The sequence below is a fragment of the Erpetoichthys calabaricus genome, chromosome 1 (assembly GCF_900747795.2).
Source record: "Erpetoichthys calabaricus chromosome 1, fErpCal1.3, whole genome shotgun sequence".
NCBI lineage: Eukaryota > Metazoa > Chordata > Cladistia > Polypteriformes > Polypteridae > Erpetoichthys > Erpetoichthys calabaricus.
This window is the reverse complement of record NC_041394.2, coordinates 113,762,451-113,876,557: the sequence shown is the minus strand read 5'-3', so window position 1 is coordinate 113,876,557 and position 114,107 is coordinate 113,762,451. Positions and strand designations below refer to the sequence as shown.

The 114,107-nt window shown below is 38.7% G+C and overlaps 1 protein-coding gene across 2 annotated transcripts; it reads right to left on the bottom strand.

Moving 5' to 3' along the window:
• Positions 1-669: 669 nt before the first annotated feature.
• Positions 670-66,994, bottom strand: LOC114654667 (protein mono-ADP-ribosyltransferase PARP12-like). 2 transcript variants are annotated; one of them, XM_051929416.1, is made up of 12 exons: positions 66,546-66,994; positions 56,913-57,048; positions 54,731-54,998; positions 48,477-48,530; positions 48,207-48,333; positions 27,382-27,547; positions 25,729-25,849; positions 21,473-21,569; positions 19,385-19,475; positions 9,903-10,033; positions 5,979-6,130; positions 670-2,284 (listed from the first exon to the last, which is right to left on the bottom strand). In XM_051929416.1, exons 1-12 carry the CDS (start codon positions 66,821-66,823, stop codon positions 1,269-1,271), a joined length of 2,637 nt encoding a protein of 878 aa, XP_051785376.1. In that variant the 5' UTR covers positions 66,824-66,994; the 3' UTR covers positions 670-1,268. The 2 variants fall into 2 exon arrangements, with proteins under 2 accessions (XP_051785376.1, XP_051785377.1); XM_051929417.1 differs by having other exon boundaries at positions 48,477-48,527; positions 66,546-66,992.
• Between the last annotated feature and the right edge of the window lie 47,113 nt (positions 66,995-114,107).

Here is a 114,107-nt window from a genome sequence, read left to right as displayed (position 1 = left end):
ATTTAGAAATCTTTAAAAAAAAATCTTATTAGGCAGAGTAGAAACACATTTTACAATATCACTGAAAAATCAAACATATCTAAAAATGTATTTTTTATATCTCAAAAATTAGTCAACATGAAATATTTGAAATGTGTTTTAAGACTTCTACAGTATAAGTTACCTTGAACTAAAATGTGTTGAAATATCTCAAGTGCATTTACAGATATCTTAAAATAACTAAAGATATTTCAAATCAATTCTGAAATATTCAATTCACTTCATTTTTGTATGGCACTTTTCACTGAGTGCAGGCACAGCTAGAAGTTCTCGGGTAAAATGCAAATACAAACTTTACTAATTATAATAGACATACACATAAAGACTTTTTTTTAACAGATATTAATGTCCAAGCAGCTCCAAACTGACTAACATAAATGGAAACCAACAATATCCATCCATTAACATAACTGTTGAACATGACAAAAGGGTGGGGGACTCCAATCAGCGGCATTCACTTCTACTTCCTGATAATTGAACCAGCAATCCCCAATGGGACATCCCAGTGCTTGAATAAATAACAATCCTTTTAACGGTAGACTTTTTTTATTCAGAATAATGTGGCAGTTATTTTAATGATTCCCTAGTTAGTGGAGGCCAATTATAAGGAATTGTGAACTTAGGCAACTGTTTGTCACCTGTTTAAGTTTGCAGTTTCCACAACAGAGGGACTGAATACTTATAAACACAGTACACTGGCTATTTTTTTTCCTTTTTTTTTTTTTTACTACAGCATAACCAGCGTTACCTTAAAAATATCACAGAAAGTAAATTTCAGTATTCAACTTGATAATAAGGAAACTTAGAGAATTGCTTCAGGGATTAAATACTATTGGTGTACTGAAAGGTCAAGTGACTTGCTGACGGTCACTCAGTGAGACAATCTAACACCATAATCAGAATGACACGCCACCAGCAAGACACTGTAATGCTTTATGGTTTATGAACATTTTAAAATGCAGATAATAAATGAATATACAATTTACACGATTGCTAATTCATTGAGTAACATTAAAACAAACATCAAGTGATATTTAAAATAATTCCTTTGATTTCACTGTGAATGACATTTGCAGAATTCCAGTGTGACCGTGTAAATGGATAAAATATCCTGAAAATTAACTAATCATTATTGTAATTAACAACAAAATATTGTTATAATTTGTTAAAAACGTCATGCCAAGATTTTTTTACTTGCTATTTACACTCATTAAAGGCACAGATGCCAATTAAGATATCACACAAGGATTTTTGTCCTTTGGTTTTGGGGGTGGAATGGTGGCTGTCCTCCAATCTGATGATGACTGAAAGGAGTAGTCTGTTCTTGCTCTGGTGTAACTGGGTGTGGCTGCTACTCTCTGAACTGGTGTTGGGTTTGGTTGTGAAAAAGAATAATTATTGTATACACTACTTCCTGATGAGGTGTTTAGTGTTACATCACTAGCATAACGGTTCCTGACTGGTGCTGAGGGGTTAATTTTTGTTGTACTGGTAGCAGAAGTTGTGGTTGGCACTTTTGGATTAGAAGCTGGTTTATTTTGCACTAGACTTGGTGGTGAATAAATTGATCGGCTGTACACAGTGCTGCTTGGTGAGGAGTTTAAGGCTTGTGCTACTGATGTGGATGTGGCTGGAGCTTTTGAAACTGATGCAAGAGTATGCTGTGCTTGACTTGATGACTGCTGCGCATTGCTGTAATACACACTTCTAAGTGACGAAGAGTTCAGTTTTGCATTATTATTTACAGTTGTGGCTGGCAAATTTATTGAAGAATTGATTGCTGCTGCACTGTTAATAGAGGCGGATATGGCGGGTACCTTGGCAGCAGAAACTGAGCTGATTTGTGGTTTGTACACTGCTGGACTAGATGCCCTGGATGTATTTTGTCCCAATGCATTGTACATTGGGTATAGTGTTTTTACAGTATTAACATTTTTGATTGGTGTGTGGCTTGTTAATAGGGAGTCTACTTCATATATATCCCAGTCATTTTCATCGTATTCTATTACATACTCAGGATATATTTGGTGTTTTTCAAAAACCACATAAATTGATGGATTCAAAATATTGTCAACACAACTGTCATAAAAGAATGCATCTCCACCATCTTTTGACGGGGGCCGAACATAGCTGGACTTTCCTTCAACAGAGTCACCCACCAAAACTCGGACAACAAACATGGTTTTCGGCGATGAGAGACCAGTGAAACCATTTGAATACTTAGCATCCCTTGCAAAATAGCTGCCTGTAAAAATAATAATAAAATTATTAATGAAGGTGCAAATGATGTAGATATATACCAAAAAACTAACACTGCTAAGCTATGCATATGAAAATATATTTGAAATCTTAACACCAAGTGATTAAGTACTAAGAAACATGACATTGCCCACTCTGTGGAAGTTTATTTATTTTCTTAACTCAATTACTGGAATATGGAAACAAGTGTAGTTGAAGACAATCAGCAGTGTCAATCTGTACGGGGTGACATTTACAGCAAGGCACTATATCTCACACTAGGCAACCCAAGTTGTTTCTGAAAACTCCTCAGAAAAGTCACATAGGCACTGAGAGAATATGCAGACTTAGTTCGAGACACTATGCAATTCCTATCTGAAAAATCCTCTTCTTCAAAATTCTCTCTTTGCTACTTATGTATTTCATAAAACAGTGTGAATAGTATGTGAAAATTAACTTAACATAAAACTCTTCAAATCTGTTGTCACACATATTCATCAGAGGATTGCCTTCCGGACTCATCTATTACATCATTACATCTTGCCTGAAGAAGGGGCCTGAGTTGCCTCGAAAGCTTGCTTATTGTAATCTTTTTAGTTAGCCAATAAAAGGTGTCATTTTGCTTGGCTTTTCTCTGGACTCATCTATGGTGACTGATATCAACCCGGGGCAGGAGGAGGTGCTGTGCTGTCCCTAACAGTATTGTGTCTTCTTACACCCAGTAAAGGTAACTAGTAAAAGCAACTGACTCTTCCTCATCTGTTGGATCACTATAACAGCTCAGATGCCCCAAAGAAAGACATCTCAATCTGGATCCGAAATGCAACTAGTCCCACTCCACTAAGCTGTTGGAACGCAAGAGTCACGAAGACTGCCTTTTATTTCTGTTGCCTTTATTAGTTTTGTGCAATTAAGCACTAGTTTTCCTTAATAATATTTACAACCCCAAACCAGAAAAAGTTGGGGCAGTATGGAAAATGCAAATAAAAAAGTTGCACAGTGATTCTTAAATTGACTTTTATTTCATTGCTGACAGTATGAACTCAAGATATTTCATGTTTTGTGTGGTCAACTTCATTTCATTTGTTAATGCTCATCCATTCCTACATTTCAGGCCTACAACACGTTCCGAAAAAAGTTGGGACAGTAAAGCATTCACCACTTTGTAATGTCACCATTATGTCTCACAACACTTCAAAGATGTTTTGGCACTGAGGATACCAAGCGATGAAGCATTTCAGATGTTATTTTGTCCCATTCTTCCTGCAAACACATCTTAAGGTGTGCACTTCCTGCAAACACATCTTAAGGTGTGCACCAGTACAGGGTCATCATTGTCACATTTTTTGTTTCAAAATGTTCCACACATACTCTACCCGTATCCTCTTCTTCCGCAGCCATGCCTTTGTAATGTGTGCAGAATGTGAATTTGCACTGCCTTGTTAAAAAATGCATGGATGTTCCTGGAAAAGATGTTGTCTTGAAGGCAGCATACAGTATGTTGCTCTAAAATCTCAATGTGTTTTTCTGCATTAATGCTGCCATCACAGAAGTATAAATTACCTTTGCCAAGTGCACTGACACAACATCATACCATGACAGATCCTGGCTTTTAGACTTGCTGCTTATAACAGTCTGGATAGTCCTTTTTGTCTTTGGTCCAGAGCACATGACGTCCATTTCTTCCAAAAAAGATCTGGAATACTGATACGTCTGACCACAATACACGTTTCCAGTGTGTGATGGTTCATCCCAGATGCCTCCAAGCCCTGGGAAGTTGATGTGACTTCTGGACATGGTTAACATAAGGCTTTTTTTTTGCACAGTAAAGTTTTAAGTGGCATTTGTGAATGTATCTCCATATTGTAGTGCTTGACAAAGGTTTGCCAAAGTAATCCCTTGCCCGTGTGGTAGTATCACCTATTGATGTGTCATGTTACTTAATGCAATGCCGTCTGGGGGATCAGAGATCATGGGTGTTTAGCCTAGGCTTGCGCAACTTGCCATTTACGTACTGAAATTCCCCCAGATTCCTTGAATTGTTTAATGATTTTATGCACTGCAGTGTTCTTTGAGGAACATTGTTTTTAAGCATTTCAGGGGACTGTACTTTCTCCGGTCCTGTTCAGCCTCTATACATCGGACTTCCAATACAACTCGGAGTCCTGCCATGTGCAAAAGTTCGCTGATGACACTGCTATAGTGGGCTGCATCAGGAGTGGGCAGGAGGAGGAGTATAGGGACCTAATCAATGACTTTGTTAAATGGTGCGACTCAAACCACCTACACCTGAACACCAGCAAAACCAAGGAGCTGGTGGTGGATTTTAGGAGGCCCAGACCCCTCATGGACCCCGTGATCATCAGAGGTGACTGTGTGCAGATGGTGCAGACCTATAAATATCTGGGAGTGCAGCTGGATGATAAATTAGACTGGACTGCCAATACTGATGCTCTGTGTAAGAAAGGACAGAGCCGGTTATACTTCCTTAGAAGGCTGGCGTCCTTCAACATCTGCAATAAGATGCTGCAGATATTCTATCAGACGGTTGTGGCGAGCGCCCTCTTCTACGCGGTGGTGTGCTGGGGTGGCAGCATTAAGAAGAAAGACGCCTCACGCCTAGACAAACTGGTGAGGAAGGCAGGCTCTATTGTTGGCATGGAGCTAGACAGTTTGACATCTGTGGCAGAGCGACGAGCGCTCAGCAGGCTCCTATCAATTATGGAAAATCCACTGCATCCACTAAACAGTGTCATCTCTAGACAGAAGAGCAGCTTCAGCGACAGACTGCTGTCACTGTCCTGCTCCACTGACAGACTGAGGAGATCGTTCCTCCCCCAAACTATGCGACACTTCAAATCCACCCAGGGGGGTAAACGTTAACATTTAACATTATACAAAGTTATTGTCTGTTTTTTACCTGCATTATTATCAATCTTTAATTTAATATTGTTTTTTTTGTATCAGTATGCTAATGCTGGAGAATGTGAATTTCCCCTTGGGATTAATAAAGTATCCATCCATCCATCCATCTATCCATCTATCCATCTATCCATCTATCTATCTATCTATCTATCTATCTATCTGAAACTGGAGATCCCCTGCACATCTTTGCTCCTCAAAGACTCAGCCTTTCGTGAATATTGCTTTTGTACCAAATCATGATTACCATCACCTGTTTGAAATCACATCATTATTTATTATGTTACCTCATTACTGGCCCTAATTTGCCCCAGCCCAACTTTTTTTAGAATGTGTTACAGGCCTGAAATGAAGGAATAGATATATATTATTAACAAATGAAATGAAACTGACCAGATAAACATGAAATATCTTGGGTTCATACTGTCTGTGATTAATTAAAATTCAAAGTAAATTTAAGAATCACTACTTTTTTTTTTTTTTGCATTTTCCATACTGTCCCAACCTTTTCTGATTTTGGGTTGTAACTTAGGATTAAACAGGGCAATCCGGCTGGTACCCCAATACCCTCCTTGAAGTCCTTGAGTGTCCCTCCATCTTTCCACATTGTTTAATCCATGACTCGCTGTATCACTGTACAGTACAACTGTGCTCCACCATTAAATACCTAAAAGTTATACCTAATTTATTAAAGCTGTTTATTTTGTAAAAAAAAAAAAAAAAATGACATTGTAAATTTATCAACATATCAATCAGGAGATAAAAATCTAATGCTTCACCTTTTCCATAAGCAGTGCCATTTGTTCCACAGATTCGCCAGTCAAAGTTATGTTTACATATGGCATCAATGTTCTTTAACTCAGTTCCATGAAAGAGATTCTTCTCATTGACAGGTTTGCCATTATTGGTCTTTCTCATTTGTTCTTTTTGCCTGAAATGAAGCAGTTTAATTAATTGGTTAAGGAAATATAATGATCATTTTCATTACAACAAACACACCAGTCACTCACATTAATATAACCAGTAAATCTAAACATGCATTTGATGAATTTAAATGGGCTCAAAAAAACTTTTTGTTTGAAATAAAACACGATAAACTAAGACTGTAAAAGTGCTAACTAACAGAGATGGTCACAGTTTAGCTGAATCAACTATAAAGTACTTTTAAGAATTGTGGCAGACGACCAGAGAGCTTGCCCCACCAGAACGCCCCTGTGATGGAAGGACCAGGAGAGGCGACATATTGGGGACAATACCTCCCCGAGAACAGGAGAGGGCAACCCCCCTGGAGTACGTTGGGGGCACCTGGACAATTCCGGAGCCCTGGACTGCAACACACCAGGAAGTGCTGCAGGAAGAGTGTCAGGAAACACCTGGAGCAAATCCGGGTGCAACATAAAAGATGCCTCCTCACTCCATTCGGACAGCTGGAGTCAGGAGGCTGAGAACAGAGCTTGTGGGAGAGGACTGGAAGCGGCAGAGAAGAGAAAGAAAAACAGAGAAGAAAAAAGAAGGGATTGAGCTTTATTGTGGCTGATTTGTGCACTGTGTGCTGGAAAAGAAATAAATTCTGTGTGGTTTTGGAACTTGTGTGTGTCCTGTGTCTGTCTGGGTCTGGGCTAATTCCACAGTATCTATAAATATTTATTAAGTATGCCATTAACAATTAATTATACTGAAATTGGCTAGTCATTTTCCATTGACTCATATCATGTTAAAAAGGGCTTATAATAATAATAATTAATTCATTACATTTATATAGCGCTTTTCTCAGTACTTGAAGCGTTATCTTATAATATGTTTAAGAACATTCAGATTATTAATTGCTCCTTATAATGTTTGCCTAAGCTAATTAGTGACCACAAAGTTGTTACATATTACTAGGAGACAGGGTCAAGCAATGAAATAAACAAATAATTATAAAAAGAGACAAAGATCATTTTTTTCCCCCCCGAGTGTCTTCATTTTTTCACAAAAATAACAAAACATTATCAAAACCCTAATTTCCCCTAAAATTTCTGAAAGTGTAGTACAAATAGCCAAGAAGGATGTGAGAACATTCATTATATATGGAAAACAAACTTAATTTAGTATCAATCATAATAAAGATTTCAAAACTATTGCAATGAAAAAGAAACAATGACCTAAAAAAGCTGAGAGCTACTATAACAACAATGATTAAGCCACGACTTGTAAAGTGTATTCATATAATATCACTGTTCTGCAGCCATAAAGCATCTAATATAGTAGGGGAAGTTTGCACATGGACTAAGAGATGGCAGAGTGAGAACGAGGCCAAAAAAAAAAAAAACAAACAAAACAAGTGTTGAAAACCAGTAAGACAAAAGAGAACTGATCATCAAAGCTCTATACCAGAGACCAAAGTCAAAAATAAACTTGTGAAAAGTCCAAGTGCTGAAGAAACCAAAAAGCTGTTTTAGAGATGGCAGGCCACAATTTTACGTATGAGAAAAGTGATGGAATAGCACATCATTGCAACTAAAAATATGGCAGAGTCCATGTAGAAATGCACAAAATAGTATCCCAAACAAGACACAAAATGGTGACATGGAAAGGTCACAGAGAAGAAGATGCCAATTACAGTAATCACAAAACAAAAATAAATGCTTAATTTATGCATGGAAATGAGCTGTGGAGGGTAAATCCCCACACTGATGAGGTCAGCATTCAGTACTTCAGCTTTCTGGCATTTTTTAAAAAGCAGTAGTGACAGAATTAAAAACAAATTAAGAATTAATTTAGAAAAAAGTTTAATTTCTACCTCAGTCATTAGATGGATATAAAATAAGGACTTCCCCCAAGCCTAAAAAGACTAGATCCCTAGCTACAGTATTACTGTAAGTGGTGTGGACAGGCAACCTGCCTATAGGAACTGTCTTAAAGTTCTCTCTTTTTCCAGACTATTGACTAACTTCAAAGTGCGCACTCCTAGACAGTATTAAGCAATAAGGTCAAAGTGCGAATTTCAGATAAGGAACAGACTCTTCAATCTGTACAAAGCATGGTGTGATTCAGTTTAAAAATGTACAGGACTGTCTCGACAGAAATGATCAAAAATCTGTTAATGTTGGCATCCAAAGTATGAAAAATACCATCATGAACCACCCGCAGTAGGCCATATTGTTTCAGAATGCTCCACATTTATGATAATTTGGAAGAAAAATTTACATCTGTCAGAATGTTGGATTTATGCTTCCTTGTAATCCTTTAATGGCATTATTTAGAACAAAACCAAAACAGGCTAAGTGTGTGCAACAAAAATCTAAGATTTCATACTGAGTTATCTTACTCAACAAGAACACAAACCCACCCTCCATAATCAATGGGAAAGAAATGTCTTACATTGTCTAAAGCTAGAAAGAAATTAAAATATTTCTAGTGAGAAATGGTCAAAAGTTCCTTTAAAATTTCACATAAATGCATTAACTCTTCTAAAATAATCTTGTTGTGAGCTGCTACAGTTTTCTAGGTAGACAAGAGCTGTTGAGTTTTGATTATGACTAGTGTTGGATAACGCAATTTGCAAAATTGTTTTTCGCAGCAAATACGCAGTGTTCACCATTGACCTTCTTCACCAAATACTTTCCTGCAAATCTGCTGTGATTTTTTTCCCCATCACCGAGGCTAGCGTGACATCACAGATCTGTTGCAGCCATGTGCAGAGATTTCATTCATGCATATTGTAAGACAACTGCCCATCTACTTTAAGCAATTCAGTCAATTTACACCCTGCGTGTGTTTAAAAAAATAAATAAATCAATAAATATTTGCAGTATTTTTATTTGAGGGTACCTTAGCTGATCATAATGAGAATATTACAGTATGAGTACTGCAAAAGGATTTATAACGCTGATCCCTGTGCACTGGCTTAATGTCTTGCATGCAGCACCACACGGCTAATTATGCATGCAGCTACAAAACATGCCTTAAAGGAGCCCTTCCTCCTCCTAAAGTCAAAATGAGACTCTGTGAAATAATAATATTGAAAGATTCATTACTATTTACAAGCCATTTCTGTCTTCTTGATGGGGAAAAAAAGTGAAAAACATCTGCACAGATAGAGCAGAAACAAAAAAAAATACATATATTTTTATATAGATATTCCAGATATTCCCAGAGCTGTGACTTCAAACAGTGGAAGGAGCCAGTCCCAAGCTGCAGCTACTACATGGCGTGACCAATGTGTACCTCATTGAAACTCTGTGAGCACTACTTTGTGGCCATTTGTTGCATCTTGTTTGTGGTTGTCGTTCTGCCTGTGTCTTTTGTTATTTGAGGCGCAGTGGTTAGCACTACTGCCTCACAGCTCAGGCATGATAATCAGTCCAGCATAGCTGGCATATGATTCCCTAGACCTCGGGGACACCACTGCACTATTATAATGAACTTAAAGCTAGTTCAGTTCCTTCTTCCCCATTGACTTCCATCCATTTTGTGGAGTTTGGCGAAATTCCCAAACATTTCCATGATTTCAACAAACTCATAGTGAAGCAAATGCCATTGGGTTTGCTCAACACAAATGACTATTTATGACTTAATGTAATTACATTTCAAGCAGTAAAATGTAGACTAATTAAACTATCGACTGATCTGACTTTTACATATTGAAATGTGATCTTTAAGCTCAATAAACTCACATTGGTTGTAAAAAAAAAACAAAAAACATATCTGAAAGAACATACCATTGAAAGACCTCCCAGAGAGCTTTGTTCTGGATCCGCTCAATTTTTGTAATTTCAAAACCATACATGGTCTTCTCAAAATGTTTCTTCACCTTACAGTACTCTTCACTTGACTGAAGCAAGGCGATTTTCTATAAGATTTGATAACAGAAAAGTGTACTATTAGTGATTTTCAAACTTAGACAAAATCTCCCTACACAGAGTGTAGCCTTTTGACATGACCGTCAGGCTTTTCAGATGTCACAGATGGGCCAAGTAATGTACTGCAGATAAAGTGCAGGAGCTTATCTTCAGTACTGAGCATAACAATGAAAGATTTAATGTACCGCATAGCCTGAATGTTTGGTAATAAAAACAAAAAGACGGAATTGGCACATCAGTTGACAGAGTCAGGGAAGACAAGACAATTAGTTTTCAATAGCAGCACATACAAGTACAGAGGAACACAGAGATATGACACTAGTAATCACACAAATACCTGTGAAACAGTGAAAACAACGGATAATCAATAAAACATTTTTGAGCCAAGCAGTAATGATCAGCATTGTTGAAACGTCAGAGTTGGTAAAACTTTCAAATTGTGCAGAAGGTATCATTCACATTGTCATGATCTTTTGTCCAAAAAGATTTTAGGTCTCTTAAATGTGACTCTAATTCTACAAATACCAGAAAGACTAGAATAAAATGAGGAAACTGGCATCAAAGCATTCAAATGGGACTAACTCTGTGAAAGAATTTTTATGGCACTCCTGGAATACACTGCAAATAGCTGGTCTTTTTGTCCATTTGGAAAAAGATATTTCAGTGCCAGACTAACAGAAATTCCAGCACAATAACTCAATCCATTCATCTATACATTTTTGTAAAGACCATGCCTGTTCCAGAAAAATTGGTAAAAGGTGGGTGCCAGTCCATTGCAGGGCATACACACACATATACACTCTCACATTTACCCATACTGGGCCAATATGGATTTGCAGATTAACGCAGGACGCATTTTCGACAAATGAACCATGGTCCTTGATATGTCTAAAACATGTAAATGAAAAAGGTTCCCTACCAAGGTTAGTGTCCATGAACAGGCCAGTGCCAACTCAGCAGCAGTGGTACATACACAAAAGATCCTCCACTGTACATAAGCAGTTGTAATACTAGCACAGAATACAATAAAAGCTTTACTTGAATATCCAGCCACCAGTGAAGCGACAGTAAGAAAGGTGTAGGAGAAAAAAGATACAAGGTGAGAGGCAAATATTAAAGAAGGGGAATGTGCTGGTGACATTTAATGACAACGACAGCAGTATAGATCATTGGTCACATGGTAGATGATGATGCACAAATTTAAAATGAATATTATAATGAATAGTTTTATTTTTAGAATGGGATACTTTTCATAAACTGTATTGATGGTGGATTGAGTGTGAAGGTAAGGATATTATAAGGTTTTTGATGCAAAGCAGCACACAAAGTGGAGAAAAAATACTACAAAAACAAAAAAAAACAAAAAGGCAGTGGGATAGAATAGGAGAAGACAGCAGAACACAGATAGATGAAAGAAAGAAGAGGAACTGGAAAAGATAGAGAAGCTAGATCTCTGCAGTTGCTGTGACTGAAGCCCAGGGCCATTGTAGATACTTTTAAGAATTATAACCCTAAATAAGAATAAGAAAGAAAAGAGATTGAGTGCCCATTGATGCAAACTGCCTCTTTGTGAAAGCTGGGAGAGTGACATCACAGACTCAAATCAGTTATCTTCAAACCTAATACAGTAATCCCTCGCTATATCGCGCTTCGCCTTTCGCGGCTTCACTCCATCGCAGATTTTATATGTAAGCATATTTAAATATACAGTGATCCCTCGCTATATCGCGCTTCGCCTTTCGCAGCTTCACTCTATCGCGGATTTTATATGTAAGCATATTTAAATATATATCGCTGATTTTTTGCTGGTTCGCGGATTTCTGAGGACAATGGGTCTTTTAATTTCTGGTACATGCTTCCTCAGTTGGTTTGCCCAGTTGATTTCATACAAGGGACGCTATTGGCAGATGGCTGAGAAGCTACCCAACTTACTTTCTCTCTCTCTCTCTTGCGCTGACGTAGGGGGGTGTGAGCAGGGGGGCTGTTCGCACACCTAGACGATAGGGACGCTCGTCTAAAAATGCTGAAAGATTATCTTCACGTTGCTACCTTCTGTGTGCAGCTGCTTCCTGAAGCGACATGCTGCACTGTGCTTCGCATACTTAAAAGCTCAAAGGGCACGTATTGATTTTTGACTTTGTTTTTCTCTGGCTCTCTCTCTCTCCCTGCTCCTGACGGAGGGGGTGTGAGCTGCCGCCTTCAACAGCTTTGTACCGGCGGTGCTTCGCATACTTAAAAGCCAAACAGCCCTATTGATTTTTGACTGCTTGCTTTGTTCTCTCTCTCTCTCCTGATGCGCACTCCTTTGAAAAGGAAGATATGTTTGCATTCTTTTAATTGTGAGACAGAACTGTCATCTCTGTCTTGTCATGGAGCACAGTTTAAACTTTTGAAAAAGAGACAAATGTTTGTTTACAGTGTTTGAATAACGTTCCTGTCTCTCTACAACCTCCTGTGTTTCTGCGCAAATCTGTGACCCAAGCATGACAATATAAAAATAACCATATAAACATATGGTTTCTACTTCGCGGATTTTCTTATTTCGCGGGTGGCTCTGGAACGCAACCCCCGCGATGGAGGAGGGATTACTGTACCATGTCATAAGACCCAAAGTAATGTCAGAGAAAAGGTGGCTTTTCTTACTATTGCAAGACGTGTACGCCTGACTGTCTTTGGTTAATGGGCATGTCATGACAGTTGCGTTAAATATGCAATGTTTTACAGAATTGTAAAAGCTAAAAGTGCTTACATAGTCGACTAAGACAAGCATAGAACACTAGTGTCCTGCCGAAGCTTAATTATTTTTACTTTGAGATCAGAAGATGAAACAAGAACATAACGGATTATGCTGGGTCAAAATCAACAAGACAGACCAATCACTCAACAAGTGAAAAATGTGAGACGTGTACCAGAATCATAAAGCAGAAAGTAAGTCAGAAAAAAATGAAAATGCCAAGAAGCGCACGTTAAATCTTGTAGTTTTATCTAAAACACATACCCAAATGGTGCATAAATTACTTTTTTAAAGGGTTGCGCTGATGAGGTTGCCTCAGCAATGGCTGATGCGAAAGTCACAAAACAGTGCCGCCCATCAATAGTCAACATGGTGCTGTAATAAGGTGCTGAAAATTTACAATAAAGCCAGGGACCAAGACAGAACAAAATAAATGCCTTAATCAAATTCCTCAACCTCAGAATAACCACCAAGAAATTTCAAAAACCCCTCGGGAAAATGTAAAAAGAAATTAGAAAAGAACACCAAATCACAATAATTAGGTCAAAGCTAGATTATGAAGTAAACAACTTGGTTCCTCAAATTTATTACTGAGTAATGTCTCTGCTGCAGTAACTTAAGTTACTTCATCTGCAAAAGAAAGTGCCTTTCACTAATTAATATGAAATGTCAGTGAATATGCCACTGCTCCTTGATGCGATTCCCGTTATATTGATTAGTTGGTTCCATTTCTTGAAGAAAGGTGTAAATTGTGAAATTTTGATAATTAAAATAAATATCAAGTGCACCTTTCTGATTATATGCTTTTGTTGCTTCCTTGCAAAATTGTAGAATACTTGTGAAACATGATCTCCTCCGTTTAAACCCATGTTGACTGACTGGTAATACTATATGTCATATGCATTCCTTAAATTATCTTTGATTTGCTTCCATTAGTTCATCTATGATACTGTACATATTCAGCAACCTGGCCTGTAGTTACTAGGTTTGGTTAAATCACCCTATTATATAATGACATGACATTGATTTACTGTTTAATTTGTTTTCCCTATAGCTTCTGGCAGGTTTTTGACCTGCTGGAAGTTTTTTGACTTTTTTATACACAATCTTGGGCAGGGCACAATGTTAATTGTTTAAATATCTTGTGAAACAATGTTTAATGTCGGGTCACAATATCATTAGATTGTCATCCTCTCCAGGAAGTTTTTTGGATCATTTTCTGAATCAAATTCCAGTCTCTCATCTGGGAGATTATTTGGAACACTCACTGGTCACGACAACAAGGTGTTCAAGAGTATAGGAATTAATGATATGATTCTCCTGGGAAAATAAAGGGCAGCAAAGAAGAGTCATGTCCTATGGTTTCTGTTTGGGACCTGTCCTTTTAAAGTAAGCCAGATGACTTTTCACTTTATTGATGTAGTAAACACTGCTCTTAATCATGCAGGAATCTGTAGTCTTCGCAGCAAGTATGTATCATTGAAGGAATCATAAACCTTGAAGTGGAAAGTGTCTGTATCAGCTGGTAAATTGAGAAGCTGTGGAATGGCTAGAGAAGTAATGGCACCTGGGGCCACCAGAGGAAGCACCTCATGTAAATCAAAGAATCTTATGAAATCATTGTTTGCATATTATATTTTGATTTTAAAAGTGTTTTTTTTTTTTTAATTAATGTTATGTTTTGAATTCCCACAACACCACTTTGTTTTCTGTGGTCGACACCATTTAGTTGTTCTGCTCTCAGCGGCATGGTTCCAGAAGTTCTGGAATGTGACATCATCATTGTATCTAAGATTGCGGATTCTTCCCAAAAGTATTCCATGGTGAGTTTAATAGTGTTTCAGCAAATACATTAAAGAATATTAATGACATCCATTAATACTGTATGGTTAAAGTATGAATGTAATGAATGCTATGATTTTTGGTTACCATTTTGGCAATGTTATTTGGTTAGAGTAGATCTCCTGGCTTAATGCTTGCTTGTTTTCTGGCTTACAAATTGGTCTCATCGTCTCGTCCGTTTAACATTCAAAAATACTGTCATATCCTTTTTGCCAGAGCTTCTGGCATGAAGAAGAGAGACATGAAGGAAAGGCTAGAAGTTCAACCAGGGCTGAAAAGGGAGTGTATTTATGTGTTGTGGGAAGTGCGTATCTGCTTTCGGCAACTCACACTGTAGACAAGAGATTAACCTGTATATGTAGGCCCTGAGGGGCAGTAACGTGAGTGTTTTCTACAATTTATGTGTTACTTTGAGTTGTCCCTGAATGTAAACCCTATCTTATGTTTTATTTAGTTCATAAAAGACCATTTTGTATACTTCTAAGTTCCCATTAGTTGTTCTGGGTTTGGGGAGCACTCTGCAGTGCCCCTAAAAGGCTGCAATCTCTATGGACTTCATCTTTGTAGAAACTCCTGCATTCAATATAATTTGTATCCCTTTTATACTTGGCTATTCTCACCATTGTGTCAGTCACCTACTGTATATATAGCTTGCCAGGGGTGGATCTATTATGAAACTAATGAAGCTTAAGCTTCAGGGCCTCCAATCCCAGACAGGCTCCGGAAGTGACTTTAGTCCACATTACTTAAAACGTCTGGGTGTCTACTAGATGAGAAGAACTTTTTAAAAAATAATAATAAAGTGTAATTCACTACTACAGTAATTTTAATCAAAATCTGAGATGTAGTGGATTTCTTTTTTAATTGTGGTGATCTGTTGTGGAACAACTGCATTGAAGATAACAATGGTTACCCAGATCTTGTTAGTCGTTACAATGGGGATCCATAACTATGTTCAAGTTTCAGGGCCCCAAAAATATAGGTCTGTCATTGTAGACTGCTATTTGCTTTATTCAGTAAAACGTGAGGTTAGCAGTGCTAGAGAACAAAATTGACCTACTCTGTCTGTATGGCTTCAGTGGGACTGGTTCCTGCCATGGATTTGTTGCTGGTAAGATTTCCCAAAATGGCTTGCTAATTGGTTTTAAAATGCCTGTAGACTGCTTGTAGTCACTTCAGTGTTCACTGAGCTGGAAAACCACAGTAGATTAAACAATTCTGAGCAGCACAACCCAGTAGTTCAGAGTAGCAGGAGGTTGTGTACAGTGGATGCTCAAGCTGTCATTCTTCCTTCTATCATGTAATTGATTTCACTCTCAGCAGATGCCATTGCTCTTCTTTTCCTCTCTGCCATGACACCTTCATGGTCAGATTGTTTATGCTTTTTGCTGTGAGAATGGGGCAAACACTGAGAATTTTGTATAGTTGTTAGCCGCCACATTTTGCAAGTATCAGAAGGTTACACGCAGCTGATACCAGAGTTGTCATTCTTCTTATTCTTCCTATTATGTAATTGGCTTCTACAATTTGTTTCATGCTCAGATGTCGGTTTTCTTCTTTTTCTGTATGCCATGTGACCTTCTAGATCAGTTTGCTTATGCAGATTGCCGTAAGTAAGATGCAAACCATGATACATTCATGGAGGTTGCAACAAGCCACTATTTTTGCTGCATGTCAAAAGCTTTTGAATAAGACCAAAATCGAGGTTCAAGCCTTAGTGGTTCATGAGTAATTGCATAAGTAATCACGTAACAATTGCGTGACAGACAGACAACTCTCAGCATTTTATGTATATTTTATGTACATTTTTTTTTATGTACATTTGTTTTATGTACAGTTGCCAGGCAATGGAAATCACAGCAAATGACTGCACAACACATAAAAGGAATAGTATATGACAGCTTAGAGCCAAAAATGAAGCCTACAAGGAAAGAACTAATTCAGTTGCCTGTCCAAACCTTTACTAAAGGTAAGAGATTTTTAAAATAGCTACTTAAGCTTTGCAAATTCCATAATGGATGGACTGGCATCCCAACTGGGATGGAGAGTCATGTCTTATCCAGCCGGGAGGCCATAATGGACAGACTGCATGGGTGAAGGTACAACCTGGCTGGGATGGCTCTCGATTCCTACCCTAGTCGGGGCAATAAAATAATAGATGGCCTGGGGGAGACTGGTTCAGACTCCCACAAGGTTAAAGAAGCTTAAAGGGCTGCCCTGTCAGGATTTGTGGGTACTACCTGAAGCGCTGTGGGGAGAAGGTCTCCCTACTTTGCAAAGCTTCAGCATTAACTGGTAGTGATTCCACCAGGCAATGTCATGACATCAGAAGTAGCCCTGGGTCCTATATAAGAGAAGTCACTGTACCTCGTTTGAGGAGTCGGACTTGGGATGCAGTAGAGGACACTAACCTGGAGTAGCAGAAAGAAAGAGAGGGAAAGGACCGTATATTATCTTTAATTGTATTAGTTTTGACTTTGTCTATTGGAAAAGCTACTGTGGCAGAAACAAGAAACGTTTTTGAACACAGAACTGGGTTTTGTCAGATTATGTCTGAGATTGGGGCTCAGTTGAACTCACTTGTAGTCACAGTTTACAGGCAAATACATAAAAATCCACATAACATGCAATAATGATGAGGTAGTGCTAAGAACTAACCTCAATTAACAGCTTCATTTATCTGTGTAAAACCTCTTTTGTGTTGCTTATTTTTTTAAAGTGATAGTTTAACTTATAGTTTAAAAGGCAAAGCAGGTAATATTAGACTAAACTACAATGAAGTTGTTTGTAGTGTAAGCATTTAATCAGATATGTGATCATGTAAAGAAAAAGTACTGCACTAAAACATTTATTCCAATCAATTAAAAGAGATCCTGTTTCCTAAAAAAGACCTAATATACTTTATATTATTACAGTAAAAGTACACAACGCTTAGTCACCACTTCCAGGTAAACATCTTAAAGCGAAGCAAAGAAACTTGTCAGACACACAGTGTGTTAGGTAATAACTGCTTTGGATGCAGCATCTTGTTTTCTCAATTCAAGAGAGTGTAGAAAATATACAAAAAAAAAGTCTATAAGGCTTCTGTCACAGACAGTGAGTAGGCTGAGATGCTCTATTTCATGATTACAGCACTTGTGATTTCTTAAATTGGAAGGAGGACAATTTCATCTCTATTTTAGATGAGCTATCTTGAGTGTTACAACTGACAGATGGAGTCAACACTATGGCTGAAAAGTGCCAGGTTTACAATTCAAATCGTTATTGTATTTGAACGTTTTTTTCTTGGATATTTTTTACAGAAAAACAGAAAAACTTGCCAGATTCATAGTGAAAAATGTGAGGTAAAAAGCCCTTAAATTAAAAAGATCTACTGATGTATTTTAAGATAATGTTAACTCTCTAAAACTCATGTCTATCATGTCTCATGTCTATCTATCAACCAAATACAAATAATGAAAACTGAGTTTGAATGTAGGTTCTACCTTTGTGTGTTAAAACAGTTAGGTTGCCAGTGAAATGGTTTATATTACGCAATTCATAATATAGAACAGTATAATATAGTACAGTGGTGCTGCGGTTTGTGCTGCATCCTGGGTTGGAATCCCACATCTGGGATCAGATTTATAAAACTTGCTTCGACGTAAAAAATGGCCTGAAATGTGCATACATGTGTATTTATAGCAAATCTGACAAATCAGGATGTAACATTTCAGGGAAACTGGGACATGATACCACTCTTGATCAAGTAGGGAAATGCAGCCAAACCAGGCTACATTGGGTATCTATCTATCTATCTATTGTAACTCACACAAATAATAACCCATATTACTGAGATAATATTACATTGTAACAAACATCTTAAACCTTACAATTGATGAATATGATGTATTTCAGTTCTCTTTTAAGAGGGCCAATTTTGGGTATTTGCACTGAAAAACTTTTTCGTTTTTCTGTCAGTTTGCATACAATAGGCTATCTGTTGTCACTTTTCAGGGAACTGGCTAAAGGTCAGGGATATCTTGGCCAAGCTTAACTCCTTTATGCTCTTGCTCACTCAGCATAGGACAAGATGCTTCAGGAGCATTGTGGGTGCATATGTACGAGGTTCCTTAGTATAGTCCATATATGTTTGTTTCAGACTGATAACAAGGTGGGGTTTGAGGCACGTTCATGTACACACATTAACAAGAAGATTGTGATTTATAAAGGTAAATTGGGTAGAAATGCGCATACGCTAGGTTTTATAAATCACATTTTTTTCTATGGTGTAAACATTTTCAAGCATGAATCCAAGCAAAGTTTTATAAATAAGACCACAATCTTATCTCTGTGCAGTTTGCATGCTGTTCTTATGTCTTTGTGGGTTTTTCTTCCACATTCCCCAAGATCTACAGGTGCTTCTAAATTGTTCCTAGTGTGAGTAGGTGTGGGTGTGTGTGCCCTGTTCAGGGTTGCTTCCTATCCTGTGATGACCTGGCGACTTGTTCACAACTGCTTCCTGCCTGCACTCTGTACTTTGATCCTAATCGAATTAAGCAGGTTTGACAGTGCATGTTTACATTTCATAAATATATTGTATTTGCTGAGATTTATTTGAAAACATTTTTTGCAATAGTCTTCTTTTTATGTATGAAGGAATACTGCATGACAATCTGGAACAAATATCAAATTATTTTAAACCTGTTTAAAAAACATTGCTTTCAGTAAACAACACAGACATAATGAGTCTTAAGACAGTTTTATGAGATGTTCATTACTTTACCATGTATCCAGTCTCAGGTAAAAGTGTTTTGTCCCAGTAAGATGGTACAGCTTTAAAACTTGCAGCAGAATGACTTTTAGGTGCTTTTTTGCTGTTCAACACAAAAAAAGTATCTTTTAGTAATAGCAAATTGTAAAATAAATCTAAAGTAATCAATTATATCAGAGGAATCAACAATTTAAAAATAGCATATGTAAACTCCTACAGTTAACTTTGCTTTATTAACTCAAACTCCACGAGATGTCATAAGAAACAGCGTGAACCCTTCTACATAGATCCATGGAGTAACAGTATGTCTTACATGACAGGCTAAGATGGCCATACCTCTATAGTGTTTTGCTGAATAGGCTTTATGTCAATCACAACCCGGTCTACAAAATTCCCAACGACATCAATGAAGTTGATCTGCCAGATTTCTTAAAGTTAAATTGTGAATCACATACTCAAGGACCAATGGTGGATATTAAGGGTTGATGAAATCTGAACTAAACCACTGAGTAATTTAGGCAAAGTAGAACCCTTGAAGGAGTTTAAAAAGACCATTTAGCTATTAGCTAACCAAATATGCCTGATAGATTAAATGATCTTATGTTTTCACATAAGTATTCCTCAGAGTAAGCAAATATTTTATTACTAGCAGTTGTAATTCACCTAATATGCCTGATATCATGACAACAGGAAATTCTGATGGCATGGTTTGGAATAAAAGTTTCTATGTTGATGGGAAAAAGATAAGCATTAGCTGCCATTGCTAAGATTTTTACAGATATGCTATAAGGCCAAAATTATGTGGACACCCCTACACATTATTGAGTTCAGGTGTTTTAGCCACACCCAATGTTAACAGGCACTTAAAATCAAGCCCATGGCTATACAGTCTCTATTGACAAACATCAGCAATAGAACTGGTCGTACTGAAGAGCTCAATGACTGTCATATGCTGCCACCTTTGCAACAAGTTAGTATACTGTATGAAATCTTCACCGGTCAACTGTAAGTTCTATTATGGTGAAGTGGAAGCAACTAGGAGCAGCAACAACACAGCTACAAAGTAGCAGACCTCACAAACTCACAGAGTGGGGTGGTGAAGTGCATATCACATAAAAATCACCTATCATCTATAGCGTTACTCACAAAAGAGTTGCAAACTGCCTCTGGAAGCAACAACAGCACAAGAATTGTGAGTTGGGAGCTTCATGACATGGGTTTCCAAGGCTGAGCAGCTGCACACAAACCTATGCATAATGTCAAGTGTTGGCTTGAGTGATGTAAAGCATGCTGCTAATGGACTCTGATGCAGTAGAAATATGTCCCCTGAAGTGATAAATCATGCTTCACTATCTGGTAGTATGATGGACGAATCTGGGTTTACCAGGAGAACGCTACCCTCTAGATTGAACTGTGCCTACCGTAAAGTTTGTGGAGGTGGGTTAATGGTCTGGAAAAAGTGGAGGCTGTCACAGCCGTAAAGGGGGGAGGGTGCAATTCCAAAATAAAGTTTATGGTTTTGAAATAAGATGTCCAAAAAGCTCAAGGTGTGATGGTCAGATGTCCACAAACGTTTCCTATAGTTGCACTATAACGTTACTTGAGGTGCAGTACTCATAAATAAAGCCCTTTTGATCGTGTTGAGTTTCTTGATGTCCTATACTAGTTAGAAATTTTTTCTCATTACATGCTGTATTAATTGACTTAAAACACATCTTTCATCTCATCCTGAGCCCACATGCAAGGCTAATACTGACCATCCTGTCAATTCAACAATTCATTGTGAATTCAACAACTAACACTTTATAGGGTGCAAATCCATCATTGGAACCAATTTTAGAGTTGGAAATTAATCCATCACTCACATCTATCAGATGTGAAAGGAAATATGTGTTGCCTCTCAGATAGGCTCCAGCTCCTATGAACACTAGAATAAGAAAGTTCTGAAAATAATAATACATTTTATTTTTATAACGTCTTGAATAAAAGAGAAATTTTCAGCTTAAGGAATGTATATTGTATGCTCACGTGACTCTTAAATGGGAATTCACTATTTCATTAATAAAGGCCAACAGTTTTTGCAGAATTTTAGACTTGTACCTTTGTTTGATTTTCTCTGCATCCTGTTTAGAGACAAACTTCGGCCGTCTTAACACAGCTCTCTTAGTTTGATAGTAACAATTTATCTGAATCATATCTGCAAGAAAAAAGGTCAAAGTAATGTAACAATTGGGAGTTCTCTTAAATTCTATCTACATACAGTACTGTATTATGATACAATTGTCATAATGTGACTTATGTATACAGACATCCTCTGAATTAAATAAAACCTCTTTACAAAAATATCAGTACACAAAGAACAAAGGCAAAACAGAATTTTTGCAGATATAAAGATGACTTTTCAATGTGTCCCGCAACCACCAGACATACTCCTAGCTAAAGTCAGTCAACTTCACACATTTGGCTCACGTGTGTACTTGTGATTTCATGTCACATTACCTTGAACATCATTGCTCTGAAAACAAAAAAGATCACAAAAGAGTTGGACCATTCCTTTGAGTGTGAAACTTGGGGTCATTAAGACAAGATGAGGATAACAAAGATGAAATGTATGGTCTAAACACTGTACAATATATCGGAGTGATTCTGTGGCTCCTTCTCCAGTGTAAAATTACCCACAGTTCTTAGTGAATTGTGGCTTACTGGTCTGTGTGTTTAACATTATGGATGGTTCAGTTTAGGTGTGAGGGACTAGTGTTGTATATGTTGTTTGCTAAACCAACAAAAGGGCACAATGAAAGCAGATATAGTCTTATTAAACAGTAATTAATTAAGGTAAAGTATCTTATTAAGGCTTGTTTTGATGACTAATGTTATTGAACTAAATGTGTCAATTATCATTAATTTTGGAGTTATTCTAGGAAAATGGAAGTAATTGTTTGGGGTCTGGGACGCTTAAAAATGTTTCCTGTTTAAGTTAAAGGTTATTATGTGTTAGCGTTAAGAAAATTGACCTTAGGAAGTTGTTTCAGTAATGGCTTAACTTAACAAGGTGGTGGAAGCCTCTATACTGTACATTCTCAAAGCTGCACAATTTTTATTTTTTGATTATAATATTAGCCAATTGCACAGCTAAGCAGTAGATAGCACTGCTGCCCTACAAAGCCAGTGTCCTGGGTTTTAATTATTTTAATAATGGTATTGAATTATTTATTTTAAATTATTATTTGATTTATCTTAAATCACATATTAATCAGATTACTAGGACAGCATTTTTTCACTTAAGAAATATAGTAAAAGTTAGACCTCTTATAACATTGCAAGATGCTGAGAAATTAGTTCACGCTTTTGTTTTCAGTCGGCTGGATTACTGTATCGCACTCCTCTCAGGACTACCCGAAAAAGACATAAATCGATTGCAACTAGTGCAGAATGCAGCTGCTAGAATCTTAACTAGGAAAAGAAATTCCAAGCACATTTCTCCAGTTTTGATGTCACTACACTGGTTATCTGTGTCATTTAGAATTGACTTTAAAATCCTGCTTATGGTCTACAAAGCCTTAAATAATCTTGCTCCATCTTATATTTCGGGATGTATTACACCTTACACTCCAAATTGTAACCTTAGATTCTCAAATGAGTGTCTGCTTAAAATTCCAAGAGCTAAACTTAAAAGAAGTGGTGAGGCGGCCTTCTGCTGTTATGCACCTAAAATCTGGAATAGTTTGCCAATAGGAATTTGCCAGGCTAATAGAGAGGAGCACTTTAAAACACTGCTGAAAACACATTACTTTAACATGGCTTTCTCATAGCTTCATTTTAGTTTAATCCTGACGCTCTGTATATTCAATTAATTATCATTATTATTCATGATGGCTTCAAAATCCATACTAACCCCTACTTTCTCTTCTGTTCTTTTTTCTGGTTTTCTGGGGTGGCGATCTGCACCACCACCACCTATTCAAAGCACCATGATGTCCCTAAACTGATGGATTACACGGCCAGAAGTCCACATTACCGTCATCATCAAGTTCTTCCATGAGAACCCTGAATACAATGAGGACTGATTGAGGTCATTTATGTTAGGTAGAATGCCCAGAGGGGGCTGGGCGGTCTCATGGCCTCGGAAACCCCTGCAGATTTTATTTTTTTCTTCAGCCGTCTGGAGTTTTTTTTTGTTTTTTCTGTCCTCCCTGGCCATCGGACCTTACTTTTATTCTATGTTAATTAGTGTTCCCTTATTTTAATTCTTATTTATTTTGTCTTTTTTCTCCTTCTTCATCATGTAAAGCACTTTGAGCTCTATTGTTTGTATGAAAATGTGCTATATAAATAAATGTTGTTGTTGTTGAATCTCATGCCCACTCACTTCTCTTAAGGGTTTGCATATTTTTTTCTGTTTGTATATGGGTTCTTCTCCAGGAGCTCTGTTTTTCCTTCTATATGTGTGTATGAGTGGACCCTATAATGAACTGGCAACGATTTCAGAGTTCCTACCTCACAGGCTATGGTCTACACAACCCTAAAATGCATTAAGTCCATCCATCCATCCATCCATTCTCTTCCGCTTATCCGAGGTCGGGCCGCGGGGGTAGCAGCTTGAGCAGAGATGCCCAGACTTCCCTCTCCCTGGCCACTTCTTCTAGCTCTTCCGGGAGAATCCCGAGGCGTTCCCAGGCCAGCCGGGAGACATAGTCCCTCCAGCGTCTCCTGGGTCTTCCCCGGGGCCTCCTCCCGGTTGGACGTGCCCGGAACACCTCACCAGGGAGGCGTCCAGGAGGCATCCTAATTAGATGCCCGAGCCACCTCATCTGACTCCTCTCGATGCGGAGGAGCAGCGGCTCTACTCTGAGCCCCTCCCGGATGACTGAGCTTCTCAGTATGTTTAAAAATTGATGAATAGATATTTTGTATGGTTTTTATACAAGCAGATTTAGGTTATATTTAAATATATTAGGTATAAAGGACTTTCCCAGGAACCGATGATATACCATCGTGGTTGTGGTGAAAGATGGTAAATTTTATACAGTCTTTTCTGTTTTTAGAATTGGTTACAATATGTACAGTATTTTACATTGACTGCATAAGTAATAATGCAGTTTTAGCCTAGCATATGTTAAATTTAAATTAAGGTAACAATAAAAGTTTTTTTATTCTGACAATCCAAATTGCGAGCATGTCATGTCACCAGAATCACTGCAAGCATATTGATAGAGTTGGTGACTTAATTTCAGTCATAAAGGGGATCGTGACTGTGGACAATTTACTAGATGCAACAATCACACAAAACTGATTTTTATAGTTTTATACTGTACTGCACAGCCAAATAATAATAATAATTCTTTAATAATAATTCTTTGCATTTATATAGCGCTTTTCTCACTACTCAAAGCGCTCAGCAATTGCAGGTTAACGGCCTTGCTCAAGGGCCCAACAGAGCAGAGTCCCTATTGGCATTTACAGGATTCGAACCGGTAACCTTCCGATTGCCAGGGAGGATCCCTAGCCTCAGAGTCACCTACCATGCCTGTCTACCAACCAGATTTCTTCAGTTGATTTCCAGCTCTCAACACTGGATAATGAAGGCTGACAGCAGTATTGTAGGAGCCATATAAAATCACGATAGCATACACTTGGCCATAAGAGATAGGACACGATACACAGAAAAACACTTAATGAAAAAGTCTAAGACTAATCAAAAAGCATAGCAGTAGAGTGTTGTACCGTGTTAGCCATAGATTGATACAGGAGAAAGTGGGGTGAAATGAAACCTTTTATTGGCTAACTAAATAGATTACAAATGCAAGCTTTCGAGGCAGCTAAGGTCCCTTCATCAGGCAAGGTGTAAGGAAGAAAGCTTGCATTTGTAATCTATTTAGTTAGTCAATAAAAGGTGTCATTTCACCCTACTTTCTCCTGTATTGATCAAAAAGCATAAATGCAATAAACAGTGAAGATGTGTTAATAGAAAAATTAGTGACATTGAAAGCTAAGATGACATGCACATTAAGAGTAAGAACTGAAAAGCAGTACCGACAGACAGACAGTTTTTAGTGTTTATCTCAAAATAAACATGCAGTACCTAACACAAAAATTCACACAGAATACGCTCAAGGTGAAAAGAACTCACTTAAATACTCTAAAGTAAGATTTATTACAGGTGAGTAATAAGATAGTAAATGAACATGGACATCACATTAAATATAAAAGGCATAAAACACAGTTTCAATGTAAAATGATATTTATGATTCTCAGGGCAGTAGTTTTCAATAATTCACTATATATACATTAAAAATCACACAAATTAATTTAATGGGGGTAAAACAATGACAATGAGAACTATATTCACAACTTACCTTTGAATTTAAGCTCATATTGTTGGCCCCCTGCTTGAAATTGGACGACTGCATTGTTGTCTTCCAGGTATTTTTTTTCAAGTTCTTCACTTGAAATAGATGATGTATTGTGAGCCCCATTCTAAAAGTATAATTGTGTAATCCAAAAAATAGGTTAGTTAGAAATAGGAAAAAAAAGAACCCAAACAAAGCTAGCCACTTTTCTTTAGCTCTACAAATTTCTGTATAATGTAAAATATGAGTGCATTTATACAATCACTTAACTGTTAACCAGTCACCTCATCTGCCATTAGCATATTACACTATTTTCGATCATGGACAAGTCAGGGTGTGTTCTGATAATAACAAGATCAAGGTTCCAATTCTCAATGAAATTAATACTTCATCATTTTATTTTTTCTGTTGAGATCAAGGTGGAAACATGCTGAGTGGGACAGACCAGGCCAACACATCATACGCTGCCTTTTCCAGCAGCTCACATGGAATTCCTGGATGTTTCCATGGTGGCTAAGAGATATTCTTCTAGCATATCCTTAAGGTCTTCTTCTAGTGGGCATTTCCTGGAACAGAGTGGTACACTCCCTGTGGAGGATATCCAGGGAAACACTTCTCATTCAACCCACCTCAACTGGCACCTCCCAATCCAGATAAGAAGCAACTCTGATCAAGTACCTCATTTTCATTGCTTTTGCTAAATTTTTTCCCCACAGAATTTGTGATGACATGTGAGGTTGGGGATGTAGACTGACTAGTAAATTGAAAACTTTTTTCTAGGTCTTAGTTCCATGTCTTCAGTATCATAGTTTAGTACAACATCTACAAAACTGCTACCACTAGTTACAGCAACAGTAACCACACCCCACTTGTAAATAACACCCAAAGGAACTAGAAATCCTCCAAATGGGGCACCCGTTTCCCAAAGTACAAGGAGAGAAAAAGCCATACTTTTCAGGAAGAAAACTAAGACCGTATAATTGGAAGTGGTAATTCTCATTCCTGACTGCATTCCAGTGTGCAACACAGATAAAAGACTGCTAAGACTAAGTAGGACAACATCATCAAACAGCTCAGACACAATCCTTAGTTCGCCAAACTGGTCACTTTCTAAACCTCAGCTGTACCCTAACAGACTGCTGATGAAAATCAAGAACAGGAGAGGAAACAAGGCACATTCTTAGTGGAGTTCAATACCTACAGTTCATTGAACAGACACAATTTATTGTGGCTGTCAATTCATAAATATAATATATGGCATTTCAAAAGATGCATGCTGACAAAATAAGCAAGCAGTTCTAAGAACCCAAAAAACCTGAATAGGTTTACTGCGCTGAAGCCACAACCAAGTCAGATAAACAAGATGATAAATGGAATACGTGTTGTCTAGCAGGCCTCTTGGACACCCCTTTTTGGTGATGTCTAAAGTTTCACCATATTTGATTTGATATATGTTATTAATCCCAGAGGGGAAATTGTCTTTTTGCATGACCTTTGGGGGTCTGAGCACAGGGTCACCTATTGTGTTAAGCTTATATGCATATGGAGAGAGGGAGAGGGAGGGAGAAGGGGGGGTGGGGTGCATATTTTCATTCAACCACAAATATACATTATTTTGGAAGAGCACAAAGTTTCTTTTACATGTAGACTTAGACTTACTGATGTGCCATACTCAGACCACTGGAAATATTCATCCTGCCAATACCAGAGCCAGCAGGTTGTCAGAATATAGCTGGGTTTCGTAATAGAGGAAGCTGTTGACATGCGTCTGACTTTAGCTGCTCCTCGAGTCATTGTAGAGAAATTTATAGGTAAATTCCCACTGCTGCAATTTCAAAAGGGAGATGTTTTAATTTGGATGTGTAGCGTACATCTAAGCAAGCTTACTTTCAGGATACACCTAGTTTTGGACTTCCTTATGACTATATTCACACAACATATACTTTCGCTATAATGACAATGATGGTCTGATTAACCAATGATTATTTTGTAGTTCATTTTCCTATTAAGTAGGATTTCACAGGTTTTTGTCTGTGTTTTCCGTGATGTACTGAATTAAAAAAAAATTTCTCATCATCACCAAAGACGTACATGTCAGGTTAATTAGTGTTAATTGGTGACTCTTAATTGTGGGCATGTGTATTACTCTGTCCTGCAATTGACTCCCGCTTTGTCCAGTAAAATTTTCTAATGTGTACCCAAATGCTGGCAGGATAGGCTACTGCCACCCCTATGGCCCTGAATTTGCTTAGGTAGTGTTGACAATGTTATGGGTATATTATGTCAAAATAGTGAGAGTTTACAAGGACAAGAAATATGGTAAGTCACTAGTTCCTAGTAATTATGTCCATTTAAAGGGTAAGGCAAGCAAATTGCATATTGCTTATGGCTAGCTACAACCCCATTTCTAAAAAGTTAAGACACTGTGTAAAATGTAAATAAAATCTGAATGTGATGTTTTGCAAATTAAGTAAACTATAATTTAATTAAAAACAGTACAAAGACATTGTATGTTGAAACTGGGAAATTTGATTGATTTTTGAAAAATATATGCTCATTTTGAATGTTATGCCAGATATACAGTGAAAGTATTCACAGTGCATCACTTTTTCCACAGTTTGTTATGTTACAGCCTCATTCCAAAATGGATTAAATTCATTTTTTTCCTCAGAATTCTACACACAACACCCCATAATGACAACGTGAAAAAAGTTTACTTGAGATTTTTGTAAATTTATTAAAAATAAAAACATTGAGAAAGCACATGTACATAAGTATTCACAGCCTTTGCCATGAAGCTCAAAATTGAGCTCAGGTGCATCCTGTTTCCCCTGATCATCCTTGAGATGTTTCTGCAGCTTAATTGGAGTCCACCTGTGGTAAATTCAGTTGATTGGACATGATTTGGAAAGGCACACACCTGTCTATATAAGGTCCCACAGTTGACAGTTCATGTCAGAGCACAAGCCAAGCATGAAGTCAAAGAAATTATCTGTAGACCTCTCGAGACAGGATTGTCTCGAGGCACAAATCTGGGGAAGATTACAGAAAAATTTCTTCTGCTTTGAAGGTCCCAGTGAGCACAGTGGCCTCCATCATCCGTAAGTGGAAGAAGTTCGAAACCACCAGGACTCTTCCTAGAGCTGGCCGGCCATCTAAACTGAGCGATTGGGGGAGAAGGGCCTTAGTCAGGGAGGTGACCAAGAACCCGATGGTCACTCTGTCAGAGCTCCAGAAGTCCTCTGTGGAGAGAGAAGAACCTTCCAGAAGGACAACATCTCTACAGCAATCCACTAATCAGGCCTGTATGGTAGAGTGGCCAGACGGAAGTCACTCCTTAGTAAAAGGCACATGGCAGCCCACCTGGAGTTTGCCAAAAGGCACCTGAAGGACTCTCAGACCATGAGAAAGAAAATTCTCTGGTCTAATGAGACAAAGATTGAACTCTTTGGTGTGAATGCCAGGCGTCACATTTGGAGGAAACCAGGCACTGCTCATCACCAGGCCAATACCATCCCTACAGTGAAGCATGGTGGTGGCAGCATCATGCTGTGGGGATGTTTTTCAGCGGCAGGGACAGGGAGATTAGTCAGGATAAAGGGAAAGATGACTGCAGCAATGTACAGAGACATCCTGGATGAAAACCTGCTCCAAAGTGCTCTTGATCTCAGACTGGGGCGACGGTTCATCTTTCAGCAGGACAATGACCCTAAGCACACAGCCAAGATATCAAAGGAGTGGCTTCAGGACAACTCTGTGAATGTCCTTGAGTGGCCCAGCCAGAGCCTAGACTTGAATCCGATTGAACATCTCTGGAGAGATCTTAAAATGGCTGTGCACCGACGCTTCCCATCAAACCTGATACAGCTTGAGAGGTGCTGAAAAGAGGAATGGGAGAAACTGGCCAAGGATAGGTGTGCCAAGCTTGTGGCATCATATTCAAAAAGACTTGTGGCTATAATTGCTGCCAAAGGTGAATCAACAAAGTACTGAGCAAAGGTTGTGAATACTTATGTACATGTGATTTCTCAGTTTTTTTATTTTTAATAAATTTGCAAAAACCTCAAGTAAACTTTTTTCATGTTGTCATTATGGGGTGTTGTGTGTGGAATTCTGAGGAAAAAAATGAATTTAATCCATTTTGGAATAAGGCTGTAACATAACAAAATGTGGAAAAAGTGATGTGCTGTGAATACTTTCCGGATGCACTGTATGTTTCAAAAATGTTATGACAGGGCATATCTCCCATATACTTAATGCTGCATCACCTCTTCTTTTAAGAACAGTCTGTAAATGTTTGGGAATTGTGGAGACCAATTGCTACATTTTTGAAAGTGAAATGTTGTCCCATTCTTGCCTGATATAGGATTTCAGCTGCTCAACAGTTTGTCATATTTTTCATTTCGTAATGTAGCAAATGTTTTCAGTGGGTGACAGGTCTGAACCTCAGGCAGGCCAGTTTAGCACCCTGACTCTTTTATTACGGACACATACTATTGTAATATGCGCAGAATGTGGCTTGACATTGTCTTGCTGCAATAAGAAAGGCCTTCCTTGAAACAGATGTCTTCTCAATGGCAATATTTGATATTTCTAAAAAGAATTTCGTATTTTGATTTGTCAGACCACAGCACCTTTTTTCACTTTGCCTCAGTCCATCTTAAATGACTACGAGCCCAGAGAAGGTGGCAATGTTTCAAGATCATGTTTCTGTAGTTTTTTCTTTCCATGCCAGAGATTTAATTTGCATTTGTGGATGCAGTGACAAACTGTGTTCACAGACGATGGTTTTCAGAAGTGTTCCTGAGCCCATGCACTGATTTGCTCTATAGACTCCTATCTGTTTTTAATGCTGTGGCGCCTCAGAGCCTGAAAATCAAAGCCATCCAGTATTGGTTTTCAGCTTTGTCCCTAGCGTACTGAGATTTCTCCGGATTCTCTAAATCATCCATCCATCCATTTTCCAACCCGCTGAATCCAAACACAGGGTCACGGGAGTCTGCTGGAGCCAATCCCAGCCAACACAGGGCACAAGGCAGGAACCAATCCCGGGCAGGGTGCCAACCCATCGCAGGACACACACAAACACACCCACACACCAAGCACACACTAGGGCCAATTTAGAATCGCCAAGCCACCTAACCTGCATGTCTTTGGACTGTGGGAGGAAACCGGAGCGCCCAGAGGAAACCCACGCAGACACGGGGAGAACATGCAAACTCCACGCAGGGAGGACCCGGGAAGCGAACCCAGGTCCCCAGGTCTCCCAACTGCGAGGCAGCAGCGCTACCCACTGCGCCACCGTGCCGCTCTCTCTAAATCATTTAATGATATTATATGTAGAAGATGATAAAATCCCAAAATTCTTTGCAATTTTATGTTACTCTTAAATTGCTGAACCATTTGCCCATGCAGTCTTTCACAGAGTGAAAGGGTGAGGGTGAGACCCTCCCTCTATTTACTTCTGTGAGAGTCTCTCTGAGATGCTCTTTTTATACCCAGTCAGGCTACTGACCTGTTGCCAATTAACCTAATTAGCTGTGAGATGTTCCACCAGGTATTTGTTTTTTAGTATTAAACAACCTTTCCAGTCTTTTGTTGCCCTTTTCGTAACTATTTAAAAATATGTTGCTGGCATCAAATTCAAAATAAGCATATATTTTTCATAAAACAATACAATTTCTCAGTTTCAACATTATATATGTTGTCTTTGTTCTATTTTCAATTAAATATGGATTTAACTTATTTGCAATCATCACACTGTTTTTTTTTATATTTTACACTGCGTCTCAACATTTTTGGAAATGGGGCTAGACATGACTACATGATAAAATCCCATCTATTATCTATTATCCCCTTAAACATAGCTAAATGATAATGTTAGTGTTGGGGATGGTAGGTGGGGCAACACCATTTTACGCCAATATTGCTGTTCTGCATTTCCTGTAATTTTCAAATATGGCCCAGGGTGTTCTCATTTTTAACAGCCAAGCACTATGGCATGGTACAAAAGTACTTTGTTTGATGTACAAAAGCACAGATGGCCAACTGGTGGCTAAGAAGAAATCAACCTGACCAATTTGGCAATTCTTTGGCTTTAAAATGAATGAGCACGATAAGCCAAAACTTGTTTGTCTAGTAGGTAGGCACTTTCATAGTCATTTGTGTGTACTCCATCTAGCAAACTCCACAAGTTTAGCCAATGCTGTCAGCACAAGTGCTAAAGGCTCATCTCACCAGCCTTTAATCATTGGAAAGTTTAGATTTAGAAAAAGCAGCAAATATAGGCAGTTACAGTGCAACATGGTCACAACGTACCATAGCCATTTTATTCACATTTATTTACTTATAACCAAATCTAAAACTGTGCCAATATATGTATTTTCAACTGAAACAATGCTAGAACTTTAAGTTTACATTAAATTGAAACAAATGGCACACTGCATATGTTTGTATGTTAAAAAGGTATCAACATAAAATACATTGTTTTATTGATTAGAAAGTTATAAAAATAATTAATAGATTATGTTTTTTATTCAGCATAGAATCAGAAATTAACTTGGCACAGTGGTAAAGCTGCACCAACTACAAAAAATGCTCTTTTCTAAGGGTCAGGCACATGATTTTTAGCCTGGAGAAACCTTAAAATCTTCTTCCCTAGAGCTTCTTGTGAGCATAAGAGATACTTGAACTGCAGCTAAAGTTATTAGGTCACTGTATTTGTGAAGAGAAAGTGGTTTGCTTTTGTATTCTCCTTCATTAACTCAATGGGTTACTTTTAATAACCCTTATTTTTATGACAGAATCCAGTTTAGGGAAGTGAGGATTGCATATCTGCTATTTTTTAATGTAGTGAAAAGTCAAGCAAGTGCTATTTGTGATAATGAGTTCCTTTTGGTCTCATTTGACTGTAATTACCAATTTATATGGAAACATTTCACAGTGGCTGGGATAAAAATCCAGACTTCTGTTGGATTTTTTAAATTTGTTCAGGTGAGAGAACTGCAACTTCTCCATATACCAGAGTTTAGGTAACTCAGGATCATGAGCAACACACCTGGGGCACTGTATCAGACAGATAGTGAAGTGTTGTGCTGAGGCAAAGCCACCCATTTGTCAATAATCTGTGTCCCCATCCTCATTTTTTTATCAATGGCTTTGGTAAATAATAGGATGAGATTGGACATGTAGCTCAAAGTTGACATTACCTTATTCTTTGGGATAGAATATTCACAAAGCCAGCATGCATTTCTGAGAAGTTAAAAGGATAAAAGTTTTTTGTGAAGAAATCTTTATATGTCATAGGCTCCTTATTTGAATTCTGATACTTGTAACATTAAATATTATGAGGTCAGTACTGCTAAATCTTTTTCATGATTGATAACACAGTAAGTCATGTACAGCTATTTATATTCTTAAATCACATTTGTGACAAAAAAAAGGGTTTCGGGAATTAAATGAAAACTGTAATGTTTGTTATTTTAGTGTTATGTGTTATGTGGAGATAGTGAACCAGGAAGTGCAATGGATTAGCAAGGAGGAAGTAATGACAGCTATGAAGAGGGTGAAGAATGGGAAGGCTGTTGGTCCAGATGACATACCCGTGGAAGCATGGAGGGATGGCAGTGGATTTTTTAACCTGATTGTTTAATGCAGTCTTGGAAAGTGAGAGGATGCCTGAGTAGTGGAGAAGAAGTATACTGGTACAGATTTTTAAGAATAAGGATGATGTACAGAACTGTAATAATTACAGAGGGATAAAATTGATCAGCCACGGCATGAACTTATGGGAAAGAGTAGTGGAAGCTAGGTTAAGAAGTGAAGTGATGATTAGCGAGCAGCAGTATGGTTTCATGTTAGGAAAGAGCCCTATAGCCCTACAGATGCGATGTTTGCTCTGAGGGTGTTGATGGAGAAGTATACAGAAGGAGTTGCACTGTGTCATTGTGGACCAGGAGAAGGCATATGACAGGGTGCCTAGAGAGGAGTTGTGATATTGTATGAGGAAGTTGGGAGAGGCAGAGAAGTAAGAGTAGTACAGGATATGTACGAGGGAAGTGTGATAGTGATGAGGTCTGTGGTAATGAGTGCAGGATGCATTTAAGGTGGAGGTGGGATTACATCAGGGGTCGGCTCTGAGCACTTTCTTATTTGCAATGGTGATGGACAGGTTGACAGAGAAGAACAGAGAGGAGTCCCCGTGGACTATGATGTTTCCAGATGATATCGTGATCTGCAATTAGAGTAGAGAGCAAGTTGAGGAGACCCTGGAGAGGTGGAGATATGTTCTAGAGAGGAGAGGGACGAAGGTCAGAATGACCAAGACAGAATACATGTGTGAAAATGAGAGGGAGGTTAGAGGAATGGTGATGGAGCAGGGAATAGAGTTGGTGAAGGTGGATGAATAGAAATACTTGGGATCAACAGTATAGAGTAACGGAGAGTGTGGAAGAGAGGTGAAAAAGAGAGTGCAGGCAGGGTGGAATGGGTGGAGAAGAGTGTCAGGAGTAATTTGTGGTACACGGGTACCAGCAAGAGTGAAAGGGAAAGTCTTCAAGACGGTAGTGAGACTAGCTATGTTATATGGGTTGGAGAAAGTGGCACTATCAAAAAGACAGGAGACAGAGCTGGAGGTGGCAGAGTTAAAGATGTTAAGATTTGCATTAGGTGTGACGAAGATGGACAGAATTAGAAATGAGTACATTAGAGGGCCAGCTCAGGTTGGATGGTTTGGAGACAAAGCCAGAGAGGCGAGATTGTGTTAGTTTGGACACTTACAGAGGAGAGATGCTGGATATATTGGGAGAAGGATGCTAAGGATGGAACTGCTAGGCAACAAGAAAAGAGCAAGGTCTAAGAGGAGGTTATGGATGTGGTGAGAGAGGACATGCAAGTGGTATGTGTGACAGAGCAAGATGCAGAGGACAGGAAGATATGGAAACAGATTGTCCATTTTGGCAACCCCTACCAGGAGGAGCCAAGAGAAAAAGAAATATAGGGTTTATTATTTTTATTTTTGTTTATTTTGATTTAAGGCATATTCAGATGCCTCTTGATAACATCATTAATGGTGAGTTTGGATGTCACAAAGCCACATTTTGCTCAGTGTGCGTGCAGGTCGTGCAACACTGGATGTTACATCCTGACAGCCATATTTAAAGTGAAGCAATGTGCTAGTTAGCGTCTGCAATTTTTGAAAGTAAAGATTTGTCAAGCCACTTAATTCAAGAAGTTCTAGCAACTTTGACTTTGTTTTGCCATTTTATGTGACTGCTGTTTTGTGGTGAATGATCTGTGCTATGTCATCAATCTTTAAGAAGAATTTCTCTCCCAGTCACAAGTTAAAAGCACTAGTATTGATTTATTTCAGATTTATTGGAAATCAAACCAGTTACAGCAAAAGTGATCTTTATGGCATTATGGCTGCAGAATGTTGTACATGCATATATTGGTATTTAAAGTAGAGATTTATAGGAACATTTTCGATGATTAAAACAGTTGCATAAATTACAATTTTTCCCCACAGTCTGTTGCTGTGTGTACCATGCTTGCCATTCATTGGTTTAAGAAGTACTAAATGATTATTTTCATAAATGTTATTGATATTTTAACATTTATTATTGTATTAAACCATTTTAAAACATTTTACCTTTACATTTAAAGTGCAAATGGCACATTTAAATAATCAAATGTTTTAAGTATGCTGCTGGAGTCACAGCGGATAAACGTTTACTTTATAATCATTAAGATGAGGAGTTCATATGTAAACTTTGCTTTAACATGTATCATATACTGCAGTTATATTTTAGTTTAATTTAATTCTGGTATACAAGATTGTTATTATTCATGGCTGTTTCTAAAGGTTCATAATTGCAGATGACTGCCTAGCCACAAGCAGTAAAACCTTGAGTAACAAATCTTATGTTAATGAAAATTGAAAACAAAAGACAAAATTTGCTCAGTCTGAGTTTTCTCCTAATGTTAATCAATAAGGGACTTCTGTCCAGACAAAAGAAATAATCAGCTGAATCTCAAATGTGCCTAGACAGATCTTTTTTCCTTTCAAGTTATGTCCTTAAATCTCAGCACTCTACTGGATTCTTTCCCATTTTATTGAATAAAATGAAGTATAAGAGAAAGTGAAGCAGTTGAGCTTCACTAGTACAATTCTGTATTTGTAGGCAACTGGAAAAAAGTTCTTTACTAGACTGCACTGGCTTATGCTGGATTCAATCACCGCATCAGAAGAGAAGCAACAGATTTGTTCTCCATGGCCACAGAATAGAGAGACCATGGTCTGGGACTCCATGCATTTCATCGAAGTACAGTGTGTGCTTCACACATTTCAACAAGAAAGCAGACGTGCTAGCTAAGAATACTGACTTTCACCACTAAAGGTATTGATGTCCATCCATCCATTTTCCAACCCGCTGAATCCGAACACAGGGTCACGGAGGTCTGCTGGAGCCAATCCCAGCCAACACATGGCACAAGGCAGGAACCAATCCCAGGCAGGGTGCCAACCCACCGCAGAGGTATTGATGTAATTTACAAAACATCAAAACTACAGTATATAACCAATCTGAAAGATGCTGATTTTTTTCAGTAAAGAAAGCTATTCTGAAATTGTAAAATTTGAGTGGAAAACTCAAGCCAACTGCAGCTGACATGAAAAGATGAGTTGATCTTGTGATGGACATCAAGTGTGGACTGGCATTCCAGCCCGGAACAGTTCATTAACCATTACTCGGCCAGGATGCCAGTTTGTTGGAAGAACAGAGGGAGAATTACATAGACAGTTTTCCTCATTGACACAGCAGATGTTGTTGGGCGATGGTACATATGTAGAGGCCCACAGAGCAGGCTGGCTGGGTTTGTAGTCTAGTAGCAGAGCCCTGCGGGGTTACATCTGTGCCACTAGGGGGAACTGCAGGAACATGTCCTCACTTCAGGGAATTTCCACCTGACCCTTAAGTGCCTCTGGCTGGTAGTGTCATGTCAACAGAAGTTCTCCTGGATCCAGCATAAAAGAGGCAAAGTTTCCTGTAGATATGGTCAGAGTTGGAAGGCAGTGGACAACAATCGTCAGGAGGAGAGAGAGAAAAAAAATGGGATGGAAGGGAAGGAAGAATTGCATTCTGTGATTATTACATCACATGTTCTAATTTAGTTATAATAAAACTGTCATTTGAATTCACAATTTGCTTTGGTGTTGGTATATTGGTGGGTTTGGGGCTCAGTGGTGCCCCCGTGTGGTCATAATCTATATATTTCTCTCTATTATAAAAAAAAATTTTCGGAAGGAGAGGAGACGTGATTTTCTCTGAGAGACACTTATGCTTCCCACGAGACGAGTTCACTGGGCTGGAAATAAAGGACAAAGAGTTGATGACAAAGTAGAAGGTCATAAAGAATTCTAAAATGTTGGAGCGGTACACATGCAGAGCAGGTTAGAGATAATGGAAGTACGGAAATTCGAAAGTGTCAAAAAAAGAATAGGAAAGATCGCATTAGTGCAAACAAACAAATTAATTGAATATATTGTTCGGATTTAAACTTTAAGTCGGAGTCTTGTAGATGGTCTAATTCGTGTTGCCAGCGAGAATTAAAAAGATTCCAAAACTTTGGCGTGGTATGAAGTCCCGTGAGACGGAGACTTTTAACATGAGATTCTTTCAAGTCACGCCCTACTTACAACTGTTTTCAAACAAGACTACAAGACAAGTCTGCTTTTGGCAGACACAGTTCCTGCACTCTCAGCTCTCGTTCTAGAGGACACGTCAAAGACTAAGCGAAGAAGAAAGAGCATGGACAAACATTCAAAGTCGTTTTATTTATTAGAGAGAAAGAAACGATATTTTCTCACAGGCAATTATACATTGCGTTGTCACAATGTAAGTCCAAACACGGAATCAAAATTCAATGTGATCTTGAAGAAAAGTTAATTCCAAATATTGTTTTTACTAAAGTTTTAAAGTAAAAGTGAAAATAATGCATATGTAACAATTCCCATGAAAATAACAATCTCTTAAAATTGTATATCCGGTTAACTAAACCCGGGAGTGGGCGAGCGAAGCGAGCAGGTGGCAGAACCCCCTAATATATTAAAAAAAAACAACAACAATCAGGGAGCCATTCAGTATCTAATCTATACTAATAAAAGGTAAAGCCCTCACTGATTCACTCATCACTAATTCTCCAACTTCCCGTGTAGGTAGAAGGCTGAAATTTGGCAGGCTCATTCCTTACAGCTTACTTACAAAAGTTAAGTAGGTTTCATTTCGAAATTCTACGCGTAACGGTCATAACGGTCAACAACGTCTGCCATGTTAAACTTTTTTATTTATGGCCCCATCTTCATGAAATTTGGTATGTGGCTTCCCTGCGCTAACCGAAACCAATGTACATACTTATTTTGGTGGTATGACACCACTGTCAGCCGCCATATTGAACTTTCCAACGGTCTTTGTTAGTTATAGGCCCATCTTCAAGAAATTTGGTACGCAGGTTCCCAACGCTAACTGAATCCTACTTACGTACATATACACATCCATAGCCTGCAGCTCGGTCGCCGTGTGAGGCAGCGTTGGGTCCCCCATCCCCACGCCTCCCATGTAGTTGGCTGCCTGCCTATATTAGGCCGTCTGTCGCTCCGGTCTCTTCATTCCCTTCCTTGCTTCGCCACGGTATTCACCTCTCCCTGCTGATAACTGCAGCCTTTTTATTTAATCCACGGCTTCTCCACTGTTTTATTGTTCGTTTATTACGATTATAGTTATTGTGTAGGTATTTTAGACTTAGTTTACATTGTTCAGGTACCCATTTCCTTTATCGTTCCAACCGTACCCCCATTAACATGTCTATCGAGGTGATCACCATCGATCAAACTGTCACTTACCGAGTGGTTTCCATGCCTGGAGATGACGACTGCCTTTTCCATTCTCTGTGTTACATATTGCACAGCCATATCAGGCTCACTCTTGATATCCGGAAGAACATTGTGTCTTATGTATTGAATGACTGGGACAGGTTCAAGGTGTGGACTGATGACGGTACAGGAGATAATTATACTACACAGGAGCACTATAAGAGTGAAATGCTTAAGACCTTCACCTATGGTTCTGCATGTGAGTTGATGGCTGCCACTGAATTGTTTGTTTGTCGCTTTCAAGTGTACCGAAATGGCCAAATATTTTACACCTTTGGACAACCGCCAATGCCTCTTAAACATCTTAGATTCACAGGTGATGATTTGAGTAGTGGACACTTTGATGTTTATGAATGTTTAAACTCTCAAAAGCTGGATGCGAAGTTATCGATGAAACCCATTTCAATTCAAACGCCTCCAATTTCCAATAAGGCTCTGCTTTGCAATGACAATTAATAAGTCTCAAGGACAGACCCTACAAAAGGTTGGCATTGATTTGAGGCAAGATTGCTTTTCACATGGCCAACTATATGTTGCATGCTCAAGAGTAAGCTGAGCGCACAGCTTGGTCATATTACAACCGGAGGGCCGAACTGACAACGTGGTATACAAAGAGATCCTTAACAAATTATTATTGGTATATTTTCCCTCAGTTTAAAAAGGTTTACTTTTCTTCTTAATAAAAATTGTAAAGCAGTACTTCACCACTGCGAAGCGCGGGTATTTTGCTAGTTACATTATATTTGCATGTACAATAATGCACAACTAAATACCTAGTAAATTATTTAATTAGTTTTTTTTTACAGTATTGACAGAATACATGTGTGTAAATGAGAGGGAGGATCAGTGGAATGGTGACGATGTAAGGAGTAGAGTTGGTGAAGGTGGATGAGTTTAAATACTTGGGATCAACAGTACAGAGTAATAGGGAGTGTGGAAGAGAGGTGAAAAAGAGTGCAGACAGGGTGGAATGGATGGAGAAGAATGTCAGGAGTAATTTGTGACAGACGGGTATCAGCAAGAGTGAAAGGGAAGGTCTACAGCATGGTAGTGAGACCAGCTTTGTTATATGGGTTGGAGACGGTGGCTCTGACCAGAAAGCAGGAGACAGACCTGGAGGTGGCAGAGTTAAAGATGTTAAGATTTGCATTGGGGATGACAAGGATGGATAGGATTAGAAATGAGTACATTAGAGGGTCAGCTCAAGTTGGACGGTTGGGAGACAAAGTCAGAGAGGCGAGATTGCGTTGGTTTGGACATGTGCAGAGGAGAGATGCTGGGTATTTTGGGAGAAGGATGTTAAGGATAGAGCTGCCAGGGAAGAGGAAAAGAGGAAGGCCTAAGCCAGGCATGTCAAACACGCGGCCCGCATGATAGATCCTAGTTAGCACTAAACTTGTACAAAATGATTACTATCATTTTTGATTGAATCATTCTGCATCTTCGGCGTTACTTATTGACTTTTCTTACTTCTGCCTTCTGACAAAAGCGCGTTTTCCCATGGCATTACGGTACCGGAAACGTTTTCTGCTGGTATAGCCACGAGCCTTGTCCAAAGTTATTGAGCTGCGACGTCGCAACTGAAGAGAAAATAACGACACAGCTGACGGCAATGTGGCCGAAAAACATTGTGTTTCTTGTTAATTAGTACGCTGCATTTACTAATGTCGCTCGAGTCAGAGCAGTAAGCTATATGTATTATAACGTTCTGCCGTAATGAGAATATCATGGGCCGCCACTTGGTTTTCAAGTTACGGACACGCGCATATAGAAGCATCTCATGAGCACGAGGTGGCTATGAAGTGTCCGCAACGGACATGGCCATCCACCGTGCATAAGATACCATATTGACATTGGCAGGCAAAGGGGCCACCGATTCTTTCTCTGCCCAGGGCCGCCACGAGCCTAGAGCCGCCCCTGGTAGGCTACACTACTGGCTGGGCTGCTGAGACTGGCCACTGGGCAGAAATGACCATCACGAGTAGTAGTAGCTATATTTTCACGTTTTTTTGCTCTAGTTTTATGTAATTTTGTGGTAGTATTGTAACGAACAGTTAGTGCAGACTACAGCTGAAGATCTGAAGTGGACGCGAGAAGTTGGTGAGTTGTTTATTAACACATTTTTGTGATTTTGAGTTTGTAAAATTAGTGTAGGTCAGGAAGCTTTTTGCATATCGGATTATTTTACAATATAAACTTTCAAGTAAACTTAGTAAAGCAAAATTTGATTTTTGGAGGATTTGTTTTCCAACTTGAACTACTGAGCAATGAATTCAGTGAGCGTTTTCGTAATTTCAGTTCACACGAACAGGACTTTGCGCTGTTTACATCACCATACTCTTACAACGTTGAGAATGCACCTGAGAATATCCAGATGGAATTGATTGAACTGCAGTCAGATTCTATTCTGAAGGCAAAATACAACAGGTGTGCCAGGCTTGTATGCTTACCTGCCACTCTCGTATGTGCAGATCTGTAAGTTGGCATCGAGAGTACTGTCTATGTATGCACTTACCTTTATAAGCAATTGTTTTCGTTAATGAAAGCTACCAAAACCCAACAACTGTCGAGCACCTTTCATTAGTGATGGGCTGCTCTATACTGAGGTTTCGACACTGTGTTGAGCTTTTGAAGCACCGCTTCGAGGCTTGTTTCAAATGCGCCCATCATGTGATTTTGAGGCACGCTCACGTAATGACATCATTGATATCTGTGCAGTCAGCAGTCGATTTGGTCACTCACTAGTCTGCTAAAGTGCTTTGGCTCAAAGCGTAAAAGCAGTTGTCCGTGCTACAGCGATAAGGTGCGCTAACCCGAATTCAAATCCTAACTGGGGCTCGCATATGTTGAAATAAGGATTTTGCATAAAACAGTTATGTAGTACTTGTCTGTAAGTTAACAAATATATTTTGGAGACATTATGAATGATTTACGTGGGGCACCTTTTTCCTTGGTGTGGAATCGTGTTCACCTAGAATCTGTAACAAAGTAATGAGCATATTTTGCGTAAGGTAGCACGTATTATAACAATCCAGAATCTATTGTACCCCATGTCGATCATATCAGAGAGGCTAAGAAACGCTTCACTAAAGCGGACGTGGTCATTGCACCAGTATATGCGCAAGACACTCCTCATTAAACATTTTTACTATTTAGTGATTCCCAGATCTGTAGCTGATTTGTATTATTGATTTCCAAAAAGCAATGTGAGTAAAAGCGTGTGCTGCATAACTAATCACAACTGTCTTTAAAACAGAATCAGTGCCATCAACAGTGTCTTCTGCAATTTTAGGAAAGCCTCGGGATTTCTGTGTCAATGAGACAAAAAAGTTGTAAAGAAACTTTGTGAATTCATCCAGAAGTGAACATAAAGATCACTCAAGTACTGACAAGAAGGAGCAGCTGGATAAGCACATCTGAAGCCAAACTTTCAAAAAAGCACCTGACTTTGTCAGCAACATCATTTCCTTCTGAATGCATCTTATCAAAGGCTGCGCTGGGAGGGTAAATAAGTAATCTTCCGAACTGCAACACAACAGAGTAAATCATTGATGTAAATAGAATTATTGAAAGACTAAGCTTTTGTCGTTTCTGTATTCTTAAACCATCTTCCAGTTCCACAATCCCCTGCAGTCACTGACACGTTTAATGTTCCCTGCTCCTTAACCTGTCTTGTTACACAAAGCATCAACACTCCGTTTCATTCAAGGCTTTACCGTCCTTCCTTTCGTAGACATAAAATAAGACACACATTTCCTCTACATACGTGTCCAATAATAATAGTAAACTGGCAGGAACGAGAAAAAGCACAAGATGGAAATATTCATGACAAGAGCCAGGGTGAGGATGTGCCTTGTCACCCATTACGTGAGCTCATCTGCCACCCCACAGTTGCACTGGCACACGTTACACTGGGGGGCAAATACAATGGAGAATACCGACAATGTACACCTTCAGAAGTGTAAATTGACTATATAAGTAGAACAGTTCAGATAAACTATGAATTTTGTTAATCATAAATAATGCAACATAACTGTTATATGTGTTGTTACTTTTGTATTTATTCTCACCAAACGTTACATATCTACATGGGAGATGAACATGGGTAATATGTTTATAATCATTCTCACTAAAATACACTGTCAAAATACAGTATATTAATGAGCAAACTGAGACACATTGCCCTTTAGGAAATATCAAAAAGCGTGTGCGCTGTCATTTATTACAGAATGCATTGTTAACGTCATGCACCCTCTACTGACACGATGTCACGAAAACAAAGAAACAGCACAGTCCATGCAAGCTCACAGCCTCCTTGATTTCTGACCTTATGATTAATTGTCAATATCAAATCAATAAAGTCATTTTAAGAAGATGACAAGTCTGCTATAGTCAGTTCAATTAACGCTCCTTTTAAAAAGTTTGCTTATATAGAATATAAAACAGAATCTCAATGATGCGGGACTCACGAGTAGTAACGAATAATATGTGACCCTGAGAAATTATAATTCCTAATAACGGGAACAAGTAAAAACTACGACTTCCTAAAACGGACACTGTAAATGTAGGCATTTCAATAAATAATTTAGGAGACTTGTGTCTGCATTTCAATATCAATTTAAGAACTACGTAGGCTACCTGTTGTACTTTAAACGGTACCTCAAGCAGCACTTAACAGTAAATAGTCTAACAGGACAATGACTGACTGAAACGAAGATACTGCGCCGCTACAATAAAGGTTCACACTGTCATTCTGCATGTTTAGAAGGCACTGACTGGCTGAAATTGTTAATAGCGAATTTTCCCAAGATGGAAGTGCTGTATAGCGATCAGAAACGAAAAGACACATTTAGGCATGCTGCACAGTAGTTTGTTTTTCTACAATACAAATTCAGTACGACACCAGGGTCTCCAAACACACAAATATGAAGCTTATTACGTTTTACAGCATAACTCTTTACATACACAATATAATTAGGGACTTGTGCCCCCTGCCCGACTACGGCATCCCAACCTTCAACTGTTCTTACTGCGGCAGATGAAGAAATATGTTGTTTGACATATACACGTTAAATTGGTTTAATTGACACAAGAGTATCATTGTTGTATTCTCCTAATGAAGATGAAAAAATTTATAGATGTATACTATATGACATACAGTTTTGAACAAAATTAAGTGTTCCATAAAAAGGTTGCACGATTTACCTAATCTTTTTATATATATAAAGTTGATATATGACAATATATCTTTGATACTATGTATCAGACAAAGGAAATCACAGCAATCCACAAGAACAATAATTAATTCTCAGAAACTACCTGAATTGTAGTTTAACTATATCAACTGAAGTGTGTAATGTCAATACGAATTACAAAATATAACTAGATAGTTAAGTGTCAGATAGACTCTCAAAATATAGAGGTCAATGCCTTTGAGTGTGCTGAGGCTTCACAAAGATTCAGTAACCAGTGACCATGTCTGCTCGAGGCTTCGAAACCCTGTCATGATCCAATCTCAGTACTACGCATGTCTGAGGTTTCGAAGTCCCGTCATGACCTCAGTACTACGCATGTCTGAGGCTTCAAAGCCCCATTTGAAGCCTGTCATGACGCAATCTCAGTACTACGCATGTCTGCTCGAGGCCTCGAAGCCTCTGTTAAAACAGTGCGCATGTTCGAGGCTTCGAAGCCCTGTCATGATGCAATCTCAGTACTACGCATGTCTGCTCACTGCTTCTAACCAAGCTTGATGATTCCAGTGTGCATGTCTGCTTAGTGCTTTGAATCATTATTCATCGAGCTCCTGTTTGAAGTACATATGGCATCAACAGAGTTCAAAAACGCTACAGAATTCCCATTGAAATGAATGTTTGTGGATGATCCATACATGTTAAATGATTGTGCCCGATAATACTTTGTGGCAAAAAATAAAATTATAAATTATACATCATACAAATGCCGACTTGAAGAATGCATAATGCTGCAAAGAAGAGCTTTAGTAATACGGGTGATGACACATCTCTCACTATAATACTCTCATAAATATCCATTCATTCTTCGCCTAATGCAATGTTTTCATGCAACACTGAACGTACTGTATGTCATATAGTATACATCTATATATAATTGTTTTCGTCTTCATTACATACATACATACATACATACATAAAAAAACATACATTTTATACATCCACTCTGCTGAAAACAGTAGTGGTGCAGCGGTAGCGTTGCCGCTCCATAATAAGGCTTGTGTGGGTTCGGGTCCCACATCCACCGAGTGTGAATTGTCACCCAAAACAGTCTGTTTTTCTTTTATTTTCATTTAACAGCAAATTCCACCGTGGACCGAGAGCAAGCAAGGCGAGAACACTAGTAAAGATATATCAAATGGAAATGGGCATCTTGTTTTATGTCTATAACAAAAAAAAAATATTTGAGTGTCAATTTCAACTGTTATTGTAGTTGTTGATGGAGGGTTTAGCGATTTAAATTTTTAAATATTAAATTAATAAGGTGGAATGTGTTCTTACTTTGAGTGTTGGGTGTGGGTGGGGAGAGCTACACAGTAAATGTGTTAGTAACTGGGATTGCGCCTCTATAACTGGAAGATTGCTTAGGAATGATACAGACTGGACAGCTCTCATATGTGTTTTAGGAAATGTTTTATTATTGCACTGTGCTGTGACTAAGACAACTTTTTACTGATCGCCTGTCCGGACCTTGAAGATGTGTTCACGAGGGAGGGATGCTGCTGTTAAAAGCAAATGCTTTTTCGACAGCAGGTCCAGATTTGTTTATCCCGCTGCTTTTTGTTGCCTCAGCACTCAAGAGGATCTTTAATGCCGACCTTGACACATGCAATACTCACCTTGGAGTGTCCCGTGTGTGTCTGTGTGTTGGTGACTGATCTGCGCCGTGCCTCTCAGCCTCTCTCACCTGCTCCGGATTGACACCTTTGAATGTTTGGTGCAGCAGAGCAAATTCAACCTGATCTACCACAGTGGGTTTGTTATCACCTTATTCAATGGAGGGGTTCATGGACGTCAAATGGCAATGAATAGAAGATGAATTATTGTAAATACGTGAACTGCCTTACGCAATTAGTCATTGCATTTTGATGGTGATTCTAAGTGGGGATGATTCCCGAACAGATCTCTTATACGATCCTTCCACAGTATCTCTCAAAATTATTTAGTTCAAATTGGTTATAAAGATTTCACTCCAGATTATTTTTTTAATTATTATTAATTATGATGAGTCTTTAATTCGGATCGAACTCAGGCTAAGCACTACACTCAGAATTTGAAAAGCAACCACCTTAGTTAGTTGAGCCACTGACGGCGTCTTTTCTTCGTAGCGAACTCGGTACTTTTGAGCTCCACAAAATATTGTAAAGTATTAATAAATTAAATATTTCAATACTTGATCAAATAATAACATCTGTGATTTAAGGATTTCACCTTTTCTTTCTCAAATGTGCTTACCAATATCATGGCAAAGTACAAGGATCAACCTTTATTCTCTGTCTACTCCGTTTTAATTAAGTCTGAACAAAGAAAACATTTAAGGCTATTAAATGTGATCTCAAGAAAAGATGAGGGTTAAGTATAATACTAATAACAGGAGCGATTATAATGATACAGTGCAAAAGTAAATATTCATTGAAAGAGCCGGGGATCCATGAGTGAGGCGTCTTATTTTGTTTAACTATTGCTATCGTATGGTGCATTCTGCCTGTCGGCGTTAGTTATATTTATATTTTTTTGACATCAGACACTAGAAACTGCTGACGAACCCTTCTTTTCGTTGTCGGTCTGTAGCAGCGAAAAAATAAAAGCAATAAGAGTTGTAACAGACGTCATTGAAGTGGATCATGAGTTTGTGTAACGTTAATGAAAATGCCCAGGAGGTGTCCCTAGACAGGTGAGTGTCAAATGCTTCGAAGCTTTGATACGATTTCCGACACAATTGCTTCAAACATGTTGATGCTTCGTGAGGCTTTACTACGCCCATCACTATCTTTCATCCCTCATAAAAGTTGCAGCTGCACAAGATTTCAATCCAGATATTGACGAACTGGTTACTAACAAGAGATGCCAAGTGTCGGGACAAAAGAAATAGATCTCAGACTGTTAGATTCCTATATAAGCAATGAATATAACATAATGAATATAATATAATAATATAAGGACCTAGCTAAGAGGCTAAGACTCTTAATTGTATGCTGTTGTAGGGAGATTGTATGGAAATAAAGTGCTTTTCTTTAAACTTTAAGCGTTACATTTTTTAAAGTTTTCAGTATTGGAAAGAAAGCTACAGTAACTTTGTATAATAGTATTTGTTACAGTACGGCCCGCTGATGCACGTATGGCAGTCGAAGCGGCCCACCAATGATAGTGAGTTTGACATGCCTGGCCTAAGCGAAGGTTTATGGATGTGGTGAGAGAGGACATGCAGGTGATGGGTGTAACAGAACAAGATGCAGAGGACAGAAAGATATGGAAGAAGATGATCCGCTGTGCTGCAGTAGGTTGGCACCCTGCCCGGGATTGGTTCCTGCCTTGTGCCCTGTGTTGGCTGGGATTGGCTCCAGCAGACCCCTGTGACCCTGTGTTCGGATTCAGCGGGTTGGAAAATGGATGGATGGATGGATGATCCACTGTGGCAACCCCTAACGGGAGCAGCCAAAAGAAGAAGAAGTTTTTTTTTACAGCATTGCAATTTTAGTGTGATTTAAGAAACGCACCGACTTCATTTTTATAGTCACAATGATTACCTTCAAACAAAATCAACTTGCGTAACATTTACCTGCTTTCAATGTATATCCATACTCACTTCTGAGTGTATGCTTTACTTATGGGACCTCAATAAGGTATTTTTCTCTAGATAGAAGGTGGAAGCCAACCAGGGAAGAGGTCAGTCTACTTTTTATGGGACTTGAACTGTATTCTTAATACATTTATCACTTTAAGAACTGTTCAAATGAACTGAGCTTGTTTTTGAATAAATCACCCTTTTATAGTTTAAGATCGGCTGCCACCACTGTGCTTTTGTTTGTTTTACTTTGCCTCTCACTTTACCTTTGGTCCCAGTCAGCACCAAACTACTAGCAAGCTGTCTGTTCCACAGTTGGCTTGTGACACTGAGCACACTCACTCAGTCATATGTGGCAAATTTAGAGGTGAAATTAATAAAACACATGCATCTTTAGAAAATGGGGGAAAACCAGAGCACCTAGAGAAAATGTCCCATAGACAGAGGGAGAATTACATACTCCATACAAATAGAATATGGACTGAGATTTGAGACAAGGACTAAGATTCTGTAAGATAGCTGCATGAACCACCATGGCACTGTGACATCCAAAATAGATTCAACCAATTGTTTAGCATGTTAACTATTAAAAAGCACAAAAGAGTCACTAATTACTATTACATGTTCCATTTTATACCCTAATGTATCCAATCTTTATGCTAATGTATTCGGTCTTTACCAAGAACATACATTATTTCAAATTAAATGCTGCAAATACTGTTTTTGAAAAATTATTACAAACCTGCAAGTTCTAGCTGGATTACAAAATTCCTTTTCAATTTGTTCATTGTCTGTGAGGTCTAACCAGCATAGGCCATCCCATACCTGCCACTGGTAGGGCATGCGATAGTGTGCTTCAAAACATTTGTCTAAAAAACAAGCAAAAGATCAAATGATTCAGACTTCAAATTAAGGGTCCTACAATGTAACAATTAAATGTTTCTAAATCTGTAGCAAGGCTATTTAAAATATTTTATACAACATATTTTAAATGAATAAAACACATACTTACTTCCATGTTTGCAATCTTTTCTTACAAAGAATAAGCAGATCTCAGTTTTACCTGCTGAGAGAAATATTTTGTTAGAACTTATTAAGAACTGACAGTTTTTATTTTGCAATGGGTATGTAATATATTGTACCTTAAGCGTTTTACTTTTCCCTCAATATCTTAATTCTGCTTTTTATTGCTGAGATGATCCGCTGTGGCAACCCCTAACGGGAGCAGCCGAAAGAAGAAGAAGAAGAAGAAAGAAGATTGCTGAGCTGATCTGTTTATGATTCCCCGTGTCCATCTAACCATTTTCTGTTTGCTTTTCTTCCTTTAAAATATAATCACTGCTAGATAAAAGCACAAGTGATTCTACTAAAACACAGAGAAAGCTTGAGCATATTCATTAATGTGGGTAAAACATACTCTGATTAAATTAAATCATCAATTAAAAGAAAGTGAAGTATTGTATGAAGAATATTTAATTAATAAGCCTTCTAGTGTAAGTTCACAGTGAATTGTGTACCAACCCTAAGCAGGACACCAATTCATTACAGGACACACACATGCACACACCTACACTCCCTCACACAGCCAATTCTGAGTTGCCGAGCCTCTTTGGGATATTTTCTTATTTATTTTTGTTGATTTCTATAAATACTTTATTGTGGACATTAACATTTTTTCTTTGTTTTTGCAGCCATCTATAGCCATGCCTATTGTTGGTGATGATAGCACCTGTTGCTACCATGTGACATCATTGTATCACCGCGTTTTATGATGGCAAAGTGCTACAGCTGGCATCCAAGTTTCTCTAATCCCTCAGAACAAATATCTGTGTGCTTAGTGCAGACAGGGCTGAAGAAATTAAGAGTTATTGTCCCTGACTTATCTTGAATCTCCCAGCTTATCGCCTGTCCTTTGGCTTGCCATTTTCCACTTTGGTTCTAACAGTTCTCTTTGAGTTCTCTTGGTGACTTAGCAACACTTCTTAAGCATATACACTTTTAATATAATTTTCACATGCTTGCTTGTTATGGCAGTACAATATTCTTTTCTTGTCCCTTGTCACTTTATATGACTTATGAATCTCCTCTTACAAATAAGCTTTAACTCGCATGCAAATTTCTTTCAGATTAAGAAACCTGGTGTATGCTTGTTTATGGTGATACATATTGCAAAGCATGTAAAACTGATCTTCTAATGTAAACTAAAATACAGGGATTTCACAAATAAATCAATCATGCACACCTTTGTGACGTAATATTAAATAAGAACCACACCTCTGACCCACCCTCAATACAAAGAAAAATTAATTCACATTTTTCCAAAAAGAAAATAAAATGTTGACATTCCTTATGGCCCTGTCCACATGGGCATTTAAATCTTGGTTAAAATAATGCGCTCTGGGCGACCTAGGCATTTAAGTTGCATTCTGTAGTGGCGCTTAATTGACTTCAATATGACGTTACATACGCATACATTTGCCTGTGGTAAATGCCAATCTGTAGCCCATATTGTACTTTTGTGTTTTCTCCTGTGGGGGGCAATTATCAGGCAGTCCAGAGTGTTTTAACCTGGGGTTTGATGTTCTTCCTTCATTGGATTTGTGAAATATGGAACAGTTAGCTTATTTGACCTGGACCTTGACCTCCTTGTCTTAAAATTCTGGGTTCACCTTCTTACAGCACAGCATGTGTGTAATCTATGAAGAAATGCAACGATTTCTGTACAAGTTCTTCAAATGCTGTTAGATGTCAGTTTTGAATTTTGATTGCCTACTGCAGCTGGTACAACAATATTTTGCACATCGGTCAACCAATATGCGAGTCAATGTTAGCCCTGAAGTGAGGCTACTTGTCACCTAGAGATAAGCAATATTCAAACAGTACTCGCATATGCACTCACCAACTGTCATCAGTTTTCCATAGTAGCTAAAGTTACGTCATTAACACAAACCTACAAACTGTTTTGAATTCTCCATTATTATCATTATTATTTTGTTGATAATGTGTTTAAATGTCTATAATAATGTCTACAATATATATATTGAGGTGGATGGCCGGGGCCCTTACCCGGCCGGGACGCCCCTTTTTATGAAAGGACCGGTGGGAAAGAGCATTTTCAGGGCAATACCTCCCCCAGAACACGAGAGGGCATCTCCCCTGGACAGTTTCTGAGCCCACACTCAGAAGTGCTGCCAGAAAAAGATCTGGGAACACCTGGAGCACTTCTGGCATGCCCTATAAAAGGGGCAGCATCACTCCATTTGAGGAGCCAGAGTCGGGAGGAGGTAGATGAAGCTTGCTAATATACACACACACACGTAATCATGGGACATATCCGGTCCTCCAGAACGTTAAACGAATGACATGTAAACACAATACAGATGTTTTCTTCGCACTCATCGGGATTTTGGCAGAAATTGACTCCAATAAAAAGCTGCATGTGACGTTTTTTTGATAATAATAAATAATAATACATTTTATTTATATAGCGCCTTTCCCATGCTCAAGGCACTTACAGAATATAATAAAGAATGGCAGAATATACAGTATATAGCATTGTACAAACCAGATAATAAATAAAGAAGATTAAGACAGTAAATTCTGAAAAAAAAACAGACAACATAATTGATGGTCTAGCACACACACATACAGGTTACATGAGCATCTTGACAGAGAAGTAAACTGAGAGAAGGGTAATAAAGTCAAGTAGAGCTAAAAGCCTTAATAAACAGATGAGTTTTGAGTTGTTTTTTAAAAGAATTCATGGAGTCAGCTGACCTGATTAATTTCGGTAGGTCATTCCAGAGTCTGGGCGCTATACAGCTGAAGGCCCTGTCACCCACGGAGTGTAGATTAGTGACGGGCACAACAAGATTACCAGAATCAGAGGACCTTAGTGGGCGGGCAGGCACATAGTGATGGAGAAGGTCACTGATGTAGTTTGGCGCGAGGTTATTTAAAGCTTTGTAGGTTATTAGTAGGATTTTATATTCGATTCTGTAGGACACAGGGAGCCAGTGAAGGCGGAGCAGGATGGGTGTGATGTGCTCGCTGCTGCTGGTTCGAGTAAGGACTCTTGCAGCTGAGTTTTGAATAAGCTGGAGCTGTGATATAAGATTAGAAGGGGCACCTGCCAGTAGGGAATTACAGTAATCGATGCGGGATGTGATAAAAGCATGGACAAGTTTCTCAGCATTAGAGAAGGAGAGGAAGGAGCGAATACGGGATATGTTACGGAGGTGAAAGTAAGAAAGTTTCTTAATGTGATTTATGTGGGTGGAATAAGTGAGGGAGGAGTCAAAAATGACACCAAGATTTTTTACAGTAGAGGCAGGTCTGATGAGATCACTGCCAAGATGGACTGGGAAGGAGCTCATTTTATTAAGTTGCATTTTAGTCCCAATTTGCAGGAGTTCAGTTTTATTGCAATTTAATTTTAAAGAGTTCTGCTCCATCCAGGTTTTAATTTCACTAAGGCAGGTTGTGAGCTGAGAAAGCCCTGATGAAGTTCCACTTTTAACATTGAAGTAGAGCTGAGTATCATTTGCATAAAAATGATAACCCAATCCATAACTACGGATAATATGGCCAAGGGGAAGCATATAAATACAGAAAAGCAGAGGACCGAGGACAGAGCCCTGAGGGACTCCTTGTGTGACTGGCGCTGAGCTGGATCTGCTGTTGCCAAGACTAACAAACTCTTGCCTATCAGTCAGATAGGACTTGAACCACTGGAGGGCAGTGCCAGAGATACACAGCATGTTCTCCTTTCTGGACAGTAGGATGTCATGTCTAACAGTGTCAAATGCTGCACTGAGGTCTAACAGAATTAATATGCTGGTTTGTCCAGAGTGGATAGTTTGATTCACTGCAATGAGCAGAAAAACACTTGCCGTTCGATCCACACTCACTTGACACTATAGATGGCAGAAAAATGCTCAGTTCAGATGTTCATGTGGACAGGGCCTTAAACAGGGGAAATCTGGGTAGTGAAAGTATTCTACTTTGCGCATAAAGGTGGATAAAGATAGACAAAGAAGCTGTTTAATTCTGCCTTGTGGACAGGGCCTTAAACAGGGGAAATCTGGGTAGTGAACGTATTCTACTTTGCGCATAAAGGTGGATAAAGATAGACAAAGAAGCTGTTTAATTCTGCCTTGTAAATTAGAATGGGAGTTTGCAAGCACAAGACTTTGCATTTAAGCCTTTTTATAGACAGCATTAAAGGAGGGATTATATTTTTTTTAACTGAATTAGATTACTTTAGATACAGTGTTCAGACTTGTTGGAACTTTATAATTGATTATTTGATTTGCATTATGGGGATTTACTCTTTAGGAGGGGGTATTTTCCAGTTAAATACAATAGATTAGTGGTCTTACAGAGAGAGAGAGGTTGGGAGCATGCACTGATACAGCACATTGCTGCACCCACCACATGATGAACCACCTCAGAATCCCAAATTAGGACCCGAGTGCAGCCGTGCAATGGGCGACACCTCAGCACCGCACTAGTTAGAATGGAATGGAACAGTGTGAGGTGTTTTACAGTGGCTGGAGTGCCACTGTATGGAGTATGAAATTCTCCATTTATGTGACATTTTCTGTAGGTGCTCTGGTTTCCTCCCGTTATCTAAAGATGCATGTGTTTTATTAATTTCACCTCTAAATTTGCCACATATGCCTGAGTGAGTGTGCTCAGTGTCATACCCAGGATGGAGCAATTGCAGGTTAAGGGTCTTGCTCAAGGGCCCAACAGAATCACTTCTGGCATTTATGGGATTCAAACCGGCAACCTTCGAATTGCCAGCACAGGTCCCTAACCTCAGAGCCACCACTCCACCCACTACTGTCTTGTAGTTTGTCCAAAAATGGCCTTTAACTAAGCAGAGGTTTTTGGCCATCAGATTTCTCAGTTATGTCAGATTTGTCAAGTTGAAAAGTGTATCTTACATGTATACTCACTAGGTTAGGATCAATAAGTTAACATGTTTGTTACCTCATGCAAGGCATAATTTCTTCAGAAAATAGTTCACTTGTACTGTATGTGAACACTCAGGCCACAATTAGACCATGTAATGTACACCCCACATACATTTTTTCGGCAATTCTGAATCAGGCATCAAAACCTACTAGTGTAAACACAGCCTATGACACTAACAATGTGTAGCTATGTATTGTTTATTGGGAAAATGACTTAAATAATATTAGAATACAATATTACTGTTTATTCTATTTATTCTCATGAGTTAACACCTAAGTGCTGTCTTGATCAAAGTCATCCTGCCGTCTAGCCTTCAGACCAACTGAATCAAGCCACCTAAACACAATTGAACAACTAGTAAAATATTTGGCAGAAGACAAGAAATTTATCCATATTCCAGCTGTATGAGACTCTTACTCTGATGATGCTCCTTGTCTCTACAGCAGTTTTTATGCTCAAGTTAAACCAGCATTTAAAGTTAAACACTTCCGTTTTTTTCTTTTTAATATTTGAGTGTGTCATTTTTTTGCTTTTTGTTTTGAGGTTTGTGTGGGTGTTTTTAGATTAGCATTATACTAAAGATAAATGAGTATTTTTCTGGGAGACTGTATCTAGGTAACACTTTCTTGCTTATTTGTTATTTGAACTGGATGTTTGTTATTTTAACTAGGGTAATATTAATTGCTACTCTTAAAATTGATCAAAATATTCCACATAGTTAACTCATTTTATCTATGACCAGTGACAAGTAGCATAACAATATGATGGACAACGAGGAAATTTGTTAAATGGATGGAGGGATGGAAGATTGTTGCCTTCACATCAACTATTAGAAAGAAAGAAAGAAAGAAAGAAAGAAAGAAAGAAAGAAAGAAGATTCCATCCATCCATTTTCCAACCCGCTGAATCCGAAAACAGGGTCACAGGGGTCTGCTGGAGCCAATCCCAGCCAACACAGGGCACAAGGCAGGGAACAATCCTGGGCAGGGTGCCAACCTACCGCAGAAGAAAGAAGATTGCTTTATACAAATCCACTCATATATCCGATGGACAGAGGAATGGAAGATTTCTGCCTTCACATAATAGAAACAAGATTGTTTTATGCAATACATTTGATTTTTTGCTTTCAACACCTTTAATTATATTCAAGCTCTTTCTTAAGGAAAAGGAAATACACCAAGCAATTAGTGGTTACAACATGACCTTTCCTAAAAGATACCTTTGCACAGACATTCCTCTTAGATAAATAAGTATTTTTTGATAGTATACATGTAATTACCTTACCCTTATCAGTTGATGCAATGTTGCCATTTTTCATATTCAGTTTATTTAAGTAAACATTCTGAATACTGGAAATAAGCTCAGAAGTCAGTCCCCGGTCTTCTAGCATCTTCAATGCTTCACCAGAGTGCAGGTCATGAGACCTGCAACAGCTGGTGCCCCGTTTGCAGGACCCCTCAAGGAACTTCTCACATATATGGAGTCGTCTGCAGTTAGCCATGTCAGGGCAAGCACCGTACTGCCCACTTCCTCTATTATAGGAGAAACACACCTGTGAAGAAAAAGTGTGTTTAACATTTGTGTATCTAATGCTAATTTTAAAATGATAATTTGAATAATAAAACATGTAGTTTAGGTGCTTTGCTCTGAAGCAAAAAAAGAATTAAAATTGGGGGGGGTAGGGAGCACATCAAATGTCTTATGGTTCACCATCTAAAGAATTAAACCTTACATTTGTGAAGGCTTCCAGTTTTGTGTCATTGCTTTTGTCTTGTGCCTTGTGAGTGATCCCTTAAGAGGTGAGACCCAATGCCCACGGCCTTACAAAGGTGAGGATTCCCAACAGTTCCTAGCAGTTCATTGTCGAATGCGTTAGGCAATGGTGAGTTCTTATGTTTTTTGTAATTAACTTGTGCTTTTCTGATTTACTTGTGCTTTTGCATTTTTGACTTCACTTTGGATTTGTGATTTAGATTTGCCTCTCCATGCATGGAGCTTCTTGTGTTACAGAGCATTTTTGTTCAGAATACGTAAATCTTTTCATTTTATAAAGATTGCACGTGGGCGGCACGGTGGCGCAGTGGGTAGCGCTGCTGCCTCGCAGTTGGGAGACCTGGGGACCCGGGTTCGCTTCCCGGGTCCTCCCTGCGTGGAGTTTGCATGTTCTCCCCGTGTCTGCGTGGGTTTCCTCCGGGCACTCCGGTTTCCTCCCACAGTCCAAAGACATGCAGGTTAGGTGGATTGGCGATTCTAAATTGGCCCTAGTGTGTGCTTGGTGTGTTTGTGTGTGTCCTGCGGTGGGTTGGCACCCTGCCCAGGATTGGTTCCTGCCCTGTGTTGGCTGGGATTGGCTCCAGCAGACCCCCGTGACCCTGTAGTTAGGATTCAGCGGGTTGGAAAATGGATGGATGGATGGATGGATTGTACGTGGCCCTCTATTTATTTTGATGGGATTTTCCTCTCTTGTGGGCACTTTTGGAACATTCAGAACTAAACATGCTTGGTAACTCTTGAGTGGCATAACAAATGCATTGACACATAGGCAAAATCAAATACAAAGAAAAATGCATATAAACAGAAATAATATTAATACAAACAAGAGAATCAAAAATGAACAAAGACATAAAAGATATGGACCCCAGCCAGGAGAAGCACTCTAGCTGAAATATAACACTAGTCACTAGGAAAGTTAAGTAAATATGAAATGATTTTTTCACTTTTTGTGCAGACACTGAGATCTGACTCTGTGGTATGGTGACAATGACCATGAAATCAACCCATTCTCTTTTTCTTTTTTTCATTCTGAGCTTCATTTTTCATAATTGTTACTCAATTCTATTTGAAGAAACTGCAGCAAATTATTACTTATAAATATAATGTTTGAAGTGGCTACTTTGGTGGCTGATGCAACTCAATGTGTTAGCCCAAACATTCAATGAAGTTCAAAAAATAGCCATGAAAGTTTTTGTTGTTTTTTTTTGGTTTTTGTTAATGAAGCACAGAATAGATCAGTTTGAACTACCCTCTATTTTGGTACACAGGCAGAACACACACTATGAAAAACCTTAGAATAGCACAAGACAGAATGCTTAGGAAATTTTGATCCTAAGTTTCTCATCTATTTTTTCCTTAGCACCATTTTGTGACCCCAGGGGCCCAGGGCTTCAACCTTAGTAATCCTGTTCATTAGTAAGTCATTACTTTGCTCTCCATCTCAAATATAAAAGTTCATTGGTTCAAGGTTTTTTTTTTTTAATTTTTTTTTTTTTACGTATTCTTCATTATTGCTATTCTGCCTATGACTAACTTCATATACTCTTATACCTTCATAAGCAAATTAACACCAAATTTGCAACCTTTTGTCTTTTTTGCTTCTCTGGTTTGCTGTCCTACGATGCTGGCATTTTGCCAATTGTTTAGCTACTACCTGGAATGACTGGCATATTTTAAAGGTGCAGAACATTACCGGAGGGAGCAGTGTTTGTTCATTCTGGAGCAGTAACTGGCAGAGTTCCTTCTGATTCAAATCCTGCAGATTATTGTCTCTGAGAACCTTGAAGTTCTGTTCTGATGAAAGATCATGGCAAAATCGACATCCTCTTCTGCAATTGATACAATCCATTAAGTTGCAAGAAATAATAAATATAAACAGTGTCATCATACAGATATTTTCAACATTCTGTGTAGTATTTACTTAGAAAAAATGTGCAAAAAACTCAGGTGGCAATGCATTTTAAAATTAGATAAATCATTACTCTATTATAAATAGAGTAATTTGTTTTCATACATTTATTCACTTATTCGGTTTCAGGTATGCTTGGTCCAGTTATCAGATTACTGGGGGTCCTCAGCCTATCGCATCAGAACTAGTCTCAAAGAAGGAACAGGTACCAGTGTTCTGCCAACCCCCACTTCATTTTCATCTGAGCAATTCAGAATATCTTTGTTCCGTTTCAGGAAAAACAAAGTACCAACAAACAAACAAAATAAATAAGAAATGAAAGCATAGGAAGAACATGCAAACTCCACACAGACAATTACCCAAGATGATTTTAAATCCAGTCTCTGAAGCCAAGCATAAGCAATGCTTACAGCCATGTTAGCCAATGTAAGTTTTTAAAATATCTGTACTATCAAAAACAGAAAAACTGACATTTTTTAAAAACTAAATTTGTATTTATAATTTTACTCAGTGGGGGGTTTCTGATTTATACCTCCAGACCTGGGTTCATCTCAGAGCTTGGATATTGCCTGTTTGGAGTTTGCACATACATTCCCTCTATATTTATATGGGATTTTCTCTATACATATTTCTTTTCTTTTTTTCAGGAAACAACTTCATTGGCACCCTTCGTGTTTTTAACTACAGTAAACATTCTTTATTTGCTAAACATAAAGACACTGGCTTCCTTTTGATATTTCATTACTAGAAAACAATATTAATTAAACATTTAAAACCAGCAATGGTAATACTTCACTAGCATATAGGCAGAAAGCACATGACAGGCAGCTATAGTTCATAATGACATAGCCAGTGGGGTTGTGTTGTAGGTGGAGGTCATGAAGTGATATGCATTTTAAGTATGCTGGATGCTCCAGAAGGAGATGGGATGAGATAGCATCATAAATGAGAGAAAGAGTGGTGCAACCATGAGGAGAAGAGATGCAAACATTTCTAAAATCCTGTTTTCCCTATGTCATGCTAGACAATAGATTTATACTTAATGTGGGGAAAAAAATTAATTTAAATGATTTTTCAACAAGGTTGCTAAATCACAAAATGTGAAAAAAATGAAAAAAGTGAAGGTGTTTTAATTCTTTCTTAATGCACTGCAAATACACTCACTGGCCATTTTATTAGGTACACCTTGCCTTTACTGGATTGGATCCCCTTTTGCATACATTCAACAGGGTGCTGGAAACATTCCTCTGGGAGTTTTGTCTATTTTGACATGATAGCATCATGCAGCTGCTGCAGATTTGTCGGCTGCGCATCCATGATGTCAATCTCCCATTCCAGCACATCCCAAAGGTGCTCTCCTGGATTGAGATCTGGTGACTGTGGAGGCCATTTCAGTACAGTGAACTCATTGTCATGTTCAAGAAATCAGTTTGAGATGATTTGAGCTTTGTGACATGGCACATTATCTTGCTGGAAGTACTGTAGTCATTAGAAGATGGGTTGACAAAGTCTACATGACTAAATACATTCAGTTGCTGCCATCTGACTGGCTGATTAGATATTTGTCTTAACAAGCGGTTGAAGAGGTGTAACTAATAAAGTAGCCAGTGACTGTATATACTGTGTGTGTGTGTATATACAGTGGTGTGAAAAACTATTTGCCCCCTTCCTGATTTCTTATTCTTTTGCATGTTTGTCACACAAAATGTTTCTGATCATCAAACACATTTAACCATTAGTCAAATATAACACAAGTAAACACAAATGCAGTTTGTAAATGGTGGTTTTTATTATTTAGGGAGAAAAAAAAATCCAAACCTACATGGCCCTGTGTGAAAAAGTAATTGCCCCCTGAACCTAATAACTGGTTGGGCCACCCTTAGCAGCAATAACTGCAATCAAGCGTTTGCTATAACTTGCAATGAGTCTGTTACAGCGCTCTGGAGGAATTTTGGCCCACTCATCTTTGCAAAATTGTTGTAATTCAGCTTTATTTGAGGGTTTTTCTAGCATGAACCGCCTTTTTAAGGTCATGCCATAGCATCTCAATTGGATTCAGGTCAGGACTTTGACTAGGCCACTCCAAAGTCTTCATTTTGTTTTTCTTCAGCCATTCAGAGGTGGATTTGCTGGTGTGTTTTGGGTCATTGTCCTGTTGCAGCACCCAAGATCGCTTCAGCTTGAGTTGACGAACAGATGGCCGGACATTCTCCTTCAGGATTTTTTGGTAGACAGTAGAATTCATGGTTCCATCTATCACAGCAAGCCTTCCAGGTCCTGAAGCAGCAAAACAACCCCAGACCATCACACTACCACCACCATATTTTACTGTTGGTATGATGTTCTTTTTCTGAAATGCTGTGTTCCTTTTATGCCAGATGTAACGGGACATTTGCCTTCCAAAAAGTTCAACTTTTGTCTCATCAGTCCACAAGGTATTTTCCCAAAAGTCTTGGCAATCATTGAGATGTTTCTTAGCAAAATTGAGACGAGCCCTAATGTTCTTTTTGCTTAACAGTGGTTTGCGTCTTGGAAATCTGCCATGCAGGCCGTTTTTGCCCAGTCTCTTTCTTATGGTGGAGTCGTGAACACTGACCTTAATTGAGGCAAGTGAGGCCTGCAGTTCTTTAGACGTTGCCCTGGGGTCTTTTGTGACCTCTCGGATGAGTCGTCTCTGCGCTCTTGGGGTAATTTTGTTCGGCCGGCCACTCCTGGGAAGGTTCACCACTGTTCCATGTTTTTGCCATTTGTGGATAATGGCTCTCACTGTGGTTCGCTGGAGTCCCAAAGCTTTAGAAATGGCTTTATAACCTTTACCAGACTGATAGATCTCAATTACTTCTGTTCTCATTTGTTCCTGAATTTCTTTGGATCTTGGCATGATGTCTAGCTTTTGAGGTGCTTTTGGTCTTCTTCTCTGTGTCAGACAGCTCCTATTTAAGTGATTTCTTGATTGAAACAGGTGTGGCAGTAATCAGGCCTGGGGGTGGCTACGGAAATTGAACTCAGGTGTGATACACCACAGTTAGGTTATTTTTTAACAAGGGGGCAATTACTTTTTCACACAGGGCCATGTAGGTTTGGATTTTTTTTCTCCCTAAATAATAAAAACCATCATTTAAAAACTGCATTTTGTGTTTAATTGTGTTATATTTGACTAATGGTTAAATGTGTTTGATGATCAGAAACATTTTGCGTGACAAATATGCAAAAGAATAAGAAATCAGGAAGGGGGCAAATAGTTTTTCACACCACTGTATATATATATATAATAGAAAAACTTTGGATGAGAAGTGATCTTTTGAAGAGAGACACTTCAGAGAGACACTTTCACATTCCGCGACACGGTCAAGTCACGTCATACTGACATATCAAGGTAGTCCAAGAGCACTGCAACAGTTAAATCATGATGCAAAGGCAATATTCCGAACTATCGGTCGGCAAGATTTATTTATTACAATGACGTGCAATCCACAATGGCCAGAAATTCGGATATTCTTGAGAACAATTCCATCAGCTACATCGGCTCTGGATATTTCCACTTTCGTAAGTAGACTGTTTTATCAGAAAGTCTTAATTTTTATTGAATGAACTCGAAACAGTGTTCAGTCAAATCAGAGCATTCATTTGCATGATCGAATTGCAAAAACGGGGTTTGCTTCACATGCATTTATTGGTTACTTTGCAAAATAAATTATTAACTGCTGATGATGTAGATCAGTTTGTCTGTGTTGAAATTCCAAACAGAGAAACATATCCTGAATTATGGTACAAAGTCATTAAACACGTCTCACGGACCAAATTTAAACGATTCAGTATGTTGGGACTCAATAGAAAAAAAGTGTTTAAAGAAATTTCCAAAAGCATTCGTTCAAAAAACAGATATGACTAAGGCTATCTTTCCTGATTATCGCCGAACAAACATCGTCACGAACAACACACTTATCACGGAAAGAAAGATGGTAAAATTGTGATGCTCATTAACTCAATGATTGTACCATATAACCCATATTTGCTCAAATGATTAAATTGTCATATTAATGTTGAGTATTGTGCATTGGTTATGAGTATTAAGTACATCTACAAGTACTTTCGTAAAGGGCACAATAGAGTACGCGTAACGTTATACAAAAAACAGTCTCAGGACAAAGTTCAAGCATATTTAGATAGCCTACTCAGTACATCAGTGCAATGGAAAGAGGGTGGCATTTAATGGAATTGCCAATGCACGGTCGAAGTCATTCTGTTGAATTATTACTGATTCGTTTACCAGGTCAGAATATGATTCAATTTAAAGAGGGCGAAGAAGCAAAAGCTTTAGAGGTAGCGAAAAATAGAAATACAAAATTATTGACTTATTTTGAACTTAATAAAACAGACATAAATGCAAAAGCATATACGTATGCACAATTTCCTCAACATTACACATTGCAGAAACAAAGAAAGTGTTGCATCCAAGAAAAATTAATTGCAAAAGTGTTACTTGATTAAATATTATAATCACCAAAAGATATCGAACGGTTTCATTTAAAATTGTTGGTACGTGAATCGAAAGGAGCAACGTCATATAAAGATGTTCTAACTATAGATGGAACTACGTGCAGTACCTTTCAAGAAACGGCACGAGCAGCTGGGTTATGTAAATCGGACGACTATATGTTTGAAATGATCTCTGATGCCACTTCTGTAATAATGCCTGACAAATTAAGACACTTCTTCGTGTACTTAATTATGACGGGTGAAGTTGATGCTTTACAATTATGGGAAGCGTTTAAAGGACCATTATTCGAAAAGTCGAATGAACAAACGGCTCTTTCGATCATCAAAGAAAGGTTAGAAGCAGAAGATTTAATGAGGCAGCAATTTGGACTTCCGCAAGAAATGAACGAATCAGAGGTAAAGAAAAATATCACAGCAGACGGAAATTTAACAGTGGAAGACCATAAAAAATTATATCAGGAAAGTTAATTCCAAATATTGTTTTTACTGAAGTTTTAAAGTAAAAGTGAACATAATACATATGTAACAATTCCCATGAAAAATCAATCTCTTTAAATTGTATTTCTGGAAAAACAAACCCGGGGGTTGTATATAAAATGCATGTACAGAATGTACTGTAACTGGGTCCAAATTTTCAATGCATTTTTACATATTTTATGTATATCCAAACAAACTCAGACTATTTTTGAAGCAACATGTGGGCATACCTCCTTTTGTTTGTCAGTTTATGAATCTGTAAAAATTATAACTCAAATATAAATCACTCAGTTCAAATGAAACTTAGCACTGTCATTACCATTGTGAAATGCTGCGGGAAGCCTCATGATTTTAACTGAAATTGCTCCAGGAGATGTTGCTGTAGTGAAAGAGAATTTTTTTGTGTGTTATTTTTTTTGTGTCCCACTCCCATCAAAGGAAAGGATGGAGAATATAATATTGTTCAAAGAGATATGATTGTTCCATTTCATTCCACATAAGAAATCACAGTTTTATACAGAAAAAGTCATATGTTGGACTTATCACATTTTTAACCCTTGTATATTTTGGACTTTAAGGAAACCCTATTCCACACCTTGTAATCAAGCCACCAATAACTAATGATGCTACGCCGATTTACATTGGCTAATTTTCACTACAAAACATTCGATTGGTGATTGTTAAACTGGCTGATCAGAAAAAACATCTGGTTTTCTAAGCTTTATGGTAATTTGCTTGTGGGGATCCTTTGTGCAAGGTATTTGAACTAGTCTTTTTTTATCTGCATACATCCTGTACACAGACATCATTAGGCAAACTTTATTAGAGAGAGAGAAAACTGGAATGTTAGTCTTTACATTAAGGAGTAATAAACTAAGTAAAGGGAATCAGTGGAGTTTTCCATGTGGAATTAAACAAACAGCGAGAAATGCTACTTGAATGGATTCAGACCTTTTCATTTTGTTCTTTAATTAAAATGAACACTGCTTGGATGGAGTATCAGCTTGTGTTAAGTATAGCAGCTTACAATTTTAGTTAGTAAAAGGAGATGAAAAAAAAGAAATTGCTGCTTAGTAAACAATAGGCATGTTAGCTTAAAATCAAACTGTATTTTATGTGTAAACCTGTTAACCATGTTAGCTTTGTATCTGATTGATAAAACATTATATAAAACATTTGATAGATCTCTAGCTTTTTTAAAGGTGTGTACTGTGTTTATTATGTGTTTGTGTGTCTCATACACTGAAAAAAATGGCAAGTCAGATTAAAATAAAAAAAAAATATGTACATCGGTTGCACATAATAAAATTGTTTTTATCAAAAATAATTTAATTATGCTTAATGCACTAAATTATTATATTCTGAAACAACAAGATATTTTTATATAAAATGAATGAAACTTTTTCATTCTATGTTGTTAAATTAATTATGTTATGTTACATAAACACGGCTCATGTCAATAAAGCAACTCCACACAGGGAGGACCCGGGAAGCAACCCGGGTCTCCTTACTGCGAGACACAGACTAACGGAGTAACGTTAGTCTGTGTGATTAAGTATTTTAAATGAATATCTGAATATTTCTCGTTGTGTGTGTTTTTATTTTTTTAACTTTTATTTCACTAACCTTTTGCTCTTAACCAGCGACAATAACTCAAATGAACAACCTGTTGCTTCTTTGTAAGTCACATGACTTTACCACCAAGTTATCCAACCTCTGCAGATGATAAATCTGCTTGGTGCATATTAATTTCCGGTGAGAACTAAATATAACTATTTTGACTTCTACCTAAATGACTGAAATTAGTATACTGTATTGCACATCCCACAAGATTCAATACATTAAACATGATTGAGTTATGTTCAAAAGTGGAACATAAACAATACATGTAATATAAAGTAAATACATTCTTGTAAATGTAACAACCTGCCATTTCCCTTTTTTTCAGTGTACAATATATGTTTTGATAAGATACAAGTACTGCGTAATTAAAATGGTAATTCATATTTATAGTTATACCTCAAGAATTAAGAATGTCTGACTAGTACACTGGAAAATGAATGAAGCACAACTGTGAGAACTGCATCCACACTGTTTTATACGATGTCACAGGCAGCTAGTTACCCAGGGTATGTATACCAGGGCAAAAATTGATAAGCATTTGGTAGAGAACAGTGTCTTGAGTGTTTTAAAAATAAATTGGTGTGCTGAAATATCAGTTGAAAAGGAGTTGCCAATTGTGTATTTGTACTTATATTATACAATTGCACTTAACATGTGAACTGGAAAAAATCAATTTCCAAGTCACTCAGTTGGTCACCTCTCTTTATGTCTGCTTGTTTATGATAGAAGTAAGTGATACTGCAGATATTTATGCCTTTGCATTCATATTTGCATTTGTATGGAAAATCAATGTTTAATTAGATTTTAAAATATTAAATATTAACTATAAAAATTGTATAAAATGCTTTTACATTTATATTTAAATTTGTGAAGAAAATACATTTTTAATAAGATCTTGCCATTTCATTTATTAACTATAAAATTTTGCTTAAAATGACTTTCATATTTACATTTGTAAGGAAAATAAATGTTACATAGGATCTTACCATATAATTTATTAATGCACTTAAAAAAGGTTTCACTTTACTGTTAAAATTTCTGGATATACACTATTAAATATCAGATGCCTTCACCAACTTTGTGATTTACACACTTTATCAGACATGACATAGGAATAAAAGAATTTTCTCATCCTTGAGGTTTACAGGGTCAGGCCTCAATTTTTTTTATTTTAGGAATTCAATTCTTCCAGAGCTAGTGGCCGTCAAATAACAAATCAAACTTACATGTCATAAGCACAAGAACAATTCAGATCCACATCCAAACAAATCAGAAGTGCATTTTCTTTTAATTGTGACTTGTTTAGCAAAAAATGTTAAGACTTTACCCCTTAGCCATATAGCTTACTGTGTGGAAAAGGGGTGACTCTTAAGTTAAATTATCCTGCCTACAGGGTTGCCAGACATCCTGAATTGAGCGGATCTGTCCAGAGTTCAACAGACAAATCCCGAGGCCCGAATTGCCTCTGAAAGTCCCGATTGAATAAAACTTGTATGTACAAAAAAATCTTAATTCAATCCTTATATTGAATATCTAGTTAAAGAGGCTTGCAACATATTTGTAGACAGACCAGCATACCACTGTCAGCTGAATCCGAGTGTTTGAATCATGTGTATTCGTGTACTGTACATCGTGTGCTTGTGTCGTCGTACATTTCTCGAGGCTCATTATGGCTGCTTGTGCTTGTGTGTACAGTAATTCATTTTGAAAGTGAAGTGATACTTGTAAAAACTTTTCGACTAACAAGATAGAATGCAAATATGCAGCAACGACCTATTTACATATATTGTGTCATATGAAACATAAAACATATTACAAGTTACATCAAATATACCTGTACTTCTATTTTATATATGTTCTCTTCTATATATGTACTTATTTACATATACTTATATGATTATATTATACATGTTTATAGAATTATAATTCAGTTAAAATTTTCTGTTTTATGTTTTCCTTAGTTCCTTAACATATTTTTTTTTTTTGGTAGATCGAAATGGTGGATGTCCCAATCTGTGATTTTGCTGCCAAGCCACACAACCTTTGTCACGCTGCTTGTGCCTGAACAGAATGTGCCATCTTATCTCAATTGATTGTGTTTGCTTAATCGGACTGGCTCTCTTATTTGTACACTAACTTCTTTAAAGTCGGTAAGTCAGGAAATTCAGCAGCAAGTATACACATAAGGTGTCAGAGACATCTAAAATAGCATGTTGAGCGCAACCAACAGGCTTTTGATCCCACACTCAATTGCGGCTGGTGCACTACTCCTATCCTGCAAATATCAGTAACAAGGCAGGGAAAAATCCCGCAAAACGGTGCTGATTAGGGCAGGTTCACCCAATTTTTGACGAACATCTTTGAGAAAATTAGAACGTTAAAATGCGGAAAACACTCAAACTCCACACAGTGCAAGGCCCGGCAAAACTTGCACCGAAAGCGTCCTTCGACCGGAAACAATGTCTGCCATACATCTGGGCATTTTTAATACTTCTACTTCTATGTGAAATTCGACTGCCTTTAGCCTATAATCCAACCGCTTTTGGACTGGGCAGATCGAGGAGCGAAAGCTGGCACATTCACGCGACTTCTAGTTAATTGTCCACTTGTTTACCAAATGGCATATCTTTGAACTATAAAGGACTGTCCAACGAAATCGTGCGCACGTAATGAGAAAGATGAATTTGACGTTTATGCGTGTTTGACACCGAGACATGGCGTCATCGTGTCGCCCCCAGGATCACTTGCCAAACTGAAACGCTTGCCGTCAGTTACGGATCAATTTCTAACCCGCTGATGCTTTTTTTGGTCACTTACCTGGTCCGACTGAACCTGCAGTCTCCGAACAAGTAGAATTTACACAGGTGTAAGCCAGAGCAGCCCTGACAGCCTTGGGCTTGGGCTTTGCACAATTTCACCGACGTCTTCGCTATGATCCTTCTGGTGCCGTCGGCAACTGTCACTACGGCGAACCTCTGGGGGTCTGTGAGAGTCCTCTCGAGCTCCGCATCACCGCCGATGTTGGCCAGCAGTTCGTCGTATCCCATCGCTCCATTATTTGCACACAGTAGTCTAGTAACAGCTGCAGCCAACATGATAGCCACGCGGTTGAGCCTCTTGGCCCTTCCAGCCTCCCGTTTTCTGATCTTGTAATCCTCGCGCTAGCCACCTGCCTATCCCCGGTACTTTGTTTACTCCTGTTAGTCGCACTGCAAAGTCAGCTTCCTATTTAAAAGAAATGAAACCGAAACTAATTCGCCTGCTTAATCTTTCTCCCGGATGTTAGCTAACAAGCAAATCTTCGCTTTGATGATTAAATAAATACATAGCTGTCTGCGCAAACAATGTCACTGTTGTACAAAATCTGACAATGCGTTAATTTTCATCTTTAGTGATTTAAATCGATGTTAGATTAAATGATGTAACCAGTGTCAGCTCCAGTGTTGCGCCAGACGTTACTCTGTGGAGTGTGTAAAAGACAGTTCGGAAAGTGGATGAAGATTTACACAATATAACTTATATTTGATCATAACATTTACTTACCGCCAGCAAATCAACAGCAAAAACTACTTTTTGCCTTGTCCTCAAAGTGTTATCCTTCACCCAGAAAACAGAAAGATAAAAGGATTGTGATCATTAGAGGGATGTGGGGTGTCCTTCAACACAAGCAGCAACAAGACGATGTACCTCCATAATCACAGGACATGATTAACAGTATATTTGGCATCCCATCCTGGGTTTGTTTTGGCCTTTCTCCCAATGAAGTGTGGATAAGGGTTTGCAAAGAAGATGCATGTCCACCCACCACCATTACATTTAAGCCCATCTCAAGGACAGAAAAATTTAAGGCAGAAAATGACCTCAGACAGCCAGGCTGCCTTGACACATACCTGATCAATTTAAAGACACCAGTTAACCTATCGCACACATCATTTGGGATACTATGAATGTGGAAAAATCATACAGTGTGTGAGATTTGTAGCGTGCTGGATCTGGGCTGTGGGATTATTAGAGGACAATGTTGACTTCTTGACATATCATATTGTGAATTTCCCCTTGGGATTAATAAAGTATCTATCTATCTATCTATCTATCTATCTATCTATCTATCTATCTATCTATCTATCTATCTATCTATCTATCTATCTATCTATCTAGCTACGTCACTGTACAGTTGTCACCAAAGTACAATACAAAGTAAAACAAGTGCAGCTGTGTTTGGAGGAGTGAGTCTGCAGACAGCCTTACAAGAAATGGGAGAACTTCTCTGCCCATCATTACCCAACAAGTCCATCTCTGCAGTTACTTCCCACAGCATTGCTGTGAACAGAAATAAAATGGATAATTGAAACAAAGTAAAGTGCATGTATGAATCTGATAAACAGATGCAGGGAAGCACAGCAGACTTGAGAGAAATTCAAAGTACAGGCCAAGATAGATTAAGGTGAACGTGAAGTTCAGACAAGCTTTGTATATTCTTTGACTCCTGACATGATACAGTGGTACCAAATATTCAACAGAGAAAATAGGCAGTATGTGAAAAAAAATTCTTAAAGACCTCAATGTACAATATTTCATTATCATGTGATAACAAAAGAATAGGGATATCAAACATCTTGAGCAAGCAAACAAAAAGGAGAACAAAGGTAGTGACCCAAAAGCCTTTAATGACAGAAAGGTTAGGAAAGTCCTAAAACCCTGTAAAGAAATGTATTAGAGCAGATCCCCTGAGGGAGAGCTAGCAGTGGATGTTTGTAATGCAAGGCACTGGGGCACCACCCAAATATTTAAAAAACTCTGCCTATATTAAATAGGTAATGTGAAATAATCATGTGTGTCAGCGCATGTCAACATCCTTTAAAAATAGGTTTCCAAGTGGAAATGGCCAAGGACTGAGCACTCAATAACAGAGGTAGAATAAGACTTTAATTGGATTTATGCTATGGATGGATGTGTTATGGGACAGACATAAGTCCAAGTTATTGGAAGATTACAGAGGTGAGGGTCTGGACATTATGGTGTGGGTTTTGGCAGGATGGGGAACTGGGCAAGTTAGCAGAGGTTTGGGCAATTTAGAGACAGGTGTAGTATGAAATTATAAAAAGGCAAGTTATGGGAAGAATAAGGGGACTGTGGGTGTCATGGACTGAATCTTTGGAGTATAGTAGTAATGGTAAAGCTGGCATCAAATTGGACACCCTGGCGAAAGTGGTATAATACATTTTAGCCTAGATTTGTCCTTTGGGTCTTGTAATAGAGAAGCCAAGATATGCATTGACACTATGATGAGGGCCAAAAGAGCATGTGGAATGATCAGACAGACTGATAGATAGATATGAAAGACACTATATAATAAATACAGTCATATGAAAAAGTTAATTCTTTGGATTTTTGTTTATCATTGGCTGAGCTTTCAAAGTAGCAACTTCCTTTTAATATATGACATGCCTTATGGAAACAGTAGTATTTCAGCAGTGACATTAAGTTTATTGGATTAACAGAAAGTATGCAATATGCATCATAACAAAATTAGACAGGTGCATAACTTTGGGCACCCCAACTGAGATATTACATCAATACTTAGTTGAGCCTCCTTTTGCAAATATAACAGCCTCTAGACTCCTCCTATATCCTTTGATGAGTGCCTGGATTCTAGGTGGAGGTATTTTTGACCATTCTTCCATATAAAATCTCTCCAGTTCAGTTAAATTTGATGGCTGCCGAACATGAACAGCCTGTTTCAAATCATGCCATAGATTTTCGATGATATTTAAGTCAAGGGACTGTGATGGGCATTGTACTTCTCCATCTGCATGAATGCCTTTGTAGATTTCGAACTGTGTTTTGGGTCATTGTCTTGTTGGAATATCCAACCCCTGCGTAACTTCAACTTTGTGAATGATGCTTGAACATTATCCTGAAGAATTTGCTGATATTGGGTTAAATTCATCCAACCCTCGACTTTAACAAGGGCTCCAGTCCCGGAACTAGCCACATAGCCCCACAGCATGATGGAACCTCCACCAAATTTGACAGTAGGTAGCAGGTGTTTTTTTTGGAATGCAGTGTTCTTCTTCTGCCATGCAAAGTGCTTTTTGTCTCATTAGTCTAAAGCACTTTGTTCCAAAATGAATCTGGCTTGTCTAAATAAGCATTTGCATACAACAAGCAACTCTGTGGCGTGAGTGCAGAAAGGGCTTCTTTCTCATCACCCTGCCATACAAATGTTCTTTGTGCAAATTGCGCTGAATTGTAGAACGATGTACAGATACACCATCTACAGCAAGATGTTCTTGCAGGTCTTTGGAGGTGATCTGCGGGTTGTCTGTAACCACTCTCACAATCCTGCGCATATGCCGCTCCTTTATTTTTCTTGGCCTGCCAGACCTGGATTTAACAGCAACTGTGCCTGTGGCCTTCCATTTCTTGATTCCATTCCTTACAGTTGAAACTGACAGTTTAAACCTCTGAGATAGCTTTTTGTAGCCTTCCCCTAAACCATGATACTGAACAATCTTTGTTTTCAGATCTTTTGAGAGTTGCTTTAAGGATCCCATGCTGTCACTCTTCAGAGGAGAGTCAAAGGGAAGCACAACTTGCAATTGACCCCCTTAAATACCTTTTCTCATGATTGGACACACCTGTCTATGAAGTTCAAGGCTTTAGGAGCTAATCCAACCAATTTGGTGTTGCAAGTAATCAGTATTGAGCAGTTACATGCATTCAAATCAGCAAAATTACAAGGGGACCCAAATCTTTGCACAGCCAGTTTTTCACATTTTATTTAATTTCATACAACTAAATACTGCTTCACTAAAAATCTTTGTTCGGAAAAGACCCCAGTACTCAGATGTTCCTAGGAATTGCAAGACATACCACTGTTATCTTTTTTGTTGAAAGTAAATTATTATGCAGGCTGAGAGGAGTTCCCAAACATTTTCATATGACTGTCAATTTGCAGAAGATTGATCACATTACAAAAATAGACTTTGTAGATATAATAGAGTTGTAGATTAGTGGCAGTCCCATCAAGAAATTCAAATTGAAGAGATGTTCATGTTAGTATCCATACATCTGCACTTGTATTTGACCTTGTTAAAGATAATGGGGATTGTACACAGTTTGGTACTGACTACAACTAAAGTGTCGGAATTGCTAGGAGACTCGGCTGGGAGGTTTCTGTGTCCAGAGAATAGCTAACAGCAACTTGTATTTGGAATTATTCGGAAACTGTTCGATACTGGAGTAGCACATTGCCTGTCACTGCTGAAAGCCAAAGATCCATCAACCAGCATCAATAGTGAGATCAACCCAAGCCAAAGAAAGAGGCCAACTAAGCAGTGTTAGTACAACATAGAAGTATCCCAAATGCTTCCAAAGGGTTTGGGTTGACTTTGGATGAGCGGATAGGCTTATGAGATCCATCAGGTAATGTTGAAAGTCATGGACATAATGTCGCTCTACACTATTGAAGTCAAAGATGAGATACCGTATTTCCCCGAAAATAAGACCTACTCCGAAAATAAGCCCTAGCATGATTTTCAGGCTGCTCTGTAATATAGGTCCTACCCCAAAAATAAGCCCTAGTCAAGCTCGTCAGCTGAAACGTAAGGAGCCTAAGGCCGGGTTTATATTTCAGACGATGGGACGAGTGTGCCCAAAACATCCATTAAATTCCGAGGACACCTTGCCACAATATCTTTAAAAAAGATCTTTAATGATTACATCTATCAATCTGGGGATGCGCCCATTCCAGCAGCATTGGCCGCAAGACAGAAACAAAATCTCTGGACGGGGCATCAGCTCATCGCAAGGTGAACACAAGCATACACATACACTGGCATTATTTAATGGTCACCAAATCCCCAAACCTTCATGTCTTTGGATGGAAAATGGAGCACACTGTGGAAACCCACCAGGAAAACAAGCAAACTCCAGGCAGGGAACACAAGAGACGTGACTCCCTGTGAGACGGCAGCACTACCGCTCTGCCACCGTCCCACCCCCATGTGTGTAATTATTAGCAGTAGTCATAATTTAAACAAAGTTAACAATTTATCTGTAAAATGTAACATACATACATTAATGCATTTCATCTTGAAAGTGATATCAAGTACTGTATAAATGTAAGAATTCTAAATGTGCAGAGAGTTGGAATATCATAAATTTAATGTGTTCTGTGTGGTCATCTATTGCTGCTTGCCACTGCTGCCAGGTCAGGAGGAGGCCCCAGAAGCACGTAGCGATTAACAACTGGGTCAGTTTTAAGATGACGTTTATGACGGTCTGCTTTAATGATAAAGTAAAGTATAAGGTTAAAGTGGACATTTAGAGGTTAAAGCCAAAATTTCCACTTTAATCACAAATTAGACCTTTTCACCATGTGCTTAATTTTTTTCTCTGTGGCTGAAATATGCCACCGTACATTTTAATGCTATTGTGAAGGTGCCAAAAAAAAAAATGCTCATAAGATGGTATGTGAGACTTTTAAAATACATCGTGTCATTACATTAGGGAATATGCTACGCTTGAATATAAAAGCACCATGAATACATCTGTATGTCGGCATTTTCTTCACCACATCGAACCATTCATCAAACATCAAAGCACGCTCATCGATCCCAGAGGATCCTAAAAGCGGCCGGAGTAGCAAGAAATTCAGGCTGGAATTCAGGGTTTGAATGTGGAGAGCTATAACGATATTCCAGAAGATGATGACATGACTGTATTTGGATAAATGCTGTGACAGATTTAGGGTTCCCGTGACTCCTTGAACCCTCAGACCACATGTTAGACACCAGGTAAAAGTCCAAATATTATATTTATTAGGACAAAACGTGCACAAAGCACCCTCTTCTCCACAATCTTCAAATAAACACAATAAACAATAAATCAATAATCCTCCTCACTCCCAGACGCGTTGCCACCCTTCCACCCAGCTCAGCTCGACGTCTGGGATTTCCCATAGTAGTTTTATAGTCCTTGACCTCGAAGTGTTTCGCCCTCTCTGTCCACATGACTAGGAACACTTCCAGGTCATATAAAAACTCCACTTCTTCACCCCAGAAGCACGTCGTTCCTTCCGGTCATGTGTTCATGACGCACTTCCGGGTTATAGGGCACGTAGCACTCTGTGAGCCTCCCTCCAGCGGCTCCTAGTGGTCCCCATGGTATCCAGCAAGGCTGTTTATAAAAACTACAATGTCCATATGGTCCTGCTGGAATTTGGGGCACTTTCATGTTGTTGGGAGAGCTCCATCTAGCGGCTTGGAGATGTGGACCGAAATATTTGGCCGGCCATCTGTCACAATGTATATTGTCATACATGAATAAATACAAGACATCTCCTGAAAATAAGCCCTAGTGCATCTTTTGGAGTAAAAATTAATATAAGACCCAGTCTTATTTTCGGGGAAATACGGTAGTACCAAAATATTAACAGACTGGGGAGGTACTCCTACTTTTTAAAAATAAAAGGATGTTCCACTTATTAAAGGACCTCACTATTCCACCTTCTAAGGAAAGCTTTTATCAGAGTATTGGACCTAATGAAGTGAAGATTACTATACTGAAATAAGTTGTAAATGGAGTAGTGTCCTGGACATAAAAAAATGGACTAAATTGCATAGGTTTGCCAAACCGATATACATTTTTTGGCCTTTTAAAAACAACATGTAGATCTTGAACCAGTGGCTTTTTGTGTGAGGTGCTGTTAGAAAGGTTCCCTGGTTTTTATTTTATGGCTTTCATGCATTCCTTTTGGACCAAGAATTTTTTTTTTTTGTAGTCACGTGACTGGTCCCAAGTATACTCAGCAGTGTGTGACATGATCAGAATGATTTGCACCCCAAAATATAAGGTTATAGTCACCTCCTAGAAAACAGTAACTTGCTCTTTGTACCCCAAAAGATAGTTAACCAATAGACCGTGGCAGTATACCAATTCATATTTTCAGTTTAATGGTCAATCTACACCTCCTTCTTTACCTATGTTCAAAAGTTTTAGGTGGAACCTAAGGATTAAGACAGCAAAATAATGTACCTTATAAGCTCCTGGGTCTCTCTCAGTGTAGACCTGCTCTGCTCCTTTTGATTTGATAGGACAATCTATCAAGGAAACACCCTTAGAATTACCCATAGGTGGTGTATCTAGCTTGATATACTGTAAAGGTGGGGTGCATTAAAATCTATTCCTAATGTTCCTAAATGGTTATAACTATCAGGTAATTAGGAAATATTTAAATTTCCCAAAAGGAGTGGAGTATTATGGGATATTGATCATATGTATGTGTAAATGTATTATGTATTTTACTAAGCTTGCAGAAATATCGATATTGTGCTGGCTGCTAGTTCTCAGATACTGGAATGTAATATACAGAGTACTGGGTGCCAGGGCCATTGCTGCATGCCACTCACGGAGTGTGTTTGCTGAGCTAAAGATCTATACATACTTTATATTTTTATGTAAAGTAGGTGTAGAACTCTTCAAAGGGGGCCACTTGCCTGTTTATTTTTGTAAATGGTATATCAAGGCCCCACCGAGGTGTAGAGAAAATCAATTTTTGAGCACATTGCTTCTGTTTGCAGATGATGTCCTCTAGGCTTCATCATATCTCGTGTATGTACTGGAGAAGAGAACTGGATGAGAATTACAACCTTCAAATCCAAGTTTATAGCCATCTCCCTGAAAATCTAACTTGGTTTAAGCTATTTATTGCAAATTCTGGTTGTTCCAGGAACCTCCGAATTTCACTATTCCCACTTACTTTCACCTCCTGTGCATGCAAAATTCTCTCATCATTTGCTCATTTAGCACACCCTTTACAAATCTCCCAGGGGACTGGGTTTCGTGAGTTATCCAATACTGTACTACTAAACATTTTAATGCCATAGACTTATTTCACAAGGGCCTGGAAGGAAACATTTCAACATGCTCCTTTATTCAGGCCAGTCCAGTTTGTGGGGTTCTGTCATCTTCCTATCCCTGCTGGGCCTTTTTCACATCCTGATGGGATGACCCTCCTTAAGGGTTCATGATACTGCTACTTAAAATTCTCAGAACTGGCAGACCTACCTTTCTTCTAATTACTACAATCACAGGCAGAACCAGTCAATCCATTAGGTGACAAAGGCAGTTACTAAGGTGCCATCATCTGTATGCTGCCATTTATGAAAGATAATGGCTATGCACTGCGGACAGCGAGGGGGAAGTTCGTCAAACTCTGATGTGTGATAATGTGTGAGTGCCATTACCCACTGGGTGCCATTTATGAAATATGCATGCTCCATACACCAAGGGCATATACTCTAGGCACCGAGTAAGACCCCTACAGGTGGTTGAAGTCTAATAATACTGACTACCCACTATGGACAATGAGTGTGACGTCCATCAGCCCTATCTAGGAATCCAAATGGACTTCGACCGGCAGTGGTCACTGCTGTAGCAGATAATTTATATATTAATGGTATGGCAGAACATGCAGTACTGTTAACTTCCCTTGCACTTGAATCCAGTGCTATGAGAGCCCAGGTTCAGCTTTGGGTTTCTGTACGCAATTTGTATACACTGTGTTTCTCTTCTATGTGGGTTTTCTTTTGGGTATTCCAATTATGTTCCCACTGCACTCCAGTTATGTTCTCACAGCAGCCCAGCAAGGACAAGGAAGCAAAGCACCTCCTTTGGCAAACCTCAAGAGGATTTGTAGGAGAGGTAGATGCATTCAGACAAAAAACAAAGTATAAACAGGAGCCCTACACAGTCATTAATGCTGGAGAATAGGGTGGGGTTGACATTGCAGGGAAACTGGATAAGGCTAGCCGTGTGTTGTTCTCAGGTTGCATTTCTTATTTTGGAGACATTCCCGTGGTCTAGAACAATGGTAAGCGTGATGTAATCAGTCTCATTAAACTCATAAAAAAACACAAAAAATGAGAATATGATGGTGGAGCTTATTATTATTGATCAAAAAACAAACCTGTCGCTAGTCTTAAATTTTATTGAGTGTGCTTCAGTCTTTCCATTTCAATGATTACTACAACATGCTCAAACACAAGTTCAGAAAATGATTTTTACTTTAACCTGCTTGACCTATGAAATGGCATGCTTCTGCCTTCTATCTTAACTATTAGAGCTGCAGTGGTGGTCTATGAATTTTATTTTATGGCATGCAGTAATTGCCTTGATTCAAATGATAAAATAGCCATTTTAATAAAGCACACACTCCATCCAAGTACATGTCTCATGAAAAGTGGCAGTTGTGTATCATACTGGTTGGAAGTACAAGGTAGTTTTGACTTTTGTTTGTAGCTTGTGTATCTGTATATGATGTGATTCGTCCATATTAAATAGGCATATACTAAGTGACATAGCAAATGTATTGTTTATTCGGGATGTCATTTTTCAGACAACCTATTGATTACCAGGGATTCCTTTCTTACACTGTGTCCTAGTGCTCCCCTGATATTTTCTTTCCCCTATGACCCTGAAGTGGCTTAACCGATACTGAAAAATTTATTTTTGTGTTTTGCCTTTTTCTTCTGGAGATACAAGTTTCCTCTTAGTAGCAGGTCCAAAAGTAATTCCTAGCTGCAGCTTTGCCTTCCCATCTTGCTCAAGTTCCTGCCTCTAGTCCAACATGGATATTGAAATACAGTAGATGGATTTGTTTGTTGAACAAGTCTGACCCTGGTAAGCAGATTGGGGGGGGGGGGGGGGGGGGGATTCATTTACGAAAGATTGAATAATAATATCACTGTAAGTACACTGTTTTACCTGTTCAGCAACATTAGAATAGAGTGGATAGAGATTGGGGTATATTTTCTACTTACTAGATGTAAGGTTGCTGTATAGTCAATCAGAAAACTTAAACCACTATACATATACTGTGTTTCCCATCTTCTCAAAGGAAATTTCCTAAAACAGTGAGCCTAGTTATAGTCATGGCATTTTCTAACCTGCTCAGTCCACAATAGAGTCGTGATGGTGGAGAGGAGTTTTAACCAATTCTAGCCAGTGTAGGGGGCAAGGCAGGAGCAAACCCTGAACAGGGCACCAGTCCACCGCAGGTTGAACATACACACATAGGCCAATTTAGCATCACCATTTCATCTAACCTGCCTGTCTTTGGATAGTGTGAGGAAACTAGAGAACCTCCACGCAAACACAGGTAAGAGCATGTAAAATCCATGCATGGAGAACTCAGGATGCGAATGCTCTTCTCCTTGCTGTGAGGCAGCATCACTACCACTGCGCCAACCCATCCTCAGTTATAGCGCCACTAGTTAATCTGATGTATCAGAAGTACAATGTAATGAACTAAGTACTTTTTAAAACAGCATTTGTACATTTTTTACAGGGGCAAATATTACCATAGCTCACTAGAGCTGCTTAGTTTTGAACATGCTACATACAATTGCCCATGAATAAAACTTTCCTGCCGTATATCAATTCCTTCTTTTCCTAGTGATTGACTGGCTTTTGGTGATGATCAATGAGAAACACAATTTTACAGGAAACTGTATTCTTTCGAGTTGAAAAAAGGTTATCAGTAGTAATAATGAGAATTTTGAGCATTTATGTCCATCTGTCTTCCTGCTTTCCCTCAACCCAGCTCAGGATAAAGCAGGTTTACAAAATGAGTGGATGGATTACAATTATTGAGTTATCCATCCATCCATTTTCTAACCCGCTGAATCCGAACACAGGGTCACGGGGGTCTGCTGGAGCCAATCCCAGCCAACACAGGGCACGAGGCAGGAAACAATCCTGGGCAGGGTGCCAACCCACCACAGTATTGAGTTATTATGTGTTAAAAATTTTCATTTGTTTTCATACTTAGCATTAGTTTTTGTACATCTCAAAGGACTTCAACTAGAGTGTCCATGGCACAGGGGTAGTGCCAAGAAGGGGATAGGCTGTGGTAAAGAAGCCTCCATCCTCGTCAATATTATATAAAAAAATGAAGGAGACTCAGCTTTTGCACACACGTCGACAGCCGTTACACACATACATGTCAGGTGGTCCTTTGTTTGAATACCCCATAACTTAGACCAGTCTGACATCGAGCAGGGTCATCAACAATTATTTCGCTGTTGTGTTGACAGAACACAACTAGCACACACTCACTGCCTTAACAGTTGCAAGTTTCTGACCAAAAACAATGTGGTGATCGCTTCACATCTGTCATATTCACCAGATCTCGCTCCCTATGACTCTGTGTTCCCAGAATTAAAACTGAGACTGAAGGGAAGATGATGGATACTGTGTTAGAAATCTATGAAAATAATTGCTCTAAGCATTTTAACAAAAGTTCAGTTTAAGAAACGTTAACAGAAATGTGTGAAGCTCTGATACAAGTGTACTGCATCTCCAGGGAAGTATTCTGATAAAGGGAATTGCTCTGACTTGGAGAATAACACTTTCCCAACAATTCCAGGAATCTTTGTTGCCTCCTTGTGTCTATATGTTGCACTGTGTATATCACATTTTTGTCAGCTATTCTGAGTAAACAAGCGTGTAAGAATTGCATTAAACCATGTACACATAACAGTAAACTTGACATGATCGTCTGAACAACTCCCTATTGGACTTTTTCCATACTATATGCCGCATGAACTAACTTTGTTAGAGTGGTTTATGTACCATGACATGTTGGGGGGGCTGCAGTCTAAACTAAACTATACTGTGTGCAAAGGCAAATAGTGTAATGATGGAACAAGAATGAGAGGAATGAGAAATGGACATTAACAGAAATTAAAATAAACCCAAGCTAACTTGGTCTCTGATTGGGTTGTGACTTTGGGTCTGCCAGATCTCTTCCATACGAGTACGAGTTTTTTTTCCAGTTTGCAATCACCTCTGGATTTTGTGAGACACCATACTCACTGACACTAATTTTTTTGCAGTTTTTCTAAATGAAAGGCCTGCACTCAAAAGGCAATGATACTGTCTCATTTAATTTGTTAATCGCTATTTTCTTGCCATTTTATCATTGGAATATCGCTCGAGTAGCACTTTGTGGAGGGTGTAGTAATAGTCTATTGCAACTCTACTTTAAAACAGAAATTGTATGCTTAAATCTGCAATGATTTATTTTAACTGCTGCACAACATCTGTAGATTGTAACCTATTAGTTGTTCCCTGAAGAACGCCCATTTGTAATATTCTGATATTTCGTTTTTTATTCAGATTTGCTAACCTAAACTTTACATTTAAACCTCAGGCAGTTTACTGCATACCTTTTTGACATTTTAGGTCATTCATTGCATTACAACCGAATAAGTTTGAAGAAAGTCTGGAAAAACTGAGGGGTTTTTCACCAGTAGTGCATGTATGGTGCATCTATATAGGTGAAAAATCTACAGTCAAGCAGTTATCAGTAATTTACAACGTTTTGTTTTCAAATTATTTTAATGTTTAACCTGTTTTATTTTTGTCAACTCTGGATGAAGCTGAGAAGGCAATTTTCATGTCTTCTTGTGTGAACATGACTAAATACAACCCTTAAACCTGGAGCCTTAACCCTTATTTAAATAGGTTCTGACACCCTTTGTTCCTGACCTGAGTAAAAAAATTAGACAATGTGTTTGACCTGAGTAAAAAAATTAGACAATGTGTTGTTTTCTGCACAAGTCTTCAGAAATTTCCCAGAGCAGTTTCTGCTGCAATCGTGGTGCCACTGAATGGTTTGTTGAGCTACTTTTCTAGACTTAATTACTGTTTGCCAAGGCCTGATGATGGTGATGGATACAATGCTATATCCTGGCAGAGTTCTGGGGAGTTACCTGGATAAACAACAATAAAGATGACCTGCAAACAAAGGAAAAAAGACACAAAAATCAATGTGTATAGATTTTCAATACAAAGGGAATAGTCTACACTATCTATGATAAGGTAGGAACCTACCAAAATCAAGAAAAGTGCAAGGCATGCTCTCTGTTCTGCATGATGTCTGACATCTATAAAGGACAAAGTTCAATAAGGACAAGCTGATAGGAGAACCTGTCAAATATTTATAAATAACAAAGCACTCACTGCCAATGTCATTTGAACCCATTATACGTGTATTTGTGAGGATTCCGATCAGAGAGTGGCAAAATGGTGCCATTTTGATGTCTTTTCTCCTGGAAATGAATGGTCTAATGATATACTGTACACTCATAAAAACAGTGGTTCTGTAAAGGAACTGTATGGTTCTTTACTGGGTTGTATGATTTCTCATAGAACTATTGCTTGATAAAGAACCATTTAATACTGGGAAGCATTCTTTGCTTATGAAATTGGTTCTTTCTGCTTTGAAAAGCTTCAAATGTAGAAAAAAAAACTTTAATATATAGTAGGCTACTTATAGCAGGACACCAACAGATTTAAGAAAGCCTGCACTTAACCTGTGTTATTATACATATGCAGTGAGGGTCCTTTTAAAATTATGACCCATTGTTATTTCCCGAATCTGTTACCATCTATTTATGTAGAGAAAAGCCAAGCAAAATGATAACTTTTATTGGCTAACTAAAAAGATTACAATATGCAAGCTTTCAAGGCAACTCAGGCCCCTTCTTCAGGTAAGAATGGCTAACACGGTACAACACCCTAGTACTACATCTATTTATGGTAATGTATTGTTGAAGTCAGAAGTTTCCATACACTTAGGGTACACTTAATTCTTTAAATTTCACTTTATCACCCCTTCACAAAGCTTATACTAACAAACTACATTTGTCACATTGGTTAAGACATTACTTTGTGCAGGGCAAAAATAATTTTTTTCCAACAATGTTCACAGACAGATTATTTCACCTTTTATTGGCTATATCACAATTCCAGGGGGTCACAAGTTTACATACACTTTGTTAACTGTGCCTTTAAACAGCTTGGAAAATTCAAGCCTTTAGTCAATTAGACAATTAGCTTCTGATAGCCAACATAAGGATGTATGTTAAGGCCTACCATCAAACTCACTGCCTCTTTGTTTGACATAATGGGAAAATCAAACTAAATCAGCCAAGATCTCAGGAAAAAACTGAACCTCCACAAATCTGGTTCATCCTAGGGAACAATTTCCAAATGCCTGAACGCTCCACATTCATCTGTACAAATAATAATACACAAGTATAAACACCATAGAACGACACAGCTGTCATACTGCTCAGGAGACGCATTCTGTCTCCTAGAAAAGAACATACTTTGGCAAGAAAAGTGCAAATCAAACCCTGAACAATGGCAAAGGACCTTGTGAAGATGCTGGAGGAAATGGGTCGACAAGTATCGATATCCATATCCATAGAAGAATGAGTCCTGTATCGACATAACCCAAAAGGCTGCTCAGCAAGGAAGAAGCCACTGCTCCACATCTGCCATAAAAAGCCACACTGCAGTTTGCAGTGGCAGAAGGGGTTAAAGATCTTTCCTTCTGGAGAAATGTCCTCTGGTCTGATGAATGCAAGATTGAACTGTTTGGCTATAATAACCACCTTTATGTTTGGAGGAAACGGTGAAGCTTGCAAGCCAAAGAACACTATGCCAACCATCAAGCGTGGGGGTGGGAGCATCATGTTGTGGGGGTGCTTTGCTGCAGGAGGGACTGGTGCACTTCACAAACTAGATGGCATCATGAGGAAGGGAAATTGTATACATATATTGCAACAACATCTCAAGAGCTCAGCAAGGTAATCTGAAGCTCAGTCGCAAATGGGTTTACCAAATGGACAGTGACCTCAAGCATAACTCCAAAGTTGTGGCAAAATGGACAACAAGGTCAAGGTATTGGAGTGCCCATCACAAAGCCCTGACCTCAATCTGATTGAAAATTTGTAGGCAGAACTGATAAAGCATGAGCGAGCAAGGAAGCCAATGAACCTGTCCCAGTTAAACCAGTTCTGTCTGGACTAATGAACAAAAATTCCAGCAGCATTGTAAAATGCTTGTGGAACGTTGCACAAAATGTTTGGCTCAAGTTACACAATTTAAAGACAATGCTACTAAATATTAACCAAGTGTATGTAAACTTGTGACGCATTGGAATTACGATATAGGCCTACTCAATAAAAAGTAAAAAAGTTAAATAATCTGGCTGTGAACATTGTTGGACAAATGACTTTTGATTTGCAAATCTGTGGAGATTATAATGTGAGTTTGAAAGAATTCACTACAAGTGTTTGTAAACTCATGACTTCAACTATACTGTACTGAGCCAGTTAAGTATCTAAATAAATAAAAGGATCTTTCTGCATCCATCACATAAATGGGGTCTTTTTTGGAAGCAAAAATGGTTCACCTATGGCATAAACCAGGTAGAAATTTCACAATATTCATATGTCTTTTCCATCTATATTTTCATCTCATCTGCAAATTTATTTCAGTGCCAGTGCAGGACTACAATTCCCATCAGGTAGCTTTAAGATGGTTTAACTTCATATACTGTAAAAAGTTTAACATTTGCAAAAGTTGGATCTCAAAAGACTACCAGTAGACCTGGTACATGTTTTGTCTAGAGATGGCAAGGAATTTTGTCTCATTGCCGGCATTTTGCTGAAGCAGTGAACATTTACAGACAAATGTGTGGTCTTTGATATAGTTCCACGATAATTTGACAGGCATATAAAATTTTGTTAGATACTAAGACTGGTCTCATGTGTTACATTCTCATACGTATTTTTTCCACAAAGCAGTTCTAAAGGTAATAAGCTAGGTCAGTCATTTTAAATATTTAACCTGCTGTCCAGGATGCCAATGAAAGATAAAATGGCACAGATTCCAAGAGCTATAGAGGAAATGAAGGGAGACAAATAGTCATGCAAGATTTTTTAGGGCTGGAAGAACCACTCTTTTAAATTATTGAGTCATTCTTACCAGTCCTTCATAACCTCACATGCAAATGCAGAGATATTTTGAGCACAAAGAATACATAAAGCTCAGGTCATAGTGAGTGGAATTCTAAGCGGGAAATGTTTTCTCTATAGAGCAGTAGAAAAATCTGTTAAAGGTACAACCTCAGTGATGAAGACAGTAGAACAAGAGTGCCCTGTCCTATGTAATGATGGCTCTAGTGGCTTAATTTATTCAGTTCTAAGCTTGCTCATACCAAGAAAGAAATGACCCAGTCTAGGTTTGGAAGAACTCCAAGGACTATCCCTCGACAGGCAGCCAGTCAGGCACAGGGTACATGAACTCATCTAGGCTCAGAGTCAATTTGACAATGCCAATCAAAATAACCTGCAGGTCTTTGAGGTGTGAGAAAAGCTAAGCTATATAAACAGAGATACTGGGATAACATGCAAACTACACAATGATAGAGCACAGGTTGGGATGAGAAAACTAGGGCTTTGGGGCTGTGAAATAGCAGTACCACTGTACCATTGGTTTTACTTATTTCAGAGCCATTCATTCATTTTCAAACCTTCCAGTTCAAGATTATGGAGTTGAGAATCAGAGCCCAACCTCTTCTTTGGCGTTTCTTATTTTTCAAATCTGAAGGTGGCCCATTCATATGGTACAAGACCTCTCCTGTTGTCTGATTTTTCAGGATGTTTGCTAACCTCTGCCACACTATATTAGGTCTTGTGTGTTGTTAATAATGTGGAGAATTTAGATGGGCTGAATGGTCTGTTCTTAGCCAAAGTGTTATTTTTTTTTGATATGGCACTTCATTAGTTATATTTGGACACAAAATAATTCACATTCTCCCTGTATTCTACATCACTAAACGTTTTGCTTTAACTTAAGGCTCCAGTGTCTTGTTGTTCAGGAGTGGTGCCATTCTTATACAACATGCTGCCAGAAAATGCTCCATTCAGCTTGGCAGGTTCAGTAAATTGAGAGATGGACAAATGTGACTTTGAATCCAGTTATTACTCTTTCTGGTGTGGTTGCACAATTTAGCAGGCTGCAAACAGTGCTAGTGTTCAAAACATCTCAGTAAGCGAGTCTCTTAAGTGTGTGTGAGCATTACAAGTTATGTTACTGCATCACAGTCAAATGCCGAAACAGTAGGCCGTACTCACTAGCTTGTTTCTTCCCCACTTATGAGCCAGGCAGGTGAGAGTGAAGTGCTGATAGTATACCTTGCAACACGGTGTTGCAAGTGCAATTAATATGTACACTAAGGTGGCTGATGTGGCATATATATCTTTTCTCTCATTGAATATTCCTTGACAACTATTCACAAATTTTTTGCTGGCAATGGTACCCAATGTAGCCCAGAGTGGGGGCACCAACTGACAGACAGAGTGACCCGATTCTCATGAAACCAATACCAAAGGGGACATTGTTTTACATATTTACTAATTATCCGCTCCAGTCGTTTCTCAAATATATTACAATATGCTATAATTTGCTTGAGGTGAAGGCACCAACTAAAGTTCAGAATAATGCATTGCTTATGGCATTCCTCCTATATGAATGGCGAACCTGAGCACAATTTGGCCAAGATATGTTCAACAGTGTGGCTTTGCATATCGAACAAACATACAAACACATTCATCTTTATATTTTAAATAATTTGACCACAGAGCATTTATGTGACTTACTCATAATACTTATAATAGTATTCAATATAGCAGACGGCGTGAGCTAACATAATAAGCTTGAGTTACAGCCTGTATCAAAAATGAAGAAATGAAAATAAAATTTTCAATATGATTAAGGACAATTCCACATTATAATATCCATTGAAGCCAAGTATCAAAAATGAAAAACATTTTTTTATAAAATGTAAGTCATAACTACTCTTATTTATGTCTATGTAAAACCACACCTTTGTTACCTTACTGGAAAAAACAAGAAGAAAAAAATTCAAGTGTTTTGAGCAGTGAATTATTATTTGTACTATTTTTTTTCACATTTTCATTTTTACTTTTCTAAACTTTGGGAAAGAAACATTATTGACTGGTCTTTAATTTTGAGTTAGTGTTTATAAGCTTAATATTATGTTATATTATTATATTGTGAATTTCCCATTGGGATTAATAAAGTATCTATCTATCTATCTATCTATCTATCTATCTATCTATCTATCTATCTATCTATCTATCTATCTATCTATCTATCTCTATCTATTATGTATACATTGTACAGTGCAATTCTTATTTGCATATGCTGATCGACAGGCAACACTTTGCCTTTTTCCGGCACCATGACTTGCGAACAGAACTTCCTTACCTTATAATGTCTGTCTCCTTACTTTAATTAATGAACTTGCCTTGAAACGTCTGTCTTTTCTATTGGAATAACAGGAAAAGCACTCATGACATAACATGTGGCATGCTCCATGGGTAATTCCACTGATAATCTAAAAAAATGTATATATCATGTCAGCTCTTACCTTCTACTTATTTAGACTTAAAAAATTCAAAGACTTTGCCGTTTTATTCATAATGTAATCCTGCCAAACTGCCCGACACTTGTGATCCTTTGACACTGGCCATTCATTTAACTAAAAATGAATTCCACAACTTTGAAGTTGGAATTGTACTCAGTGTGGTGGTTTGTTTCCAGCTGTGTTAGCATTATTAGTTCTGAACGCACTGTTTCAACTACATAGCCTTGAGGCCTCCTAGTTCTGTGGACTTGGCATGTGCCATCAGGGTCAATGTACATTAAAAGCAAGAGTGCATTCTAATACCACTTTTATAAGAATGATAGCATATTTTAGTATGTATGAAAATCAACTGTATCAGAGAATTACTAAATATGTGAAACAATGCCCCCTGTTGTATTAGTTTCATAATATCTGATCGCATTCTTTATATAAACCAACAAACAAATATGTATGTATTGCTGACCCAGTTATGTGGCAGTCATTATTGCTTGCTAGTCTTCTTTGCCATGTTGAACACCATGCCACCCTGCGTACCCTAATGACCCAGAACTGGAAAAGAGGGTTAGAAAATGTATAGACACTGAAAAGTATAGAGTGACATCTGCTGAGTCACCCCTCTTTTTCCTGTCACCCCTCTTTTCCCTTTAAGGCATATCAGTATATTTACCATGGCAGGCTTATGCACTGTCTCATGTCCTATCCAGAATTTACAAATTTAAATGGTAAGGAGGAAGGAAAACTAGCATGCAAGGTTATTCAGGACTGGAAGAACCACTCTTTCAAATGGATTTAAGTCATTCTTACCAGTCCTTCAGAAACTCACACCTAAGCATTGGTGGGGTACAAATGGAATTTAAGAGAATCTTAACAGCAGATGCAGCAGACTAGACTCCCATTACCAAGCACTATATATTAAGAAACACTAATGGCTATTATATTTACAACTACTTAGAGAAGGCTTTCAATTAAAGGTGGCAATAAATATTTTTGAAAAAAAATTACTTTTTAGGACTAGTATGAATTTTTGTCCTACATTTGGGTGTGGTGCCTTTTTGTAATCATACCTCTAAAATGGCAAGGAGGAGATCAGCTCAACTCAACAATTGTGTATTTCCCCTTGGGATTAATAAAGTATATCTAATTTAATCTTTACTAATAGGTGCAACACACTTTAGTCTCTGCATGAAGAACAGAGAAAGAATTCACTCTCCACTTCTCTAAACTGATAAAACAAAGATGCGCCATCTTACATTCTCAGTGGAGGGAGAAGTGGTCTCTATAGAAACAGGGTAGCAACAGAACATCAGTTGGCCTAAGGAGAAACAAAAGGGAAAAAAATGACTATCAATGACTATCAAATTTTAATAATCTATAAAGTTTGCTTATTATTACTAGCATTGGTTTCATTTACAATATATAGTTGCTTCTATCATTCTGTTCAAGTCACCAAGCTCACTTAACATTTTCAAGTTTTCAACACTTTTGTTCTTTAATTATATTGAAATGATGGCTTAGTAACACTTTTCAATGTGTATACCCATAGAAATTTTAATGTATTCATAAAAAGCTGGTCTGTGTTCAGAAATGTAAATGCAGTTTTCTTCTGTGTAAATATAAACATGCATCATTTATTATATACTTTATCATTAATTTCTGAATCTAATGGCCTAGTTTGACATCAACAATGTGCAATAGAAGTGTTTTCAGTTCTTTATTGCTGTGTAATTTAGTGAATGGAATTTGGTTTACTAAATGCAGCCATCTTTTTATGTATTTGTAGTGTGATATACCACTCAGTTCAACAAAGACAAAAGTCAATGACGTGTGTGCAAAAGTTACATATGTTGGCTTGTGAGTCATCCCCTATGACTTATACTCCAAGCCTGGAGGCTCAGCTGCAAGTGGCCTGTTTGGAGTACAGCACAAGTTGATGTACAATCTTCTCACATCATCCATACCATATGTAGTTTAACCTGTTTTGTAAAAGGCCTTCCAATTGTTACACAGACTGCATCATTAATGGTCACTCCAAAGGTTCTGTACTCACCAGGAATCATAAAGAGGCTCTCATTCAGTGTATGGTGGACAATGCTCATTGTCCTCTCTCTGTGCCAAGTCAGCAAAGCAGCATCTACACCTGGACTAAAGAAAAAGTGTTTTATTAGTTCTGGTGAAAAACTCAATAGCAAGGAAAATGCTAACAATACCAATTTAATCCCATTTCAAGGAAGACATATTCCCTCTGGAGTGCTAAGCTAACAAAGCAGCCATCTCTATATTCCCAGGAGGACAATAAATGTAAACCCATTTTTAGAGCAGCACCATGATCAAATCCTGCATTGGGGTATCATTAGAAACTCAGTAAATGTGGCTCTTTTGGGCTTTAACCAAGTCAAGAGCCTCCTACTCTACCTTCTTGGCCCCTTGGAACCAATTTGAGCCTATTCTGAGGCTGAGCCAAAGCCTCTCCCAAAGCCCAACGATACCTTGACAAATATGTTGGCCTCATCCTCAGGACTCCATTATGTGTTGTGTTCTCAGGTTTTAAGACAATTAATGTATACCATTCTGAGTGTCATTGTATTCCTGTTGGCCAATAGAGGACATTCTGGAGTATTCAGAATGAAGGGGATCCCAACCAAAAGGAATGAACAGTAATCCTGTTTCCTCCAGCCATCAGCAAGATATCTTCAGAATGACAGAAGATGATAGAATAGAAACCTTATAGGGGAATGGAATAGACCACAACTCAGGAAACAGACCGTACCATAGACAACTCACCTAGGAGCACACAGACTTGAAATGTAATAAAATAACAAAAATCATTTAAAAAATTAATACATTAATAAGTATCAAGCAGATAGTAGCAGTAACTACATGAAATTCTTCTACATGTATACAGAACCTGTCAAATTCGAGTTTTCTTCTTGGCAAATGTGAAAGTGTGAGCAGCTACCCTCAATGATGGAGTTTAATTGCAGCTAAATCATGTTCACAACCGATGGTAGAGAGGTCCAGGAGAGCAACTGCTGTACTTTAGGCATTGCACTGAACATGTATGCTAAAGTGGTGAAGCTAAAACAAAATGCCTGGTTGAAGTTCTCATCTGAGTCTACAGCATTATCTTTACTAATAGCCAATAGCTTTGGGTAGTCTTGGAGAGAATACGATTGTACATAGAAATAGCTGAAATAAATTACCTCCATACAGTTGCGAAACAAGTCAGGTTTGGGGGATCAAGGATTTAATCTGAACCATTTCATGATGTGGTTAGGACGGTGGATCCAGTACCAATTAAATGAAGGTTAAACCTGCATCAGTGTGCTATGAGAGTGTTTATAGTCAAGTTTATTTTCATGTGTACATAGTAAAATTAAATTCTTACTTACATGTCAGCTCAGAACAGTTGACAAAAATACAAATTACAAAAAATAACTAAATAAAAAGCATGCATAGCAAAACATACTCATGTGAAAATGTACTATAAGTACACCCCATGGAACTTGTTGACTTTTTTAACATATTTGAACAGCCAAATATTAGATCTTCATGCAAACTTTGCCAACAGATAAAAGTAATATATTTCAATTAATTTCCATTAGCAGAAATTACTTTTTATAGGTGTTTTGCATAACTGCCCAGCAGTTTCTGACATCAACTCAGCAAAATCCATAACCAGTCCATAACCCTCCATTTCTTCTTTTTGAGCCATTCTTTGATGGATTTACTAGTGTGCATTTGCATTGGATCATTATTGTGTTGAAATGTCCATTTCAGGTTCATCTTCACCTTTTAGAACTCATATTCTCCTCTAGCAAACTTTGATATAATGTATAATTCATAGTTGGCTTGATGACTGGAAACTGCCCAGGCCCTGAGGTAGAAAAGAAACCATAACATGTCCACCACCATGCTTCATAGTTGGTATTAGGTTCTTCTCTTTAAATGCTGAACCAAACATGTCTACTGATACTGTGGCCAAACAACTCTATCTTTGATTCATCTGTCTAGAGTCAATTGTTCCAGAAGGCTTTGTCTTTGCCTAAAGCAAACTGTAGTCTTGCTTTAATGTTCTTTTTGGACAGAAAAGGCTTTTTTTCTGGAACACCTTGCACAAAGTTCAATCTCTTTCTGATTGTAGATGCATGCACTTGGCTACCAATGCTTGCAAGAGTTACCTACAAATCCCGCGATGAAATTTTGAGGTTCATGGAGAGTTCATTTAGTATTAAATGGTCCTTGACAAATTAACAGTCATTTGAAATCTACATTGCTTATAGACCGTTTTCCTTACAGTGGAATGACTGATTTCAAATAATTTTGCAATCATTTTAAATCCCTTACCTTACTCATAGACATTCACAACCTTTTTTCTGAGGGCTGTAGAGAGCTTTTTTGATCTTGGTATGATGACATCATGCACATTAATATTAAGTAGAACATCAGTTGCTAGGTATCTGCTGTTCAAATAAGACAGGTTCCACCTGCATACTCTCTAAGGGGGTTCTAATCATTGCCAGCTAATCACCAAATCTGGAATGCCTAATTATAATTTTATGGTTCTGAAGTGGTGATAAATGTGACAAATCTGCATTTTTGTCAATTTACAGTAGATTATGAGAATGAATACAAAATGTTGATTTTATGTGTCATTTGTTCAGGTATATGAAGATCTAATGTTTGCCTGTTCAAATATGCTGAAAAAGTCAACAATTTCAATGGGGCATATTTACTTTTTCTTGTGACTGTATATACATACAACTGTATACAATATGAATTTGGAAGCACTATATATTTATAAATACTGTTTGCTGTGTTACAGTATTTGTTCTTATGACCAACTGTTAGTAACCTTATGACTTATGGGTAGAAAATGTCCCTCAATCTACAGGTGTGTGTGACAAATGCAGCTGTGCAGAATTGCTTTGGTCTTTAATTATTATCCCCTTTGCCTTTCTAAGGTAGTGAGTGTTGTACTGTATATGTCAGGAATTGAAGACAGATTAGTGCCAGTAATATTCTGTGCCACCCTTACCACCCTCTGCAGGGCTTTACAACCTGGAGCCAAGCAGGTGCTGTACCAGGATGTGATGCATCTGATGAAGATGAACTGTACATACCCACTGTAGAAGTTTGTGAGAACAGATGGAGCAATGCAGCTTTCTTCAGATGTCCAAGAAAGCAGAAGCATCGGTCATCCTTTTGTGTTGTGCCTACTTCAGTTCGTTAGTGATAGTCACTCCAAGAAATATAAAGCTGCTCACTCTGTCAACAGTATCCCTTCTGATGTAGATGTCAGTGTGTCTTCCTTCTACTTTCTGAAGATCAACTGCTTGGTTTTGCTGACACAGTTGCCCTGGATACCACTGTTTTAGCAGGTAGACCTCTTCTCCCTTAACCATCTCCTAATTGTTGGTGATTAGATTTATGATGGTGGTGTTATCAGAAAATTTAATAATGGATTTGGCACTGTCTTTCTTTACTCAGAGGTGAACAAGGAGTATAAAAGAGGGCTCAGTACACTACCATGTGGAATGCCTATGTTGAATGTCATCTTGGAGGATGTGATGTTGCTTATGTGCACATGCAAAGGTCTGGTGGCTAGGAAGTCTAAAGTTCAGCTGCAGAGGGTGGTGTTGAGTCTTAAATAAAAGAGTTTAGTGGTCAGATTTGCAGGTACCACAGTGTTAAATCCTGAGCTGTACTCTATAAACAGGACTCTAGTGTAACACTTTTTGTTATCCGGATGCTTCAGGTTGGTATGAAATGCAAAGGGTATGGCATCCTCGGTGGACCAGTTGTGACAATATGCAGACTGGGGGTTATGATGGCTGCCAGGAATATTTCATTTTAATGTCCCTCATTCTTTCCAAGCACTTCATCACACCTGGAGTGTCGTCATTTTTGGGCACAGGGTAATTGTTGTCCCTTTAAAGCAGGTAGGGACCACAGATTCTCTCAGTTTAATATTAAAGATATCACAGAAGATGTCACATTTTCCCATTTTCCTCTGTTTATGTGCTCATCCTATTGAAATTTTGGGAGAAACACAAGTTTACTGTTGAAATGCTGTTTGATTTATACAAATGGCAGGCAAAAGATTTGTTTTCAATTTTGTTGGAAGAGAAAAAGCAAACACTTTACCTAAGTTACCTGGTGTATCTCGAGTGAGTGTACTTACTGCACAGAATGAAAGCAGTCGGAAATAAAGAACGAATCAAGAGATGGAGAATACAACTATAAACTAGTGAAACACAGGGAGATAGTCTAAAAAACAAGCTTGCTATGCAGACACCTCAATCATAGTCATGGAATGAAGCAAGAGATTCAAAAACCAGGAACTGTACATAAACTGAGCCAAAACATAAGCTGAAGTTTTGTACGTGGTCCAAAAGACAGAAAACGGGTTGTAACTAAGGATCAAAATAATGAACAGAAAATAAGCGATAGACTTGCTGTCATCTGGTAACTAAGAAAACACAAGGCACACTAAAACTAAAATGGTGTCGCAGGAAAATGGCATGTTTTTAATTTAGTTCAAAACACATTTAACTTGAACACAAATATAGATAATGGATTTCTTGAAATCTAAAACCTCCTAACAACATTTAAACAATTTTGGAGGCCAAAAAAAAAGTAAAATCATGACAGTGAGAAAGTGGAAAAGTAAATTAAATATTATCTAACCTTATTATCCTTAAACTGAGCACATTTAGTATGGAAATATTATTAGTATTGGAAAGTATCTTGTTTTTTATTTCTAGTGCAAAGATCCCCAAATTGCAATAAACATCTTGAGAGATAATTTGGCCCCACTTATGGCAGCTTGGGGCCACAACAAAAATTGTAACAGATATTCTTGGGCAAAGAAATAGTAAAATGTAATGGCCGAGCATCAAACTTGGATTTCTTCATAAAAAGGCAAGAGTGCTAACAATCACAGCGCCATCACAACCTGAGTGGCACTGTTTCCCTGTCCATAGATAACACTGTAATATTCCATACTACTTGCTATTTTGAAAGTGCAGCTGTCCGTACTCGTTCTGCTCAGGCATTATTTCCAAACTGCTTAAAGTGAGGGAAAAAAAAAATGTTCATTTTTAAACTAAATGTAATCATCGATCCCATTTCATTACGAGATTTCAGTTAGGTGTGAGGTTATGACCACTTGCTCTGCCTGCCAGGATAAGGCCAAAATTTCAATTTTAAAATCCTGACTTTTGCAGCTTCAGATATGACAGAGGAACAGTGCAGAGTAGGCTGTGATGGTGGTGTGAAAGTAAGAGATTATGATTATCCCAAATTGTAATAAATAACTCCTGAGACAATCTGGGGCAGCTTAGGCCCATGACAAAAATAGATGAATATGCTTGATTAAATACTAACCTAGATATAAAAGACAGGAATTGAACAAGGATTTCTTGGTTAAAAGGTAATTGTGCTAACCATCACACTACCATAACAGTGCTGTTTCTCCATTAGTAGATCACACTGTAGTATTTGTAGGTACTCACTCCAACCTCAAGCTGCTCCGTACCACCAAGGCCAAAAGTTATATGTCTAACACTTGACTTAAGGCTAGAAGTAGCTGTTTTCAACATTTCAAGTCTGTGCACAAAGATTGCACTTTATAGATAAAGAGATTGCTCCAAATGCAATACAAGTACAAAATATAATTTCTGATCTGATTTAGTTTTTACTCTGTATATTAGAATGAGATGGGAGGTCAGGTTTTCGTTATAGCTCAGGTAATAAATTTATATCTTAATTCTTCCAGTAGTTGTTGCTACATGTATGGACAAAGCCATGAAATGTCCTACTGTTAAATTCCCATTTCATATAACTCTATAGTATGACAAAATGTCACTGTTAGGAAAGTTGTGACTTGTAGAAGAAACCAACAGAGTTATATGCTTCCATCTTCTCCTCGGTCTGGAAGTCGCTGATCCTGTCAAAGAACAATAATCCCAACAGAGTTATATGCTTCCATCTTCTCCTCAGTCTGGAAGTCGCTGATCCTGTCGAAGAACAATAATCCCAACCTCATTCCCACCGAACACCAAGCTGTTTCCTCCTTACATGTCCATCTTTTGGCAAGATGGCAGCAGTGTCCTTTGTGTAACAGTCTAAGTGCTCATCCACTTCCTTCATACCTAATAACCTCAACAATAAACAAGGGTTACAGCATCTAAGACCCCAACCTTTAGCAGCACTCTATGTGCTTGTGTTACATCATATATTGATAAGTTGCCAGGAGTGCACCTTGCTGGGAATAAGGAAATTGGGTATGAGCAAATTATAGAAAAGGGTAGAATAAGTATAGAAGTATAGAAAAGGGTAGATCAGATTAAAAGTTTAAACAACCTTGAATTTGAAATGTTTGTTTCAGATATACATTATTTACCACTTTCACTATGGTATTCACTGATTGGCCTACTGTCATCAGGTGGTATTGGTGCCTCATGAATTCAAGATGGTGATTTTCAATTCTGTCACTATTCGTTATTGTTTTTTTACCTTTTCCTTGTGTCTATCTCTATAGTACTAGGGTTTTGTACCATGTTAGCCATTATGGATGTAACAAGAAGTCAAGCAAAATGACCTTCTTTTATTGGCTAACTAAAAAGATTACAATATGCAAGTTTTTGAGGCAACTCAGGCTCCTTCTTCAGATTACATCTTGCCTGAAGAAGGGGTCTGAGTTGCCTCGAAAGCTTGCATATTGTAATCTTTTTAGTTAGCCAATAAAAGGTGTCATTTTGCTTGATTTCTCATTACATCCTTGTGTCTATGTGAAATTTCCACTTGTTACTCCAGTTTATCTGCCTCCTCCCCAAAAACATCCTGGTGGTTCATTCCAAGTTGGACCTGTGTTGGTATAATCTGATTGTGTGCTCTGTGATGGACAGGCACCTTATCTGGGACTGATTCTTGCCTACCTGCCACTGTCGCCAGCATATGCTCCAGTCCCCTATAAGCCTGCAGACCCCGCAGATCTTGTGGGTTTAAAAATATATGTAATTTGTAGTATAATTAAATTTTCATTACCATACCATACCATACCATACCATATTAATTTGTTGAGCGCTTAAAAACACAGCATTACAACCGACCAAAGCGCTGTACAGTTAAAACAAACAAGACTAAAAACAAAATATTAAAAGCAAACATTAAGAGAGAATTTGAACTAAGAAACTAAAAACAGGTCAGAGGACCCAATAAAATAGAGAAAATAACGAAAAACAAGTAGAAAATGAAACAAGTTAAGAATTAAAAGCCAATGTGAAGAAGTGCGTTTTTAAGCGTAATTTGAATGTGGCAACTGAAGTGGCTTGCCTAACCACTAAGGGTAGGGAGTTCCAGAGCCTGGGTGCACCGATGGAGAAAGCCCTTTCACCACGAGCTTTGGAACGTGCCTTGGGAACGGTTAGAAGCAGCTGATCTGCGGATCTAAGAACGCGAGGGGGATTGTATCGATGGAGCAAAACACTCAAATAGGCGGGGGCTAGACCATTTAATGCCTTATAAGTTAGGAGGAGTATCTTAAAATCGATTCTGAATCTAATCGGCAGCCAATGTAAGGTTTTTAAAATTGGAGTAATATGTTGGCCTCTGCCACTCCCTGTTAGAAGCCTTGCAACCGATATTTTCTGAAACAACCGTGCTTTAATATTTTGTGGTTTAAACATTACCTAGAAAAAAATGTAATTGTTAGACTGGAACATTCTGTGTTATGGGCGGTTTTAAAAATGGCATATGCAGCTACTAATATGATCAGTCAGTCATTTTCTAACCTGCTTAGTCCTGAACAGAGAGAGTCACAGGAGCCTGCCTAACCTGCGTGACTGTGTGGGGAAACTGGAGTACCCAGAGGAAAAACACGTAGACATGGGGAGGACATGCAAACTCCATGCAGGGAGGACTCAGGATGTGAGCTCTAGTTTCCTTACTGTGAGGAAGCAATGCTGCCACTGTGCCACTCTGCAATAATATGGTGCCACCCTGCTAACAGAAGTAGTACAGGTGGAATCACTAGCGAATACGGTGCGGCTTATTGAGGGATAGGCCGGCAAAAGACATGTTCATTTGAGAGATCATCTTAGTGACTCCACGTTAGTTGCATCCGGAGCTAACAGAGGCAATGCCTGCATCACATAGGTTAAATTAAGGGGGGGGGGGGGGGATGAAAGGAGGGGTCAGTGTAGAATGTTCATTTGTGAGACTGTTACAGCAGGTCATGGTGAGAGGGTGAGGCCAGGCCAAAAGATCTCAAGCAGTAGGAAGCTCCCTGTGTTGAATCCGGGTTGAACCAGCAATGTGAACAAAGATGCAGGGGTGAGAACTGATCCAGAAAAATCTCTGAGGATACTGATTGGAGGTGTCACTGTGGACTGTCCGGAGTTTGCAGTGCAGGAGCAGTAGGCACAGTCGAGTTTGGAGCGACAAGGGCTAAGAGCTACTGAAGCTCAAAGAGACGTGCAAGATTTGCTGGGAGATGAACTGTGGTTGGTGTGGCCATTAGAGATACTGTGTGAGAATGCAACAAGCAGGGCGAAGAAGGTGAAGCGGTCATTGTTTATGGATCTGCGTGTGAGAGTATGGACAATTGGAGGCTGGAAAAAGAGAGGGGACATTCATGGAGAGGCTGCTGGAGGATTTTAACTGCTTTTATTTAGGACAGTTCCTTTTCTTATGTAGTGTTTTTATGAATATTTATTAAATTACAACTTGGACATTTTTTAATTTAAAAAAATATTGTGCTTTGGAAAAATTTGAACCTGGTTTTTGTCTCTTACTCACCGCTGGCCCATTCTTGGTTATGAACTACTAGGGGATCAATAGTACTGTTTGGTGTTGGGTACACACCCTGAAGACAGTGACCCCTGCTTTTTTAAACATTCATGGTTTTATTTTAATGGTTGATACAAGGTTCTAAAGTGTGTATTTATATACACCTGAACATATATAAAAAAAAAAAGAAAGACATGTCAATCAAAAAAGTCAAAAGGAAAGAAGAGACAAGAGAAGATGGCTGAGCAGTTTTGTAATTAGACTTCTGCTAGTCCCAAGTGGGCTGAAACTTGATAACTGAAGCACAACTCACCATCAATGAAATACATGTGTGGATGCTAGAGGCGCTGTTGCCCCGCTAAACCCACCAGACAGACGTCCAAGACACACTTGTAAAAACACCAAGAAGAATTTTAATATTATTTTCTTCACTAAAGTGCACAAAGCACCACACACTCCACAATTATCCAATACTCAATAATAATCACAACAATAATCAATAATCACAATCCTCCTCTCCACCCAGCAGCTCCGTCACTCTACCACCCAACTCCAGCTCTCCTTGCTGGGATTCCCAAAGTCCTTTAAATAGTCCATGACCTGGAAGTGTCCCTTCTCCGGGTCAAACGCCACATCATCCTTTTCAAGTAGCCTGGAAGTACTGCGGGCTTCCGTCCTTGTGACTCCAAAGTACTTCCGGGTTGTCGTAAGAGTAATAGTCCCCAGGTTCTTTATGAGCTCCCCCTGGCGGCACCCACAGCAGCCAACAGGGCTGAGGAAACGGACTCCACGTTCCAGGATGCTTTGAGGGAATCCGGGGAACTGTTGCCGTCCAGGGGAGCTGCCACCTAGTGTCCCGGGGGATGCAGTGCCCTGAAAAGGCTGCTTTCCTCCACTCTTTTCTTTCAGGGACGTCCTGGCCGGACTGAATCGCTGGCTGTCCATTACACATGAAACAGATAAACTAAATAAGACGTCAATAGTAGTGATGGTTTAATGGAGTTTTATGAATGGTAACACCTGGTAACCTTCTCATTCCATCGTTGAGTAGGTTGGGTTGGGTGCACGCACTGATAGCACGTTGTCGCACCCACCACATGACGAACCACCTGGATTGGGACCTGAGTGCAGTGGGTGACACCTTAGCACCATACTGGAACAGTGTGTGGTTTTTTACTGTGGCTGGAGTGCCAATCCTGCCATCAACCCCCAAATGTTCCCTGCAATGTTAACATATTAATAAAGCCTTGCAAAAAAACAATGCAGTCACCATGGGCCCCAATACACCTGCCCTGCCTGCACTACCTATAGTTACACCACTGGGCAGGCCACAGCAAGGGTGGCACAGGTCAACAGAGTCCCACATCAGACCTTCAGTGTGAAGAGAGACAGAGAGAGAGAGAAATGCACTGGCACACGCTGGTGTGGACCGCAGGGTCTGGTAGAGTGCATTGAATTGAATTTGAGTGCTGAACACTCCAGAAGCACAACTTCAAAAGTCAGAAACCAATAAGGTCTGGTTGGAAACAAAATGCTAGAGGGCAGGTGACCTAGCCAAAACCCCAACTCCCAGACAGTAATCAAGATATCCTTGACACAAAACATGTTTGCTAGATGAGAAAGCCCAATATAGGGCATGTCTGGAATAGACTGGTAGATAGCTGTTACTTACCCACGAATCCATGTGAGAAGACATGATGTCAAGTGGGAATATAAAAGTCTGAGTTGTCCCTCCAAAGGAGTGGTTTCCAGATTTAATCCTAGTGAGTACCCTGTGGCTTTTGGCATCTATTTCAACCAATTAAATCAACAATGTATCATTGATACTTTTAATTGATCATATTGATTCTAAGAAATATTTGTGTAAAAGAAGTTAAATACAACGATCAGACACAACATTAAAACAACCTGCCTAAAATAATGCAAGATACCTTTATTGTCACTATACAATACAATGAAATACTGTTTGGAGCAAGTCTATAGATGCCTTAGATAAAAGAATATAAGAGAAGACATTAAACTAAGTAAACATTAAATTATGAGAAGCACAGTTACTATTAACAGTTCCAAATATGCACAGAGTAAAAGTAAAGGTAAATATGTAAGTATAAATACCTAAATAATAAATGAAGTCACAGTGAGAACTACAGTCAATGCAATGGTTATGAATTCCACATGGGTCATGTATAAGTGTGTGACTATGTGTGGTTGATGCAGGAGTTCAGTTCAATCAGTGCTGGTTTCTGTTAAAGGAAGGGGCAGTGATCACTGTCCATTTGATAAGCTGATTGCTTTGGGGTAAAAGCTGTTCTTCAGCCTGGTAGTGCAGGCATGCAGGGCTCTGAAGTGCCTGCCAGAGGGCAGGGGAGTGAAAATGCTATGGCTGGGGTGGGTTGGATTTCTACAAATTTTCTTTGCTTTTCTGCTGCAGCAGGCAATGAAGATATTTTCTGGTGGTGGTTGCTGAGCACCAGTAATTCTCTGAGCCATTTTGAGGATACACTGGAGAGCCTTCCTGTTCTCAGAGGTGGAGCCAGAGTAACAATGTTTAGGTTCCCCCTTTGACCCATCAAGGCATGGACTCCCCAAGACTTCTGTCCTGTGGTTTCTGGCACCAAGACATTAGTAGCAGATCCTTTAAGTCCTGTAAGTTGCAAGGTGGGCCTCCATGGATCAGAGTTGCTTTTCCAGGACATCTCACAGATGCTGGATTAGACTGAGATCTGGAGAATTTGGAGGCCAAGTCAACACCTTGAACTCTTTGTCATGTTCAAGCCATTTCTGAATGATTTTTGCAATGTGACAGGGCGCATTATCCTGCTGAAAGAGGTAACTGCCATTAGGGATACCATTGCCATGAAAGGGTGCTTCTGGTCTGTAACAATCTTGAAATAGGTAGTATGTGTCAAAGTAACATCCACATGAAACCCAAAGTTTCCCACCAGAACACTGCCCAGAGCACCACACTGCCTCTGCCATTTTTTCTTCTTTCCATAATGCATCATTCTACTATCTCTTCCCTAGATAAATAATGCTCATATACTCAACCATCAACATTATTTAAAAGAAGATGTGATTCATCAGGCCAGGCAACCTTCTTCCATTGCTCCATGGTCCACTTCTGATGCTCACATGCCCATTGTAGGCACGTTTGGACAGGGGTCAGCATGGGCCTCTTAGGACCCATACACCACAAGCTGTGATGCCCTGTGTGTTCTGACACTTTTCTCTAATGGACAGCATTAAGTTTTTTCAGCAGTATGTGCTACAGTAGCACTTCCTCTGCTCCCCACATAGGAATCAATGACCCTGTTGCCAGTTCAACAGTTGTCCTTCATTGCACCACTTTTGGTAGGAAGTAACCACTGCATAACACACCACACAAGACCTGCAGTTTTGGAGATGCTCTGACCCAATTGTCTAGCTGTCACAATTTGGCCCTTGTCAAAGTCCATCAAATCCTTATGCTTTCTCATTTTTTCTGTTTTCAATACATCACCTTTAAGAACTGACTGTTCACTTGCGGAGTAAAATATGTCAAACCCCATGACAGATGCCATTGTAACGAGATAATTAATGTTATTCACTTCACCTGTCAGTGTTTTTAATATTGTGGCTGATGGGTGTATAATGTGCTGAAAATTTATATAAAAGTAAAGAGAGGATTGACAAAATTGTAATTGTGCTTTACACTACACTGCACTACACTACAAGAAATACACTACAAGAAATAAAATCTTGGGTTAAATAGGCATAGTTCAGCTGGGTGTTTGACAGCTGTTTGCTGCTTTTGACAGGAGATCACTGGCATCATACAATAGTTACTGTATTTCACAATTAATAATCTGGGGACTTTCCAGATAGGGATTATAAAGCTCTCCTAAACAGTGGGCACTATGTCTGGTTTTACTAAGCAGAAGCCCTGACACAAGAATTCTACTAGTTTCTGGGAAACCATGTGAATTGTGAATTATTCATGAAAAAATCATTGCCAGGTTAGAGTTGTTAAACAGACTAAAAGCATATTTTTGGGCTTTGAGGGAAATGGGACTTCTCAGAGGAAACCGACAGAAATAAACACCTTCAGTAATACAAATGTTTATTTCTGTTCTACCCAGATAATTGACCATGAAAATATTATAGGAATTTTTAAGAAATCTGGGCCTAAATCACATTCAAGTACAGTAAATACTTATTTTCAAATTTGCATAAATATTTAACTTTTGTTGGTCTCTAGATATTTGGGAGGCCATTTATGTAGTGTGGTTTTCTATTTGTTTCTGGAGCAGTATTTTTTTCTACCTTGCCTTTTGTTTGAGTTCAAATAGGATTGCCAGTTAATTTAAATTAATGGTAGGCTATTATAATCTAAACTAGGGGGCTCTGCCCCCTGCTCGCTTCGCTTGTCCACCAAGCTCCCTCCCCCCGCTCATGTGGGGGGCTGAACGCACGCTAAGGCGATGCGGTCTGATCAGCTGCTGGCATTCTGCTGCTGCTGTTGAGCTGCGTGTTCTGCTTGTCATGCTGCGTGTCCATTATTTAAAAGCCGGTACAGCAGTTGTCCTTTTGTCTCACTGCCATGTCTTACACGACGTTAAAGTGTCTCTCACGGGATGTCAAATTGTCTTCCAAGAATATCACGTATCGTCTCCTTGCAAGCCTTCCAAGATTTTTTTTTTATAATAGAGAGATATTATTTTGCTTAGTTTTTACTTCCAGATTTCCTTTTTAATTTGCCTCCTCTGAAAGTTCATAACCCACTGCAAAATGTTCTTCAGTTCCATGGCCTGTCAGCTTACGAAGCTGCAGGTATCTCAGTCAATCATTCAAATCACCCAAGAAAGCTGCACAAGCAACAAGGTAGTACTGACTTATCAGTTTATATACTTTAGAAAAAAGCATAAATTGTTTTCATGCATCCTTCCATGCATCTTCTGAGCACATCTAATCAAGTTCAGTGGTCATATGGAGTCACTGATGATCTAGGGTTTCATGTATAAAACTCCAAAAGCTTAGACTCCATACTAAAGTTTTGGTTAGACTCAAAAGACACAAATGGCACACACACACTAAAAAATCAGTTTTATCAAACCTTATGTACTTTAAATACCCTTGTGCCACACCATATTCCTTTATAAATCTCAAATTTATAAATCTTAAAATTATGCTCTTTTGCATGCACTTTTAACCACTCCCCATCACCACCACCAGTAACCATATATGGCTTCAAAAACACCTTTTTGAATAGTTACAATCTAATCACCATATAAATCAGGCCATATTCCTGGTGACATCATTACTACAAACCACGGGAGAGGAGAAGAGAGGAGAGGAGTGGAGGGAGAGGTTGGAAGCATGCACTGATACAGCGCATTGCTGCACCACCACATGACGAACCACTCAAGATCTCAAATTAGGACCCGAGTGCAGCCATACAACGGGTGACATCTCAGCACCACACTATTTTGATTGTGAGAACACAGAAAAGGAAGCTTAGGTGGACATGAAATTTAGATATTACTGATTGAAGTGGAGAACTTCAAAAATATTCTTTTTTTGTTGGTCTGTCTGTGGGAGTCACAAATAAAATGGATGAAACAAACAAGAGTGGGAGCAAGTGACAGCAGCTGAGTGGGGACAGCAATAGCAATGTGCCACCTTGCAGTGTCCAGACTGCTACCAGTGCACAGAGTGAATTTATGCAGGTTCCGTGCACAGAGCTGCACAATATTACGAGCTTTCTTATCGAACTTGTAAAAAATTTTTTTAAAAATCCAAGTAAATGTCAATGTCGAAATACATACAAGTGTCTTTACATTTGATATATAACATCCAAATGTCTCCAAATTGCCATTGCATTAATGTTCTGAGGAACATGGTCTGGGTTATCAATACACGCTCATCTTGACCTCTCTCAGGTAGCAGAGACAGTCCATGTTTCTGCGCCATGCTGTGCAAGCCTTTGTGGGATTGCAGAGCAGTATGCCAACCAGGTTAGGTTAGGTCAGGTTGGGGATCATGCACAGGTACAGGACGTTGCCACACCCACCACACGACGAAACAGCTCCAGATCCTGGTTGACACCCCCCAGGCAGACAAGTGGTCCAGTCCCACCCTTTGGAAATGACCCTCTATCTGCCGCAGCCAGGTGTTGTGTGGGTGTCCCCTTGGCCTGGTTGAGCTACACGGGTCCCCAATAATGAGGATCATGCATGGCTATAGTGCCGTAACTGACGCTTCCTGACAATGCACGTAATGTGCCTCATTTGGGACTCCATGAGCAACTGCTCATTCGACACAAAGTCAAGCCAGTGGTGCCCAAGGATTCTCCCAAGAGACACAGTACCGAAGGAGTCCAGTCTTCGTCTCAGGTCACTGGATAGCATCCATGTCTTGCAACCATACAGCAAGACAGGATGCACCAGGACTCTAAAGACTTGGACCTTCATCCTTTTGCATAGATATCAGGAGTGCCACACACCTGTTTCCAGTGACTTCATGAACTGCCATGCTCTTCCAATCTGTCTAATGACTTCATAGGAAGAGTCATCAGAGACATGAATGTTACTGCCAAGGTAAGTAAACCTCTCGAAAAGGTCGACACTCTCTCCACAGACAGACACACTGCTGATGGCTGTGCCTAAGAGTTCAAACACCACCATCTACCTTTTAATGAAACAATGGTCCATTCTATCACCCATTGCGTGAGGGAGTGCCTTTCATTATATCTGCTCTCTTGTGGTGTACCCACTATCTCACCTGAAAGAAAGATTATACAAGCTGCTTGTAATGTACTAAACCGATTTTCAATCCTATCAATTAGGCATACTTACCAAGACGCCAACCAATACACACAGCATGACCCTGGAGTCTGCTTCCCATACTACTATTTGATAAAAAAAGGAATCACAACACCTCACAACAACTTTAGTCAGACACTTTTGAGCATCTCATATTTATTGTATATAAATTGAATGAAAGTGCTATCCATTTACAAAAGCAAATTCATTCTGTCATGGTGCATTTATTGCAACACGCGTGCAGTCAATTGCGTCGATTATATCAGGAAAATCATCAATCACTGCAAATCACCTTTTGATTTTGGCTTGCTCACCCTCATGGTAAAGATGTTGCTTGTTTCTGGATAGTGTCTTAAGTATGCCATCCCATACAGATGGCATGATGCAGCTCAGCAAGATTCCTGACCAGTGAGCCAATTCAAGGTGAAAACAGCCATTGCCAAAATATCCTACAGTCAGGGCCGTCTTAATAGCTATAGCAAAACAGAAACATACGAGTACTAAGGCATCAAAAATATTGTGGGCCCCTATGCTTCTGGGGCTCCCTGCCAGTGCCCATTGGGTCCATATGTTAAGACAGCCCTGTAGTTGTTAAAACCTGCATTGGAACGGGAATCACAGAACTTTTGTGTGATGGTCTCTGTAATGTAACTCCACTTTAGTACACAGGTTCAGGAGAATGGCTCTAAGAAGTCTAAATTGGCTTATAAGCCAAGTCATCATCATGAGCCAAAAAATCATTGAGATTCCTGAAAAGCTTGCTCCTTGCTGTGACAGATAGGGGGCGCTATCGTCCCCTCGGACCCTCAGACCACTCGTCAGACACCAGATAAAAGTCCAAATAATTAAATTTATTATTATAATAAGTGCACAAAGCACCCTCCACTCCACAATAAACTATCAATACAATACTCAATAATAATTCCTCCACTCCGCCCAGCAGCTCAGTCATCCTTCCTCCAAACTTGGCTCACTGCTGGGATTTCCCACAGGCCTTTTAAGGTCCTTGACCCAGAAGTGTTTCTGTCCCTCAGTCCATGTGACTTTATAACACTTCCGGGTCGGATGAAAACTCCTTTTCTTCAGCCCGGAAGTACGTCATTTCCTCTGTGCCTGTGACTAGGACGTACTTCCGGGTTATACAGAAAATACAAGTCCTTGACCCTCCCTGCAGCGTCCCCCACGGTATCCAACAGGGCTGTGATGAAAGACTCCAAGTTCCATGATGCCCTGCTGGAATTTGGGGCCCCTCCATGTTTCAGGGATGGCTCCATCTGGCGGCTTGGGTGTATTGGCCGGGATAAGCTGCCGGCCATATTCCACATTGCATAGCCTGCCATAGTTCAAGAACATTGAAATGTGCAGTGAAACGAGATGTTCTGTTTACTTATATTTCTGTCGCCTAGACTCTCTAAAATACCAACGACAAAAAAGGCAGCATTGTACTTATTGAAGACTGAAACTTGCCGTGACATCAAACCTATTTTCACACCAAATTTGTGTTTCATAAATTCCAACTTTTGATTAAGAAGTGGCTTACACATGTTTCTGAGTGTAAACAAATTTTATAACTGAGGCCTCATTGTTTGCTATTTGCTTGCCAGACTGTTTCTTCGGACTGGCAGGACAACTAGGAGTGTGTGATGTGTGATATCTACTATGACAGTATAAAAGTCAGTGTCAGATACTTACTTACTGTCCAAGATTGTGGATAATTCAAAACAAAATAAAACCCTTGCATTACTATTATTAAAAGCTCTCTCTGCTTATAAATTCTTTTCTGTTCTCCATCGTTGATTTATGAATTGTACTTTGGCTTTGTTTGTGTGAAATATTCTTGTTACAGGTTTTTTTGCTACATTTCCTGATCTTTGATTTTGTCTCACAACTGTTTTTTTTATTTATACACTCCCAATTATGCCAAAGCCAGAGTCTATTTCTGCAAAATTTGGCACAAGACAAGGTCTACACCTAGTCACCAGGGGCCTCATGCATAATGCCGTGCATAGAATTCATACTATAACATGACGTAAGCACAAAAGCATAAATGTGCTTATTCACAAAAAAATCCAGATGCGTAAATCTGTGCGTTTGCCAACTTCCACGTTCTTCTGCTCCATAAATCCTGGACAGCGTGAAAAGTAACACACGTGCATGCGCCTGCTGTCCCACCGCGTCTCCTCCCAGAATTACGCCTCTTTGAATATGCAAATCAATATAAATAGCCCTTAAGCTCAGCCTTCTGTGAAAAGGCAATGGCAAAAGCAAGAGGGAAAATAGAAGAATTTCAGCGAATACCAAGTGGAGGCAAGGAAAAACTTACTAAACAGTGGTATAAACAACAAAAGGAAGTTGATCAAGTGACATAGGGTGTTCACAAAGTCACACAGTGCCCGAAAATAAAAAAGAAGTTGTCAGATATCAAAGTCGCCGTGAAAAGGCGAGTCGTAGCCCACCGTCTGAGTGTCATATGAAAGCTTATTAGGGTACAGAGAAAAAAAAAGGCACACAGTGGGAAAAAAGCACGAAATGTCAACTTTAATCTCTAAATTTCCACTTCAATCATGTAGTTTATTTTGTCATTAAAGTAGAACATCATAAACTTCATCTTAAAATCATTTAATTTACTAGTTTCTCAATCCCATCGTAACTAAAGTAGCACGTTAAATGCTTTGTTTTGTATTTGATCTTCTATGTGCTCTATGTGTGTGAATCACTATGTGCTTCTGGGCTTTCTCTTCCTCCGACAGGACACAGAATCCATTACATTCGTGATATTACAGCTCTCTAAATAATTAGAATACTGAGATGTATACGTGATATCATTTTCATGATGATAGGAGTTAAAGCATGTTATTAAATATGGGAACACGGTGGCGCAGTGATTGTTCATGTCTCACGCAAGATGCTTGCTGCGCCATGCACGACTTTCGATGAATACTTTATTGTAGCAGTACTGTCTCTTTCAAATGTATTAACCTCCAATTCCTGTCCTTACTTTTCTTTCTCCAAATACCCAATCACCACACAATCAGCTCTGTAATAGATGTTAAGCCATCTGTAAGCTTAGAACGCTGATTCTTCAAAACTTTTAAGGAACATTGAAATATCTTAGTAGTACGTGTTTAATTATTCTATCCATCTATCCTTCCAGTGTCACACCAGCCACAGCAAGAATACAGCGCAAGGCGGGAACAATCCATGAACGGATCTCCAGCTCCTCGCTAGAGCTGTGGCACTGTGTCCTCACATGTTTAATTATTAACAATATAGATTTTTTAAATGAAGTTAAAGTTTTATCTGTATAATATAATAAACATATTTTGCTGCATTTCATCTCAAAAATGATATTGTCATCATATGTAAATACGCTCTTTATAAAGTATAAGAACCATCTACTGCCAGCATTCTCTCAGAGCTTTTTCATCGCTCAGTGGGCTACCCTGTAATGTTTCACTTAGAGTCTCATCCTTGACTCCTGGTTGTCCCACTCAACATTTTCACCTTTAGTATATTTTCCTTTATTCTTAATGTTTTGTCTCTCTTTTATATAAAAAATCTTTTGATGCCACGAGACTTTTTAGGAGACAAGACTTTTTGGAAAAGATTTTTTCAAGTCCCATGAGATGAGAATATTGCCATGAGATTCTTTCAAGTCATGCCCTCCTATCAACCATTTTCAAACTAGACCACAGTACTCTATTTTTTTTTTACTTCATCTCTTGATTTTTGATTTTGCACTTTGTTTATGGGATTCTTCATTTTTGGATAAAGGTACTGTTTACTAGTTTGTGGAACTTTTATTCATACATTTAGATGGATTGGTGTGCAAAACTTGTTTTGGTCTCTTTTGAACTTCCCCGATTCTCTGTTCTTTTTTAATAAAGCCTCTATATATAAAATACAAAATTGACTGACTGACTCAATCACTGTTTCATCAACAAAAAACACTACTTCCTGTTTAAAAGCTGAGATCTGGCAGAATTGTTCATTGAGGTCAGTAGGTGTCCTCTAAAAAAAAGAGTATTTTGATATATATCAATATTTAGGTGTAAAAACAACCCCTAAAATAGAAAACTAAATATCCCAAAATGTAAAAAATGCTTTGACTGATTTGATTGAAAATTGGTGATGTTATAGAAAGAAGAAAATTAGGTGACCTGTGTTTTTTAATTTGTCAATTTTTGTTGCTAATAATACTATTTTGAGTAGTCTATGCAAAGAGCCTTGTGCATTAATGCCACATTCACTATGACTGGGAAAGAAACAGTGCATTCAGCTGTTTGGGGTCTGTTTTTTGCAAATGAAGGGTTATGGCAGCAGAAGGGATAGGTGGGGCACACAAAGAGCGGCACTGAGCAATATAGGGAATGGATGAGTGAAGAAGTAGAGGTGTCCCTGACAGAAAAATGAGAAGGCATGATATGTGGTGTGGAGAGTGAGCTGGGAAGTAGAAGGAGGAAAGTTTGGTGAAGCACAAGTAAGGCATGGTTAGTAAGCGCTATAACGCTCAAGTCTGACTGTCATATGCTGTGGCTGTGAGTGTAGGTGTTACTTCACTAGAAGGAAAAGGGGAAGCAGAGAAAAGCAGAGGAGGAAGTGCCGTCCCTCGGAGTAAGTACAACCAGAGCAACAGTGTCCCTTGGGCATTTTAAATGCTAACACAGCTCATTTCAGGGGTCCCCCATGGCACAAGGGGATGACAATGTACATAGTTTATGATATTTTATTTCTTTTCACCTGTTCTTTTCTATAAAATCCTTACAACTCTACTATTTTGAGCCTCACTCTTTCATAGAAAGATACTCCATTGGTAGTTTACAGTAGCCACTCACTTGACTTCTTTCCTCTACCCATGAAGAGGTCACTACAATGTATTTAGAGGCACAAAACAAACCCAAAACTAAAAAAGTTCAATTCATTGCATGGGCCATGTAAATGTGCCGACTGAAACTGTCGATTCAGTGTTAGAAGTTTATTATTTGGTTATGGCTTTTGGGGTAGTCCTGAAGCCTGCCATTTGAGTCTTGGAGTGGCTGATCAAGGTGAGGTCTCTTCATTAGATCCAAACCTAGTGGTGGGCAGATTTGGCCTTAGGGGCCTGCATTTCATTTTTGAGTTTTATGCGTGGCAGGAACTGACATCCCAATCTCACACCCAGTTATTTGTTCTGAATACTTGTGTCAATGTAATATTTCATTTTGTTATTTTTAATACATTTGTAAACATTTCTGAAATACTGTTTTCACTTTGTAATACTAGCATATGTAGTGCTGCTTGATGTGGGGAAAACATAATTTGAAATTTGATTTTAACCTAAGGCTGTAACATAAGAAAATATGAAAAAAGTAAAAGGGTCTAAATACTTTGTGAAGGAACCGTATGTAAGGTTGCTATTTATTCTTTGACTTTTGCTTGGCATTTAACATCATTATATTCCCATTAAGCTGAACATTAACCTTATGGCTTGTCGCCTATTCAGTTCCACATGTAACCATATACTAAACTTGCTCCATAGCAGACTGCAGTCTGTCAGGTTAGGAGATCACACTCATCATGAACATTGGTTCGCTGCAAGGCTTTGTGCTCAGCCAACAGTTATACTCCCTGTTCATTAATGAAGATGTTGTTAAACACAACATAAATGCAATAGAAATTGATGAGAAGTCCTACAGAAAAGTTCCTAGTGGACTGGTGCACCAAAAATAAGCTGTGCCTTGACATCAGCAAGACAAAAGAAGCTAATCGTTGACTTCAAGAAATAGAATGTAAACCATAGACCTTCTCCATCAAATTAGCATCTCTGCTGAATTTTAACAGTTTCATGTTCCTGGTGGTCCACATTACCTAGGACCTTTATTGGGCCTTTCACATCTAAACTATCAATAAGAAAGCCCTTAAACAACTATATTTCCTTGGGAGTCTGAGGAAGATTTATCCACACACCTGGGTCCTCACCAGTTTCTGTAAATGTACAGTTGAGAGTATACTGACTAGCTGCATTACAATTTGGTTAGATAGCTACAATATGGCTGATCATAAGGCTTGTAATACATGGTAAAAATTGTACAATGGATAACTGGGACTTCTCTGTCACCCATAAAGGACACATTCAATCAGAGATGTCTGACCAGAGATAAATGAAGAGAGCCCTCAGCATCACTAGGGAATCCACTAATTCTAGTCACTTACGTAGTAGTACTAGATGAACTAGTCACACAACCAGACTGAGAAAACGTTTCAACCTCAGAGCTCTCAAGATGCTATTTCTCACATGTTCATGGTGGGGGCATTAAATGGCAAACTATGTAGACCTGCAAGTGCAGTAACTAACTGTAATGGGTAATAACTGTGCAACACATTGACTGCAACTATGCTAACTCTGACCATTTGTAAACATAGTATTATATTAAAGTATGTTTTTACACTCTGTACTTAACAATTTGTATATACTGTAGCTGATATATTTGCATTACTTGGCACGTTGCACTTGCCACCTACAGTACTAAATTTGCATTATCTTGTACTTTGCACTTATATTTGTATATTGACAGCACTGTTTCCCACCCCTGTTGTCTTGTTTTTGTGCATGTTGTGCTGGTGGGAGTAGCGAAAATTATTTTTGTTACACTAAAAGGTATAAAAACAAAAAAGCTGAATTGAACTAAAAAGTGCATAAAAAGGGAGATAATAATAAAGCATAAGTGAAGCATGCACAAAAGTGTAAAAACCACTTGGAGACAGGATGAACAGTACATGTATTTAAAATCTCAGTTTCTTCATAAACCATAACATTTCTCATCAATATGAATTATTAACTTAAACAGCACGTTTTTCAGTGAGCGATATCAGAAAAAAATTCTTGCTTGAACTGCCAATATGATGTTAGTTTACTATTGATTCTATACATCCATCAATTTTTACATTTTTTTATTTCATTACAATGAGCACATTATTATGCACACATCATTAAAAAGGATAAATTTCCACTTGGAACAAATAAAGTTCTATCTATTTGTAGTATCTTACATTTTACTCAGATCAAATGCTCCTCTCCCAACATACAAAGAGAGCAAAGCAAGAGATTGGTTAAATATAAAGTAATCAGTCAAAGATACTGAAATATTCAAAAGTTAGCAATGATTCATCATGTTAATTCTTCTGTTATTTAATATTTAATCTGGTTACCCAGTTTGCAGGAAGCTGATGCCTATTCTCACACTACTGAAGGCAGGAACCAATGGAGTACCAGTCACTGGAATATAAGAAGATAAACAGAGCACATGATGAAAAGTCCCCTAACACATGAGAATAATATGTAAACTTCACACCGGCAGCATCTGTGCATAGGTTCAAATACAGCACTCTAATGTGTATTCTGTAATTGTAAATGTGTTTCAACGCAAGGGTAAAAAATCCTATAGTTAGCCACTTTACAGGACATAGTTTGGAAAAAATAAGATTACATGATGTCTGATTCAAATCAAGCATTCATATTCTTATGTAAACATAACCATTTTTGTTTCCCTTTATTTACTGACTTTCTAATTTACATGTATAAACAAATTTGCATAACTTGTCTCAAACAAATTTGCATATCTTGTCTCTTTGCATAAAATGTACCATATATTAAGATGGCTGTGCGTTAACTGCCAGCACCTTTTCGCTTTTTTTGTTTCTTCTTAGAGCTCCATGCAGTATTATCTGCATTAGTTTGCAGTTTGACTGTAAGCAGATGATGCCATATAAAACCCTACAGGGTTAATTTATAAAAGAAACACAAAACAAACTGACCCTGAAATGGAATGCATTTAGTTGATGCTAAGACTTAATGAGGAACCGATGAATGAAGAAATGGAGATGAAGAGCTTCTTCCCTCACTTGTACTATTGTCCTACTTACAGATTTAAAGATTGGAGAGGCCATATTTTGCACCAGTGCTCTTTCTCTACTGATTGGATTTTTGCATTGTGAATGGGTGCTGTTCATTGCAATTTGTACAGCATTAAATGTACTGTGAATGCGTTGATGATGTGTTACACAGAGATACTGACAATAGCTTAAAGTGTGTGGTTGCCCACTGTTGCCCATTTATCCGTCCGTCCATCCATTATCTAACCCGCTATATCCTAACTATAGGGTCACGGGAGTCTGCTGGAGCCAATCTCAGCCAACACAGGGCGCAAGGCAGGAAACAAACCCCGGGCAGGGCACCAGCCCACTGCAGCCATTTATCTAGGTGAATACGAATAAAGACATGCTCTGCAGTATTGTTAAATCAGTCATGAATACTTTTTTGCACTTTAAATTCTAAATATAAAATAGCAAAATCAATTTCGTAAAGTAATTTTGAAAAGTGACGTTGCCGATAGTGTGTCTGTAATATACCTTGTGGAACAAGCCCCGGACACAGACTGACGGGCAACGGTTTGTCACCCAACACACACATTTTTATTGCTGTCCAATATTTACAAGGGTGCACAAGCCAGTGCCTCCAGCACCAATCCCCCAAAGTCCAGGCCTCTCTCTCCAGTGCCTGCTTCCTTCAGGCCGTCTCCACTCTTCTCCAACAAGACTTCGTCCACTCCTCGCCCGACTCCAGTCATCGAATGAAGGGAGGCGGCCCCTTTTATACAAGCCCGGATGGGCTCCAGGTGCTTCCCGACACTCCTCCGCAGACACTCCCCTGTGTGGCGGAAGTGCCGGCTGCACACCCGGAAGCCCTCCGGGTGTCCCCAGTCTTCTTCCCCCCAGCACTTCCTGGTGTGGCAGAAGTGCTGAGGTCCAGGGCTCTCCAGGCACCGGAGCGCCCCCTGGCGGTGACCATGGGCCCCTACAGGGTTGGGCTTCCAAGCCCTGCACCCGTGGTCCCCAACACAACCAGGGCGGTCGCCCCCTCGTGTTCTCCAGTCCTCTTGGACGTCCCGGCTGGGTACCACCCCCAGCGGCCTGCCACAACCTTCAGGTTAAGTCCTTCATCCTACACTGACTTGCTGCTTGCAGTCAGGCTACTAGTGTGTTTTGAAAGGTGCTACATATAAGTCGTCTACAGTGCACCTTTTTACTGGAAATGACTTGATTGCCTTATGAGAAAGACTGGGTAGCCAACTAGCAAGGGAGTCCCAGGGTTTAACCAGCTGGAAAGCCCAGTAGAAACTGAACTGATGGGTATGTTACAACATATCTTGTTTTTGAGACTTGTCAGAAGTCCCTTTTATTTTGACCCAGTACCTGTTTTTTTTAAATTAGTGCTTCTTGGTACTTTTACCACTCCTTAGGTATTGTATAATTAACTGTTCTTATACATAAATTTTACAGGAAGAGCTGACATTGCTTTTACTGAATGTAAGACAGAGTCAACAGTGTTCAACTTATTGTTAACGCCAATTTAGGATATTGTTTCTAACAAATGAAATTGTGAAAGCTGCAACCATTACTGACTATACTCACTTATAAAGAAAGGCTGCTTGTTTTTAAGGCCCCATTCTCTAGCTACCTAACTATTCAGACCTGCACCATACTGATGCTGCTGTCATCTTGAGGGTATGAGTAGGAGACGGGAATAGGGACATATTGGACCTGGAAGTGCTTCATTGTAGCTAGGTCTGTTTGTTTTATCTTAAAAACAGGAATTAAAACTGATTATGCTAAGTGTACTTCTAAGACTAGATATTTGGAAAGTGATAATGTTTGAAGAACTAGAGCTCACTCCACAGACTGTCATGTGTCTGATATTTATCACTGAATTTTCCTTATCATAGTGGTAGCATAGTGAACTGTTCAAATCGGACTAGCCCTACTAACATTCACCATAATAATAATATATTTTATTTATATTATGCATTTCCCATGCTCAAGGCGCTTCACAGAGTCTCAGAAAAAAACAGTAGATATATGTAACATTGGATACAAATGCTTCCTGAATAAAACACTAAAACAGATAGATACAGGATACACAAAGAATTAAATAGAATAAAAGACAATAAACCAGAGTAAAATGCTAAATTCAATACTAAAAGAAAAGCCTAGCAGATTACATCATTTGTAATATATAATACACATAAATTATACTGGGCATCTGGACAGAGAGGAAGACTGAAAAAGGGGGCAGAAGGTCAGGTTTAGTTAGGCGCATGGCACTCCATCTACTGTAAAAAACCTCACATGTGCCAGTGTGGTGCACTCGCGTCCCAATCCGGGTGGTTCGTTGTGTGATGGGTGAGGCATGCTCCCAACCATCGCTCTTCCTGAACAGATGTTTTTTTAAATCTCCTTATATTTCTCAATTGGCACGGCACTCTACGATCTACTGAAAAATATTACATCTTCAATGTGTTGTGGGTCTCCTCTCAGATGGCCGACACTAATACAACTTGCACAAGAGACATCCTCGCCAAATGTTCAAGCAAACTCAATTTATTCCTACCAGTTCAGCCTCGACTGTGAGGTTCTTCTGGTTTGCTCAGCTCCTCTCTATCTCATGTACCCTGCACAGGACTGAGACTTTATTTCTTCATTCACTTCCCAAACTTTCAATCCTAGGATGGGATGTAAATTTATTGGCAAAATTGGAAACTTTGTTGCCAGCACTATCTGGTACAAAAGCTGCTTGTACTATACTAGTCTACTTGGTAGGTTGGTTGGTTCATCATTGAACTCTGGCCATAGCACCAGGCACCATTTTAACAACCTTACTTGTTGAGAGTATGACTCTCCAAATGAGTCCTGAAAGCTCCCAGAAGAACTACAAAAAAGAAAGTAATTTCTCTAGGAGCATAAGCCCTATTGCTGATGCATCCTATAGTTTGGATATTTGCTAAGTGAACACATTAAAACAAATTTTCCTTACTGAAGCTCTAAATCGTACTTAGGAAATCTTCTTGCTCACAAGTAAACACTTTAACTGTACGTAACAGGTTTGTATCCACATAGGGCCTCTCTTGTGAAGAGCTCCAGACTGGGCCCAAGCCATCCATCATCAAGAAGCCTGCTTACAGAGGATAATTTTGTATGTAGACATTAATCCAAGAATAGTGTATAAGAAGAGGGTAATTTTCAATCTTTTTGTCTCACTCCTTGACTGAAAGTTCTGCATCCTATGAATTGCTAAGGCATAATCTTTTCACTCATACAGTACGTTATTTGATATTACTGATCTATACTCTTCATCTGTTATGTGATGAGCCAACATGGTGACTCAATTGAGAAGAGTAGGTCAGCTGGCTATCTAACATTCAATGGCAAACACCTTTCCCAAACCATAGCTTCAATGACTCCATTTTGTGTCTGTTATAGGTAAATGTTAACTACATAACATATGCTTAGAAATGTTATTTTGGACTGCTTTTTAATATTTTTGGCCCCTCCTCATAGACCATTTAAAACGGTCACAAATACATGTCTCCCACTGACATAGCTCTGTGGATCATAGAAGAACATCCGCTCATCCACCTTATCTAAGTCACATTGCCA

Bases quoted from the DNA above. Each gene is read 5' to 3' on its own strand.
- LOC114654667 (XM_051929416.1), bottom strand. From the start codon at position 66,823: ATGTTGGCTGCAGCTGTTACTAGACTACTGTGTGCAAATAATGGAGCG. The intron at 48,334-48,476 runs GTAAGTATGTGT...CTTGTTTTTTAG, and splicing joins AAAAGATTGCAAACATGGAA to ACAAATGTTTTGAAGCACAC. The intron at 2,285-5,978 runs GTGAAGCATTAG...TTATTTTTACAG, and splicing joins TGGCACTGCTTATGGAAAAG to GCAGCTATTTTGCAAGGGAT.